Below are 126564 nucleotides of genomic sequence, written 5' to 3' on the forward strand. Positions count from 1 at the left end.
AATCATTTTTCTATGCTCACCGCACAAAGATGCTCTATACCAACTATTTCAAAAATTTCCACTTTTTCAAAAAATACCTCTTTGGAAAACTCTCAGATGGTAGACAATACATCCAGCTAGATGTCTATGGGTGCCATTTTGCCAGTCAGGCTCTGAATTTTTGCTTCAAAAATAATCATTTTTCTCTGCTCACCGCACAAAGATGCTCTATACCAACTATTTTAAAAATTTCCACTTTTTCAAAAAATACCTCTCTGGAAAACTCTCAGATGGTAGACAATACATCCAGCTAGATGTCTATGGGTGCCATTTTGCCAGTCAGGCTCTGAATTTTTGGAAATAGTGCTTCAAAAATAATCATTTTTCTATGCTCACCGCACAAAGATGATCTACACCAACTATTTCAAAAATTTCCACTTTTTCAAAAAATACCTCTCTGGAAAACTCTCAGATGGTAGACAATACATCCAGCTAGATGTCTATGGGTGCCATTTTGCCAGTCAGGCTCTGAATTTTTGGAAATAGTGCTTCAAAAATAATCATTTTTCTGTGCTCACCGCACAAAGATGATCTATACCAACTATTTCAAAAATTTCCACTTTTCCAAAAAATACCTCTTTGGAAAACTCTCAGATGGTAGACAATACATCCAGCTAGATGTCTATGAGTGCCGTTTTGCCAGTCAGGCTCTGAATTTTTGGAAATAGTGCTTCAAAAATAATCATTTTTCTATGCTCACCGCACAAAGATGATCTACACCAACTATTTCAAAAATTTCCACTTTTTCAAAAAATACCTCTCTGGAAAACTCTCAGATGGTAGACAATACATCCAGCTAGATGTCTATGGGTGCCATTTTGCCAGTCAGGCTCTGAATTTTTGGAAATAGTGCTTCAAAAATAATCATTTTTCTCTGCTCACCGCACAAAGATGCTCTATACCAACTATTTCAAAAATTTCCACTTTTTCAAAAAATACCTCTCTGGAAAACTCTCAAATGGTAGACAATACATCCAGCTAGATGTCTATGGGTGCCATTTTGCCAGTCAGGCTCTGAATTTTTGGAAATAGTGCTTCAAAAATAATCATTTTTCTGTGCTCACCGCACAAAGATGATCTATACCAACTATTTCAAAAATTTCCACTTTTCCAAAAAATACCTCTTTGGAAAACTCTCAGATGGTAGACAATACATCCAGCTAGATGTCTATGAGTGCCGTTTTGCCAGTCAGGCTCTGAATTTTTGGAAATAGTGCTTCAAAAATAATCATTTTTCTATGCATACCGCACAAAGATGATCTATACCAACTATTTCAAAAATTTCCACTTTTTCAAAAAATACCTCTCTGGAAAACTCTCAGATGGTAGACAATACATCCAGCTAGATGTCTATGGGTGCCATTTTGCCAGTGAGGCTCTGAATTTTTGGAGATATTGCTTCAAAAATAATCATTTTTCTCTGCTCACCGCACAAAGATGCTCTATACCAACTATTTCAAAAATTTCCACTTTTTCAAAAAATAGCTTTCTGGAAAACTCTCAGATGGTAGACACTACATCCAGTTGGCTGCCTACGGGTAGCATTTTACCAGTCAGGCTCTGAATTTTTTCGAAATAGTACTTCCAAAATAATCATTTTTCTATGCTCAACGCACAAAGATGCTCTATACCAACTATTTCAAAAATTTCCACTTTTTCAAAAAATACCTCTCTGGAAAACTCTCAGATGGTAGACAATACATCCAGCTAGATGTCTATGGGTGCCATTTTGCCAGTGAGGCTCTGAATTTTTGGAGATATTGCTTCAAAAATAATCATTTTTCTCTGCTCACCGCACAAAGATGCTCTATACCAACTATTTCAAAAATTTCCACTTTTTCAAAAAATAGCTTTCTGGAAAACTCTCAGATGGTAGACACTACATCCAGTTGGCTGCCTACGGGTAGCATTTTACCAGTCAGGCTCTGAATTTTTTCGAAATAGTACTTCCAAAATAATCATTTTTCTATGCTCAACGCACAAAGATGCTCTATACCAACTATTTCAAAAATTTCCACTTTTTCAAAAAATACCTCTCTGGAAAACTCTCAGATGGTAGACAATACATCCAGCTAGATGTCTATGGGTGCCATTTTGCCAGTGAGGCTCTGAATTTTTGGAGATATTGCTTCAAAAATAATCATTTTTCTCTGCTCACCGCACAAAGATGCTCTATACCAACTATTTCAAAAATTTCCACTTTTTCAAAAAATAGCTTTCTGGAAAACTCTCAGATGGTAGACAATACATCCAGCTAGATGTATATGGGTGGCATTTTGCCAGTCAGGCTCTGAATTTTTGGAAATAGTGCTTCAAAAATAATCATTTTTCTCTGCTCACCGCACAAAGATGCTCTATACCAACTATTTTAAAAATTTCCACTTTTTCAAAACATACCTCTCTGGAAAACTCTCAGATGGTAGACAATACATCCAGCTAGATGTCTATGGGTGCCATTTTGCCAGTCAGGCTCTGAATTTTTGGAAATAGTGCTTCAAAAATAATCATTTTTCTATGCTCACCGCACAAAGATGCTCTATACCAACTATTTCAAAAATTTCCACTTTTTCAAAAAATAGCTTTCTGGAAAACTCTCAGATGGTAGACAATACATCCAGCTAGATGTCTATGGGTGGCATTTTGCCAGTCAGGCTCTGAATTTTTGGAAATAGTGCTTCAAAAATAATCATTTTTCTCTGCTCGCCGCACAAAGATGCTCTATACCAACTATTTCAAAAATTTCCACTTTTTCAAAAAATACCTCTTTGGAAAACTCTCAGATGGTAGACAATACATCCAGCTAGATGTCTATGGGTGCCATTTTGCCAGTCAGGCTCTGAATTTTTCGAAATAGTGCTTCAAAAATAATCATTTTTCTATGCTCACCGCACAAAGATGCTCTATACCAACTATTTCAAAAATTTCCACTTTTTCAAAAAATACCTCTTTGGAAAACTCTCAGATGGTAGACAATACATCCAGCTAGATGTCTATGGGTGCCATTTTGCCAGTCAGGCTCTGAATTTTTGGAAATAGTGCTTCAAAAATAATCATTTTTCTCTGCTCACCGCACAAAGATGCTCTATACCAACTATTTCAAAAATTTCCACTTTTTCAAAAAATACCTCTCTGGAAAACTCTCAAATGGTAGACAATACATCCAGCTAGATGTCTATGGGTGCCATTTTGCCAGTCAGGCTCTGAATTTTTGGAAATAGTGCTTCAAAAATAATCATTTTTCTATGCTCACCGCACAAAGATGCTCTATACCAACTATTTCAAAAATTTCCACTTTTTCAAAAAATACCTCTTTGGAAAACTCTCAGATGGTAGACAATACATCCAGCTAGATGTCTATGGGTGCCATTTTGCCAGTCAGGCTCTGAATTTTTGGAAATAGTGCTTCAAAAATAATCATTTTTCTATGCTCACCGCACAAAGATGCTCTATACCAACTATTTCAAAAATTTCCACTTTTTCAAAAAATACCTCTTTGGAAAACTCTCAGATGGTAGACAATACATCCAGCTAGATGTCTATGGGTGCCATTTTGCCAGTCAGGCTCTGAATTTTTGGAAATAGTGCTTCAAAAATAATCATTTTTCTCTGCTCACCGCACAAAGATGCTCTATACCAACTATTTCAAAAATTTCCACTTTTTCAAAAAATACCTCTCTGGAAAACTCTCAAATGGTAGACAATACATCCAGCTAGATGTCTATGGGTGCCATTTTGCCAGTCAGGCTCTGAATTTTTGGAAATAGTGCTTCAAAAATAATCATTTTTCTATGCTCACCGCACAAAGATGCTCTATACCAACTATTTCAAAAATTTCCACTTTTTCAAAAAATACCTCTTTGGAAAACTCTCAGATGGTAGACAATACATCCAGCTAGATGTCTATGGGTGCCATTTTGCCAGTCAGGCTCTGAATTTTTGCTTCAAAAATAATCATTTTTCTCTGCTCACCGCACAAAGATGCTCTATACCAACTATTTTAAAAATTTCCACTTTTTCAAAAAATACCTCTCTGGAAAACTCTCAGATGGTAGACAATACATCCAGCTAGATGTCTATGGGTGCCATTTTGCCAGTCAGGCTCTGAATTTTTGGAAATAGTGCTTCAAAAATAATCATTTTTCTATGCTCACCGCACAAAGATGATCTACACCAACTATTTCAAAAATTTCCACTTTTTCAAAAAATACCTCTCTGGAAAACTCTCAGATGGTAGACAATACATCCAGCTAGATGTCTATGGGTGCCATTTTGCCAGTCAGGCTCTGAATTTTTGGAAATAGTGCTTCAAAAATAATCATTTTTCTGTGCTCACCGCACAAAGATGATCTATACCAACTATTTCAAAAATTTCCACTTTTCCAAAAAATACCTCTTTGGAAAACTCTCAGATGGTAGACAATACATCCAGCTAGATGTCTATGAGTGCCGTTTTGCCAGTCAGGCTCTGAATTTTTGGAAATAGTGCTTCAAAAATAATCATTTTTCTATGCTCACCGCACAAAGATGATCTACACCAACTATTTCAAAAATTTCCACTTTTTCAAAAAATACCTCTCTGGAAAACTCTCAGATGGTAGACAATACATCCAGCTAGATGTCTATGGGTGCCATTTTGCCAGTCAGGCTCTGAATTTTTGGAAATAGTGCTTCAAAAATAATCATTTTTCTCTGCTCACCGCACAAAGATGCTCTATACCAACTATTTCAAAAATTTCCACTTTTTCAAAAAATACCTCTCTGGAAAACTCTCAAATGGTAGACAATACATCCAGCTAGATGTCTATGGGTGCCATTTTGCCAGTCAGGCTCTGAATTTTTGGAAATAGTGCTTCAAAAATAATCATTTTTCTGTGCTCACCGCACAAAGATGATCTATACCAACTATTTCAAAAATTTCCACTTTTCCAAAAAATACCTCTTTGGAAAACTCTCAGATGGTAGACAATACATCCAGCTAGATGTCTATGAGTGCCGTTTTGCCAGTCAGGCTCTGAATTTTTGGAAATAGTGCTTCAAAAATAATCATTTTTCTATGCTCACCGCACAAAGATGATCTATACCAACTATTTCAAAAATTTCCACTTTTTCAAAAAATACCTCTCTGGAAAACTCTCAGATGGTAGACAATACATCCAGCTAGATGTCTATGGGTGCCATTTTGCCAGTCAGGCTCTGAATTTTTGGAAATAGTGCTTCAAAAATAATCATTTTTCTCTGCTCACCGCACAAAGATGCTCTATACCAACTATTTCAAAAATTTCCACTTTTTCAAAAAATACCTCTCTGGAAAACTCTCAAATGGTAGACAATACATCCAGCTAGATGTCTATGGGTGCCATTTTGCCAGTCAGGCTCTGAATTTTTGGAAATAGTGCTTCAAAAATAATCATTTTTCTATGCTCACCGCACAAAGATTCTCTATACCAACTATTTCAAAAATTTCCACTTTTTCAAAAAATAGCTTTCTGGAAAACTCTCAGATGGTAGACACTACATCCAGTTGGCTGCCTACGGGTAGCATTTTACCAGTCAGGCTCTGAATTTTTTCGAAATAGTACTTCCAAAATAATCATTTTTCTATGCTCAACGCACAAAGATGCTCTATACCAACTATTTCAAAAATTTCCACTTTTTCAAAAAATACCTCTCTGGAAAACTCTCAGATGGTAGACAATACATCCAGCTAGATGTCTATGGGTGCCATTTTGCCAGTGAGGCTCTGAATTTTTGGAGATATTGCTTCAAAAATAATCATTTTTCTCTGCTCACCGCACAAAGATGCTCTATACCAACTATTTCAAAAATTTCCACTTTTTCAAAAAATAGCTTTCTGGAAAACTCTCAGATGGTAGACAATACATCCAGCTAGATGTATATGGGTGGCATTTTGCCAGTCAGGCTCTGAATTTTTGGAAATAGTGCTTCAAAAATAATCATTTTTCTCTGCTCACCGCACAAAGATGCTCTATACCAACTATTTTAAAAATTTCCACTTTTTCAAAACATACCTCTCTGGAAAACTCTCAGATGGTAGACAATACATCCAGCTAGATGTCTATGGGTGCCATTTTGCCAGTCAGGCTCTGAATTTTTGGAAATAGTGCTTCAAAAATAATCATTTTTCTATGCTCACCGCACAAAGATGCTCTATACCAACTATTTCAAAAATTTCCACTTTTTCAAAAAATAGCTTTCTGGAAAACTCTCAGATGGTAGACAATACATCCAGCTAGATGTCTATGGGTGGCATTTTGCCAGTCAGGCTCTGAATTTTTGGAAATAGTGCTTCAAAAATAATCATTTTTCTCTGCTCGCCGCACAAAGATGCTCTATACCAACTATTTCAAAAATTTCCACTTTTTCAAAAAATACCTCTTTGGAAAACTCTCAGATGGTAGACAATACATCCAGCTAGATGTCTATGGGTGCCATTTTGCCAGTCAGGCTCTGAATTTTTCGAAATAGTGCTTCAAAAATAATCATTTTTCTATGCTCACCGCACAAAGATGCTCTATACCAACTATTTCAAAAATTTCCACTTTTTCAAAAAATACCTCTTTGGAAAACTCTCAGATGGTAGACAATACATCCAGCTAGATGTCTATGGGTGCCATTTTGCCAGTCAGGCTCTGAATTTTTGGAAATAGTGCTTCAAAAATAATCATTTTTCTCTGCTCACCGCACAAAGATGCTCTATACCAACTATTTCAAAAATTTCCACTTTTTCAAAAAATACCTCTCTGGAAAACTCTCAAATGGTAGACAATACATCCAGCTAGATGTCTATGGGTGCCATTTTGCCAGTCAGGCTCTGAATTTTTGGAAATAGTGCTTCAAAAATAATCATTTTTCTATGCTCACCGCACAAAGATGCTCTATACCAACTATTTCAAAAATTTCCACTTTTTCAAAAAATACCTCTTTGGAAAACTCTCAGATGGTAGACAATACATCCAGCTAGATGTCTATGGGTGCCATTTTGCCAGTCAGGCTCTGAATTTTTGGAAATAGTGCTTCAAAAATAATCATTTTTCTATGCTCACCGCACAAAGATGCTCTATACCAACTATTTCAAAAATTTCCACTTTTTCAAAAAATACCTCTTTGGAAAACTCTCAGATGGTAGACAATACATCCAGCTAGATGTCTATGGGTGCCATTTTGCCAGTCAGGCTCTGAATTTTTGGAAATAGTGCTTCAAAAATAATCATTTTTCTCTGCTCACCGCACAAAGATGCTCTATACCAACTATTTCAAAAATTTCCACTTTTTCAAAAAATACCTCTCTGGAAAACTCTCAAATGGTAGACAATACATCCAGCTAGATGTCTATGGGTGCCATTTTGCCAGTCAGGCTCTGAATTTTTGGAAATAGTGCTTCAAAAATAATCATTTTTCTATGCTCACCGCACAAAGATGCTCTATACCAACTATTTCAAAAATTTCCACTTTTTCAAAAAATACCTCTTTGGAAAACTCTCAGATGGTAGACAATACATCCAGCTAGATGTCTATGGGTGCCATTTTGCCAGTCAGGCTCTGAATTTTTGCTTCAAAAATAATCATTTTTCTCTGCTCACCGCACAAAGATGCTCTATACCAACTATTTTAAAAATTTCCACTTTTTCAAAAAATACCTCTCTGGAAAACTCTCAGATGGTAGACAATACATCCAGCTAGATGTCTATGGGTGCCATTTTGCCAGTCAGGCTCTGAATTTTTGGAAATAGTGCTTCAAAAATAATCATTTTTCTATGCTCACCGCACAAAGATGATCTACACCAACTATTTCAAAAATTTCCACTTTTTCAAAAAATACCTCTCTGGAAAACTCTCAGATGGTAGACAATACATCCAGCTAGATGTCTATGGGTGCCATTTTGCCAGTCAGGCTCTGAATTTTTGGAAATAGTGCTTCAAAAATAATCATTTTTCTGTGCTCACCGCACAAAGATGATCTATACCAACTATTTCAAAAATTTCCACTTTTCCAAAAAATACCTCTTTGGAAAACTCTCAGATGGTAGACAATACATCCAGCTAGATGTCTATGAGTGCCGTTTTGCCAGTCAGGCTCTGAATTTTTGGAAATAGTGCTTCAAAAATAATCATTTTTCTATGCTCACCGCACAAAGATGATCTACACCAACTATTTCAAAAATTTCCACTTTTTCAAAAAATACCTCTCTGGAAAACTCTCAGATGGTAGACAATACATCCAGCTAGATGTCTATGGGTGCCATTTTGCCAGTCAGGCTCTGAATTTTTGGAAATAGTGCTTCAAAAATAATCATTTTTCTCTGCTCACCGCACAAAGATGCTCTATACCAACTATTTCAAAAATTTCCACTTTTTCAAAAAATACCTCTCTGGAAAACTCTCAAATGGTAGACAATACATCCAGCTAGATGTCTATGGGTGCCATTTTGCCAGTCAGGCTCTGAATTTTTGGAAATAGTGCTTCAAAAATAATCATTTTTCTGTGCTCACCGCACAAAGATGATCTATACCAACTATTTCAAAAATTTCCACTTTTCCAAAAAATACCTCTTTGGAAAACTCTCAGATGGTAGACAATACATCCAGCTAGATGTCTATGAGTGCCGTTTTGCCAGTCAGGCTCTGAATTTTTGGAAATAGTGCTTCAAAAATAATCATTTTTCTATGCTCACCGCACAAAGATGATCTATACCAACTATTTCAAAAATTTCCACTTTTTCAAAAAATACCTCTCTGGAAAACTCTCAGATGGTAGACAATACATCCAGCTAGATGTCTATGGGTGCCATTTTGCCAGTCAGGCTCTGAATTTTTGGAAATAGTGCTTCAAAAATAATCATTTTTCTCTGCTCACCGCACAAAGATGCTCTATACCAACTATTTCAAAAATTTCCACTTTTTCAAAAAATACCTCTCTGGAAAACTCTCAAATGGTAGACAATACATCCAGCTAGATGTCTATGGGTGCCATTTTGCCAGTCAGGCTCTGAATTTTTGGAAATAGTGCTTCAAAAATAATCATTTTTCTATGCTCACCGCACAAAGATTCTCTATACCAACTATTTCAAAAATTTCCACTTTTTCAAAAAATACCTCTTTGGAAAACTCTCAGATGGTAGACAATACATCCAGCTAGATGTCTATGGGTGCCATTTTGCCAGTCAGGCTCTGAATTTTTGGAAATAGTGCTTCAAAAATAATCATTTTTCTGTGCTCACCGCAGAAAGATGATCTATACCAACTATTTCAAAAATTTCCACTTTTCCAAAAAATACCTCTTTGGAAAACTCTCAGATGGTAGACAATACATCCAGCTAGATGTCTATGGGTGCCATTTTGCCAGTCAGGCTCTGAATTTTTGGAAATAGTGCTTCAAAAATAATCATTTTTCTGTGCTCACCGCACAAAGATGATCTATACCAACTATTTCAAAAATTTCCACTTTTCCAAAAAATACCTCTTTGGAAAACTCTCAGATGGTAGACAATACATCCAGCTAGATGTCTATGAGTGCCGTTTTGCCAGTCAGGCTCTGAATTTTTGGAAATAGTGCTTCAAAAATAATCATTTTTCTATGCTCACCGCACAAAGATGATCTACACCAACTATTTCAAAAATTTCCACTTTTTCAAAAAATACCTCTCTGGAAAACTCTCAGATGGTAGACAATACATCCAGCTAGATGTCTATGGGTGCCATTTTGCCAGTCAGGCTCTGAATTTTTGGAAATAGTGCTTCAAAAATAATCATTTTTCTCTGCTCACCGCACAAAGATGCTCTATACCAACTATTTCAAAAATTTCCACTTTTTCAAAAAATACCTCTCTGGAAAACTCTCAAATGGTAGACAATACATCCAGCTAGATGTCTATGGGTGCCATTTTGCCAGTCAGGCTCTGAATTTTTGGAAATAGTGCTTCAAAAATAATCATTTTTCTGTGCTCACCGCACAAAGATGATCTATACCAACTATTTCAAAAATTTCCACTTTTCCAAAAAATACCTCTTTGGAAAACTCTCAGATGGTAGACAATACATCCAGCTAGATGTCTATGAGTGCCGTTTTGCCAGTCAGGCTCTGAATTTTTGGAAATAGTGCTTCAAAAATAATCATTTTTCTATGCTCACCGCACAAAGATGATCTATACCAACTATTTCAAAAATTTCCACTTTTTCAAAAAATACCTCTCTGGAAAACTCTCAGATGGTAGACAATACATCCAGCTAGATGTCTATGGGTGCCATTTTGCCAGTCAGGCTCTGAATTTTTGGAAATAGTGCTTCAAAAATAATCATTTTTCTCTGCTCACCGCACAAAGATGCTCTATACCAACTATTTCAAAAATTTCCACTTTTTCAAAAAATACCTCTCTGGAAAACTCTCAAATGGTAGACAATACATCCAGCTAGATGTCTATGGGTGCCATTTTGCCAGTCAGGCTCTGAATTTTTGGAAATAGTGCTTCAAAAATAATCATTTTTCTATGCTCACCGCACAAAGATTCTCTATACCAACTATTTCAAAAATTTCCACTTTTTCAAAAAATACCTCTTTGGAAAACTCTCAGATGGTAGACAATACATCCAGCTAGATGTCTATGGGTGCCATTTTGCCAGTCAGGCTCTGAATTTTTGGAAATAGTGCTTCAAAAATAATCATTTTTCTATGCTCACCGCACAAAGATTCTCTATACCAACTATTTCAAAAATTTCCACTTTTTCAAAAAATACCTCTTTGGAAAACTCTCAGATGGTAGACAATACATCCAGCTAGATGTCTATGGGTGCCATTTTGCCAGTCAGGCTCTGAATTTTTGGAAATAGTGCTTCAAAAATAATCATTTTTCTATGCTCACCGCACAAAGATGATCTATACCAACTATTTCAAAAATTTCCACTTTTTCAAAAAATACCTCTCTGGAAAACTCTCAGATGGTAGACAATACATCCTGCTAGATGTCTTTGGGTGCCATTTTGCCAGTCAGGCTCTGAATTTTTGGAAATAGTGCTTCAAAAATAATCATTTTTCTATGCTCACCGCACAAAGATGCTCTATACCAACTATTTCAAAAATTTCCACTTTTTCAAAAAATACCTCTTTGGAAAACTCTCAGATGGTAGACAATACATCCAGCTAGATGTCTATGGGTGCCATTTTGCCAGTCAGGCTCTGAATTTTTGGAAATAGTGCTTCACAAATAATCATTTTTCTATGCTCACCGCACAAAGATGATCTATACCAACTACATATTTCAAAAATTTCCACTTTTTCAAAAAATACCTCTCTGGAAAACTCACAGATGGTAGACAATACATCCAGCTAGCTGCCTACGGGTAGCATTTTACCAATCAGGCTCTGATTTTTTTGAAATAGTGTGCCGAAAATACTTATTTTTCTGTTCTCTTCGCACGTAGATGCAAGCCTCGTTGGATAAATGTACGACTCGTGCTGAAAAAATCATCATTTTGCAACTTGTTGCATAAATAACTATTCTCTAATGTTTTTGCTGCTGTGTTCCTATTGATATGGTATTTTCCCTATCCTTCATAATCGCATTTGATTTCAATGGGATACCGCTACATTAGGAACCAAATTTAAATGTTATCCCCGTAATAAGAACAGTGTGCCTTATGTTTGTACAAGCGATTTAATAAATATCGAAAACAAATTTGGATGGAAAACTACCGACTAACGTTTCGAAACACTTCATTCGGTGGTACGATCGAATTTTTTAAATAAATTTACACTATTACCACAATGATGGGCACACTTACTCTATATGAAGCCAAAGCAGTGCTAAATTTATTGACCATTTCAGTAAAAAAATAGCACTGGATTTAAATTCTCTTACAAATCCATACAACTCATAGATACATTATGCATCACATCCAAATAAACTCATCAGAGGCGGATCTGTAAAATTGTTACTGTTAGTTTTAAAATGCTCCCCTGCTATACGCCAGCAGAAGATGCTACCACGTTACCAGTCACGCAAACGATATTCACATGTTTGACTTTAAACCTGGCCGTGTTGTCGCTAGATGGCCAAGGATTTTTTTCCTGTAATCACTGCACCGCTCCTCCAAAAAAGACAACTCGTGCAAAATCTCGGGCGGAGGTCTATGCGGATATGGTGTTTTGGTGCTGCAGAAGATGCAGAAGCAAATTATTCTGACTATAGTTTGGCCAAGAAAAGCGCATCTATCTGCTACACAATAAAACTCAAAACATATCAATTATAACATCGGATGGTGTTCGTAATTTGAAACATAGATTCCATCGGATGAACGAGTTATTTTCGTGCATACGTGTCATGTATACAGATGTATACCAGGGATATCGTGCCGCAGTACCAAGAAAGCTTGCTTGCGCAATTCAGCGGTACGAAAATGTTGGTGTGGTGTGGGTAGAAATATTTTATTTTGCTAGCGCGATACAGCGGTACCGATGCACAGCATGGTGCCCTATCTGCAGTGGTGTACACTTGCGCAAGCAATTTGCTAGCGCTAGCAAAACTGCTAGCGCATTTAACCGCGATCATAAGATTAACACTGTTTCCTGCTGTTCCGTCTGTGACAATTACCTGCGTGGCGCTGATCATTGCTAGCTGGGGTCTTCAAATCCAAGGCGGTTTTGCGTCCATCCATATCCCCGCTCGCCGAAGCTGCTCCACAGCAGGAAAATTCGAAAATCAGGGATTGCATTAACCATCAATTTGTGTTCGTTTCACGATTTCCTTTTGCCTTCCGTGAATCGAAAGACGTATATGTTTATAAACAACGTATATGTTTACAAACAAAACAAAAAGCACTGTCAAGGAGATGTCATGTATGACAGTAAATCTAGTATCACACTTGCTCTGATCTGATACTGCAGATTTTTAGTATCACCCCTCACCTACACTGTGAATAGTCGTTAAGAAGTGAGCCATGGAAAAATCGCCAGTGTCCCTAAGGCAGCGTTTGCGCCCAAGTTTTTGAAAATCCGTGTTGGTTTACTGAAAAAAATTCATGAAATACGGATTTTGCAATTTTGTTCGTAGATTGATCTGATTTTCAAGCACAAGCCCCCACAAAAGTTTGGAGGCTAAGGTTTTGGCAACCCGAAAGGTCACAACCTGCACATTGGGAGTTAGCTGGGACCCTATGGAAACGATTGCTCCCAAGTATTTGAAAATCCGTGTTGGTTTACTGAAAAAAAATCATAAAATACGGATTTTGCAATTTTGTTCGTAGATTGATCTGATTTTCAAGCACAAGCCCCCACAAAAGTTTGGAGGCTAAGGTTTTGGCTAACTGAAAGGTCACAACCCGCATATTGGGAGTTAGCTGGGACCAGGCATTGCATTTATCATCTGAGCAAGAGATCATCTTGGCTTGTAGGAAAGATAATATCCCTAATCAGAGATGGCACTGAAATGATCTATCTCGTCATCTTAAGATGATCTGAGCTATCTTGACAGATCGAACAACACAAAAGTTGAATTTGAAAATTAAATTAGTTCTAGGAATATATTCATGAACGAACGTAGATTTGCGATCATTATAATTTGGATGTGGTGTGCATTCCATCGGGCTGTGGGATCTGTATACTGAAACTATGTACCGGTAGATGAATTCGTCTTTAAATAGCTTTTTAATTAGTGGATTGGGAACAAGTCGAATCTACTTTTTCAACGATATGGTTTTGCGGAAAGTGTCCAAAACAGGGTGGGTAGAACCAGATGGCGGGTTGGGTGTGGGAGTAACCTTACATACATTACTTTTATTCTAAGGAAAAGCATCTTTTCGATTATACCAGAATGTACATATGTAATCAAGATAAAATGATGTGAAATGTAACAAAATGTAAAATCCAGTCCAGATAGTTAATTGTACGTAGGTAGTGTCCGAGAACAAGTTTAAGTCTCCGAGTTTAAATATAGAAAAGTCAACGAGGGGGGAGGAGGGAGTCTCGATATTGCGAAAATTAAGTCAATTGCTTTTCGTGGCTCCTAGTAATAATTTGAATAGTTTTTTTAATGTCTTATTCTGTATTTAAAAATCAATCACAGGGTAGTAAATATGGTAGTATAATAAATCGGAATCTGCTGCTAGCGTTCTTCTGTGCGCTTCTTTATTTGACGCGCCTCGGTCTGGCCACACCGATAAGACAAGCTAGATTTTTGTATGCCCAGCCGCTTATGTAAACGCGGAGAAATTCTAAAAATTAAAATAAAGCAATTTAAATCACGTAATAGTTCATTAATTACGCTATATTTACTTACCGATTTATAAACATAAAATAATGAAAATCATAAATCTCTCTTAACAGCTAGAAACGTCGCATGTTCTGTAGAAACTGTCAGAGTTTCCGTGACCAACAGCCTTCCCGGTTTGCTAAGATAAAATTTCTAATCAGATGATCAGATGAGCATAAGATTGTTTTGAAAAATTTAATCCAAGAGCACTGGGATGATCTCGTATCAATCGATCATTATCCCGCTCAGAAGATGGAAAGATGAGATTAATTGTAATGCCTGGCTGGGACCCTAAGGCAGCGTTTGCGCCCAAGTATTTGAAAATCCGTGTTGGTTTACTGAAAAAAAATCATGAAATACGGATTTTGCAATTTTGTTCGTAGATTGATCTGATTTTCAAGCACAAGCCCCCACAAAAGTTTGGAGGCTAAGGTTTTGGCAAACCGAAAGGTCAAAACCCGCATATTGGGAGTTGGCTGGGACCCTTAGGAAGCGATTGCTCCTAAGTATTTGAAAATCCGTGTTGGTTTACTGAAAAAATTTCATGAAATACGGATTTTGCAATTTTGTTCGTAGATTGATCTGATTTTCAAGCACAAGCCCCCACAAAAGTTTGGAGGCTAAGGTTTTGGCTAACTGAAAGGTCACAACCCGCATATTGGGAGTTAGCTGGGACCCTAAGGCAGCGTTTGCGCCCAAGTTTTTGAAAATCCGTGTTGGTTTACTGAAAAAAATTCATGAAATACGGATTTTGCAATTTTGTTCGTAGATTGATCTGATTTTCAAGCACAAACCCCCACAAAAGTTTGGAGGCTAAGGTTTTGGCAAACCGAAAGGCTACAACCCGCATATTGGGAGTTAGCTGGGACCCTAAGGAAACGATTGCTCCCAAGTATTTGAAAATCCGTGTTGGTTTACTGAAAAAATTTCATGAAATACGGATTTTGCAATTCTGTTCTTAGATTTATCTGATTTTCAAGCACAAGCCCCCACAAAAGTTTGGAGGCTAAGGTTTTGGCAAACCGAAAGGTCACAACCCGCATATTGGGAGTTAGCTGGGACCCTAAGGAAACGATTGCTCCCAAGTATTTGAAAATCCGTGTTGGTTTACTGAAAAAATTTCATGAAATACGGATTTTGCAATTTTGTTCGTAGATTGATCTGATTTTCAAGCACAAGCCCCCACAAAAGTTTGGAGGCTAAGGTTTTGGCAAACCGAAAGGTCACAACCCGCATATTGGGAGTTAGCTGGGACCCTAAGGAAACGATTGCTCCCAAGTATTTGAAAATCCGTGTTGGTTTACTGAAAAAATTTCATGAAATACGGATTTTGCAATTTTGTTCGTAGATTGATCTGATTTTCAAGCACAAGCCCCCACAAAAGTTTGGAGGCTAAGGTTTTGGCTAACCGAAAGGTCACAACCCGTATATTGGGAGTTGGCTGGGACTCTAAGGAAGCGATTGCTCCTAAGTATTTGAAAATCCGTGTTGGTTTACTGAAAAAATTTCATGAAATACGGATTTTGCAATTTTGTTCGTAGATTGATCTGATTTTCAAGCACAAACCCCCACAAAAGTTTGCAGGCTAAGGTTTTGGCAAACCGAAAGGTCACAACCCGCATATTGGGAGTTAGCTGGGATCCTAAGGAAACGATTGCTCCCAAGTATTTGAAAATCCGTGTTGGTTTACTGAAAAAATTTCATGAAATACGGATTTTGCAATTTTGTTCGTAGATTGATCTGATTTTCAAGCACAAACCCCCACAAAAGTTTGGAGGCTAAGGTTTTTGCAAACCGAAAGGCTACAACCCGCATATTGGGAGTTAGCTGGGACCCTAAGGAAGCGTTTGCGCCCAAGTATTTTAAAATCCGTGTTGGTTTACTAAAAAGATTTCATGAAATACGGATTTTGCAATTTTGTTCGTAGATTGATCTGATTTTCAAGCACAAGCCCTCACAAAAGTTTGGAGGCTAAGGTTTTGGCAAACCAAAAGGTCACAACCTGCATATTGGGAGTTAGCTGGGACCCTAAGGAAACGATTGCTCCCAAGTATTTGAAAATCCGTGTTGGTTTTCTGAAAAAATTTCATGAAATACGGATTTTGCAATTTTGTTCGTAGATTTATCTGATTTTCAAGCACAAGCCCCCACAAAAGTTTGGAGGCTAAGGTTTTGGCAAACCGAAAGGTCACAACCCGCATATTGGGAGTTAGCTGGGACCCTAAGGAAGCGTTTGCGCCCAAGTATTTTAAAATCCGTGTTGGTTTACTAAAAAAATTTCATGAAATACGGATTTTGCAATTTTGTTCGTAGATTGATCTGATTTTCAAGCACAAGCCCCCACAAAAGTTTGGAGGCTAAGGTTTTGGCAAACCGAAAGGTCACAACCCGCATATTGGAAGTTAGCTCGGACCCTAAGGAAGCGTTTGCGCCCAAGTATTTTAAAATCCGTGTTGGTTTACTGATAAAATTTCATGAAATACGGATTTTGCAATTTTGTTCAAGCCCCCACAAAAGTTTGGAGGCTAAGGTTTTGGCTAACTGAAAGGTCACAACCCGCATATTGGGAGTTAGCTGGCACCCTAAGGAAGCGTTTGCGCCCAAGTATTTGAAAATCCGTGTAGGTTTACTAAAAAAAAATCATGAAATACGGATTTTGCAATTCTGTTCGTAGATTGATCTGATTTTCAAGCACAAGCCACCACAAAAGTTTGGAGGCTAAGGTTTTGGCTAACTGAAAGGTCACAACCCGCATATTGGGAGTTAGCTGGGACCCTAAGGAAGCGTTTGCGCCCAAGTATTTGAAAATCCGTGTTGGTTTACTGAAAAAAATTCATGAAATACGGATTTTGCAATTTTGTTCAAGCCCCCACAAAAGTTTGGAGGCTAAGGTTTTGGCTAACTGAAAGGTCACAACCCGCATATTGGGAGTTAGCTGGCACCCTAAGGAAGCGTTTGCGCCCAAGTATTTGAAAATCCGTGTTGGTTTACTGAAAAAATTTCATGAAATACGGATTTTGCAATTTTGTTCGTAGATTGATCTGATTTTCAAGCACAAACCCCCACAAAAGTTTGGAGGCTAAGGTTTTGGCAAACCGAAAGGTCACAACCCGCATATTGGGAGTTAGCTGGGACCCTAAGGAAACGATTGCTCCCAAGTATTTGAAAATCCGTGTTGGTTTACTGAAAAAATTTCATGAAATACGGATTTTGCAATTTTGTTCGTAGATTGATCTGATTTTCAAGCACAAACCCCCACAAAAGTTTGGAGGCTAAGGTTTTGGCAAACCGAAAGGTCGCAACCCGCATATTGGGAGTTAGCTGGGACCCTAAGGAAACGATTGCTCCCAAGTATTTGGAAATCCGTGTAGGTTTACTAAAAAAAAATCATGAAATACGGATTTTGCAATTTTGTTCGTAGATTAATCTGATTTTCAAGCACAAGCCCCCACAAAAGTTTGGAGGCTAAGGTTTTGGCAAACCGAAAGGTCACAACCAGCATATTGGGAGTTAGCTAGGACCCTTAGGAAGCGATTGCTCCTAAGTATTTGAAAATCCGTGGTGGTTTACTGAAAAAAAATCATGAAATACGGATTTAGCAATTTTGTTCTTAGATTTATCTGATTTTCAAGCACAAGCCCCCACAAAAGTTTGGAGGCTAAGGTTTTGGCTAACTGAAAGGTCACAACCCGCATATTGGGAGTTAGCTGGGACCCTAAGGCAGCGTTTGCGCCCAAGTTTTTGAAAATCCGTGTTGGTTTACTGAAAAAAATTCATGAAATACGGATTTTGCAATTTTGTTCGTAGATTGATCTGATTTTCAAGCACAAGCCACCACAAAAGTTTGGAGGCTAAGGTTTTGGCCAACCGAAAGGTCACAACCCGCATATTGGGAGTTAGCTGGGACCCTAAGGAAGCGATTGCTCCCAAGTATTTGAAAATCCGTGTTGGTTTACTGAAAAAAAATCATAAAATACGGATTTTGCAATTTTGTTCGTAGATTGATCTGATTTTCAAGCACAAGCCCCCACAAAAGTTTGGAGGCTAAGGTTTTGGCAACCCGAAAGGTCACAACCTGCACATTGTGAGTTAGCTGGGACCCTATGGAAACGATTGCTCCCAAGTATTTGAAAATCCGTGTTGGTTTACTGAAAAAAAATCATAAAATACGGATTTTGCAATTTTGTTCGTAGATTGATCTGATTTTCAAGCACAAGCCCCCACAAAAGTTTGGAGGCTAAGGTTTTGGCTAACTGAAAGGTCACAACCCGCATATTGGGAGTTAGCTGGGACCCTAAGGAAGCGATTGCTCCTAAGTATTTGAAAATCCGTGTTGGTTTACTGAAAAAAAATCATAAAATACGGATTTTGCAATTTTGTTCGTAGATTGATCTGATTTTCAAGCACAAGCCCCCACAAAAGTTTGGAGGCTAAGGTTTTGGCAAACCGAAAGGTCACAACCCGCATATTGGGAGTAAGCTGGGACCCTTAGGAAGCGTTTGCGCCTAAGTATTTGAAAATCCGTGTTGGTTTACTGAAAAAAAATCATAAAATACGGATTTTGCAATTTTGTTCGTAGATTGATCTGATTTTCAAGCACAAGCCCCCACAAAAGTTTGGAGGCTAAGGTTTTGGCTAACTGAAAGGTCACAACCCGCATATTGGGAGTTAGCTGGGACCCTAAGGCAGCGTTTGCGCCCAAGTTTTTGAAAATCCGTGTTGGTTTACTGAAAAAAATTCATGAAATACGGATTTTGCAATTTTGTTCGTAGATTGATCTGATTTTCAAGCACAAACCCCCACAAAAGTTTGGAGGCTAAGGTTTTGGCAAACCGAAAGGTCACAACCCGCATATTGGGAGTTAGCTGGGACCCTAAGGAAACGATTGCTCCCAAGTATTTGAAAATCCGTGTTGGTTTACTGAAAAAAATTTCATGAAATACGGATTTTGCAATTTTGTTCGTAGATTGATCTGATTTTCAAGCACAAGCCCCCACAAAAGTTTGGAGGCTAAGGTTTTGGCTAACTGAAAGGTCACAACCCGCATATTGGGAGTTAGCTGGGACCCTAAGGAAGCGATTGCTCCCAAGTATTTGAAAATCCGTGTTGGTTTACTGAAAAAAAATCATAAAATACGGATTTTGCAATTTTGTTCGTAGATTGATCTGATTTTCAAGCACAAGCTCCCACAAAAGTTTGGAGGCTAAGGTTTTGGCAAACCGAAAGGTCACAACCAGCATATTGGGAGTTAGCTAGGACCCTTAGGAAGCGATTGCTCCTAAGTATTTGAAAATCCGTGGTGGTTTACTGAAAAAAAATCATGAAATACGGATTTAGCAATTTTGTTCTTAGATTTATCTGATTTTCAAGCACAAGCCCCCACAAAAGTTTGGAGGCTAAGGTTTTGGCTAACTGAAAGGTCACAACCCGCATATTGGGAGTTAGCTGGGACCCTAAGGCAGCGTTTGCGCCCAAGTTTTTGAAAATCCGTGTTGGTTTACTGAAAAAAATTCATGAAATACGGATTTTGCAATTTTGTTCGTAGATTGATCTGATTTTCAAGCACAAGCCACCACAAAAGTTTGGAGGCTAAGGTTTTGGCCAACCGAAAGGTCACAACCCGCATATTGGGAGTTAGCTGGGACCCTAAGGAAGCGATTGCTCCCAAGTATTTGAAAATCCGTGTTGGTTTACTGAAAAAAAATCATAAAATACGGATTTTGCAATTTTGTTCGTAGATTGATCTGATTTTCAAGCACAAGCCCCCACAAAAGTTTGGAGGCTAAGGTTTTGGCAACCCGAAAGGTCACAACCTGCACATTGTGAGTTAGCTGGGACCCTATGGAAACGATTGCTCCCAAGTATTTGAAAATCCGTGTTGGTTTACTGAAAAAAAATCATAAAATACGGATTTTGCAATTTTGTTCGTAGATTGATCTGATTTTCAAGCACAAACCCCCACAAAAGTTTGGAGGCTAAGGTTTTGGCTAACTGAAAGGTCACAACCCGCATATTGGGAGTTAGCTGGGACCCTAAGGAAGCGATTGCTCCTAAGTATTTGAAAATCCGTGTTGGTTTACTGAAAAAAATTTCATGAAATACGGATTTTGCAATTTTGTTCGTAGATTGATCTGATTTTCAAGCACAAACCCCCACAAAAGTTTGGAGGCTAAGGTTTTGGCAAACCGAAAGGTCACAACCCGCATATTGGGAGTTAGCTGGGACCCTAAGGAAACGATTGCTCCCAAGTATTTGAAAATCCGTGTTGGTTTACTGAAAAAAAATCATAAAATACGGATTTTGCAATTTTGTTCGTAGATTGATCTGATTTTCAAGCACAAGCCCCCACAAAAGTTTGGAGGCTAAGGTTTTGGCTAACTGAAAGGTCACAACCCGCATATTGGGAGTTAGCTGGGACCCTAAGGCAGCGTTTGCGCCCAAGTTTTTGAAAATCCGTGTTGGTTTACTGAAAAAAATTCATGAAATACGGATTTTGCAATTTTGTTCGTAGATTGATCTGATTTTCAAGCACAAACCCCCACAAAAGTTTGGAGGCTAAGGTTTTGGCAAACCGAAAGGTCACAACCCGCATATTGGGAGTTAGCTGGGACCCTAAGGAAACGATTGCTCCCAAGTATTTGAAAATCCGTGTTGGTTTACTGAAAAAAATTTCATGAAATACGGATTTTGCAATTTTGTTCGTAGATTGATCTGATTTTCAAGCACAAGCCCCCACAAAAGTTTGGAGGCTAAGGTTTTGGCTAACTGAAAGGTCACAACCCGCATATTGGGAGTTAGCTGGGACCCTAAGGAAGCGATTGCTCCTAAGTATTTGAAAATCCGTGTTGGTTTACTGAAAAAAAATTCATGAAATACGGATTTTGCAATTTTGTTCGTAGATTGATCTGATTTTCAAGCACAAACCCCCACAAAAGTTTGGAGGCTAAGGTTTTGGCAAACCGAAAGGTCACAACCCGCATATTGGGAGTTAGCTGGGACCCTAAGGAAACGATTGCTCCCAAGTATTTGAAAATCCGTGTTGGTTTACTGAAAAATAATCATAAAATACGGATTTTGCAATTTTGTTCGTAGATTGATCTGATTTTCAAGCACAAGCCCCCACAAAAGTTTGGAGGCTAAGGTTTTGGCTAACTGAAAGGTCACAACCCGCATATTGGGAGTTAGCTGGGACCCTAAGGCAGCGTTTGCGCCCAAGTTTTTGAAAATCCGTGTTGGTTTACTGAAAAAAATTCATGAAATACGGATTTTGCAATTTTGTTCGTAGATTGATCTGATTTTCAAGCACAAACCCCCACAAAAGTTTGGAGGCTAAGGTTTTGGCAAACCGAAAGGTCACAACCCGCATATTGGGAGTTAGCTGGGACCCTAAGGAAACGATTGCTCCCAAGTATTTGAAAATCCGTGTTGGTTTACTGAAAAAAATTTCATGAAATACGGATTTTGCAATTTTGTTCGTAGATTGATCTGATTTTCAAGCACAAGCCCCCACAAAAGTTTGGAGGCTAAGGTTTTGGCTAACTGAAAGGTCACAACCCGCATATTGGGAGTTAGCTGGGACCCTAAGGAAGCGATTGCTCCTAAGTATTTGAAAATCCGTGTTGGTTTACTGAAAAAAATTTCATGAAATACGGATTTTGCAATTTTGTTCGTAGATTGATCTGATTTTCAAGCACAAACCCCCACAAAAGTTTGGAGGCTAAGGTTTTGGCAAACCGAAAGGTCACAACCCGCATATTGGGAGTTAGCTGGGACCCTAAGGAAACGATTGCTCCCAAGTATTTGAAAATCCGTGTTGGTTTACTGAAAAAAATTTCATGAAATACGGATTTTGCAATTTTGTTCGTAGATTGATCTGATTTTCAAGCACAAGCCCCCACAAAAGTTTGGAGGCTAAGGTTTTGGCTAACTGAAAGGTCACAACCCGCATATTGGGAGTTAGCTGGGACCCTAAGGAAGCGATTGCTCCTAAGTATTTGAAAATCCGTGTTGGTTTACTGAAAAAAAATTCATGAAATACGGATTTTGCAATTTTGTTCGTAGATTGATCTGATTTTCAAGCACAAACCCCCACAAAAGTTTGGAGGCTAAGGTTTTGGCAAACCGAAAGGTCACAACCCGCATATTGGGAGTTAGCTGGGACCCTAAGGAAACGATTGCTCCTAAGTATTTGAAAATCAGTGTTGGTTTACTGAAAAAATTTCATGAAATACGGATTTTGCAATTTTGTTCGTAGATTGATCTGATGTTCAAGCACAAACCCCCACAAAAGATTGGAGGCTAAGGTTTTGGCAAACCGAAAGGCTACAACCCGCATATTGGGAGTTAGCTGGGACCCTAAGGAAACGATTGCTCCCAAGTATTTGAAAATCCGTGTTTCAATTCGATGGTTTCAATCGCTTCCTTAGGGTCCCAGCTATCTCCCAATATGCGGGTTGTGACCTTTCAGTTAGCCAAAACCTTAACCTCCAAACTTTTGTGGGGGTTTGTGCTTGAAAATCTGATAAATCTATGAACAAAATTGTAAAATCCGTATTTCATGATTTTTTTCAGTAAACCAACACGGATTTTTAAATACTTGGGCGCAAACGCTTCCTTAGGGTCCCAGCTAACTCCCAATATGCGGATTGTGACCTTTCGATTTGCCAAAACCTTAGCCTCCAAACTTTTGTGGAGGATTGTGCTTGAAAATCAGATAAATCTAAGAAAACATAATTGCAAAATCCGTATTTCATGAAATTTTTTTAGTAAACCAACACGGATTTTCAAATACTTGGGAGCAATCCCTTCCATAGGGTCCCAGCTAACTCCCAATATGCGGGTTGCGACCTTTCGGTTTGCCAAAACCTTAGCCTCCAAACTTTTGTGGGGGCTTGTGCTTGAAAATCAGATAAATCTACGAACAAAATTGCAAAATCCGTATTTCATGAAATTTTTTTAGTAAACCAACACGGATTTTCAAATACTTGGGAGCAATCGTTTCCTTAGGGTCCCAGCTAACTCCCAATATGCAGGTTGTGACCTTTTGGTTTGCCAAAACCTTAGCCTCCAAACTTTTGTGGGGGCTTGTGCTTGAAAATCAGATCAATCTACGAACAAAATTGCAAAATCCGTATTTGATTGAAAATTTTTAGTAAACCAACACGGATTTTCAATTTGTCAGTCTCAATCGCTTCCTTAGGGTCCCAGCTAACTCCCAATATGCGGGTTGTGACGTTTCAGTTAGCCAAAACCTTAGCCTCCAAACTTTTGTGGAGGCTTGTGCTTGAAAATCAGATCAATCTACGAACAAAATTGCAAAATCCGTATTTCATGAAATTTTTTTAGTAAACCTACACGGATTTTCAAATTCTTGGGAGCAATCGTTTCCTTAGGGTCCCAGCTAACTCCCAATATGCGGGTTGCGACCTTTCGGTTTGCCAAAACCTTAGCCTCCAAACTTTTGTGGGGGCTTGTGCTTGAAAATCAGATAAATCTAAGAACAAAATTACAAAATCCGTATTTCATGAAATTTTTTCAGTAAACCAACACGGATTTTCAAATACTTAAGAGCAATCGCTTCCTTAGGGTCCCAGCCAACTCCCAATATGCGGGTTGTGACCTTTCGGTTTGCCAAAACCTTAGCCTCCAAACTTTTGTGGGGGCTTGTGCTTGAAAATCAGATAAATCTAAGAACAGAATTGCAAAATCCGTATTTCTTGAAATTTTTTTAGTAAACCTACACGGATTTTCAAATACTTGGGAGCAATCGTTTCCTTAGGGTCCCAGCTAACTTCCAATATGCGGGTTGCGACCTTTCGGTTTGCCAAAACCTTAGCCTCCAAACTTTTGTGGGGGCTTGTGCTTGAAAATCAGATAAATCTACGAACAAAATTGCAAAATCCGTATTTCATGAAATTTTTTTAGTAAACCAACACGGATTTTCAAATACTTGGGAGAAATCGTTTCCTTAGGGTCCCAGCTAACTCCCAATATGCGGGTTGCGACCTTTCGGTTTGCCAAAACCTTAGCCTCCAAACTTTTGTGGGGGCTTGTGCTTGAAAATCAGATAAATCTAAGAACAGAATTGCAAAATCCGTATTACATGAATTTTTTTTAGTAAACCTACACGGATTTTCAAATACTTGGGCGCAAACGCTTCCTTAGGGTCCCAGCTAACTCCCAATATGCGGGTTGTGACCTTTCAGTTAGCCAAAACCTTAGCCTCCAAACTTTTGTGGAGGCTTGTGCTTGAAAATCAGATCAATCTACGAACAAAATTGCAAAATCCGTATTTAATGAAATTTTTTCAGTAAGCCAACACGGATTTTCAAATACGTAGGAGCAATCGCTTCCTTAGGAACCCAGCCAACTCCCAATATGCGGGTTGTGACCTTTCGGTTTGCCAAAACCTTAGCCTCCAAACTTTTGTGGGGGCTTGTACTTGAAAATCAGATAAATCTAAGAAAACAGAATTACAAAATCCGTATCTCATGATTTTTTTTTCAGTAAACCAACACGGATTTTCAAATACTTGGGAGCAATCGCTTCCTTAGGGTCCCAGCTAACTCACAATATGCGGGTTGTGACCTTTCAGTTAGCCAAAACCTTAGCCTCCAAACTTTTGTGGGGGCTTGTGCTTGAAAATCAGATCAATCTACGAACAAAATTGCAAAATCCGTATTTCATGAAATTTTTTCAGTAAACCAACACGGATTTTCAAATACTTAGGAGCAATCGCTTCCTTAGGGTCCCAGCTAACTCCCAATATGCGGGTTGTGACGTTTCAGTTAGCCAAAACCTTAGCCTCCAAACTTTTGTGGAGGCTTGTGCTTGAAAATCAGATCAATCTACGAACAAAATTGCAAAATCCGTATTTCATGAATTTTTTTTAGTAAACCTACACGGATTTTCAAATTCTTGGGAGCAATCGTTTTCTTAGGGTCCCAGCTAACTCCCAATATGCGGGTTGCGACCTTTCGGTTTGCCAAAACCTTAGCCTCCAAACTTTTGTGGGGGCTTGTGCTTGAAAATCAGATAAATCTAAGAACAAAATTGCAAAATCCGTATTTCATGAAATTTTTTTAGTAAACCAACACGGATTTTCAAATACTTAGGAGCAATCGCTTCCTTAGGGTCCCAGCCAACTCCCAATATGCGGGTTGTGACCTTTCGGTTTGCCAAAACCTTAGCCTCCAAACTTTTGTGGGGGCTTGTGCTTGAAAATCAGATAAATCTAAGAACAAAATTGCAAAATCCGTATTTCATGATTTTTTTTTAGTAAACCTACACGGATTTTCAAATTCTTGAGAGCAATCGTTTCCTTAGGGTCCCAGCTAACTCCCAATATGCGGGTTGCGACCTTTCGGTTTGCCAAAACCTTAGCCTCCAAACTTTTGTGGGGGCTTGTGCTTGAAAATCAGATCAATCTACGAACAAAATTGCAAAATCCGTATTTCATGAAATTTTTTCAGTAAACCAACACGGATTTTCAAATACTTAGGAGCAATCGCTTCCTTAGGGTCCCAGCTAACTCCCAATATGCGGGTTGTGACGTTTCAGTTAGCCAAAACCTTAGCCTCCAAACTTTTGTGGAGGCTTGTGCTTGAAAATCAGATAAATCTAAGAACAGAATTGCAAAATCCGTATTACATGATTTTTTTTTAGTAAACCAACACGGATTTTCAAATACTTGGGAGCAATCCCTTCCATAGGGTCCCAGCTAACTCCCAATATGCGGGTTGCGACCTTTCGGTTTGCCAAAACCTTAGCCTCCAAACTTTTGTGGGGGCTTGTGCTTGAAAATCAGATCAATCTACGAACAAAATTGCAAAATCCGTATTTCATGTAATTTTTTTAGTAAACCAACACGGATTTTCAAATACTTGGGAGCAATCGTTTCCTTAGGGTCCCAGCTAACTCCCAATATGCGGGTTGCGACCTTTCGGTTTGCCAAAACCTTAGCCTCCAAACTTTTGTGGGGGCTTGTGCTTGAAAATCAGATAAATCTACGAACAAAATTGCAAAATCCGTATTTCATGTAATTTTTTTAGTAAACCTACACGGATTTTCAAATTCTTGGGAGCAATCGTTTTCTTAGGGTCCCAGTAAACTCCCAATATGCGGGTTGCGACCTTTCGGTTTGCCAAAACCTTAGCCTCCAAACTTTCGTGGGGGCTTGTGCTTGAAAATCAGATAAATCTAAGAACAAAATTGCAAAATCCGTATTTCATGATTTTTTTTTAGTAAACCAACACGGATTTTCAAATACTTAGGAGCAATCGCTTCCTTAGGGTCCCAGCCAACTCCCAATATGCGGGTTGTGACCTTTCGGTTTGCCAAAACCTTAGCCTCCAAACTTTTGTGGGGGCTTGTGCTTGAAAATCAGATAAATCTAAGAACAAAATTGCAAAATCCGTATTTCATGATTTTTTTTTAGTAAACCTACACGGATTTTCAAATTCTTGAGAGCAATCGTTTCCTTAGGGTCCCAGCTAACTCCCAATATGCGGGTTGCGACCTTTCGGTTTGCCAAAACCTTAGCCTCCAAACTTTTGTGGGGGCTTGTGCTTGAAAATCAGATCAATCTACGAACAAAATTGCAAAATCCGTATTTCATGAAATTTTTTTAGTAAACCAACACGGATTTTCAAATACTTGGGAGCAATCCCTTCCATAGGGTCCCAGCTAACTCCCAATATGCGGGTTGCGACCTTTCGGTTTGCCAAAACCTTAGCCTCCAAACTTTTGTGGGGGCTTGTGCTTGAAAATCAGATCAATCTACGAACAAAATTGCAAAATCCGTATTTCATGTAATTTTTTTAGTAAACCAACACGGATTTTCAAATACTTGGGAGCAATCGTTTCCTTAGGGTCCCAGCTAACTCCCAATATGCGGGTTGCGACCTTTCGGTTTGCCAAAACCTTAGCCTCCAAACTTTTGTGGGGGCTTGTGCTTGAAAATCAGATAAATCTAAGAACAGAATTGCAAAATCCGTATTACATGATTTTTTTTTAGTAAACCTACACGGATTTTCAAATACTTGGGCGCAAACGCTTCCTTAGGGTCCCAGCTAACTCCCAATATGCGGGTTGTGACCTTTCAGTTAGCCAAAACCTTAGCCTCCAAACTTTTGTGGAGGCTTGTGCTTGAAAATCAGATCAATCTACAAACAAAATTGCAAAATCCGTATTTCATGAAATTTTTCAGTAAGCCAACACGGATTTTCAAATACGTAGAAGCAATCGCTTCCTTAGGGTCCCAGCCAACTCCCAATATGCGGGTTGTGACCTTTCGGTTTGCCAAAACCTTAGCCTCCAAACTTTTGTGGGGGCTTGTGCTTGAAAATCAGATCAATCTACGAACAAAATTGCAAAATCCGTATTTCATGAAATTTTTTCAGTAAACCAACACGGATTTTCAAATACTTAGGAACAATCGCTTCCTTAGGGTCCCAGCTAACTCCCAATATGCGGGTTGCGACCTTTCGGTTTGCCAAAACCTTAGCCTCTAAACTTTTGTGGGGGCTTGTGCTTGAAAATCAGATCAATCTACGAACAAAATTGCAAAATCCGTATTTCATGAAACTTTTTTAGTAAACCTACACGGATTTTCAAATTCTTGGGAGCAATCGTTTTCTTAGGGTCCCAGCTAACTCCCAATATGCGGGTTGCGACCTTTCGGTTTGCCAAAACCTTAGCCTCCAAACTTTCGTGGGGGCTTGTGCTTGAAAATCAGATAAATCTAAGAAAACAGAATTGCAAAATCCGTATTTCATGATTTTTTTTTCAGTAAACCAACACGGATTTTCAAATACTTGGGAGCAATCGCTTCCTTAGGGTCCCAGCTAACTCCCAATATGCGGGTTGTGACCTTTCGGTTTGCCAAAACCTTAGCCTCCAAACTTTTGTGGGGGCTTGTGCTTGAAAATCAGATAAATCTAAGAACAGAATTGCAAAATCCGTATTTCTTGAAATTTTTTTAGTAAACCTACACGGATTTTCAAATACTTGGGCGCAAACGCTTCCTTAGGGTCCCAGCTAACTTCCAATATGCGGGTTGTGACCTTTCAGTTAGCCAAAACCTTAGCCTCCAAACTTTTGTGGGGGCTTGTGCTTGAAAATCAGATCAATCTACGAACAAAATTGCAAAATCCGTATTTCATGAAATTTTTTTAGTAAACCAACACGGATTTTCAAATACTTGGGAGAAATCGTTTCCTTAGGGTCCCAGCTAACTCCCAATATGCGGGTTGCGACCTTTCGGTTTGCCAAAACCTTAGCCTCCAAACTTTTGTGGGGGCTTGTGCTTGAAAATCAGATAAATCTAAGAACAGAATTGCAAAATCCGTATTACATGATTTTTTTTTAGTAAACCTACACGGATTTTCAAATACTTGGGCGCAAACGCTTCCTTAGGGTCCCAGCTAACTCCCAATATGCGGGTTGTGACCTTTCAGTTAGCCAAAACCTTAGCCTCCAAACTTTTGTGGAGGCTTGTGCTTGAAAATCAGATCAATCTACGAACAAAATTGCAAAATCCGTATTTAATGAAATTTTTTCAGTAAGCCAACACGGATTTTCAAATACGTAGGAGCAATCGCTTCCTTAGGGTCCCAGCCAACTCCCAATATGCGGGTTGTGACCTTTCGGTTTGCCAAAACCTTAGCCTCCAAACTTTTGTGGGGGCTTGTGCTTGAAAATCAGATAAATCTAAGAACAGAATTGCAAAATCCGTATTACATGATTTTTTTTTAGTAAACCTACACGGATTTTCAAATACTTGGGCGCAAACGCTTCCTTAGGGTCCCAGCTAACTCCCAATATGCGGGTTGTGACCTTTCAGTTAGCCAAAACCTTAGCCTCCAAACTTTTGTGGAGGCTTGTGCTTGAAAATCAGATCAATCTACGAACAAAATTGCAAAATCCGTATTTAATGAAATTTTTTCAGTAAGCCAACACGGATTTTCAAATACGTAGGAGCAATCGCTTCCTTAGGGTCCCAGCCAACTCCCAATATGCGGGTTGTGACCTTTCGGTTTGCCAAAACCTTAGCCTCCAAACTTTTGTGGGGGCTTGTGCTTGAAAATCAGATCAATCTACGAACAAAATTGCAAAATCCGTATTTCATGAAATTTTTTTAGTAAACCTACACGGATTTTCAAATTCTTGGGAGCAATCGTTTCCTTAGGGTCCCAGCTAACTCCCAATATGCGGGTTGCGACCTTTCGGTTTGCCAAAACCTTAGCCTCCAAACTTTTGTGGGGGCTTGTGCTTGAAAATCAGATCAATCTACGAACAAAATTGCAAAATCCGTATTTCATGAATTTTTTTTAGTAAACCAACACGGATTTTCAAATACTTAGGAGCAATCGCTTCCTTAGGGTCCCAGCCAACTCCCAATATGCGGGTTGTGACCTTTCGGTTTGCCAAAACCTTAGCCTCCAAACTTTTGTGGGGGCTTGTGCTTGAAAATCAGATAAATCTAAGAACAAAATTGCAAAATCCGTATTTCATGATTTTTTTTTAGTAAACCTACACGGATTTTCAAATTCTTGAGAGCAATCGTTTCCTTAGGGTCCCAGCTAACTCCCAATATGCGGGTTGCGACCTTTCGGTTTGCCAAAACCTTAGCCTCCAAACTTTTGTGGGGGCTTGTGCTTGAAAATCAGATCAATCTACGAACAAAATTGCAAAATCCGTATTTCATGAAATTTTTTTAGTAAACCAACACGGATTTTCAAATACTTGGGAGCAATCCCTTCCATAGGGTCCCAGCTAACTCCCAATATGCGGGTTGCGACCTTTCGGTTTGCCAAAACCTTAGCCTCCAAACTTTTGTGGGGGCTTGTGCTTGAAAATCAGATCAATCTACGAACAAAATTGCAAAATCCGTATTTCATGTAATTTTTTTAGTAAACCAACACGGATTTTCAAATACTTGGGAGCAATCGTTTCCTTAGGGTCCCAGCTAACTCCCAATATGCGGGTTGCGACCTTTCGGTTTGCCAAAACCTTAGCCTCCAAACTTTTGTGGGGGCTTGTGCTTGAAAATCAGATAAATCTAAGAACAGAATTGCAAAATCCGTATTACATGATTTTTTTTTAGTAAACCTACACGGATTTTCAAATACTTGGGCGCAAACGCTTCCTTAGGGTCCCAGCTAACTCCCAATATGCGGGTTGTGACCTTTCAGTTAGCCAAAACCTTAGCCTCCAAACTTTTGTGGAGGCTTGTGCTTGAAAATCAGATCAATCTACGAACAAAATTGCAAAATCCGTATTTCATGAAATTTTTCAGTAAGCCAACACGGATTTTCAAATACGTAGAAGCAATCGCTTCCTTAGGGTCCCAGCCAACTCCCAATATGCGGGTTGTGACCTTTCGGTTTGCCAAAACCTTAGCCTCCAAACTTTTGTGGGGGCTTGTGCTTGAAAATCAGATCAATCTACGAACAAAATTGCAAAATCCGTATTTCATGAAATTTTTTCAGTAAACCAACACGGATTTTCAAATACTTAGGAACAATCGCTTCCTTAGGGTCCCAGCTAACTCCCAATATGCGGGTTGCGACCTTTCGGTTTGCCAAAACCTTAGCCTCTAAACTTTTGTGGGGGCTTGTGCTTGAAAATCAGATCAATCTACGAACAAAATTGCAAAATCCGTATTTCATGAAACTTTTTTAGTAAACCTACACGGATTTTCAAATTCTTGGGAGCAATCGTTTTCTTAGGGTCCCAGCTAACTCCCAATATGCGGGTTGCGACCTTTCGGTTTGCCAAAACCTTAGCCTCCAAACTTTCGTGGGGGCTTGTACTTGAAAATCAGATAAATCTAAGAAAACAGAATTGCAAAATCCGTATTTCATGATTTTTTTTTCAGTAAACCAACACGGATTTTCAAATACTTGGGAGCAATCGCTTCCTTAGGGTCCCAGCTAACTCCCAATATGCGGGTTGTGACCTTTCGGTTTGCCAAAACCTTAGCCTCCAAACTTTTGTGGGGGCTTGTGCTTGAAAATCAGATAAATCTAAGAACAGAATTGCAAAATCCGTATTTCTTGAAATTTTTTTAGTAAACCTACACGGATTTTCAAATACTTGGGCGCAAACGCTTCCTTAGGGTCCCAGCTAACTTCCAATATGCGGGTTGTGACCTTTCAGTTAGCCAAAACCTTAGCCTCCAAACTTTTGTGAAGGCTTGTGCTTGAAAATCAGATCAATCTACGAACAAAATTGCAAAATCCGTATTTCATGAAATTTTTTTAGTAAACCAACACGGATTTTCAAATACTTGGGAGAAATCGTTTCCTTAGGGTCCCAGCTAACTCCCAATATGCGGGTTGCGACCTTTCGGTTTGCCAAAACCTTAGCCTCCAAACTTTTGTGGGGGCTTGTGCTTGAAAATCAGATCAATCTACGAACAAAATTGCAAAATCCGTATTTCATGAAATTTTTTTAGTAAACCAACACGGATTTTCAAATACTTGGGAGAAATCGTTTCCTTAGGGTCCCAGCTAACTCCCAATATGCGGGTTGCGACCTTTCGGTTTGCCAAAACCTTAGCCTCCAAACTTTTGTGGGGGCTTGTGCTTGAAAATCAGATAAATCTAAGAACAGAATTGCAAAATCCGTATTACATGATTTTTTTTTAGTAAACCTACACGGATTTTCAAATACTTGGGCGCAAACGCTTCCTTAGGGTCCCAGCTAACTCCCAATATGCGGGTTGTGACCTTTCAGTTAGCCAAAACCTTAGCCTCCAAACTTTTGTGGAGGCTTGTGCTTGAAAATCAGATCAATCTACGAACAAAATTGCAAAATCCGTATTTAATGAAATTTTTTCAGTAAGCCAACACGGATTTTCAAATACGTAGGAGCAATCGCTTCCTTAGGGTCCCAGCCAACTCCCAATATGCGGGTTGTGACCTTTCGGTTTGCCAAAACCTTAGCCTCCAAACTTTTGTGGGGGCTTGTACTTGAAAATCAGATAAATCTAAGAAAACAGAATTACAAAATCCGTATCTCATGATTTTTTTTTCAGTAAACCAACACGGATTTTCAAATACTTGGGAGCAATCGCTTCCTTAGGGTCCCAGCTAACTCACAATATGCGGGTTGTGACCTTTCAGTTAGCCAAAACCTTAGCCTCCAAACTTTTGTGGAGGCTTGTGCTTGAAAATCAGATCAATCTACGAACAAAATTGCAAAATCCGTATTTCATGAAATATTTTCAGTAAACCAACACGGATTTTCAAATACTTAGGAGCAATCGCTTCCTTAGGGTCCCAGCTAACTCCCAATATGCGGGTTGTGACGTTTCAGTTAGCCAAAACCTTAGCCTCCAAACTTTTGTGGAGGCTTGTGCTTGAAAATCAGATCAATCTACGAACAAAATTGCAAAATCCGTATTTCATGAATTTTTTTTAGTAAACCTACACGGATTTTCAAATTCTTGGGAGCAATCGTTTTCTTAGGGTCCCAGCTAACTCCCAATATGCCGGTTGCGACCTTTCGGTTTGCCAAAACCTTAGCCTCCAAACTTTTGTGGGGGCTTGTGCTTGAAAATCAGATAAATCTAAGAACAAAATTGCAAAATCCGTATTTCATGAAATTTTTTTAGTAAACCAACACGGATTTTGAAATACTTAGGAGCAATCGCTTCCTTAGGGTCCCAGCCAACTCCCAATATGCGGGTTGTGACCTTTCGGTTTGCCAAAACCTTAGCCTCCAAACTTTTGTGGGGGCTTGTGCTTGAAAATCAGATAAATCTAAGAACAAAATTGCAAAATCCGTATTTCATGATTTTTTTTTAGTAAACCTACACGGATTTTCAAATTCTTGAGAGCAATCGTTTCCTTAGGGTCCCAGCTAACTCCCAATATGCGGGTTGCGACCTTTCGGTTTGCCAAAACCTTAGCCTCCAAACTTTTGTGGGGGCTTGTGCTTGAAAATCAGATCAATCTACGAACAAAATTGCAAAATCCGTATTTCATGAAATTTTTTTAGTAAACCAACACGGATTTTCAAATACTTGGGAGCAATCCCTTCCATAGGGTCCCAGCTAACTCCCAATATGCGGGTTGCGACCTTTCGGTTTGCCAAAACCTTAGCCTCCAAACTTTTGTGGGGGCTTATGCTTGAAAATCAGATCAATCTACGAACAAAATTGCAAAATCCGTATTTCATGAATTTTTTTTAGTAAACCTACACGGATTTTCAAATACTTGGGAGCAATCGTTTCCTTAGGGTCTCAGCTAACTCCCAATATGCGGGTTGCGACCTTTCGGTTTGCCAAAACCTTAGCCTCTAAACTTTTGTGGGGGCTTGTGCTTGAAAATCAGATCAATCTACGAACAAAATTGCAAAATCCGTATTTCATGAAATTTTTTCAGTAAACCAACACGGATTTTCAAATACTTAGAAGCAATCGCTTCCTTAGGGTCCCAGCTAACTCCCAATATGCGGGTTGTGACGTTTCAGTTAGCCAAAACCTTAGCCTCCAAACTTTTGTGGAGGCTTGTGCTTGAAAATCAGATCAATCTACGAACAAAATTGCAAAATCCGTATTTCATGAATTTTTTTCAGTAAACCAACACGGATTTTCAAAAACTTGGGAGCAATCGTTTCCTTAGGGTCCCAGCTAACTCCCAATATGCGGGTTGCGACCTTTCGGTTTGCCAAAACCTTAGCCTCCAAACTTTTGTGGGGGCTTGTGCTTGAAAATCAGATCAATCTACGAACAAAATTGCAAAATCCGTATTTCATGAAATTTGTTTAGTAAACCAACACGGATTTTCAAATACTTGGGAGCAATCCCTTCCATAGGGTCCCAGCTAACTCCCAATATGCGGGTTGCGACCTTTCGGTTTGCCAAAACCTTAGCCTCCAAACTTTTGTGAAGGCTTGTGCTTGAAAATCAGATCAATCTACGAACAAAATTGCAAAATCCGTATTTCATGAAATTTTTCAGTAAGCCAACACGGATTTTCAAATACTTGGGAGCAATCCCTTCCATAGGGTCCCAGCTAACTCCCAATATGCGGGTTGTGACGTTTCAGTTAGCCAAAACCTTAGCCTCCAAACTTTTGTGAAGGCTTGTGCTTGAAAATCAGATCAATCTACGAACAAAATTGCAAAATCCGTATTTCATGAAATTTTTTTAGTAAACCTACACGGATTTTCAAATTCTTGGGAGCAATCGTTTCCTTAGGGTCCCAGCTAACTCCCAATATGCGGGTTGCGACCTTTCGGTTTGCCAAAACCTTAGCCTCCAAACTTTTGTGGGGGCTTGTGCTTGAAAATCAGATCAATCTACGAACAAAATTGCAAAATCCGTATTTCATGAAATTTGTTTAGTAAACCAACACGGATTTTCAAATACTTGGGAGCAATCCCTTCCATAGGGTCCCAGCTAACTCCCAATATGCGGGTTGCGACCTTTCGGTTTGCCAAAACCTTAGCCTCCAAACTTTTGTGAAGGCTTGTGCTTGAAAATCAGATCAATCTACGAACAAAATTGCAAAATCCGTATTTCATGAAATTTGTTTAGTAAACCAACACGGATTTTCAAATACTTGGGAGCAATCCCTTCCATAGGGTCCCAGCTAACTCCCAATATGCGGGTTGTGACGTTTCAGTTAGCCAAAACCTTAGCCTCCAAACTTTTGTGAAGGCTTGTGCTTGAAAATCAGATCAATCTACGAACAAAATTGCAAAATCCGTATTTCATGAAATTTTTTTAGTAAACCTACACGGATTTTCAAATTCTTGGGAGCAATCGTTTCCTTAGGGTCCCAGCTAACTCCCAATATGCGGGTTGCGACCTTTCGGTTTGCCAAAACCTTAGCCTCCAAACTTTTGTGGGGGCTTATGCTTGAAAATCAGATCAATCTACGAACAAAATTGCAAAATCCGTATTTCATGAAATTTGTTTAGTAAACCAACACGGATTTTCAAATACTTGGGAGCAATCCCTTCCATAGGGTCCCAGCTAACTCCCAATATGCGGGTTGCGACCTTTCGGTTTGCCAAAACCTTAGCCTCCAAACTTTTGTGGGGGCTTGTGCTTGAAAATCAGATCAATCTACGAACAAAATTGCAAAATCCGTATTTCATGAAATTTTTTTAGTAAACCAACACGGATTTTCAAATACTTGGGAGCAATCGTTTCCTTAGGGTCCCAGCTAACTCCCAATATGCGGGTTGCGACCTTTCGGTTTGCCAAAACCTTAGCCTCCAAACTTTTGTAAGGGCTTGTGCTTGAAAATCAGATAAATCTAAGAACAGAATTGCAAAATCCGTATTACATGAATTTTTTTTAGTAAACCTACACGGATTTTCAAATACTTGGGCGCAAACGCTTCCTTAGGGTCCCAGCTAACTCCCAATATGCGGGTTGTGACCTTTCAGTTAGCCAAAACCTTAGCCTCCAAACTTTTGTGGAGGCTTGTGCTTGAAAATCAGATCAATCTACGAACAAAATTGCAAAATCCGTATTTCATGAAATTTTTCAGTAAGCCAACACGGATTTTCAAATACGTAGGAGCAATCGCTTCCTTAGGGTCCCAGCCAACTCCCAATATGCGGGTTGTGACCTTTCGGTTTGCCAAAACCTTAGCCTCCAAACTTTTGTGGGGGCTTGTGCTTGAAAATCAGATCAATCTACGAACAAAATTGCAAAATCCGTATTTCATGAAATTTTTTCAGTAAACCAACACGGATTTTCAAATACTTAGGAGCAATCGCTTCCTTAGGGTCCCAGCTAACTCCCAATATGCGGGTTGTGACGTTTCAGTTAGCCAAAACCTTAGCCTCCAAACTTTTGTGGAGGCTTGTGCTTGAAAATCAGATCAATCTACGAACAAAATTGCAAAATCCGTATTTCATGAAATTTTTTTAGTAAACCTACACGGATTTTCAAATTCTTGGGAGCAATCGTTTCCTTAGGGTCCCAGCTAACTCCCAATATGCGGGTTGCGACCTTTCGGTTCGCCAAAACCTTAGCCTCCAAACTTTTGTGGGGGCTTGTGCTTGAAAATCAGATCAATCTACGAACAAAATTGCAAAATCCGTATTTCATGAAATTTTTTTAGTAAACCAACACGGATTTTCAAATACTTAGGAGCAATCGCTTCCTTAGGGTCCCAGCCAACTCCCAATATGCGGGTTGTGACCTTTCGGTTTGCCAAAACCTTAGCCTCCAAACTTTTGTGGGGGCTTGTGCTTGAAAATCAGATAAATCTAAGAACAAAATTGCAAAATCCGTATTTCATGATTTTTTTTTAGTAAACCTACACGGATTTTCAAATTCTTGAGAGCAATCGTTTCCTTAGGGTCCCAGCTAACTCCCAATATGCGGGTTGCGACCTTTCGGTTTGCCAAAACCTTAGCCTCCAAACTTTTGTGGGGGCTTGTGCTTGAAAATCAGATCAATCTACGAACAAAATTGCAAAATCCGTATTTCATGAAATTTTTTCAGTAAACCAACACGGATTTTCAAATACTTGGGAGCAATCCCTTCCATAGGGTCCCAGCTAACTCCCAATATGCGGGTTGCGACCTTTCGGTTTGCCAAAACCTTAGCCTCCAAACTTTTGTGGGGGCTTGTGCTTGAAAATCAGATCAATCTACGAACAAAATTGCAAAATCCGTATTTCATGTAATTTTTTTAGTAAACCAACACGGATTTTCAAATACTTGGGAGCAATCGTTTCCTTAGGGTCCCAGCTAACTCCCAATATGCGGGTTGCGACCTTTCGGTTTGCCAAAACCTTAGCCTCCAAACTTTTGTGGGGGCTTGTGCTTGAAAATCAGATAAATCTAAGAACAGAATTGCAAAATCCGTATTACATGATTTTTTTTTAGTAAACCTACACGGATTTTCAAATACTTGGGCGCAAACGCTTCCTTAGGGTCCCAGCTAACTCCCAATATGCGGGTTGTGACCTTTCAGTTAGCCAAAACCTTAGCCTCCAAACTTTTGTGGAGGCTTGTGCTTGAAAATCAGATCAATCTACGAACAAAATTGCAAAATCCGTATTTCATGAAATTTTTCAGTAAGCCAACACGGATTTTCAAATACGTAGAAGCAATCGCTTCCTTAGGGTCCCAGCCAACTCCCAATATGCGGGTTGTGACCTTTCGGTTTGCCAAAACCTTAGCCTCCAAACTTTTGTGGGGGCTTGTGCTTGAAAATCAGATCAATCTACGAACAAAATTGCAAAATCCGTATTTCATGAAATTTGTTTAGTAAACTAACACGGATTTTCAAATACTTGGGAGCAATCCCTTCCATAGGGTCCCAGCTAACTCCCAATATGCGGGTTGTGACGTTTCAGTTAGCCAAAACCTTAGCCTCCAAACTTTTGTGAAGGCTTGTGCTTGAAAATCAGATCAATCTACGAACAAAATTGCAAAATCCGTATTTCATGAAATTTTTTTAGTAAACCTACACGGATTTTCAAATTCTTGGGAGCAATCGTTTCCTTAGGGTCCCAGCTAACTCCCAATATGCGGGTTGCGACCTTTCGGTTTGCCAAAACCTTAGCCTCCAAACTTTTGTGGGGGCTTGTGCTTGAAAATCAGATCAATCTACGAACAAAATTGCAAAATCCGTATTTCATGAAATTTGTTTAGTAAACCAACACGGATTTTCAAATACTTGGGAGCAATCCCTTCCATAGGGTCCCAGCTAACTCCCAATATGCGGGTTGCGACCTTTCGGTTTGCCAAAACCTTAGCCTCCAAACTTTTGTGGGGGCTTGTGCTTGAAAATCAGATCAATCTACGAACAAAATTGCAAAATCCGTATTTCATGAAATTTTTTTAGTAAACCAACACGGATTTTCAAATACTTGGGAGCAATCGTTTCCTTAGGGTCCCAGCTAACTCCCAATATGCGGGTTGCGACCTTTCGGTTTGCCAAAACCTTAGCCTCCAAACTTTTGTGGGGGCTTGTGCTTGAAAATCAGATAAATCTAAGAACAGAATTGCAAAATCCGTATTACATGAATTTTTTTAGTAAACCTACACGGATTTTCAAATACTTGGGCGCAAACGCTTCCTTAGGGTCCCAGCTAACTCCCAATATGCGGGTTGTGACCTTTCAGTTAGCCAAAACCTTAGCCTCCAAACTTTTGTGGAGGCTTGTGCTTGAAAATCAGATCAATCTACGAACAAAATTGCAAAATCCGTATTTCATGAAATTTTTCAGTAAGCCAACACGGATTTTCAAATACGTAGGAGCAATCGCTTCCTTAGGGTCCCAGCCAACTCCCAATATGCGGGTTGTGACCTTTCGGTTTGCCAAAACCTTAGCCTCCAAACTTTTGTGGGGGCTTGTGCTTGAAAATCAGATCAATCTACGAACAAAATTGCAAAATCCGTATTTCATGAAATTTTTTCAGTAAACCAACACGGATTTTCAAATACTTAGGAGCAATCGCTTCCTTAGGGTCCCAGCTAACTCCCAATATGCGGGTTGTGACGTTTCAGTTAGCCAAAACCTTAGCCTCCAAACTTTTGTGGAGGCTTGTGCTTGAAAATCAGATCAATCTACGAACAAAATTGCAAAATCCGTATTTCATGAAATTTTTTTAGTAAACCTACACGGATTTTCAAATTCTTGGGAGCAATCGTTTCCTTAGGGTCCCAGCTAACTCCCAATATGCGGGTTGCGACCTTTCGGTTTACCAAAACCTTAGCCTCCAAACTTTTGTGGGGGCTTGTGCTTGAAAATCAGATCAATCTACGAACAAAATTGCAAAATCCGTATTTCATGAAATTTTTTCAGTAAACCAACACGGATTTTCAAATACTTGGGAGCAATCGCTTCCTTAGGGTCCCAGCTAACTCCCAATATGCGGGTTGTGACCTTTCAGTTAGCCAAAACCTTAGCCTCCAAACTTTTGTGGGGGCTTGTGCTTGAAAATCAGATCAATCTACGAACAAAATTGCAAAATCCGTATTTCATGAAATTTTTTTAGTAAACCTACACGGATTTTCAAATTCTTGGGAGCAATCGTTTCCTTAGGGTCCCAGCTAACTCCCAATATGCGGGTTGCGACCTTTCGGTTTGCCAAAACCTTAGCCTCCAAACTTTTGTGGGGGCTTGTGCTTGAAAATCAGATCAATCTACGAACAAAATTGCAAAATCCGTATTTCATGAAATTTGTTTAGTAAACCAACACGGATTTTCAAATACTTGGGAGCAATCCCTTCCATAGGGTCCCAGCTAACTCCCAATATGCGGGTTGCGACCTTTCGGTTTGCCAAAACCTTAGCCTCCAAACTTTTGTGGGGGCTTGTGCTTGAAAATCAGATCAATCTACGAACAAAATTGCAAAATATGAAATTTTTTTAGTAAACCAACACGGATTTTCAAATACTTGGGAGCAATCGTTTCCTTAGGGTCCCAGCTAACTCCCAATATGCGGGTTGCGACCTTTCGGTTTGCCAAAACCTTAGCCTCCAAACTTTTGTGGGGGCTTGTGCTTGAAAATCAGATAAATCTAAGAACAGAATTGCAAAATCCGTATTACATGAATTTTTTTTAGTAAACCTACACGGATTTTCAAATACTTGGGCGCAAACGCTTCCTTAGGGTCCCAGCTAACTCCCAATATGCGGGTTGTGACCTTTCAGTTAGCCAAAACCTTAGCCTCCAAACTTTTGTGGAGGCTTGTGCTTGAAAATCAGATCAATCTACGAACAAAATTGCAAAATCCGTATTTCATGAAATTTTTCAGTAAGCCAACACGGATTTTCAAATACGTAGGAGCAATCGCTTCCTTAGGGTCCCAGCCAACTCCCAATATGCGGGTTGCGACCTTTCGGTTTGCCAAAACCTTAGCCTCCAAACTTTCGTGGGGGCTTGTGCTTGAAAATCAGATAAATCTAAGAAAACAGAATTGCAAAATCCGTATTTCATGATTTTTTTTTCAGCAAACCAACACGGATTTTCAAATACTTGGGAGCAATCGCTTCCTTAGGGTCCCAGCTAACTCCCAATATGCGGGTTGCGACCTTTCGGTTTGCCAAAACCTTAGCCTCTAAACTTTTGTGGGGGCTTGTGCTTGAAAATCAGATCAATCTACGAACAAAATTGCAAAATCCGTATTTCATGAAATTTTTTTAGTAAACCTACACGGATTTTCAAATTCTTGGGAGCAATCGTTTTCTTAGGGTCCCAGCTAACTCTCAATATGCGGGTTGCGACCTTTCGGTTTGCCAAAACCTTAGCCTCCAAACTTTTGTGGAGGCTTGTGCTTGAAAATCAGATCAATCTACGAACAAAATTGCAAAATCCGTATTTCATGAAATTTTTTCAGTAAACCAACACGGATTTTCAAAAACTTGGGTGCAAACGCTGCCTTAGGGTCCCAGCTAACTCCCAATATGCGGGTTGTGACCTTTCAGTTAGCCAAAACCTTAGCCTCCAAACTTTTGTGGGGGCTTGTGCTTGAAAATCAGATCAATCTACGAACAAAATTGCAAAATCCGTATTTCATGAAATTTTATCAGGCAGCATCCATTTATTACGTAACGCTAAAATCTACAATTTTTGACCCCCCCTCCCCCCTCCGTAACGCTTTTTTGTATGAAAACCCTAATATTTTTGTATGGGCCGTAACACTCGGCTGTACTCCCCCCCTCCCCCTAGAGCGTTACGTAATTTGTGGACGGCGCCTCAGTAAACCAACACGGATTTTCAAATACTTGGGAGCAATCGCTTCCTTAGGGTCCCAGCTAACTCCCAATATGCGGGTTGTGACCTTTCAGTTAGCCAAAACCTTAGCCTCCAAACTTTTGTGGGGGCTTGTGCTTGAAAATCAGATAAATCTGTTGGAGTAGAGTAGTGACAGCCCCCTGGTAAGGATGAATGTTATATGACAGATGTAGTGTGTATGTATGTGTTTGATTGACGAAGCGTAATCGCTGACATGTTATGAACTTGTGTGATGTATATTTCAGTCCGTACTAATCCATCAATGTAAATAGACGATGTTGAAACTGTAGTCCGTGTAGTTTACTTCCGACGAATCACATATCGCGGGATGGTAATCAATTAAGCGGTCGATCGCTTCGGTTGTTCTTGTCCGCTGCGCTGAGATACCCAACAGGTTATGGGCCCAGGTATCGCGAAGAAAGTTTTCTACAAAAGTGTATGTTCGAAGATACATTTTTTGAGCAAGTTCGTATAGTTACGGTTCGAACTGAATGAATCGGTCATACGGTGGATGAGATTGTTGCTGAAGAGTGCACTTCATCGAGGAGGAGCGGCCATCGCGTACTTGCGCCAAGTGTTGTGACAAACTGTTTTGCGGCGCACAGCTAAGTGAGATTGTATGGACGACGAGTGACTGGAAAGCGCGTTTGTGTGAAGAGCGATTTGAGAGTTTGGAAGAACGCTGCACAGTGGTCCAAAAGTGTGGTTTTGAGTGACGAAAAAAAAAATAAAAAATTAAGATGAGAAGGCACGAGCGTTGATCGGTTTGGCGCTTGAGGATAGTCAGTTGGTGCACATTATGGAAGCTACAACGGCGAAGGATATGTGGGAAAAGCTCAAGGCCTACCATGAGAGAGGATCGTTATCAAACAAGATTCATGTTTTACGGCGGCTATGTTCGATGCGGTTGAAGGAAGAAGAAAGCATGTCGGATCACCTGACGGAGGCCTCGGAGCTGGTCCATCGTCTGGCCAGAATGGGTGAGTCGCTCAAGGAACATTTGGTTGTAGCGATTCTACTATCCAGTCTGCCAGAATCGTACAACCCGCTTGTGACCGCCTTGGAAGGACGCCCGGAAGAAGATCTCAAGTTGGATTATGTTAAAGGGAAACTTTTGGATGACTGGCGAAGAAGAAGCGAAAATCGAAACGAGAAGAGCGACCCGGAAAAGGCTATGAAATCTACAGTGGAAGGTGAAAAGCGGAGGAGTTTTGTTCGGAGGTGCTACTACTGCGGACGTGAAGGGCATTTCCAACGAAACTGTCCTGTTTTGTTGGAGGAAGTGAAGGCTAGTGTAGAAAAGCAGAACGAAGCGAAGACGACAAGTGTAAGGCATCCGCATACGGAAAATGAAGGTGATGGTCGTGGAGTATGCTTCACGATGACGACTAGGAGTTGTGAGTCTGTAGGAGAATGGATCGTTGACACAGGATGTACGAAGCACATGACAAATTCGACGGATGATCTCGGTTGGTGGAATCCATGTGCTAAAGAAGTATTGTTAGCAGATGGGAAAACTGTGAAAGCGAAAGGTAGCGGTACAGGAAGGATCACAACAAGCGGGATGAATGGCGAGGAAGTCGATATAACGCTGAAAGAAGTCTTGTACGTGCCCGGATTATCCAGGAAGGTGCTATCGGTCAGTCGGATCACGGAGGAAGGTTATACGGTTGTCTTTGGCCAGAAGGACTTCCGTATTATGGATGGAGCGACGGTGCTCGCCGTAGGCAAAAAGAGTGGTGGGCTCTACTATTTGTGTTAACATTTTGATGATTTGAAATCAGTTTTGAGTCAGGAGGAGTTGACGTTATGTCAGTAATATGATATGGGGGCTGCACTAAGGAGGAGTGTTGGAGTAGAGTAGTGACAGCCCCCTGGTAAGGATGAATGTTATATGACAGATGTAGTGTGTATGTATGTGTTTGATTGACGAAGCGTAATCGCTGACATGTTATGAACTTGTGTGATGTATATTTCAGTCCGTACTAATCCATCAATGTAAATAGACGATGTTGAAACTGTAGTCCGTGTAGTTTACTTCCGACGAATCACATATCGCGGGATGGTAATCAATTAAGCGGTCGATCGCTTCGGTTGTTCTTGTCCGCTGCGCTGAGATACCCAACAAAATCTACGAACAAAATTGCAAAATCCGTATTTCATGAATTTTTTTCAGAAAACCAACACGGATTTTCAAATACTTGGGAGCAATCGTTTCCTTAGGGTCCCAGCTAACTCCCAATATGCAGGTTGTGACCTTTTGGTTTGCCAAAACCTTAGCCTCCAAACTTTTGTGGGGGCTTGTGCTTGAAAATCAGATCAATCTACGAACAAAATTGCAAAATCCGTATTTGATTGAAAATTTTTAGTAAACCAACACGGATTTTCAATTAGTCAGTCTCAATCGCTTCGTTAGGGTCCCAGCTAACTCCTTGTGGGTCGATTATGATCTTTTAGTTAGCCAAAACCTGAACCTCCAAAGATTTTCCTAATTTCTGTAGTTAGCCTCCAATTTTGCATGTCAGTGCCTAACGAAATTTTGGTTTTTTCTTCTATATTTGGTAAAATTTAAGATAAATTAAAAGTTGCTATATGTTTTCTGATTGGAAGTTATCCAATCTTCCGATTGGCGTACTCGGTTTTGCCCCAAAAGGCCCCAAACAGTTAGCCTCCAACGATTTGTAGTTAGCCTCCAAACTTGCATGCAAGTTACTATGGAAAAAATGTTTTTCGTTTAAAACTCGTTATTTTTAAGGAAAATTCAAAGTTTTTATATGTTTTCCGATTAGAAATGAGCTGATTTTTCGATTGGCGTCCTTGGTTTTGCCCTACAATGCCCCAAAAAGTTAGCCTCCAACGATTTGTAGTTAGCCTCCAAAAACCCTACAACAGCAAATTATTTTTGGAGGCTAAATGGAGGCTAACTACAAACCGCTTCGAAACTAGTGTGACTAAACCAGTAATTGAGAAGCACCTGGTCGTGCTGTTGGATATTCCTCCATGTTTTGGATGAAGATCACTTTGCTTTACAGAAGTATTAATTGGTGAATCTAATAGTTTGAACATTCACCTGGTTATCTAGGAAGACATGGTGAGCATGAGCATAGATGAACGTACAATTCGTAGTTGCTACTCCGTGATTGACCGGAACAATCGAAATTGCACAGAGAACCAATGAACGGGGCTTGGGACTAGCTAACCTTTTCTCAATGTACACAGTTCGAGAACTCTCAACTAGTAAGGTCAACGTCCTTATGGTCATCGAGAATGTGAGAGTTAAAAGATGATGTACTATGTGCATCACCAAACGACTTCAGAGGACTTGGTGAACCTTTTTAACAAGTTCTAAGCACAAGGAAAAGAAAATATAAAGAGAAATGATCTATTTTTAAAAGCAGATGTATTATGCGTCACGGCCTGTTTTTAAATTGAACGTATTTTGTGTCACCAAACACTTTGAGAGGACTTGGTAAACCTTGTTAAAGACAAATTATGATTTAGTTCAAAGAATATCTAATGAACCAATAAAATTTTCTTTAGGAAAAGTCGCATATTTTTAATTTGAACGTATTTCGTGTCACCAAACACTTTGAGAGGACTTGATAAACCTTGTTAAAGACAAATTATGATTTAGTTTAAAGTATATCTAAAGGACCAGTAAAATTTTCTTCAGGAAAAGTGGCATATTTTTAACTTGAACGTATTTCGTGTCACCAAACACTTTGAGAGGACTTGGTAAACCTTGTTAAAGACAAATTATGATTTAGTTCAAAGAATATCTAATGAACCAATAAAATTTTCTTTAGGAAAAGTGGCATATTTTTAATTTGAACGTATTTCGTGTCACCAAACACTTTGAGAGGACTTGGTAAACCTTGTTAAAGACAAATTATGATTTAGTTCAAAAAATATCTAATGAACCAGTAAAAGTTTTTGAAGGAAAAGTGGCATATTTTTAACTTGAACGTATTTCGTGTCACCAAACACTTTGAGAGGACTTGGTAAACCTTGTTAAAGACAAATTATGAATTAGTTCAAAAAATATCTAATGAACCAGTAAAAGTTTTTGAAGGAAAAGTGGCATATTTTTAACTTGAACGTATTTCGTTTGGTGACACACTTTGAGAGGACTTGGTAAACCTTGTTAAAGACAAATTATGATTTAGTTCAAAGAATATCTAATGAACCAATAAAATTTTCTTTAGGAAAAGTGGCATATTTTTAATTTGAACGTATTTCGTGTCACCAAACACTTTGAGAGGACTTGGTAAACCTTGTTAAAGACAAATTATGATTTAGTTCAAAAAATATCTAATGAACCAGTAAAAGTTTTTGAAGGAAAAGTGGCATATTTTTAACTTGAACGTATTTCGTGTCACCAAACACTTTGAGAGGACTTGGTAAACCTTGTTAAAGACAAATTATGAATTAGTTCAAAAAATATCTAATGAACCAGTAAAAGTTTTTGAAGGAAAAGTGGCATATTTTTAACTTGAACGTATTTCGTTTGGTGACACACTTTGAGAGGACTTGGTAAACCTTGTTAAAGACAAATTATGATTTAGTTCAAAGAATATCTAATGAACCAATAAAATTTTCTTTAGGAAAAGTGGCATATTTTTAATTTGAACGTATTTCGTGTCACCAAACACTTTGAGAGGACTTGATAAACCTTGTTGAAGACAAATTATGATTTAGTTTAAAGTATATCTAAAGGACCAGTAAAATTTTCTTTAGGAAAAGTGGCATATTTTTAACTTGAACGTATTTCGTGTCACCAAACACTTTGAGAGGACTTGGTAAACCTTGTTAAAGACAAATTATGATTTAGTTCAAAAAATATCTAATGGACCAGTAAAAGTTTTTGAAGGAAAAGTGGCATATTTTTAACTTGAACGTATTTCGTGTCACCAAACACTTTGAGAGGACTTGGTAAACCTTGTTAAAGACAAATTATGAATTAGTTCAAAAAATATCTAATGAACCAGTAAAAGTTTTTGAAGGAAAAGTGGCATATTTTTAACTTGAACGTATTTCGTTTGGTGACACACTTTGAGAGGACTTGGTTAACCTTGTTAAAGACAAATTATGATTTAGTTCAAAGAATATCTAATGAACCAATAAAATTTTCTTTAGGAAAAGTGGCATATTTTTAACTTGAACGTATTTCGTGTCACCAAACACTTTGAGAGGACTTGGTAAACCTTGTTAAAGACAAATTATGATTTAGTTTGAAGAATATCTAATGAACCAGTAAAAGTTTTTGAAGGAAAAGTGGCATATTTTTAACTTGAACGTATTTCGTTTGGTGACACACTTTGAGAGGACTTGGTAAACCTTGTTAAAGACAAATTATGATTTAGTTCAAAGAATATCTAATGAACCAATAAAATTTTCTTTAGGAAAAGTGGCATATTTTTAATTTGAACGTATTTCGTGTCACCAAACACTTTGAGAGGACTTGATAAACCTTGTTAAAGACAAATTATGATTTAGTTTAAAGTATATCTAAAGGACCAGTAAAATTTTCTTTAGGAAAAGTGGCATATTTTTAACTTGAACGTATTTCGTGTCACCAAACACTTTGAGAGGACTTGGTAAACCTTGTTAAAGACAAATTATGATTTAGTTCAAAAAATATCTAATGAACCAGTAAAAGTTTTTGAAGGAAAAGTGGCATATTTTTAACTTGAACGTATTTCGTGTCACCAAACACTTTGAGAGGACTTGGTAAACCTTGTTAAAGACAAATTATGAATTAGTTCAAAAAATATCTAATGAACCAGTAAAAGTTTTTGAAGGAAAAGTGGCATATTTTTAACTTGAACGTATTTCGTTTGGTGACACACTTTGAGAGGACTTGGTTAACCTTGTTAAAGACAAATTATGATTTAGTTCAAAGAATATCTAATGAACCAATAAAATTTTCTTTAGGAAAAGTGGCATATTTTTAACTTGAACGTATTTCGTGTCACCAAACACTTTGAGAGGACTTGGTAAACCTTGTTAAAGACAAATTATAATTTAGTTCAAAAAATATCTAATGAACCAGTAAAAGTTTTTGAAGGAAAAGTGGCATATTTTTAATTTTAATGTATTTCGTGCCACCAAACACTTTGAGAGGACTTGGTAAACCTTGTTAAAGACAAATTATGATTTAGTTTGAAGAATATCTAATGAACCAGTAAAATTTTCTTTAGGAAAAGTGGCATATTTTCAACTTGAACGTATTTCGTTTGGTGACACACTTTGAGAGGACTTGGTTAACCTTGTTAAAGACAAATTATGATTTAGTTTAAAGAATATCTAATAAACCAATAAAATTTTCTTTAGGAAAAGTGGCATATTTTTAACTTGAACGTATTTCGTGTCACCAAACACTTTGAGAGGACTTGGTAAACCTTGTTAAAGACAAATTATTATTTAGTTCAAAGAATATCTAATGAACCAATAAAATTTTCTTTAGGAAAAGTGGCATATTTTTAACTTGTATTTCGTGTCACCAAACACTTTGAGAGGACTTGATAAACCTTGTTAAAGACAAATTATGATTTAGTTTAAAGTATATCTAAAGGACCAGTAAAATTTTCTTTAGGAAAAGTGGCATATTTTTAACTTGAACGTATTTCGTGTCACCAAACACTTTGAGGACTTGATAAACCTTGTTAAAGACAAATTATGATTTAGTTTAAAGTATATCTAAAGGACCAGTAAAATTTTCTTTAGGAAAAGTGGCATATTTTTAACTTGAACGTATTTCGTGTCACCAAACACTTTGAGAGGACTTGGTAAACCTTGTGAAAGACAAATTATGATTTAGTTTGAAGAATATCTAATGAACCAATAAAATTTTCTTTAGGAAAAGTGGCATATTTTCAACTTGAACGTATTTCGTGTCACCAAACACTTTGAGAGGACTTGGTAAACCTTGTTAAAGACAAATTATGATTTAGTTCAAAAAATATCTTATAAACCAGTAAAATTTTTTGAAGGAAAAGTGGCCTATTTTTAATTTTAATGTATTTCGTGTCATCAAACACTTTGAGAGGGCTTGGTAAACCTTGTTAAAGACAAATTATGATTTAGTTCAAAAAATATCTAATGAACCAATAAAATTTTCTTTAGGAAAAGTGGCATATTTTTAACTTGAACGTATTTCGTGTCACCAAACACTTTGAGAGGACTTGGTAAACCTTGTTAAAGACAAATTATGATTTAGTTCAAAGAATATCTAATGAACCAATAAAATTTTCTTTAGGAAAAGTGGCATATTTTTAATTTGAACGTATTTCGTGTCACCAAACACTTTGAGAGGACTTGATAAACCTTGTTAAAGACAAATTATGATTTAGTTTAAAGTAGGGTAGGACGGGGCAAGATGGCCACCCGGGGCAAGATGAGCACCCCTCCGTTTTACTACTTTTATGATGAATTTTGTCCAAACAACTTCATAATCCGTTAGAATAATGTTCATCCTGTTTGTAAACCTGATAAAAGGTACTTCATAATGAACGAATTAAACAATATTGTCAAATAAGTCGATAGCATGGAATTTTAGCATTTTCTTATAAGAAATCATCAGAATAAAATAAGGTTTTTATGTCAGAATCAAATTTTTACCATAATTCTAGTTATCAGCGAACATTACTAGCTTACTGCAAAGCATTTTAATTTACATTAGAAAATATTTTCTAAAAACAAACATTAAAATTAATTCAATTTTAGTTATTTACCTATAGTGGGGCAAGATGAGCACCCCTGATGGTAATATAGAAAATATTTTGTAATTATTGTAATCCACTCAATAGTGCCGTACATAGGTTTCCGTAACCTCTGCAGCTATTTGGTTGAGTAAATTTTTAAAAATAAGCAACCTAATAATCGTTTATTGTTTTTCGGGTCATTTTGTATAAAGTATTATAAAACCGCATTTTTTTCAATAATCGAAAAAAAAATGATAATTTTAGAACGTGATACCATAGCTATACACAAGGTTCACTATATCAATCAGTGTATGACCAATTTATTGTTAAAATATTGGGATTTTAATGAAGTGCTCTTCTTGCCCCGTAGGGGTGCTCGTCTTGCCCCGTAGCATGTTCGAACTGACCATAAAACATCTTTTTTGTTTAGTCAAATAAATCATCCTTATTGTGAATTTTTAACCCTCCCATGTTTATGGGTGATAGAAAACAAGATATAGAAGAGAACTGCTGAGAGCTACTTTGAAAAATTGTGTTAACTTTCAATAAACTCAACGTGATCCTTAGGGTGCTCATCTTGCCCCGCCCTACCCTATATCTAAAGGACCAGTAAAATTTTCTTTAGGAAAAGTGGCATATTTTTAACTTGAACGTATTTCGTGTCACCAAACACTTTGAGAGGACTTGGTAAACCTTGTTAAAGACAAATTATGATTTAGTTCAAATAATATCTTATGAACCAGTAAAATTTTATTTAGGAAAAGTGGCATATTCTTTACTTGAACGTATTTCATGTCACCAAACATTTTGAGAGGACTTGGTAAACCTTGTTAACCCTCGAGCAGTCGCGTCTTTGACTACCTGCAACGACGCCACGCTCACGCTTTGTACCAAAAGCGTGCATTTTTTATGGTGCGTGTACTCAGTACACGACACGACCGCTCCCGGGTTAAAGACAAATTATGATTTAAAGTAAAGAAGTACACATGGACCTCTGAATACAGAAGTCTTAGTTAGTTTGACCATACTTTGCGTTAGCTCGCTACCTGGAAGGACATGGTGAACCTAAGAAACTTCTCTTTGAGTGAAGAAGCACACAAGGACATCTGAAGTAATTACAGAAGTCCTATTAGTTTGATTATACTTTGCGTCACCTCGCCACCTGAGAGGACATGGTGAACCTAAGAAACTTCTCTTTGAGTGAAGAAGCAAAAAAATGGACCACTGAATACAGAAGTCTTAGTTAGTTTGACCATACTTTGCGACACCTCTCTACCTGGGAGGACATGGTGAACCTTAGAAACTTCTCTTTCAATGAAGAAGCACACGTGGACCTCGGAAGTAATTAAAGAAGTCTTAAGAAAGCCGGCTCCAGAGGCACGTTATCCTCCATTTGGGACATTTGTGCCATATTTTTTTTTGCGCCACCTCTCGACTTGAAACGACGTGGAAAGCCATCACTTATTGAATTCTAATTATGTTGTAGTTATAGAAGGCCTTTTTTGGGTTACTTGAGAGGAATTGGTGAACCTTCGCGTGTCGAGTTCAAGGAAGAGGATTTTGCGTCACCTCGCGATTTTAGAGGACATGTTTGGCCCATTTAACTACAAGTTCTGATTACTAAGATTATCTGCGAAAAATTCATAGCGACTATTAGTATTTTCAAAAGTCCTAGCTAACAATACTAACGTTTTGGTAAAGAACCCCGGTGTAATTTCGGATATTTTGCAGTCCCAAACTAGACACCTAGACACGCCCCCCCCCCCTACCAAATATTTATTTATAGATATGAACATAAACAATACAATAGTAAAACTATATCCACTCTGGTATAATGGTAACGATGTTCATGCCACTTATCAGCTGGGATGGACGGCTCCTCCAGTAGTTCCTGAAATAAATTTAAAGTTCAATATACAGAGGGTTCTACAATATATTTCCGAGAATTATTGGCTTGCGTTTAAAGTATAAGAATAAAGTAAGGGGCGCACACTCCAAACACTGTTTTTGATGGCATGCTTCTGAGCTGTGATGATGGCTAGTGAGTAAACTTCGTTGCAAGTGAGTGTTCCCATCCCTGCTTTGGAAGGTTCTGATTAACCCTTTATAAGGCAGAGAAAATTAGAGGTGTCAAAGCATACTATTATGATGATTTAATGATTAAATACATTTTGTTTACAAAACCATTTTTGTGTGAAAGAAATTTTCGAAAATGTAGGTGGCAATATAGTTGCCACAGCCGGCTTGACTTGATTATTCATCGTCATCGAAGGGGCTAGTCTAGCTATGACCTGCGTGGCCATGGAGCAATAGTTTCAACATTATTTATTCATACCTATGAAAGTAGTATTTCATGTAGTATTTACTACAAATTTGTAGTAAACTGCGGATTACTACTTTTTATGAGATTCTTCTTTGAAAAAAAAAAAACTCAAATTATAAAATCGCAAACCTGCCAGTCCCCCTTGATGAAACATTTGAAATTTTCTGATTGCATCATGTAAAATAATTTTATGCAATTCAGTATCATAATTTACATTTTATCTAACTCATTTTGGTATCATAATGGCTTTTTTCCAAACTGGTTCATTATGCAACTGATGCATAATGAAAAATAGTTGTATAATGTTCATAATGCAACTCATTTGAGTTGCATTATGAATATTATGCAACTCAAATGAGTTGCATTATGAAAAAATCATAGAATTTTGTATGGAACTCGTTGCAAAACTCGATTTTTTCAGCACTCTTGCTGAAAAAATCAACTTTTTGCAACTCGTTACATAAATAATCATTATTTGTAATTTGTAGTTTTATTATTAACGATAGCTTTGCTACTTTACATTAGGTCAAGAATACTGGTATAGGTATAGGAAACATAGTTGAGAACCAAAATGAAACTAACAAATTTCGAGAGAATCTTGTTATTTGTACTGAAACATTGACAATAATACCATACATACAGTATTTTTTTTCTATGGGTTTTCAGTTGAAGCTGCGTGACAGCTTGTTTGTCAAGGCTGAACCCGTTATTCAAATTTCATCTCTACAAAGACCAATGATTAGACGGAATATGCTATGTTGCCCAATTTAACACTAGTTTTTACATTGTGCCCAAGTAGTTTTAATCGAAATTTTGCATTTTCCCTCCCGTAGATGTATTAGTCATGTCCGTCCTCAGTCATGTGAAGTATATGAAGCTATCAGAATAAATCTTTACCCGCGGAACCTAAATCACCAGGAATGTTTATACCCTTGCTATTACTTCTTGGAAATAACAACACAAAATGCTGTCTATGTTGACAACTGTGCCTGCTATCTTCAAGAAATATTATGTAAAATGTATAATCGAATTAATTACGGTCAAATACCAATTGAAGACAACAACCTTTACTGCGATAACACCTATGTTGGTAGCCACCTACAGCACTGGCGCTATCCCCAATGATAGACACTAGTTTTGAACATGTCATGGGCTTCCAATGATACGAGATACGAAAACAACCTAACTATTAAAACAGAGCCAATCCGTTCATTTGTCCTATCGGTCCTACCTAGATAAACCATGTCATTTTCTCTCCTAGTCATACAAAAGTTACGTCATTTCAGCTTAGAAACAACCTGTTTTTGTTCAAAATGTCATGTCGAACGCATTGACGTCAATAAAGTGTTTAAGTATGGTCCACTGCACGTACTTGGGCTGGCCCGCCCACTCCCAAAGAAATTTGACGTTTGAGTGGTGTCGTCACCGCTCAAAAGTCAAACCATGCGTGAGAGCAAGCAGGCCAGTATAAATTCGTGCAGTATTTCATTGTTCGCACGTTAGCTTCGAATCTATCAGCACTATTAAGTACTGCAACTTTCCTTCCTACTATTCGGTTGATTTTACTAGATTTATATAAAGAGAATATTACTGGATATCATTGAAATATTTAAAAAAGCAAATTTGTTTTGATAAAATTACTAATTTGAATTTATTTAATTATTGTATATTACTGAAATTATAGTAAATTTAGTAGTTAATCAAAATCAACCAAAAAATGTAGGGAAGAAAGCCCAAACAGCATTTTCAAGTCTAATGGCAATGAAAAGGTTTCAAAACCTGTCACAAAACCTATAATATTTCTACTAGAATTTGTGACGATCTTCAAAACCTTCTCAAATCTAACAGACGTGGAACTATTGCTTGGGTATAGAATCTATTCAGCCCCGGCGGTCCCTCCGTGTTTATCAAGCATGTGATGAATATGCCAAAACATATGATCATCAGCCATACTTCATCTGCAGCAGCCGGTTCGTGATGAACCGTTGGAGGCGTATTAGACTGTTAAAAAGGTGATATGATTCACTAAAGAATACTATATTACAATAACCTTCACTTTAATACCGTCAAACCCTGCGAACTTGGCCAGGGAATACCATACATACAGTAATTTCAACTGATAATATTTTAGATGCTACTATTTTTGGCATTGTATTTTTGGCTAGCTTATCCAGTTATCTATTTAAAACTCGCAACAAACAACTTGACATGGTCAAAATTACAATACCAAAATAAATAATAGCATCTAGAATGCTTTCAGTTAAAAAGCAGGCAAGGTAATATTTACAACTGTTTCAGTACATTAAGCAGAATTCAGCATTCGGTTGAAAATTGTTGGTGCACTTCTCACTGCTACCATGGGTTCGGTAGAAACTACAACACAATTTTTTGGGTGCTATTCATATGAAACTGCTTAGATCAATTATGGATATTGCATTAACAACAACCTTATCTGACTTATCTGAGAAGGAGAGTAACAACAGATTACAATAAGAAAAAGAAAAAGAGCAAAGGCTACAGCTGACGTAAAAATCATATAAAAGTGTTTACTGTTGAAAAAACTTGAATTCCGAACAATATTTTGATATAGGGTGGGGTTGGGCGGTTGGGCAAGAAGGGTCGTCAGTGATGTTTCCTCATATAAAAAGCTTCATGTAGATCGACGCATCTTCGTGATAAGTTCTCACTTACTCTTGCTTGTACTGTATCACATGACAACTGAGTCCGCTCCGAGATCTGCTCAGAACCGTTCCGGCAGCGGCGAAAAGTCCCAAATCGCCATACAGATGGCCCTGAAAGAGGTTTTAAATCATCATAAACTTACCACGTAGGAACCTCCGCTGTACGGTGGCTTTCTCGTGCAGAAATATTTGCTGTTTTTGGTAGTTATTCACCGTCGCTTCCAAACGATTCCGCTTGCTGTTTTTGCACAGGAAATCGTACGCCACCTTGGCGCTCAAGTCTCCATCCGTCTTCGGATTGACTCTCGATGGCCCTGGAATAAGTTAGTAAAATTGTACGATCAAGAAACAACCCGAGGTTCACACTCAACTAACCTGGAACTGCCGCTGGTGCGGGGCATCAGCTCTCTAGCTCCACCTATTCGAAACAGCTTGGGTGCTGGAAGCAACCTCTTCCGGTAGGAATGTCCCGAACGTTATGTACCCGACTTACGCGTGACTGTGCTGCAGCTGTGAGTGCTAGAACATTCCCTCCTCCTTCACGACTTGGGAAGCGATTCCGACTTGGTGATCGCCACCGTGGTCGCCGTTTTCATCGTCCGTTGCTGCTTCTGCGGCTGTACTTGTTTGTTGGAAATAGTATCAGGACTCCGTTTGCCATCGGCACATAAACTCATCTTTGATCGGTCACCGAGAAGAAGTCGCACAAGTTTTCCGATTCTGTCTGTTTCATCCTTCCATGTCATCAATGGTGTCCACTGCCGCTGAAAATATTACTTTTTTGGCCGGAACAGGTCTGCTCCGGCCGCACTTGATTCACTTCCGCTGGTACCCGATCCGATCCACCAGAATATCCGCAATTTCACGGTACTTTTCCTAATATTCACTGTTCTTTTTTTTTTTTTTTTGGATTTGTCTTTTAGACAGGCTAAGACCACGGTTGGTCCATCTCGCCCCTGGGTGTACTGTTGTCTTTTCGTTACATGTTTAGTTGTGTGTTTGTTACATGTTTAGTTGTCTTTTTATATGTGGATGTTGTTCTCTTCCAAAAACTTCACTATTTGCTTCATTTCTTCTTCACAGCCTTCTTGTAGAATCACTTCTAATGGTTTCATATACTCCAATGCCGGAAACTGACTTCGACTTAGGTTGTATTGTGGGCACTCGTAGATTATGTGTTTCAGATTTTCGGTTTCTTCACACCATTCACACAATTCGTCTTCTTCCCAACCCCATTTCGCCCTCCTTTCTTTCGTCATACAATGTCCACTTCTAATTCTGTTTAGAATTTTCACTTCTTTTGGGTTTAGTATGAGCTCCTTACTCCATATCCGTTTCCCTGGTTTCTCCATCAATTGGTAGTGCCATTTTCCTTTGTCTTTCGACACTTCCTTGTACTTCCGGTTCCAATCTTCCCACGTATTTTTCGCGCTCAGGACGAGCGCGTCTCCAGCAGTTACTCCTTGGTAGTCCGATTGTTTGTGCTGTGTTTTGGCCACTGCCAGCTGATCGGCGATTTCGTTCCCATGGATTCCCATATGGCTCGGTATCCATTGTACCTTGATCGCACTTTCCGCATTGTTCAGGAACTCCTTGTATATCTCTCCTATGAGATAGTTGTTGTCCACTGCTCTTCCATTTCGTATCATCTCACACGCACTCATTGAGTCCGTGAAAATGACCGCTTTCCTGTATCCTTTTGCTTTGATGAGTTCCAGTGCTTTTAAAATGCCGAGTAGTTCAGCGTTCGTGATTGAAAAGTTCGAGTTGATGCTCTCCGTGATGTTGTCCGAGTCTGCTTCATCGTATACCGCTATGGCCGTTCCAGTAGACGTTTTTGAAGCATCCGTGAAGATCTTTGTGTGGTGTTTGTACTTGGTTTGGTACGCTTCCTTGAACCGTGCCTGCCACACTTCAGGTGCCGTCCGCTCCCTACGTGTATTGTGTAGACGGGGCAAGATGGGTCACCCTAATTTTTCGGTATGTTTGCATAGTTTTTGAAAATGTTTTATTTTTCATGGAAAGGCTATTCTGTGACCTACATTATCGAAGCGATGAGAGCACTGAAAATTTGAGAACATATTTTTTAAAATTTCCTTCAAAAAATATAGGTTTTCAAAGTCCGTTTATGGCTACCCGAACAAAAATCTTCTAGTTCTGAGAATAATCTACCGATATGTTTCAACACTTTCTTCATGTAATCTGTACGTCTATGAAGCTTAGATGTATAGAGAAAAACTAGAAGATATAGTATTTTTTGTTGGAGGAAAATCGAGTTTTCTTATAGCTGATCCATCTTGCCCCCGTTAAAATGAGGTGGGGCAAGATGGGTCATGTTTTGAAAATTATTTGTCAAGAAGCAGGTTTCAAACTTTATTACCTTTTTATACTCTTATATCATAGCTGACTAGTGTATCTGAGAGTCGTGGAAGAATACAGAGAAATGCGATTTATATTCAGAAAGTTATAGGGATCCATTTCTTAGGTGACCCATCCTGCCCCCACTTACCATACCATCGTCACAGAAGAGTTACGGCAGCGCAGATTTATTACGCAGCCGTTACTCTTTTGTGACATGTGTGTTGCTTGGGATATGTTATGGCTTCAGTTTATGCAAAATCGAAATAAATTTCAACAAGGTAGAATTGATTTTACGAATCACCCTAAATATACCACGATCTATGCAAGTTGCATTAGATACCGCTTAGGTAAGTTGGACCGTAAACAGGTTTATTTATCTCACGATGCCCGCACTGTTCCAATGCATAGCTTTGTCTTCAGATCGGAGCACACTTGCATTTTCTTATCAACGTATGCTGCTTCATCAAATCATTTTGGCGCCTCCTTCTACTTCACGCCCAATTAGTCATATAAAATGCACTTATTTCTTAAAGGTTGAAGTATCCGTAACTCGAATCATTATAAAACCATAAAGCAATGTTATTACTGTAAATCAAAACAATGATTATGAAAACTAAGACAAAATAAGTTTTGGTTAAAAAGACTAGGGAAAAAATATAATTTGAACATGTGTAATATAATTTGTGCATGTATGTAATTTGGACATGCACGATGATGTATGTGTTGTTCCGAAGAGGTTATAAGAGTAGATACTTCTGAATATCGATTATTGGATCAATCAGATCCTATACTGTAGTTTTATGTGGAAAACATGCTTAACAATTAAGTATTTACTTCAAAATCATCGCAAATGTGTCACTAAAACTTTCCAAATGCGAAGGTATGCAAAAGGACATACACTTAACAGTCACATACAATATGCACCTCAAATTGTTGAATTTATTATTGGAAGAAATTTGATAGCCTCATTGCAACGAGAAATATTCAATAAAGAAGCATTAAGCAGCCAAATTTTTAACATTCATATAGAACGCTTGAAATAGGTGGTGTCCAATAGTTATTTATGTAACGAGTTGCAAAAAGTTGATTTTTGCAGCACGAGTCGTATATTTATCCAACGAGGCTTGCCGAGTTGGATAAATACGAAGAGTGGTGAAAAAATCGAGTTTTGCAACGAGTTCCATACAAAATTTTATGCAATGATTTTTTCATAATGCAACCTATTTGAGTTGCATAATGTTCATAATGCAACTCAAATGAGTTGCATTATGAACATTATACAACTATTTTTCATTATGTAGCTCATTTCAGTTGCATAATGAACCAGTTCGGAAAAATTGGCCATTATGATACCAAAATGAGTTATATAAAATGTAAATTATGATACTGAATTGCATAAAATGTATTAAAGGTTTTCTACTGTCCATTATTGGTCATTTGTTGAACTACATGGGGATGCTGCGATATTTTCTCGATTGTAACAAAAAGTTGTCAGATAGGTATTTAATAATTTGCAAGAAAAAAATTCTTAATTTATACTACTTTTATGATTTAACGACATGTGCCGAGATAATCACGGGAATATTCTCACGAGCGAGCGTGAGGTGGTCGAGAGGTGGCGGCAGCATTACGATGAGCACCTCAATGGCGACGTTGCAAGTACCGAAGGTGGCGTGATAACAGATCTAGGAGTATGTGCACAGGACGAAAGACTTCCGGCCCCTGACCTTCAAGAGATTGAGGAGGAGGTTGGCCGGTTGAAAAAAAACAAAGCCGCCGGAGCAGATCAACTACCAAGCGAGCTACTAAAATACGGTGGAGAAGCACTGGTGAGAGCACTACACTGGGTCATTACCAAGATTTGGGAGGAGGAAGTATTACCGGAGGAATGGATGGAAGGTATCGTGTGTCCCATCTACAAAAAGGGCGACAAGTTGGATTGCGGGAACTACCGCGCGATCACACTACTGAGCGCTGCCTACAAGATACTCTCTCAAATATTATGCCGCCGTCTATCACCGATTGCAAGAGAGTTCGTGGGGCAATATCAGGCTGGATTTATGGGTGAACGCGCTACAACGGACCAGATGTTTGCCATCCGCCAGGTGTTGCAGAAATGCCGCGAATACAACGTGCCCACACATCACTTGTTCATCGATTTCAAATCGGCGTATGATACAATCGATCGAGAACAGCTATGGCAGATTATGCACGAATACGGATTCCCGGATAAACTGATACGGTTGATCAAGGCGACGATGGATCGAGTGATGTGCGTAGTTCGAGTATCAGGGACACTCTCGAGTCCCTTCGAATCTCGCAGAGGGTTACGGCAAGGTGATGGTCTTTCGTGCTTGCTGTTCAACATTGCTTTGGAGGGTGTAATAAGAAGAGCGGGGATAAACACGAGTGGGACGATTTTCACGAAGTCCGTTCAGCTGCTTGGTTTCGCCGATGATATTGATATTATTGCTCGTAAATTTGAGACGATGGCGGAAACGTACATCCGACTAAAGAATGAAGCCAGGCGAGTTGGATTAGTCATTAATGTGTCGAAGACAAAGTACATGATGGCAAAGGGCTCCAGGGAGGAATCACCGCGCCCGCCACCCCGAATTCATATCGACGGTGATGAAATCGAGGCGGTTGAAGAATTCGTGTACTTGAGCTCACTGGTGACCGACGACAACGACACCAGCAGAGAAATTCAGAGGCGCATTGTGGCAGGAAATCGTGCCTACTTTGGACTCCGCAGAACTCTACGATCGAATAAAGTTCGCCGTAACACGAAGTTAACCATCTACAAAACGTTGATTAGACCGGTCGTCCTCTATGGGCACGAAACATGGACCCTACGTGCAGAGGACCAACGCGCCCTTGGGGTTTTCGAACGGAAGGTGTTGCGTACCGTCTACGGCGGAGTGCAGATGGAATACGGGACTTAGAGAAGGCGAATGAACCACGAGCTGCATCAGCTGCTGGGAGAACCAACCATCGTCCATACCGCGAAAATCGGGAGGCTACGGTGGGCGGGTCACGTCATCAGGATGTCGGATAGCAACCCGACTAAAATGGTTCACGAGAGTCATCCGACCGGTACAAGAAGACGTGGAGCGCAGCGAGCTAGGTGGGTCGACCAAGTGGAGGACGATCTGCGGACCCTACGCAGAGTGCGGAACTGGAGACAAACAGCCATGGACCGAGTGGAATGGAGGCGGCTACTATGTACAGCAGAGCCCACCCCGGCCATAGCCTGACCGGTAAGGTAAGTTTTATGATTTAACAGTATTTATGGCTGAACTTTAAAGTACAATGAAATTGATTTCAGTGTATAAAAGTTATAGCGGCCATAAGGCGGCTTGGTGTCTGCATTCCACTTCCAGCCGCAGTTTTCAAATCAGTAGTGGCTTTTACGATTCCCCCTAGGAGGACCACTAATCGTATTCTACGATGCCCGGCTAGATACTCACTAAAGCCTGTCGTGGACAGGCTATATATTTCGGATACCTAAAAACTGCAGAATCTCTGGTACCCGGAAGAATAGGAAGCAAAAGCAGCCACAAATATATACACGGTAAGATTTCGAGAACGGCTTGGGGTGCCGCACGGGTTCCTGGGCCTACTACGCGCCCGTTATGTTGATGGATCGCCCCTCAGCGGGTTCCTGTGTCGGAATTTGCTCAGACAAGGATATTTGGACGACGTAGGGACTAGATCGAGAACTTTTTTGTATAACGACGGGGTTCTGTGATCGTTTTTACATACTTCGTTTTCATTTCTTCCACTTTTCAAACCTTCTCCAATAATTCTTCATAGAACTTTCCAAACTTTTCCTTTGAATTATTTCGTTTTACTTTTAGCCTTCAATTTGTCTTGGTCAATGAGCTCTGGGAAAGTGAAAGAATACCAAGTCGTTAACTGCCTTGAGGTTCATGACCTCGTTCATCGGTCATTGCCCTCTCCAGCCGTCCTATTTTTCAATGGCCCTGAATGGCCGCACATGGGGTGGTCCCCAGTCCCGAACTACGGTGTAGAATTCTCGGTACCACTCACGACATAAAATCACCAACACTTACAACCTACATAACTGTAAATACTGATGGTCACTGCGCTTACTTACTTACCGATCAGGCTAAGGCCGGGGTGGCCTCTGCTGTACATAGTAGCCGCCTCCATTCCACTCGGTTCATGGCTGTTTGTCTCCAGTTCCGCACTCTGCGTAGGGTCCGCAGATCGTCCTCCACTTGGTCGACCCACCTAGCTCGCTGCGCACCACGTCTTCTTGTACCGGTCAGATGACTCTCGAGAACCATTTTAGTCGGGTTGTTATCCGACATCCTGATGACGTGACCCGCCCACCGTAGCATCCCGATTTTCGCGGTGTGGACGATGGTTGGTTCTCTCAGCAGCTGATGCAGCTCGTAGTTCATTCGCCTTCTCCAAGTCCCGTCTTCTATCTGCACTCCGCCGTAGATGGTACGCAGCACCTTCCGTTCGAAAACTCCAAGGGCGCGTTGATCCTCTGCACGAAGGTGTTTCGTGCCCATGGAGGACGACCGGTCTAATCAGCGAGATTTTGAGAGATGCGAACCATAGACCATGACGTTTAACTCAGTTCAACGACCCTAAAAGTTGCATTTGCGAAGAATTCAGGATCCGAATCAAATTGAAAATGGGCGGAAACGGTTATTCTCGTCATTTTCTACAAATTATATGCCAATTTAATGCGAAAAATCAAGAATTTGCATTCGTTGAACAGGGAGAGTTGAGGTTTGGGGATCGCCACTGAGTTCTTCCAAGATTTCTCCAAATTTTCTTTCAGTTTCTACTGAAATTACTCCAGCAGTTTCCTCTGATGTTCCTCCAGGAAATAAGTCTAAGAATCCTGAAAAAGCTTCTTCTTGGATTAGTCAAAAAGTTCTTTTTCGGGTTTCCTTTTTTTGAGAATTTCTCTAGCAGTTCCCTCTGGGAATTCTTCAAAAGTTTCTTCTGTGATTTTTCAAGGAGTTCTTTCTGAGATTCTTGAAAACGTTTAACTTGCAAAAACAATCATTGCCTTCGCCATTTTGTACAACTAGCTAGTGCGAATATCATCAGTGTTGACAAAAATTAGAGCCGTAACGTACATAAATAATGTACACATGCAAGATGCCAAGATAAAATTATCAGATATTCACTCCGAGAACCCGCGCTTCTAGGGCGTGACGTACTTTATGGATGCCCCTTATAGAGATTTTCACTACTGCTCCCGCATGAATGACCGGGAAATAAAAATGCAAAAGAACGTTTCTGTTGAACAATTTATTAGACTAAAACCAGATAATGTTTATTAAATTTAACATAAGCACATATAATAATAATTAACTGTTCGAACCTAGGAAACGGCAGAAATGTTATGTTTTACGGGTACATCTACAGAATCATATTATCGTAGACATTTTCGAAGCATATTCTTATTGAATGTAGTATAATGACGGTAATTGAAGCATGCCTTCAACTTATATTTTTTTTTAAATAAACGAGGGAATATCTATCTTAGATCATTACTTTCAAGACAATACTATGAATTGTGAGAATAAAAGATGTGTTTTCAATACGTAACAACTTTTAGTGTGAAATATGAATAACAAGGAATCAAGCACTATCGACTCGTTTGTGGTACATCTTCGGCATTTAGCACATCAAATAAAAATCAAAAAAACAGATCAACGATATTTAAATCTAAAAATATATCAACGATGTGATCGTTTGTCTCTTATATCTTCTTTTGTTTGTTACTAGGATTTTGTTTGCGTTGTACGCAAACGGCGCTAATGCTTGTAGCAAATATTTGAAAATAATTTCTGTATTCACTTAAAACAGTAGGTATCTATCATTACACTGGCTGTTCGATCATTACCGGTCACAAATCGCCGCCAATTGGACCATTCATTTTTGTTTTTTTTTGTGTTTGACTTAGATGGTTTTCTCGCCGATATGGTTTTCATTAGCGGCCACTTCCGCCAACGTGGCGAGCGCGAATAGAGCGTCCGTCTCAGGCACCAGGTTCTCCGTCAGACTGACATCCCGGCGGGTGATGCTTTCCTTGCGGGCCTTCCGCTTGCGACTGCCGACAATCTTTTCCTTCTGCTCGACGGCAGTAACGCGAGGCTTGATCGTTGATTTGAATTTTCCTGCAACGGGAAAGTGTTGTCTAAAGTAGTAAGTAGTAGTAGTACCTAAGTCTTAAAAGACCAGGAGGGTAGGGCGGGGCAAGATGAGCTCCCTAAGGATCACGTTGAGTTTATTGAAAGTTAACACAATTTTTCAAAGTACCTCTCAGTAGTTCTTTTCTATATCTTGTTTTCTATCACCCATAAACATGGGAGGGTTAAAAATTCACAATAAGGATGATTTATTTGACTAAACAAAAAAGATGTTTTATGGTCAGTTCGAACATACTACGGGGCAAGACGAGCACCCCTACGGGGCAAGAAGAGCACTTCATTAAAATCCCAATATTTTAACAATAAATTGGTCATACACTGATTGATATAGTGAACCTTGTGTATAGCTATGGAATCACGTTCTAAAATTATTATTTTTTTTCGATTATTGAAAAAAATGCGGTTTCATAATACTTTATACAAAATGACCCGAAAAACAATAAACGATTATTAGGTTGCTTATTTTTAGAAATTTACTCAACCAAATAGTTGCAGAGGTTACGGAAACCTATGTTCGGCACTATTGAGTGGATTACAATAATTTCAAAATATTTTCTATATTACCATCAGGGGTGCTCATCTTGCCCCACTATAGGTAAATAACTAAAATTGAATAAATTTTAATGTTTGTTTTTAGAAAATATTTTCTAATGTAAATTAAAATGCTTTGCAGTAAGCTAGTAATGTTGGCTGATAACTAGAATTATGGTAAAAATTTGATTCTGACATAAAAACCTTATTTTATTCTGATGATTTCTTATAAGAAAATGCTAAAATTCCATGCTATCGACTTATTTGGCAATATTGTTTAATTCGTTCATTATGAAGTACCTTTTATCAGGTTTACAAACAGGATGAACATTATTCTAACGGATTATGAAGTTGTTTGGGCAAAATTCATCATAAAAGTAGTAAAACGGAGGGGTGCTCATCTTGCCTCGGGTGGCCATCTTGCCCCGTCCTACCCGACAGTGTTTCTACTTCCCATGGTTGCTCTAGAGCACCATCGATTTTTGACGAACTCGGGAATCGGGACAAATGGAATTAGATGAAAATGATCCAATAATTTTAAGAATATGGTTGTAACCTCATAAGGTTGATTCAACTACTAACTACTTGTTTCAAAAGTGGAACTATTGATAAACAATCAAAAACCTATTGATTTTCAATCATTTTTTTTTCATTGATTTCGAAAAATTTAGCCAATTTGCAATAACTTTTGTTTAAGCCCTTTTTTACGGAAACGCTTTTTAGCATAGATATAGTCGTTCAAAGTCGTGGGAAGGAAAGGGTTAAGAAATGACGAGGCTTCGAATATTGAAAACTTTTGATATTCCTGGCGAGTTAATAGGATGTTACTAGGTTAGGACCTATTTCAGGTAAAGATGCAGAAATCGGTTTTGATTATTGTGCAATTCACACAATACATTATGCAATGGGATGTGTGCTAGATGTAGATCTCGCCAATATATATATCAACTACCAAGCGAGCTACTAAAATACGGTGGAGAAGCACTGGTGAGAGCACTACACTGGGTCATTACCAAGATTTGGGAGGAGGAAGTATTACCGGAGGAATGGATGGAAGGTATCGTGTGTCCCATCTACAAAAAGGGCGACAAGTTGGATTGCGGGAACTACCGCGCGATCACACTACTGAGCGCTGCCTACAAGATACTCTCTCAAATATTATGCCGCCGTCTATCACCGATTGCAAGAGAGTTCGTGGGGCAATATCAGGCTGGATTTATGGGTGAACGCGCTACAACGGACCAGATGTTTGCCATCCGCCAGGTGTTGCAGAAATGCCGCGAATACAACGTGCCCACACATCACTTGTTCATCGATTTCAAATCGGCGTATGATACAATCGATCGAGAACAGCTATGGCAGATTATGCACGAATACGGATTCCCGGATAAACTGATACGGTTGATCAAGGCGACGATGGATCGAGTGATGTGCGTAGTTCGAGTATCAGGGACACTCTCGAGTCCCTTCGAATCTCGCAGAGGGTTACGGCAAGGTGATGGTCTTTCGTGCTTGCTGTTCAACATTGCTTTGGAGGGTGTAATAAGAAGAGCGGGGATAAACACGAGTGGGACGATTTTCACGAAGTCCGTTCAGCTGCTTGGTTTCGCCGATGATATTGATATTATTGCTCGTAAATTTGAGACGATGGCGGAAACGTACATCCGACTAAAGAATGAAGCCAGGCGAGTTGGATTAGTCATTAATGTGTCGAAGACAAAGTACATGATGGCAAAGGGCTCCAGGGAGGAATCACCGCGCCCGCCACCCCGAATTCATATCGACGGTGATGAAATCGAGGCGGTTGAAGAATTCGTGTACTTGAGCTCACTGGTGACCGACGACAACGACACCAGCAGAGAAATTCAGAGGCGCATTGTGGCAGGAAATCGTGCCTACTTTGGACTCCGCAGAACTCTACGATCGAATAAAGTTCGCCGTAACACGAAGTTAACCATCTACAAAACGTTGATTAGACCGGTCGTCCTCTATGGGCACGAAACATGGACCCTACGTGCAGAGGACCAACGCGCCCTTGGGGTTTTCGAACGGAAGGTGTTGCGTACCGTCTACGGCGGAGTGCAGATGGAATACGGGACTTAGAGAAGGCGAATGAACCACGAGCTGCATCAGCTGCTGGGAGAACCAACCATCGTCCATACCGCGAAAATCGGGAGGCTACGGTGGGCGGGTCACGTCATCAGGATGTCGGATAGCAACCCGACTAAAATGGTTCTCGAGAGTCATCCGACCGGTACAAGAAGACGTGGAGCGCAGCGAGCTAGGTGGATCGACCAAGTGGAGGACGATCTGCGGACCCTACGCAGAGTGCGGAACTGGAGACAAACAGCCATGGACCGAGTGGAATGGAGGCGGCTACTATGTACAGCAGAGCCCACCCCGGCCATAGCCTGACCGGTAAGGTAAGTTTTATGATTTAACAGTATTTATGGCTGAACTTTAAAGTACAATGAAATTGATTTCAGTGTATAAAAGTTATAGCGGCCATAAGGCGGCTTGGTGTCTGCATTCCACTTCCAGCCGCAGTTTTCAAATCAGTAGTGGCTTTTACGATTCCCCCTAGGAGGACCACTAATCGTATTCTACGATGCCCGGCTAGATACTCACTAAAGCCTGTCGTGGACAGGCTATATATTTCGGATACCTAAAAACTGCAGAATCTCTGGTACCCGGAAGAATAGGAAGCAAAAGCAGCCACAAATATATACACGGTAAGATTTCGAGAACGGCTTGGGGTGCCGCACGGGTTCCTGGGCCTACTACGCGCCCGTTATGTTGATGGATCGCCCCTCAGCGGGTTCCTGTGTCGGAATTTGCTCAGACAAGGATATTTGGACGACGTAGGGACTAGATCGAGAACTTTTTTGTATAACGACGGGGTTCTGTGATCGTTTTTACATACTTCGTTTTCATTTCTTCCACTTTTCAAACCTTCTCCAATAATTCTTCATAGAACTTTCCAAACTTTTCCTTTGAATTATTTCGTTTTACTTTTAGCCTTCAATTTGTCTTGGTCAATGAGCTCTGGGAAAGTGAAAGAATACCAAGTCGTTAACTGCCTTGAGGTTCATGACCTCGTTCATCGGTCATTGCCCTCTCCAGCCGTCCTATTTTTCAATGGCCCTGAATGGCCGCACATGGGGTGGTCCCCAGTCCCGAACTACGGTGTAGAATTCTCGGTACCACTCACGACATAAAATCACCAACACTTACAACCTACATAACTGTAAATACTGATGGTCACTGCGCTTACTTACTTACCGATCAGGCTAAGGCCGGGGTGGCCTCTGCTGTACATAGTAGCCGCCTCCATTCCACTCGGTTCATGGCTGTTTGTCTCCAGTTCCGCACTCTGCGTAGGGTCCGCAGATCGTCCTCCACTTGGTCGACCCACCTAGCTCGCTGCGCACCACGTCTTCTTGTACCGGTCAGATGACTCTCGAGAACCATTTTAGTCGGGTTGTTATCCGACATCCTGATGACGTGACCCGCCCACCGTAGCATCCCGATTTTCGCGGTGTGGACGATGGTTGGTTCTCTCAGCAGCTGATGCAGCTCGTAGTTCATTCGCCTTCTCCAAGTCCCGTCTTCTATCTGCACTCCGCCGTAGATGGTACGCAGCACCTTCCGTTCGAAAACTCCAAGGGCGCGTTGATCCTCTGCACGAAGGTGTTTCGTGCCCATGGAGGACGACCGGTCTAATCAGCGAGATTTTGAGAGATGCGAACCATAGACCATGACGTTTAACTCAGTTCAACGACCCTAAAAGTTGCATTTGCGAAGAATTCAGGATCCGAATCAAATTGAAAATGGGCGGAAACGGTTATTCTCGTCATTTTCTACAAATTATATGCCAATTTAATGCGAAAAATCAAGAATTTGCATTCGTTGAACAGGGAGAGTTGAGGTTTGGGGATCGCCACTGAGTTCTTCTAAGATTTCTCCAAATTTTCTTTCAGTTTCTACTGAAATTACTCCAGCAGTTTCCTCTGATGTTCCTCCAGGAAATAAGTCTAAGAATCCTGAAAAAGCTTCTTCTTGGATTAGTCAAAAAGTTCTTTTTCGGGTTTCCTTTTTTTGAGAATTTCTCTAGCAGTTCCCTCTGGGAATTCTTCAAAAGTTTCTTCTGTGATTTTTCAAGGAGTTCTTTCTGAGATTCTTGAAAACGTTTAACTTGCAAAAACAATCATTGCCTTCGCCATTTTGTACAACTAGCTAGTGCGAATATCATCAGTGTTGACAAAAATTAGAGCCGTAACGTACATAAATAATGTACACATGCAAGATGCCAAGATAAAATTATCAGATATTCACTCCGAGAACCCGCGCTTCTAGGGCGTGACGTACTTTATGGATGCCCCTTATAGAGATTTTCACTACTGCTCCCGCATGAATGACCGGGAAATAAAAATGCAAAAGAACGTTTCTGTTGAACAATTTATTAGACTAAAACCAGATAATGTTTATTAAATTTAACATAAGCACATATAATAATAATTAACTGTTCGAACCTAGGAAACGGCAGAAATGTTATGTTTTACGGGTACATCTACAGAATCATATTATCGTAGACATTTTCGAAGCATATTCTTATTGAATGTAGTATAATGACGGTAATTGAAGCATGCCTTCAACTTATATTTTTTTTTAAATAAACGAGGGAATATCTATCTTAGATCATTACTTTCAAGACAATACTATGAATTGTGAGAATAAAAGATGTGTTTTCAATACGTAACAACTTTTAGTGTGAAATATGAATAACAAGGAATCAAGCACTATCGACTCGTTTGTGGTACATCTTCGGCATTTAGCACATCAAATAAAAATCAAAAAAACAGATCAACGATATTTAAATCTAAAAATATATCAACGATGTGATCGTTTGTCTCTTATATCTTCTTTTGTTTGTTACTAGGATTTTGTTTGCGTTGTACGCAAACGGCGCTAATGCTTGTAGCAAATATTTGAAAATAATTTCTGTATTCACTTAAAACAGTAGGTATCTATCATTACACTGGCTGTTCGATCATTACCGGTCACAAATCGCCGCCAATTGGACCATTCATTTTTGTTTTTTTTTGTGTTTGACTTAGATGGTTTTCTCGCCGATATGGTTTTCATTAGCGGCCACTTCCGCCAACGTGGCGAGCGCGAATAGAGCGTCCGTCTCAGGCACCAGGTTCTCCGTCAGACTGACATCCCGGCGGGTGATGCTTTCCTTGCGGGCCTTCCGCTTGCGACTGCCGACAATCTTTTCCTTCTGCTCGACGGCAGTAACGCGAGGCTTGATCGTTGATTTGAATTTTCCTGCAACGGGAAAGTGTTGTCTAAAGTAGTAAGTAGTAGTAGTACCTAAGTCTTAAAAGACCAGGAGGGTAGGGCGGGGCAAGATGAGCTCCCTAAGGATCACGTTGAGTTTATTGAAAGTTAACACAATTTTTCAAAGTACCTCTCAGTAGTTCTTTTCTATATCTTGTTTTCTATCACCCATAAACATGGGAGGGTTAAAAATTCACAATAAGGATGATTTATTTGACTAAACAAAAAAGATGTTTTATGGTCAGTTCGAACATACTACGGGGCAAGACGAGCACCCCTACGGGGCAAGAAGAGCACTTCATTAAAATCCCAATATTTTAACAATAAATTGGTCATACACTGATTGATATAGTGAACCTTGTGTATAGCTATGGAATCACGTTCTAAAATTATTATTTTTTTTCGATTATTGAAAAAAATGCGGTTTCATAATACTTTATACAAAATGACCCGAAAAACAATAAACGATTATTAGGTTGCTTATTTTTAGAAATTTACTCAACCAAATAGTTGCAGAGGTTACGGAAACCTATGTTCGGCACTATTGAGTGGATTACAATAATTTCAAAATATTTTCTATATTACCATCAGGGGTGCTCATCTTGCCCCACTATAGGTAAATAACTAAAATTGAATAAATTTTAATGTTTGTTTTTAGAAAATATTTTCTAATGTAAATTAAAATGCTTTGCAGTAAGCTAGTAATGTTGGCTGATAACTAGAATTATGGTAAAAATTTGATTCTGACATAAAAACCTTATTTTATTCTGATGATTTCTTATAAGAAAATGCTAAAATTCCATGCTATCGACTTATTTGGCAATATTGTTTAATTCGTTCATTATGAAGTACCTTTTATCAGGTTTACAAACAGGATGAACATTATTCTAACGGATTATGAAGTTGTTTGGGCAAAATTCATCATAAAAGTAGTAAAACGGAGGGGTGCTCATCTTGCCTCGGGTGGCCATCTTGCCCCGTCCTACCCGACAGTGTTTCTACTTCCCATGGTTGCTCTAGAGCACCATCGATTTTTGACGAACTCGGGAATCGGGACAAATGGAATTAGATGAAAATGATCCAATAATTTTAAGAATATGGTTGTAACCTCATAAGGTTGATTCAACTACTAACTACTTGTTTCAAAAGTGGAACTATTGATAAACAATCAAAAACCTATTGATTTTCAATCATTTTTTTTTCATTGATTTCGAAAAATTTAGCCAATTTGCAATAACTTTTGTTTAAGCCCTTTTTTACGGAAACGCTTTTTAGCATAGATATAGTCGTTCAAAGTCGTGGGAAGGAAAGGGTTAAGAAATGACGAGGCTTCGAATATTGAAAACTTTTGATATTCCTGGCGAGTTAATAGGATGTTACTAGGTTAGGACCTATTTCAGGTAAAGATGCAGAAATCGGTTTTGATTATTGTGCAATTCACACAATACATTATGCAATGGGATGTGTGCTAGATGTAGATCTCGCCAATATACGTATGCTAGTCTGTAGTTCTAGTACAAAATATTTACCTTTGATTTTCTTTTTCTTCTTGGTGTCTTTCTTTTTCGTAAGATACTCGTCCAGGTCCAGACACGGTAGCTCATTGATTTTCTTGTCCAGATCAAAGTCTGAAGCATCGAAGTGCCGCGGATCATTCTTTGCGCCGACATTTGAATCGTCGTACGCGATGTACCCGGAATATGCTTGGTCCACTGCACCGTTACTTCTGGGCACTGGATCATCGAAGGCGTGATCCGAAACAATAGAAGCTGGGCTGATTTCCACAGCGGCCTGCGCCAGTGGTTGTTGTTCATCTCGAACGACGGTTGCGCTTTTTGAAGCCTTCTTCGAAGTCGAGTTCAGTCTCGTCGTCATGAATTCCTTATATCGTTTACCCTTGCATGCGCGCGCAGTCTTTCTGGTATAATCTTCATCGTAGTACTCGTAGTGCATAGAATCAAAAGCTCTCTTAAACCGTTTACTATCATAGGCACTCAACTCACGATTTGCATCGTTCGGACGTTTGGAATAAAAATGATTCTTCATGTTGATACATGGTTCTACCGGTGTTCCGGGATCAGGTGAACTGGGATCCAGTGTTGTTTGTTCCGGTTTGCCGTCACAATAGCCAGCCAGCGAAGAATCTGTAGCAATTTTGAGAGATAATAGAGATACAATGTTTTTGCTTACCTACTCACTTAATTTTATCTATACATAAATATATTAAACACTTAACAACGAATTGTAGAGTTACCAAAAAAAAAAAAACTAAAGCACATAAGGCTGGGAAAATACATAGCGTTGAACCTCGAAAGGCTGAGAATATCAAAAAGGTGAAAAGACATTAGACTGAAATAAAGATCCGGAAATCCAAAAGCAATCGGCTCTAGATCACTGCAATAGTACTATGCCCATGATATGGTTTTCTGATTGGTTACATATTGTTGACCCCAAAAAAACAGTTTCTGTAAAAAGGCAATCGCGAATGTAAGCAGCTGTAATGCCAACAATCGCTATAACAACACATTTAAAAGAAGGAAAACTCGTCGAATAACATATTACTTACTTCGCTAACATTCATTTCTTGACTAAACACAGTTATTTAACTATAATTTCATGCATTAGGTATTGCATTTTTGTAACTTCAGCCTTATGTACGGCATTTCTTGTTCAGTCTTATGTTAGTATATTGAATTTGTAGGTTAAAAACACATTTTTGCTAAAATAAGTTACATAGTTGTCCAGTAGCAAACAATCTTACCGTTTTGATTGATCTTTCCTTCGTACGTATCCATCATAAGGCTGTTCAAACCACCCATTTGTGCTTCATCTGCCAGTTTGAAGACCGCCATCTCTAAGTTCTTCTTTTTCGGATTTGATTCGGTTTGTGGTTCTGCATAAATGAATTTGCTCTCGCCGGTAATAAACTCGCCGGTGGTGATGTTTGTGCGTTGATCTGTATCGAATGGCTCTTCGTCCTTTACTTCAACTGTGTCGTAGGGTGCCCCATCGTCATATTCGTACTCGGAGCCCAATCCTAACAGATCTGTTTTCACCGGCCTTGGAATACCTTGGGGCCGAAGCGGTGGGGCTGGTAGCTTGTACCATTTGAAGTCCGGGTGGGCAGTAAAGAATGCGTCCTTGTACTAGATAAATTGATGAAACATTTAGATCGAAGCCATCTTTGAATTAGGTGTAGGAAATAATCAATTATACCTGCTTTGCGAGATTCGTGTAGCTTGCTTTTTGATCTTTGTCCAAATTTGCCCACCAATCGCCGAGAATTTTGGTAATTGATCTTTAGAGAAATAAAAAAGATATATTTATTTTGTGTAACAGTAGTAGGGTATTTTATCCAATAGTGGACCCTTAACCTATAGTGGACCCCTAGCAATTATTCTCAAATTTCCTACTAAAATCTGCTTCTACCGGTAAACTTCCACCGGGGGACCATGGCTCATGTTCCTAGACAGCAGTTCCATGTGTGGACCCCGCGGGGGATAATTTGATCGAGATTCCAAATAATTATTTAATGAGAAATATGAGGTGTTTTCGTTTTGTTTTTGTGTGCAATGTGTAGGAAAGATATAGAACTTCATGTGCAACCATTGGTAAGGACAATTCAATTAGGATATCATAATGCTTTTACGATCACAACTAATTTCAGCTACTAAGGGGTCCACTATTGGTTAACATATCCTATGTATGGATGAGGGTCAGAAATAAAACCAGAGAAAGGCCTCTGCCATGGAGGTGACTGTACAGAAACTTGATTTCATCATGGACGTTGCATCCTCGAAGGTAAATATCAGCAAGGATCTCGAACATCGATAATGGCGGCCAAGCAGAACCATGATAAAACCGTTCAAACTGCGACAGCAGCAGAGCCCATAAAGCTGAAAGTGCCTAACTCTACCCAAACTGATGCCATAGCTAGCCCAAAGAATACGCCAGACGCGATCGCTAGGAAGAGAAGGCCTGATGACGATCTTACATAGGTCCTCAGCCATCACAGATTAGCGCGGGTCAGGGGGAGGACGCCTTCTAAACTGTAGTGGATCGATGGGAGAAGAAGAAGAAGAACAGGAGCTTGGGGATGCTAAGCCAAAGAGAAGTAGGAGGCTAGGCTAGGAAGACTAGAGCGACACCCTCGTCCTCAATACAAGCGAGTCTAAGTAAGTAAAAAGAAAATCGTGTTAAGGTGAAACATCAAGAAATCCCATTGCAATTTTGCATACAAACTTTAGAGGCACAAATCTGACGAACAAAGCATCGAATCATGCCGCACTTGATTATCCTGGCTTTGCTCACTTGTAGAAGGAGGCAGCTTTTCCAAATCGAGCGCATTTGTTTACGAATTTTTAAGATTTGTGCTCTTGAAAACGTGAGTAGGGGTCCAAGTCGGCCATTGTGGCAGCCATATTGGTATTCTTTGAAGTTTCTCCTTAAGTACTGTTCCTTTTAATTCCACTAAGAATTTGCATCCTTCGACAGGTACGTATTTCGACCTCAACTGTAGGGTCGTCTTCAGTGTCATGTACTTGACTCGACGACATCCAAGTCAAGTACATGACACTGAGGACGACCTTACAGTAGAGGTCGAAATACGTATCTGTCAAAGGATGCAAATTCTTAGTGGAATTAAAAGGAAAAGTAGGGTAAATCGGGGTAATTTGGCCACCCTAAGGAAAAGTCTACAAAAGATCCAGAAAGCAAGGTTTAAACTTCCGCACATTGTATGACCATAATGATTTTGATAATACTTAACTATATTGATGTGAAAATTTTAGTGAAATTGTGTTTACATATGAAAGAAAGATTTTTGGAAAAAGCTGTGTTTTTGGGTCGATTTTGAACCGACGGAGTAATATGAGCACCCGATTTTTGATAAAAAATTCATCCTACATAATGAAATACAATCATGATATGCGTCATTGTGCATCAAATCCTATAGTATCAACTTGAAATATATAGAAAATAAATAAGTTTAAAAGCTATCTAAGGTATTTAAACAAGATGAGTCTTACATGGTGTTTTTGGTCTGCGCTCGTCGGGGTAATTTGGCCAATGTTTTTGAAAATTATTTTTCTAGTTTAATGTGATCTTCCAGTACATCGTTTTAACGTCTCAATCGCTTCAATATCAAGCCGGTGTTAGATCTGCAAGATGAATTTGCAGAAATTACTAGATTTTATGTGTTTTTCATGAGGTGCTCATATTGCCCCATTGGCCAAATTACCCCGACTACCCCTACTTAACACGATTTTCTTTTTTCTTACAGATATTCCACTAACAAGCCCAGATTCATCAGCATCAAAGAGTACCCAGAGGTCTTGAAGGCGATGAGTAGGGACAATGGAAATTCGCGGCAAAATGAATTTCGCGGTCCCATATGTTTGACTGTTTTGTTAAAAAAAACCCCTAATTTGCATGCCATGTGAGTATGCATTTGCGAGGCGTAATAATAAATTCATCACAAAAAGAAACAAACTTGAAAAAAGTATATATTTTAAATACAATAAACTCGTAAATAACGTTACACTGTCAACAGTTTTCAAACAATTTATGCTAAAATATTTGTAATTGATAAAAATTGGTAGGATATTTTAACAATTTTACCAAATTTCGCGGACTTTCTCAAATTTCACGGCCATTCCAAAATTTCGCGGATTTTGCGGCTTCTCTAGTGATGAGGAACTATGCCAAGCTCACGGGTCTTGGAGTCGACGTACGCAGTATTTGGCATACTCATACTGGCGGAATGATCCTCGAGCTCAAGCACGACAAAACCTGTAAAGGCGACGCCTACAAGTGTTTGGTACAAGACGTCCTTGGAGAGGTTGCCGAGGTAAGGGCTCTCGCCGCAAAACCGACTTTAAAGGTCAAAAACCTGTACGAGATCACGGATGCGGAAGAGCTCGTCACAGCACTGCGGCAGGTAACCACCGCAGTCATTCGGCTACGGAAAGGTCCAACAGGGCCACAGGTGCCCTTGATTCAGTTACCGGTGGCGGATGTCAATAACCCTACGTCTCCACAAGACAGAAATGTCTTGCCATTTTGCTGCCAGAAAGAGAAAACGTAACAGAAATGATCAACACCGCTGCTTTCCATGCAAACAGCGAGAGAACATTTCTGTCATGACACATCTGTCCAGCAAAATGGCAAGACATTTCTGTCTAGTGGAGACGTCGGGTAAATCCGTCTGACAGCAGCATGCTATATACAATCAGCCAAATAACCTTAAGATTTCCATAAGGCCCAACTTATGAAACGGCCTTTAAATAATTCATAATGATTCGAATGAATTTCATAAGGTCACTATATGACGTAAAATCGTCTCACAGCTTGGCTTTTATTCATGTTTAGCAACATGACATTTTCAAGCGTCGGTAGCCGTGTGGATAAAACGCGGGCTCGGTGATCCCGACGTTCATGGATCGAATCCAGTCTGCATCATTTTGAGATTTTTTTGTTCTTTTCATAAGTCTATCTTATGAGATTAGTCATAGCAAGCACGATCAATTTCCATAAGGTATTCTTATGATATCCATAAGAATTAATTATAGCAAATTTTCATAAGGTATTTCGATGAATTTCGCTAGCTTTTTTCGCTGAGTGTAGACGATGTGGAGATGAAGACACAAGGCTGCACGATCCCTTGCAAGTGTTTGATTGGTTCCAGGAAATCCGCGAACGACAAACACTCGACGGGAAGCCCAAAGTGCCCGGCCTACTTAGAAAGAGTGTCAGCTGACAAGTTATAGTGTAGGCAACGCAGCTAAACCTGAACCACTATGACGCAGCCTAACAACTGTTATATCAGGTAGTTACTGAGTTAAGGCCGGATATCGCCATCATAGCCGATTCATACCGAGTAATTTTGTAGTCCTAGCCTAATAAGTAGTTTGAACTGGACGTTCATAGCGAGCACCTGACGGTACAATATCGACTGCAATAACAGCAGGCAGCAAACGGGACGAGTCGACTAGGCCAAGACCATGCCCCCGCAGATGGAAGATATCACACTTCAATGATGAAGTATTTGGGAACGAGGAGGCTTTCTGCCCTGAGCGAAAGTTACTCGGTCTAAGCGATGACTTGTTGGTAGCGGTACTCTCGCGTGCATGCGACGCCACCATTCCTAGGCAAGTCCACCCTAAGAATGGAACCGCACTGGTGGACTGAAGCTACTGCGAACCTTCGCCGCGCCTGTCTTTAGAGCGGATCAGGGATTGGCGGCATGCACCGTGCGGTGCAAAAAAAGCATGTGCTTCGCACAATCTCAAGTGCTTGTCTCCCGTTTTGCCGAGAGACAAGAGACGTATGAGTGAGAGCTTTCGTAATTGTACGAGAGACAATCGCAGCACTAGCTCTACGGCGCAGGGAGTAATGCGCGGTGCTTGGGACTGTGCTTGTCTCCAAACAGAAAAAAATCAAATAATAAATTAATTGAAGAGTTTGTGTTTTCGGCAAAGTTTTAAGCTTGTCAAGGGCTGACAAGTAATGGGTCGTTTGATTCGAAATTTTTCCAATCATGCGTAGTATCAAGCCAAGTGCTAAGCACGGAGACAAGCACCGAGAGAGTGCATACGACAGAGCGTGAGAGACAGGAGAGCTCCAGCGCGCGGCAAAGTAAGCGAGCAACACACAACCGATTGCGCATACTCGTCTCCTTCTAGTTTGTTGTGCTGTCTCGTAGCAGAGTGTGCGGCACGCAAAGAGTTTTGAGTCGCACCCTATCCCTGGAGCGGATGTAGCGATCACGTACTGATGAGGAGCGGGATGAACGACAGATTACGTTCGCGGATGCAAAAGTCGCGCTTAAAACCGAGAGGACAAGCAAAAAGGCCAGCTAGTATGAGGGAGTCTACCAGAGTGCCGTTGGGAACCCGTGGGGTGATGCCCACAAGGTTGTGATGGCCACTGAGATGTCTCCAGTCATGCTGGATAGGATTATCGAGGGGCTCTCCCCGCGTTATGATTCAAGTCCTTGTCCTCATTTCATAGGACTGCTGAGGTTTAGAGCTGTCGATCAGGAGAAAGTCATTGATGAGGAACTTTCGGAGATTACAAAATCTTTTAGCGTAGGTAGGGACCCAGATCCGGACGGAATCTGGGAATGTGTCGGAATCAAAATGTGTGTGAGTGCTTTGTGATATTGCTAACCCGTTTTCGTAGACGTCGCAAATATCGTCGAAATATTGTGTGCAAAAGCCTCGTGTAACTCGTTCCAAGCATAGTTTGCTGCATCTTATACGTTTTTTGTGTGATAACTTACGAATTTGTCACATTGCCATAGAACATGGGACAACTATGCTGCACACGGCAGCCCTGTACAGATTCACTATACAAATATTCATGTTTATTTGGTAAACTGATGAAATATTTTGAATTTTTAAAACAAATCAAATTACACGGAAAACACAGATTATCAAAAACATACGTCAAAGGAACGCAAAAATGAGTAAATGGCTAGAACTTTTTAGCCAGCAGTGGGTTGTTTTCCCGCTCTCCCCCTCGAAATGTTGTCAAAAACAAAGCGAGAAGCAGCTAGCTAGCCCTTGACCTAGCGATGATGTCCGTGCAAGAAGCCAAATTTGTTTTTTTTTGCCGTTTACCCAAAAGTGAGTTTCATTCAACCCACTCACTAGGGTACTTTGGAAGTCAACGCTAGATAGAAATAACTATGCGATGGGTTGCAAATTCATTATGGGACTTTTATGCGACTACTTTCATTATAGGACGCACATTATTCGGTATTGTTTTCACAATTTGACATAAAAAAAACACCAATTTCAATATGATTTTTTGGAAGTACATTGAAAATGATGACAACCCTTAACATTACCCCAAAAGTGACGAAAAGTCAAATGGAACTGTTATTCGAGTGAGGGCTGTTAAGTTATCTACCAATCTGGACGTTTATATCAGTGCTGGAAGAACTCCTGTTTGCCCATGGTCAATAGCCCTACTTTTCAGACACTGATGCAACGAACTTTTTCAAGCATGTTGTACAAACTACAACAACGTCAAGTAGAGCGCTCAAGTAAAATTCCTCCTTTTTCCGCAAGTAGTTTTGATAACTGATCTATATGGGGAGAAATGTCACTTTTCTTTACGGAATAATAGCACGGACTATTTTTCCGCGCGGAAAAGTGACAGCTCCATTTGACTTGCACGGGAGGCGTTACGAACGTTACACTTTTATCCTTATTTGCCATCTGCGAACCGCTCAAGTAATTTTGAAGCGGAATGATTACTTGAGCATTACTTGTCCTATCTTTTTGCACAGTACGTACGAGGTGGAAACTAGCCATTACAGTGGAATGGTTAAGTATAATGCTTTACAATGACGAAATACCCTTTAATATTATTCAAACTTACCTGTTCTCCAAATTTGGATGCCGATCTCTCACTATAGTCCTATGACGCTTACAGAATATCAGGAAAGCGTTCATAGGTCTTCGGGCGTGATGATCTGGTGTCGTAGGGGTAACATTATGCTGACTTCTGGCAAAGTGGTCTACAGACGGTGGTTGCTGTTTGACCGGAGAAACGAAATCATTCGTGGAATCTGTTGTAGCAGGATCGTCACTGTCGGCAGGATCATCACAGGAAGTAGCTCCTAAATTGATATCCGGTTGACTATCGTAGGATTTGGAATAGTTGTGGTGTTTGTTTTGAAGGTCATTCGTGTTACTATGGTCATTTGTACTGAGAGTAGTTGAAACTATGGTAGACTGTTGCTCTGATCCAGCTATGGTGTCTTTTTGGTCGACCAGGTTGCCCGTATCGGTACTGCATGATGCACTTTCATCTTTGGTTGCGTCACGTTTATCATTGTTAGCATAAAAGTTGTACAGGCTTATGCTGTTCTGCAGTGTCAAACAGTACGATGCAGCATTTTTGGTTTGATGACTATTCACATTGTAGTTACTATTGTCAGGTGTAGCTATGTTGTGATTAACAAAGCTCTTAAGATTATTATTGCCATTGACTCCACTGTCCGATGTCGGCTGCTGCTGCTGTTGCTCCGGTGTTCCTAGCATGTTTCTGATTCTATCACCGAAATGACTACTCACACTATTGGCCATGCTGCCTGTCTTATCGTCGTGTGAATTATTCGACGCAAACCCAAAACAAAAATTAGAAAGCCGACACGTAGAACAGTTGAAGAATAACTAATAACTTATATCAATGGTTCTGTGTATTCGAATGACTAAGGAGGCATTATTATTTGCACTTTCTGTTGGTTTTATTCAGGGCAACACGCATACACCACACATCGAACAGAAGAAAAACTGTTTAGGTAGCTGAAATAAGAGAAGAAAGGGATGCATTACTAAACGACACAAACGCCTCTGATTCTTATCTGGCAGTTTTATGCTGGCTAAACATAATGTTGATCCATGAGTCGTCGATGGGAACTTTTGTTTATTTAATTTAAACAGATTATTTATCGTATGCAGGCAGTAACCGAGAAAAAGGGTATAGTGATCATTATAAGAGATTTTTAATCTTGTTTATTTATTTTGATTCTTGGTTCAATGCAATCGTTCAGTTTTCTAAAACAAAAAATGATAAATGATTTTTTAAATGCTATTCCCACAGACAAACAGACGAAAAACTCGATAATTTTTCGACATACACTGGGTTATTAGATGTCCCAAAAAGCATGACTTTAAAAATTTATAGAATATTAAAATGTTGGGGAAATTTTCGGCAGTTTTGTTCTCTTTGTCATGTTGCTGTTGAACCCATAGTTGGTCTCAAATCCTTCCCAACAAGCTGAACTATACGTCCAAGTTTCAGGAAATTTTGCCGACAAAAACCCCTCATAACGAAGAGAACAAACCTGCCGATAATACACATCGTCACCCTTTTTTGTGTTTTTTTAATTTCATATAAAAATAAGGTATACTACTCTTTTTCGCATGTCAGTCCTCTTTTTTTAAGACAATTCACATCGTCTTCAGCCAGAGGCTTGGCCAGAGGCTGCACAGACTGAATACATTACTTGCAATAGACAACGGACAACACCCAGTGGCCCAATGATAAATTTTTCCTTTGACGAAAAGTTTCTACCGACTGGAGCGCGAATCGAATCCACACTCCGAGGCTTACGATACGCCTAGACGACTGCCGCCGCCGCACGGCTACGAAACTCACGAAAGCGCATACCTTCTGTACTCTAGCTCCAAACATTTTCAAAAGTCTAAAATCAAATCATGCATACAATATTCGGGGCATATTAAGTTGTGCAATGAGACGGAAAACATTCCTACCAAATTTATTAGAAACATTCCCGTGATTGATAACAATAAATGAAACTCATCATACCGCAATAGAATATTCTTTATTCTTCATGAACACAACAGACCCGAAAATTGTGAGCTTGAAGAGGTTCGTGATTACCAATCAGCTAATTATGAAAATATAAGTAGAAAAATGAGTCAAGTAGACTGGCAAAATATTTTAAGGAATGAAGAAAATGTCGAAGCAGCCGTTGACAGTTTTTACAAAATGCTATTTGAAATGATGCTCGATGAAATACCTTTAATAAAAAGAAGACGACATAGCAGCTCGAAAAATCCTATTGGGTTCAACAAAAAGCCCATAAAGCGTACAAAAACATAAAAGTGACGTTTATTTGACTAACTATTGGAATATTTTTGTGATCAATTAAATCTTGCCATACCTACTTATCGGATTACAATGCAAATCGGAACGAGAGATTAAGTCATTCTCTAAAAACTTCTTTAATTACGAAAAAAATGCATCTTGATGAAAAATCCGGCAACAACTCCGAAAAAAATTGCTATCTCTTTGCTACTTTTTTCAAGATGTTTACACCACTTCTTTGGAGGAGGACTGGGATCGTGAATATTTTTCATTTTTTCGGGAACTTTCAAACGACATACAAATGAGCCAAATTAAAGTACATAACATTATGGATGCACTTAAAAGTTTAGAAGTTTCCAAAAGTGCCGGACCTAACGGTATTCCTGCTGTCTTTTTAAAATCTCTATCAGCATAACTCACCATCCCATTATTTTGGCTATTCAATATGTCGTTGCAATCAGGTGTATTTCCGAAGACATGGAAAAGCTCTTTCTTAGTGTCAATTTTTAAAAGCGGCAGGAAATCTGAAATACGTAATTATCGTGGAATAGCTATTATCTTTTGTATTCCCAAGGTTTTTGAAGCAATAGTTAATTAAACTTTATTTCATAGCATGTTCTTTACCAGAATAACTCATAATCAACATGGGTTTTTCAAAGGACGGTCAACATGTACAATCCTGCTCGAATTTGTCAACTATTCTTCAACTGCAATGAATAACGGTAATCACGTAGAAGCCGTCTATGCAGATTTCAGTAAAGTTGGTTGACGGCAAATAACTAACAGGCAACAAATTGTTAAATTTAAAAGGGTCAAATCCAAACCAATACAAGTAACATCATTTACTGTTCATTTCGTACGTTAATGACATTTGCTTTATCCTTAAACATGTAAAAGTCCTCATACAGGGTGCGTGCGGCAATTTTGCACTAACCTTTAAACAGGAATATTTCATCAAAGGGTTGCAATAAAAATATAAATCCCACATCATCAAATGCACCATATTTCTAGTGAACTGTGAAAAATATAAAACCATTAATAATCAAAAACGTGGAGGTATGAGAAAATATTTTCAGATCCTAGAGCGCCTAATAACATTTCGGGTTCTACTATTTGTTGTGTAAATAAGACGAAATCAGTAAAATGTAATGTGTAAAAGCCCGATAATGATACACGAGACGTAATGATACAGATATGCTTCAAAAATTATAGTTTAAATAATTTTGACGTGGTGATTTTAACACATTATCGAATAGCATCAACAAAAACTGGTTGTTTTTTCGATACACTAAGTCTAGGGTACAACGTTTTTTTAGCAAGCATCGGATCACTTAGCGGTCTTCAACAAAGATGTTCCGCATAGAATTCCCTATAAGGCCGGAACAAATCTCATTTTCTTCTTTTGTCACTTTACTCGTTGATTCGTCAAGGGGGGGGGGGATGATAAATAATGAATGTTTTTGATGAAAAATTACCCAAACAATTAGGCAAAATCATCAAACTCATCGGATTTGTTAAGAAATTTTCTGGACAACTCTAAATTCACTTTAAATTGTTTGAATGATTTATTTTTGTCCCCCTTCAAAAAGTGGAATTCTGACCAAAATTTTCCGAGGGGGGGGGGGATGACATGAGAGAAAATCGAAATTTGTGTCAGCCTAATAATACTAAAAATAAGGGTTATTGAACGCTTCCAGTGCCATCTAGTGGCAGAAAACTAAAACTATGCCATTCCTGCACATATTTGTACCAGTTTTACCATATAAACTTCAGACTAGTCGAGCGATACCTAAGACCTTATCAATTCAGCTCAAATTTGTGCTGTAGCTTATGGGAGTCTAAAACAGCAAATTGAGGTGGCCTTCCTTAAGATATTTTAGTTTTAAATTTTCTCATAAATGTTTAAGCAGTCCTAGTAGAATACCATTGCTTAAATTAGAATTTCCGATTTCTTCCAGTTTTTTCTCCGCTATCTTCCATTCCAGCGATGTAGTTTTTTGTAGGTAACAAGCCTATGGAATCCCCCAACTACACTGAAAAAATCAGCTTCATAGCGTTCTTGACAGCTGAGAAAATGCAGATAGTATGCAGCTGCTCCATATATTTATACTCAAGTTGTTCGCATTTTCGTCTTCTAGAAACCTCTTTTTCAAATTTATGGGATATTTTTTGAACGGCACACATAACGATGATACCATTGGAGCTCGTCGTACAAAAAAATATTCTAGTTTTACCTAAAATAACAAAACTGTTGACCAAAATAATAGAGTTAATAAACTATAGAGGAAGAATGTCGCTGGCGTCGCCGCAGCAACATCTTTTGCTGGCGGAGATAGGCAGGGCTATAAGTGTCAAAGCGAAAAAGTATGGAGTTTGACAGATAGATACCCGGTATGTTTTCGAGCGAGAACAAAGGGAACACCAGCGACATTCGTCCTCTATAGTTTATTAACTCTATTACCAAAATATATAGAACAACACTAAAACGGACTTGCAGCGGTTCTCAGGATCGTTCAAAAAAGGTTATCGATATTAGGACCACTTTTTTCTTCCTCAATCATTGAAATAATCACAAATGTTCGCGAAAAAATAACATTTAGTATAGATCTATTATCGAATTATTTTTAAAACGTGTTTTATGATTACGATATGATTTAGTGCAAAAATATCGCACGCATCCTGTATATGATGACATGAAACTCTTCCTAGAAATAACAAACGATGAATACATGAACATTTCCCAAAATGAGATTAATATATTTTATGATTGGTGCATCAAGAGTAGGGTTTATATGGAAAAACTTGGCCAAATTATAAGTTTTCGAGTTTTGCCGCTAGGTGGCCTGTAAGCGTTGAATCAATAAACCCTTTTGTATTATTGTAGGTGACTATATGCCAAAGAACTTTGTCCAAGACCGCGAAGTGATCCGACAGCTGTGAAAAAAGTTATACCCTAGGCAAAGTGACGCAGAGTATTGAGATTTCATTGTTGATGTTATTCCTTTTTCACAGGCGTTGGATAATACCAAAGGGTTTGATTATTGAACACTTACAGCGCCACCTAGCGGCAAAATTTGAAAACTTTAAATTTCTGCATACATTTGTCCAAGTTTTCCCATACAAACTTCAAGCGTTTTGAGCGCCCCCGTTAGGCTTAATTGATTTTGCTCAAATTTTGAACGTAGCTTCTGGCAGTCCAAAACAACTGATCTAGGAGGTAAGACTTGGCATTTTTCGAAATTTTTGTTTTTCATATAAGTGTGGGCCACCTTAATCAAGAGTCTACTACAACTAAATGTAAAAAAATGTAATATTATAGAGTTAAGCAGAAAACGGAGTATATCTAACAGGACAATCTTTTTAGGAAATCAGTGTGGAAAGATGTACAAGCATGAGAGATTTAGGAGTGATTTTAGATTCGAAACTAACAATCATAAACCACTACAACACAATTATCAACAGAGCAAACAACATATTGGGTTTTGTTAACCCTCTACTTCCCGTGGTTGCTCTAGAGCACCATTGATTTTCGACGAATTCAGTACAAATGGAATTACAGAGAATAGACAAAATGATCGGGACAGGCAAAATTTTCACTTTTCAAAAACTATACAACTAGTTGTAACTTTTCGAAAAGTGCACTAAATATTCTCAAATTTTTGCTGTAAGTTCATCAACTAACTGTGTATTAGTGGTTCAGATTTAGAAAAGATCGGGCCATTCTCCACGAAGAGATTCTTGAAAAAGGTAAAATTATCCGATAGCCAACTTTGAGTTGTTATATCTCTGGATTCAATGAACCGAATGCAATGAAATTTTGACCATTTATGACTTATATAATGAGCTATGAAAAACCACACGGAAAAAAAAATATAACGATTAGATTTTTTTTCTAATAAAACACCAAATTATCCAAAATATCAACATGGTTTCAAAATTCAAGATGTAAATTATAGTTCATTTAAATTCCCTCTAATTGACTAATATAGAAATGTGTTTTGAAGGAAAGTAACAACATAGCCACCAGTAAATTGAAGGAGTAATAGAATGCATATTATAAATACACCAATTTACTAAAAAATCGTGAAAAACATAAAATCGCTATAATTTTGTCTCTTGTTAAAAATTTCAAAACAAGTCAAATGTTTTCCAGAGTTCATTATAAGTCATTAATGGTCAAAATTTCATTTCAATCGGTTCATTGAATCCGGAGATATAACAGCTCAAAGTTGGCTATCGGATAATTTTACCTTTTTCAAGAATCTTTATAACTTCGTGGAGAATGGCCCGATCTTTTCCAAATTTAGACCACTGATACACAACTAGTTGATGAACATACAGTAAAAATTTCAGAATATTTAATGCACTTTTTGAAAAGTAACAGCTAGTTGAACATTTTTTGAAAAGTGAACATTTTGCCTGTCCCGATCATTTTGCTTATCCCCTGTAGATGAATATGATGTAATAATTTTTAGAATATGGTAGTAACCTCATAAGGTTAACCCAACTACTTTCAATAGTGCAACTATTGATAAACAATCAAAAACCTATTGATTTACGGCCAATTTTTTTTTCAGTGATTTTGAGCCAATTTGCAATCACTTTTGTTCAAGCACTTTTTTCGGAAACGTTTTTTTTTGGCATTGGTTAAAACTTAGTTCCTCGTGCAACGCAAAGCAAGTAATATCAGCAAAGTATTATAACAGACAAACGAATTAGTTTTATTTCGATTTTGTGATCGCTTTAAATAATTCTTAATTGGCCAAGAAACCATCCGTAACATTCAAATCGTTTTTAACTGAGTTTAACGTTCGCTCATTATCGTAACTTAGTTCTTGGTTAACCAAGCATACTGCTTTTAGCACGACTACGATTTGAATTGATATATGTTTCAAGCGCTACGTCTGTTTGCCTGTGGTTTTATATTGACCATTTTTAATCTGCATTGGCAATTGAACTCACCATAACTTATTTTTCTATTTGGTGAAAGCTTAATAAAACAATTCTTTTATCCTATTAGAATAGAAACACATATTATTTGATTCTGTCGTCTATTTCTTTACAAGTTCACACGTGGACAGACTTTTTGATAAAAAATTTGCTCAGGCTAAAGGAACCACTTTCACTTTTTAGTTGTTTCGGTTCCTTTAGACATTCACCTTGATTCAAGGCACTGCTCTTGCATTGACACACTTTATAGTGGCTACCAATCAAAAGCGAAGCAACATAAGTAGTTCCTGCATTCAATGATAGACATGTACAGACAGCTATAGCAAATCACTCTTCGGATATGACCAAACACCGAACTCACTAACCAGACCGAGACTAGACACCCGCGTAACGCTGTCGCAGTCGGCAAAACACGTAATACTGACCAATTCCATACACAGTGTATTATGCACCAGAGAAGCGAAGCATTAGCAGGTATGATGCGATCACACTAGCACAGGTGTCAGGTAACTCACGTTTTTCTTAATGGTTAAACTGGACGATCATATCGAATAGCGAACTTTTTTTAAACTAAATATCTGAATGATAAAACATTATTTGTAACACTACAATAAACATGAACATTAGGATACACAAAAAGCTTTATGAACATTGACAAATTGACACAAAGTATATTTTCAACAGAGTCACTTTCATCTGCGCATTCTATCAACTTGATCGCCTCTCAATGAATGTTCAATCAAAAATTTTACTATTGAGCTTTATTTCTGCTAACTCACACAAACATTTCTTGGAGGAGCTGAAGTTTATAGTTCCTCTATAAACACTTCCAAACGAGTATACACCCATCTAAGATGCAGGCAACAACAGACTGGACGGGCATTAGCGAGAGAAGCAAATCCACAAATGAATGGATACATGAAAACCGCGATTCATCATCAACATGGTATAGGTCATAGAGCTGCGGCGACCAAATGGTGTTCATTGTTGTAAGATATAGAGGACGAGCCAATAATCATACGACGGTCGATGTTCCAAACGAGAGTAAAATTTTACCGTATAATGTGGCGTTATTGGGAATATGGAGATACACAATTTCGAGAAATACCCTGAAACGTTTCGTATCGTAGTTTATGGCTGATTCTGAATAACTATTGAAGTAAAGGAAAATTCAACTATTTGAGCTTTCCTAATGCATTACAAAAAAGTCGCCTCTGTTGGCTCATATAAAATTAGGCCATTTTTGTCCAATGCACGAGCAGGTTTTTATTTGTTTTAATAAATTATCTTGAAATAGGAACAATTACGGATGTAGCAGTTTACCTAGGAGGGTGAACAGATACGACAAGGTTTAAATTCGGAATAAGAATGCGCACTGCACAGTGGAACAAATCTATCCCCACACAAAAATGCTGCTAATATGAAGGGAGGTCTCACGGGAACTGGTATATGTATGTTGGGATCCCAGGTGAACAACCCCAGTAATTCATCTCTTTCGATTATAGCACACGAAAACACACCAATTCCATTCCGAATATACTTCGGTGACCAGATCACGACTGCTGATCTGCTGCACCGCTCAACGCAAACTGTCTTTATTTCATAAGTACAATAGATACAATAATTCAATTTAATAGAGGTTTCCGGTAAAGTTCAATAATCAAATTTAAAATACAACATGTATATGACCACTTTTAGGTTCCGAACCTGCTTCCATAAGATCCGCACCAGGACATAATTAATTACGATAAATCAAAAATTCACATCTATCTATTCATATTCATTGAGGATGTATGTGATGACATTCTCAGAGCTCTATAGGTCTATAGGGTATCATTTTCTCAATAACGGATCCCTGGCAAGTTCCACGGGATCCGAATATTCCGAATATTGGGCGACATTTATCAACATCATTGGCGTAGCTAGCTTTTTCTTTTATCTCGCTCACTCTCCTAAACAAACACGAGAAAGAGAAGGATGAAAGAGGGGGCACATAAAGTGTGACATATCAATTCACTTGTATTTTGAGCGAGAAAGTGAATAATAACTGTATTGTAAAAATTATACACACTCGATTCAAGGGGAAAATGATCACATGATCAAAAATGTTTTTCCCTTGAATTAGTAATGCTGTCAGTGTTGACTTGAGAATCAAAACAAACCTAATGGAGATATCAACTGAAAATCACTTCGGTTCGCACTAATGTACATACGCTGATGACTGCTTATAATGACTGCTTTGGGCATGAAAGTAAATATAGATGACAAGTGGTAGAAAGTTTTTCGTTTCGATTCTCTACAACAGATGTAGTGTAGTGGTAAAACAGATGATCACGACTTTCAAGGTCTTGGTATCGGATCTGAGTGCGCAACGCTGTGTTTTTTTTTTTAATTTTTGTTTTGAAATCAAAACATTGTCAACAACGAATTGAAGTGAAGTTGCAATAAAATTGAAGAGGCGTTGGATGTTCTTTTCCAAGTGATATTTATTCGATATGGAATTGGTTGAATAGTAGTGCCAATTCAAGTGCTAATCAGTTCAAATCAGCGTGTTGATTTTTACCGTGTACCACAGATCTTAATTCCTTCATTTGATTACATATTTACGAATATCTGTTCAACTGGAATCTCATTCCGGACGTTATTATTGAATTTACTTACCTCTAGTGCGACATATTCACATCTATTTTTAGGGGGGATATGAATGGTGACTTCTTCATATTTTTCAGAGATCAATTTATATGAAAATCTACCGTTTACCGTTTTCAGACTTTTTATTTTGTGGTATAGTCAATTTGATTCAATTATTTTACTGCAATGAGCTGTTTATAGCATGACTACTGGTATATTTACTTTAGTTGTTCTTTGTTTTATTTAACTAAATTGTAAAATTAAAAGTTTTCATATTTGCCTAAGACAGCGTCCAACGTAACGCTAAAATCGTCATTTTATGACCTCCCCTCCCCCTCCGTAACGCTTTTCCCTAAGTTTCAGTAGCGTTTTCATTAAATTTTGTTTCGTTTTAAGAACGTCTGCCTATTTTCCGTGAGTTGTTCAACATTCCCTGAGATAAAAAGTCTATTAAAGTTGGGCACACGCACAGAAATTTGGTTGAGTCGATTCAACAAAATGAATTGTTGAATTCAAACCCTTCGGTTTGTTGAACCGTTTATCAGGTTTTGTCGTACCAACAATCAGTTTTTGTTGCAATGACAAATATATTGGACGATTCAATAATCATGTTGTTGGTTAAGGTTTTTTTTTAATTTAACAGTGTATTGTTTTGCCGGAGTAAAAAGAAACAATGTCCGAATGTAATCGTGACTAACTGCGAAATTTAAGAAAATAAACGAAATATGTGCGAATATCCCACTGAAGTAAACCTTGGTTTCAAAGAAATTTAATCTATGATACGATTTATATTTCGTAGAAAATGGTTGCGCACTGCTTTACGGACTTACGGCGAAAATAAAATTGAACCCGGTTCCACTTTCAGAGGATGAAAATCAGCAGAATTCCACATGGTAATTACCGTAGCTACGTTATTTCAATATAATATCTGTATTATCTATTTCCCGCTTACAGTTTCGAATCCTGTCAGGAATTCATATTCCATCCAGTCTTCCCAACATAACCTAGTGTGGATGCCGCCTTCAACGCAGCTGTTGACGGTAATTCAACGGGGAAGAAACTGGCGAATGTTTATGCGTATTCTTAATCAATGTTAAACGTGTCTCAGGAGATTATGTTATGCATATGATGAAAAGCTCGGTAAATAAATGCAAAAAATATAGATTTATTCGTTTTTATAAACAAAAAAAGCAAAGAAAAACCTAAGCTGCAAATGTCAAAATAACAAACATGTTTGTCAGAAGATGGTTATATTAACAAACAGATTTGTCGATCGAACAATTTGTTTGTAAAAATAACAATCATGTCCAAAAATGACAGCTACAAACATAATTGTAGATGCAACAAACATTTTGGGTTGAATTCAGCAAAAATGTTTGTTAGCCCTCAGATGACAATCAGGTTTGTCAAGTTTGACCCAACATTTTGCTGAACGAACAATCAATTTTTCTGCGTGCATACTACAACACGTGCGGTGCGGTGGTCTCTCTTCGAAACCATCGTGCTCTGATAAATTTCCAAGAGAAGTTTGCGAGCGGTTACAATTTGTTTGTAAAAAAAATAAAGATTTAAGTTAGATTCTTTCGTTTCGTTACTACCATAGCAAATCAATTACAGTTCACGGTTGAATATTTGGTGCATCAAAGAAGGATGGATTGTATTGCGAATTATCCCGAGCAAACATACACAAAATCCAACACAAGTTTAGGTTTGTTTTGACCTACACAGAAAAAACCCACACTTTTGCACTAAACGATAAATACCAAAACTTTCATGGCTGCATGAACTTGTTGATACGGTGGCTGTGTTGTTTTGATATGCAGTTTCTCAGGCAATTAAAATCATTTTTTATTGATAATTCTGATTGAATAGAACAATTACAATTATACAATGTAATAAATTGATAAAATTGTGTATAATGCATTTACGGAATACTGCATAAATGACTGCAGGCAGTGATACGAATCATATGGAACGAACGGCAGGTTTAACAGTATTATAAACCACCACCAATGGAACCGGTTGAACGCAAAATACAAGTGCATGCGCTCAAGACAACTTATACCACGACAATACAACGTTGCGTTGGTATTACACGTAATGTAGCGGGTACATGAATGAAGTTTTATTTCTAGACGTACATTTGATAAAGCACTCTTTGAATTGAAAGCATTATGAATAGTGTCAAGCATTATTGTAGATAAACTTTTGTCTATGCCAATTTGATTGAAGAAATCATTTTTTAATTCTCAATGAGTTTATTGTAGACTGAATATTTTGATTGATAGATCATCCATGGCATGTAACAATCTTTATGATATTTACCAACTCTGTCTACAAAATTGTACTGAGAATAAGTATATTGTACTTTTTGTAAAATATTATCGGAAATCTGTGAAATCAACTCATGTTAAGTTAATTTTCTTACTGATTCAAATTATACCAAGATTTATAACATGTTTTCAATTATTGCACCTGAATTCTACACACATACACATAGCAAACGCTAAGGTTTATCGTATATATCTATAAATTGCAATTTTCACCATACCATGTGTGGGTAATCGGAAAAAGACCACAGAAGTCAAATTAAAGTTACGTTTGATTCTTATGGATCAGCTGTTATCGACGAACAAAAATCGTATGACTCACAAAGAATAACATCGAAAGTAATATCATTCCCAAACAGAGAACCTATCAAAAATGTAAACTTACATATAGAATCACTAAAAATTCCTTTGATGAACGTGAAATAACTTTCAAGGTCGTTTGAAAACAAAGATGGCTTCAATGGCGCAGACAGTAATCGAAGAAATATGTAGTGGCACTTTGAATAACTTCTCACAATTCAATGATGTTAACTGAAACCATTAGGTCTGACACTTGGTACTGAACTACTGATCTTCATTGAACGCATTTTCTTACACCGCAAATTAGAAGAAACAATAAAACTTGTGAAATAAAGTGCCTGGTCCTGTGATGCACTCCGTCTGTGCTGAAAATTGAAAAAAGATTTCCCATTCGGATTCCTGAGCGATATTGTTTTGGTCGATGTTTACCAAACTCGACTCGATGCGCATTGGTGTGGATGTGTTGTCGTCCATACATCGAACATGTGTAAACTTCGACTCGAAAGAAATGAACACGCGTCATTTTTGCCCATGGCTATTCGTACGTGGACGATACAAGAATATCGCTACATGTGTGCCTTTGGCTGCTCTACTTACCACAATCAAGCGATGCATTTTGTGATACAAATCGTGACATTTTTTATACGAAGAAACTACGATAGTCAAGCAGACTAGACGTTCCTTCAGATTTTAAAATACCATACTACATAGGTTGTTGTTGATAAATGCAGTAAAATAAATAAAATACGAAATTTAACTTTTGTTTCCGAATTGAATCGAATTCAATTATCTAATTTCGAATGATTTTGGAAATAGTGATTGTAAAATTTGCAATATGTAATACAGTGAATGACACATTCTATCGTGATGTTACAACGTTTTTTTTTTATTTATTTGAACAAACTTAGCCAATTAAACTAAAATTTAGTTAGATTGAGTTTAAATAAGGGCGAAACTAACATGAAAGAGTTCTCTTCATCGACTCTCTCTTCTTCAAATTAAAGTGACAAGATGCAAGTATGGTTGCACTTTTAGGTCATAAATCGCTAGGTTGCGATGCAATCTAGCGTCTAAGTGTAAAAAAGTTTGATTGAATTTGCATCTTGTCACTTTAATTTGCAAAAGAGAGAGTCGATGAAGAGAACTCTCTCATGTTACTTTCGCCCTTATTTAAACTCAATCTAGAAATGTTAAACAGATCATAAATATAGATTTTACAAAAAAAAAAACCAGATATGAAAAAGTATTTATAGTTAGTCGTATATCATTTATAGTGGCAAACCATCAAAGCGTCAAAACGTTAGATCGTCACGATAAATTACAATTTCATGGCAAAACTTTTGTATTGAGCGAAAAACTGATTTCAAATTTTTGATGATGACAATAAAATCATTGACGAATTGTTGTTAATCATCAATGTCGCTAGATATTCAACAGCGTTGGTATCCACTAGGTGTTGAAGATAAATCAAGACTTTTTTAAGTTTCTAAGGACATTTCAATAGTAAAAAATGATCAACATTTTAACAAAACAGGGAAGTTTGAATTTATTCCAGAATAGATTGGCAATTGGCATCAATTGACTTGATTTTTTGTACATGGTATCTAGCCATGCACAAAAACTCAAGTCGATCCGTGTGAAATCCCGCGAGGTCCCCCTGCCCATTCGCATCCTACTTTAAAAAGATGAATGACAACATTGTTGATGATGATATTGATGCTCGCGTGTTAGGATGCCACCTCCTGTCAGATTCTAGTTCATAAAATCGGCTCGTAAAATGGACTATAGGGATAAAGTTCCAATAGTAATCATTGGCTGAAAATCTCGATAATAAAGATAATACACAATAATAATAATAATTAGCATAGTAAGGGGGGGGGGGGCAAGATGGGCCATCTAAGAAATTAATCCCTATAACTCTCTAAATATAAATCGCATTTCTCTGTTTTCTACCACGACTTTCAGATACACTAATCAGCTATGATATAAGATGATAGGAAGGTTATAAGGTTTGAGACGTGCTTTTTGGCAAGCAATTTTCAAAACATGACCCATCCCCCAGCTATTTTTTACGGGGGCAAGATGAGTCAGGTAAAAATAAAATAGATTTTTCTCCATCAAGGAATATTATATCTAATATTTGTTCTTTATACATCTAAGCTTCACATACGTACAGATTACATGAAGGCAGTAATGAAACACATTGATAGTTGGTTCTAAGAATTAGAAGATTTTTGTTCAGACAGCCACAAACGGAATTCAAAAACCTACGCTTTTTGCAAAAAAAAAAAATGTTAAATCTAAGTACACAAATTTTCAGCTCTCTAATGGGGCACGTTCGGTGTAGTACTAGTTTTGTAGTAATGAGCTGAATTTTAGTATGGTGAGAAGGTCAGTTCTCTGTCTCTGCAATGAAATGGTACATAAAGCGTGGGTATTATGATTCCTTGCCAAATTTGATGCTGTTTGAGCAAAACTCTGGATAACTATATTGTTTATGTTGCAAGAAATGGAGAAAACAACAACACTGTTGCCCAAAGTTTTGCTCAAACAGCATCAAATTAGGCAAGGAATCATAATACCCACGTTTTTTTGTACCATTTCACTGCAAAAACGAAGAATTGACCTTCTCACCATACTAAAATTCAGCTCATTACTACAAATCTAGTACTACACCGATCTGTCCTATTGCTTCGATAATCTAGGTCACGGAATAAAGTTTCAATGAAATATAAAACATATTCAAAAACTATGCAAACATGCCGAAAACTAAGGGTGACCCATCTTGCCCTGCCTACACATTACACGTATAGCATAAGGAGTATGTATAACGAAAAAAATATTTTTTTGTGCAAGGAACGTAAAAAAATTCAAATAAATATATCACTTTTCTGTGGATCCACTTCGTTGATCTGGGAAAATTACTGAAAGCTTCCAAAAATATATTGTAGGCTTGAAAACGGCACTGACCCATATTGCCTCCTGACCCATCTTTCCCCCACATACCATAATCATACTCTACATCATGCTTTCCCAACTCCAGAGGTGTTACCAGCCTTCAACCGGGGGGTCCTGAAGGACTGTCCAACCTTGCCGTTATTGACATAAGCAATGATTGTGGTTTTACTAAGTTACGTTTGTTAGAAGATAGAAAAGATGTTTACGCTTCATACATACTGGTTTTCTTGTGAGCAATTTATCACAGGAATCATTTTAGACTTAACCTTCCGTAACTCGCGCGGTTGACTACCTGCGTCAGCACCACGCTAATGCTGAGTACAAAAAGCGAGATTTTTTCATCGTGTTGTACAAAATACAACAGCGCGATCTGTCGAGGGTTAAAAAAAGTACACATAGTGATTTTTGAGAATATCGTAAAGTTGCCAAGTTATGTTCGGTTTCAATATAAAAGCGAACGTAATCCTTCAGAAGCAGTTCACCAGCCGTGCACGGAACATGTCGTCCAGTAAGGCAGCATCCATTTATTACGTAACGCTAAAATCAACATTTTTAGACCCCCCCTCCCCTCTCCGTAACGCTTTTTTGTATGGAAATCTCAAAATTTTTGTATGGACCGTAACGCTCGGTCATACTCCCCCCCTCCCCCTAGAGCGTTACGTAATTTGTGGATGGCGCCTAAGACACTGTTGCGTACTGACTCAGAAGGTTACGGTAGAAGGTGTGAAAGTTTTGGTTTTGTCATAAGGTCGATTTTGTTTGAATTTGTTCTTTTGTCATGTCACGGTTCAAGGAATGTTATTGTTCAAATTCATGTTGTGCCCTGTAATCCACTAATCTTTGGTGTGTCTATGGTCCGTTACATGGTCGATGTGTTCGTTATAGAAATTTTTTGATCCTCATTTTAGTACTGTTTTTTTTTAATCTTTGAAAGTTGTCTTTCGTCCATATCCCTAGCACTATCAGAATCTGTCCAAACAGGTCCTAACTAAAGAAAGCATTTTTGCTAGGTTTCTAGCTGCACTCTGAATAGAGTTGAAACCTCTACACTAGACCCGAAGATAGAAAAGAGTACGTAATCTTTCAGAAGCAGTTTGCCAGCCGTACGCGGAAAATGATATCCATTAAGACACTGTTGCAACTGACTCAGAAAGATACGGTAGAAGATTGGAAAGTTTTCAATTGGTCAGTCAGTCAGGATTTGCCTATGTAGTGTTATGGTCACACGGTTTGTGTTTGTCTCCTTGTTTGATTTTGTGGTATGGTTAAATATGTTTTTCTCCTCGATAAGTCAGTTGCCGTATGTTGTTTTTTTTTTCATCGAATCAATCGAACCCTGTATGTTAAAATATAGTCGATCCTGTGTCAAATTATTTTCTTGATTTCGCTAATCGTTTTCTACTTGTGTTCATCTCTTGTGTCCTTAAATTGTCATCGGTCCAAAATCCACAGAAACATGTAACTGAACTTCTGAACATCTAAGAGATAATCAAAAATACGCCAAGTTGGTCAGTTGATTGCAATAAAATTTTAAAATAATAAAGATCTCATGTCAACTTTCATCCCGCTACAAATACTATTAAAAATATTCAAATTCGTTCAATTGTCCTATCGGTCCTACCTAGATGAACCATGTCATTTTCTCAAGCGTAGCCTAGAAATGTCAACCTAGTCATACACAAGTAACGTTGTTCAGTTATTATAAAGCAGTCAGTTTTTGTCCAAAATGTTACGTCGAACGCATTGACGTCAACAATGCGTTTAAGTGTTCGCACGTTAGCTTTGAATCTATCAGCACAATTAAGTGCTGCAAATCTCCTTCCCACTATTAATTCTTCGGTCGATTTTAATTGTTTTATTTAAAGAAAATATGACCAACTAACATTGTAAAATTCGAACATTAATAAATTACTAATCAAAATCAACCGAGAAACGTGGGAAATAGAGCCCGAACAACATTTTGAAGTCAGCTGGCTGTAAAAGGTTCCAAAACCTGTCACAAATCCTATAATGCTTTTATTAGGATTTGTTACGATCATCAAAACCTTCTCAAATCCAACCGACTTGGAACTATTGCTTGGGAATAGACTCTACTGAGCCCCGGCGGTTCCTCCTGTTTATCGAGCATGTCTGATGCATATGATCAGCCATACTCCATCTGCAGCAGCCGGTTCGTGATGAACCGTTGGAGGCGCATTAAAGTGTTAAAAAGGTGATACGTTTCACTAAAGAACACTACATTACAATAATCAAAATGAAACTCCTTCACTTTAATACCGTCAACCCCTGCGAACTTGGCCAGGGAACTAAAGAAAGCATTTCATACACTTAACGTCTAATTTGTCATAAATAGGTTACGTTAGTTAATGTCAAACTAGTCAGTTTTAGTCGATTTCGTCGAATATGCGTCTTAAGTCTTGATCACACGTTAGCTTCGAATCCATAAGCAAGCACTATTAAATGCTGCACTTTCCCACTATTAGTTTCTTAGTTAATTTAAATTTATATTGCAAGAAAACGTTATTGAGCATCAGGCATTCGAAATATATTAGAGTTTACTCAAAAAACTATCAGATATAAAAATAATAAAAGTTAAAATTAAATCACGTAAGCAAGTCAAATGTTGAGAACTAGGTATAAGCAAATTGAATACACTAGATACAACTAAGTATTACATTATTGATTTTTATAGTGTTTGTTAAAATTAATCGAATAGTGGGAAGCCCAGACAACAATGCAGTCTGCTGACTCCAAAAAGATTCTAAGATTCGTCACAAAACAAAAATATTTTCATTATGATCCACAACGACTCTCAAAACCATTCTAGAATCAACCGACCGGAACTGTTTTCTGAGTATAGAAACTACTGAGCCCTAGCAGGTCCCTCCTGTTTATCGAGCATTTCTGATAAATCAGCCATACTCCATCTGTAGCAGCCGGTTCGCAATGAACCGTTGGAGGCGCATTAAAATGTTAAAGGTGATATTTTCAATACAAGAATTACAATTAACATCCTTCACTTTAATACCGTCAAACCCTGTGATCTTGGCCAAGGAGTGTCTTTATATTTATTTGAATCTGAAAAGTCAATGTTGCAATAATCGGGACACAGAAATAACTCTGTATCTAAAATTGTTCAAATTTGGCATAATAACATCATTAGATGTGTTCATTTCACCTACAAAATTTCATGTGAATCGGTGCAGTACTTTTTGTTGAAGCAATGAAAGAGCAGAATGAGCGCCATCGAATTTTGTACAGCCCCTAGTTTTGCTTGTCAGCGCTGTAACTTTTGAATTTGGCAAAGGAAATGGCTGAAATTTTGAACACAATCCTCTCAATTTACATTTGTTGCATAGGCAAAATTTCAAGAAAATCGATGCACTATCAAGAATTTTATAGTCGAAACATGTATTGGGACTGAAAGTGATTTTAGCCCCTCAGACAGCAATTAGTCAGCACCATTTATTGTTCCGATTATACCATTGAATCATCAAATTTTGCAGACATAAAATAAACATAATCAGCTACCTTATGTGAAAATTTCATGAAAATTGGCAGAGAAATTCAAAATTTATAAATAGGCAAACAGCGCACATGAAAAACACGAAAATTTTTTACTAACACTCAACCCTATCAACACCAGTAGCTTCCAAACCAATCGATCAAAGTTGATGAAATTTTGCAAAAAAGTGTCTCTATAAGTATCATAACTACTAACAAAATTTCATAACTATCTTTATGCAATTCAGTATCATAATTTCTATTTTATTTAACTCATTTTGGTATCATAATGACCTACTTTTTGTACTGATCCATTATGCAACTAAATGAGTTGCATAATGAAAAATAGTTGCATAATGTTCATTATGAACATTATGCAACCCAAATGAGTTGTATAATGAAAAAAATCATTGCATAAAAATTTGTATGCAACTCGTTGCCAAACTCGATTTTTTCAGCACTCTTCGTATTTATCCAACTCGGCAAGTCTCGTTGGATAAATGTACGACTCGTGCTGAAAAAATCAACTTTTTGCAACTCGTCGCATAAATAACTATAATAGAACTTTGAACTGTAGCGTAAAATAACCATCTATTATGCGAATGAAAATTGGTCATGATTGTACAAAATGCTTAAAACCACGTCTGTTTGTTTTTCATATACAGTTTAAAGTAATGCATCGATTTTTTATGAAATTTTGCACAAACAATTACCGTACACCAAAGAGTTCTCAGTCATTTATTTGGTCAATTTTACCGATTCATTACAGAGCTACAGCCGTACTTCTGTGTCCCGAATATTGCGGATACATGCCTTACATAATTCTTTATTCAACCATAGTTTTCGCCCGAAACATTAGAATAACCAGCCACAGAAATCCAATGTCGCGACTGTTCGTGTGACTAACATCTAGTTTGCCTCGCCCTTACAGCGTCAGTAGCGGTACTATAAATGTCAAATAAATTTTGTTCACCAAAACAAAAGGACCTCTACAAGATGGCCACTTAAAAATAATCAATTATTACAACTAAGGTTATTAAAATAATTAAATAGGAAAACTGAGTACAGCGCCACTGGCGTTCTAGTGTATTTCTATTGCCAAACATAATATTCTCAACAAGGGCTACTCTACAGAATACTAGTCATGCAAATGAATAAGTGAAAAGTAGAGCATACACAAATATAGGTCTCACACGTATTAATCATTATGGTCCTTCAAAGTTCAACGCACTTCCTAGCGATTTGAAAATAATTCATAACTGCCTATTATTTAAAAGCAAACTGAAACAGTACATAGCACAGAAGGTGAATGGACATATATTTTAACGTGTCAACCATTTATCATACACGGAAAATTCAAACTACCTAATATTTCGGTCGATTTTACTCAAAAAAAAAAGACACGGACAAAGGGGGTCCTTGGCCCCAATAAGCCAATTTTGGGTAAATGTCGGTTTACTCAAAATTGAGTTGAATGAGGGGGGTCTAAGGTTGAATTTACCTACTCTTGAGTATATTGAGTATATTGAGCGTGAGTTTAATCGATTTACTCAAATTTCGGCTTATTGGGCCGAACTATGGAATTGCGTCAAAAGAACTTAATTTTGGGTAGTTTGGCGGTTCCGTGTATGTAGGTTTTTCTGGCTCCTTCTAGTTTTCCCTATTTTAGCTATTTTAGTTTAGTCATTTGAATATTAGAGCCACACTTGTTATGACGAATTAAGTAACTTTTAGTTGTTTTTTGTAGTTTTAATTTTTTACTTCTATGTGAATCCCATCAAAGGAACTAAATAAGTTCCACTGGGATTTAACTTTATTTGTATTACTTATCTCCACGAATATTAACTTCTTTTTTTTAGTAAGTGTCTATTACCAGAGGGCTCGTAGTGTGAGCTCTTTAGTGTGGGGGTCAGAGGAGGGTTGTATATACACTACCCGTCATAAGTACGGACTCACAAAAAGTATTGCAACAATATTGCATTACCCTGACTCACCTCGATATCTCTTAAACCAGAACACCTACAAAAATGCCGCCTTCAGAAAAGTTGTTGCTTTTGATCTTTTGAATAACTTTCCTGAAGACAGCATCTTTGTAAGTCCTCTGGTTTTGGAGATATCGAGGTGAGTCAGGGTGATGCAATATTGTTGCAATACTTTTTGAGAGTCCGTACTTATGACGGGTAGTGTATAAAAGTACATACTTATTTAGGGTGATTGGATATTACTTGCTAATAAAGTTTAGGCATCTTAAAATAGCATAATTAATTTTCTTAGTAGGGAACTCAACACATACACTCCTATTTTAATCCCACTTAAAACAAAAGGATGAAGCAATGATTGATTCGTTTCTTATTTCTGATTTTTTCGATAGAAGTGCTCACGCTTAAAAACAAAAAGAATGGAACCAATCGGTGCCATAATCGCTTGACCCTAGTAGCACACAAGTTCTATACAAGTTTATGTAACTTCTATATGACTGAATTTGGTCATATAAGAGTTGCATTGACCTAATTAGAACATGTGTGCTACTCGGGGAATTTTGAAATTTGGTACGGTGACCCAACAAGTGAACATATTGTTAGGGATCAAAAATAGAGCTTGTTTTTACTTGTCTATGCATGTTAAACATGTAAGTTATTGATAATTAACCAACAATAATAGCACTTAACAATTTACTATTTAGTTGGTCCATCCCCGTTCGTTTTAATGTACAGATATTTATTGAATAACCTTCATTTCATACGAAAAATAAACATTACAATTCGAAGCTAAATTCAATGTATGTTTGCAGAAACCTTGATCATTTCGTTACCCTTTCGGGTTCATTGTGAATAAAATTCAGCTTGCCACACCACACATACCGCTTGATACACTACTACGTGTTCAGTTTCGTAATCGACAAGATGAAACACGTAGTTTTAATTATTCACCTAATAAAACGTACAAATTCACTTTAAATACATTTAAAATTTGAACAATATTACGAAACAACAACGCGAATTAATTTAAACAAAATTTATGAAAGCATAAAAACCTAACATCATATGATAATTTAATCCAATATCCGATATATTTTCACGTCACTTAAATCTTGAATTTCAGAGAAAACTCACCTTGCAATATTTTAATCCTTGAAAATATGCACAATTCTGAAGAAGATTCACTTCAAATACGTCGAAAATATCCTTGTCTATAAAGAATCCAAGACAAATTTGCAGCTGCATGTGACGTCACGGAAATTGCAATTTAAACGATTCTTTTGTAAAATATCTTCATTCGCTTACTTTATTCCAATCAATTACACTATCTTGTGATCAGATCCATTCATCGGCACAGCTGGTTATGTCACATTTAGGAAGAAAAAGTAATTCAAAATCAATTTTGTTGATATTTAATTCTGCACTCAAAATGGGTGCTTAATTTACTTAAAGTCTGTAATGTTTTGTTCGGTCTTCGCACAGCTTTAAGGTGATAACAAACACAGAAAGCTACCCGCATTAATTTGAGCGTGTGGTTGTATTGCTGCTTCGAAACCAATACTAACACGATTCTTTGCGTGTATTATTGGCTGGAAATCAGCTGCAAACTCAGAAAGAGACAGGACGCTGTTTGTAGTCTTGTGTAAATGTAGTGAAAGAGAAGGAGTCCACCATATTCACATCATAACATTGTAATTGATAATATTTTTTGAATGATAACTTTATGTCTGATTCGAATGTCAAATGCCGCGAAACAATAACAATAATGTTAATTAAAAAAGATAGAAAACAATCAATTTTTAATTGTTCTTCATGTATGAGTATCATCAGTAGATCAATTACCATCGCTGAAGGTATACATATCCCTGTGATTTCAATGTTTACATATACTGCATCTCATGTCGATCGCTTGAAAATAATTTCGTTCTGTAAATTTTCAAGGCCACTACTCGAAAAGTCATACCGCTCGAATATGTAGGGTAAGTGATCCAATTATGGCTGTAGTACCTCAAGTTGGCCATAGTTGATTTTCAACCATTTGCGGTGCAAATGCACAAGTAAAATTTTGTGAATAAAAGAATGCGTTCAAATAACATGGTTGTACTGATTTAAACTAATCACTAAAACTATTAGCCTTATTATAAAACCATAGAATTTTCGTTTCCTTGCCCCCTTTTTCGCCATAGTGTTCCAGTTATGGTTAATCCCATAAGGAATTTGCATGTGCGAAAAGGAACCGAAGTTAAAAAATGTGTCCATAACTGGTACAGGGCTCCTATCATTGGCACATGTCGTAATAAATACTAAAAGTTCCAAAAGCTAGACTACTGGTGTGAGTATGAAATGGACAAATTGAGGTGAGATTTGCGAAAGAGTTACTCGTCCGCTCGGTGAGACTCGAACTCACGACTCGAGTAACTTTTTCGCAAATCTCACCTCAATTTGTCCATTTCATACTCACGCCAGTATTTGTAAAGTCTAAATTTTGGAATTGAGTAAATCTTCCATTCGGCTGGTTAAGTCGCAAAAATTGATAATTAATTAATTTAATTATACTAAAAGTTGTATTGGCTTTGTTTCTATATTTTTCCTGTAAAGTATGCAAACTAAGCATTCTATTCATTTAACATATTGATGACATTCGAAGGTCTTCTCATTATGTTTGTACAAATAGTTTTCCTTAGGTAGTGCCATAACTGATATAGGCACCCTATTAGGGTAAACCAGCTGCTTCAGTCTCTGGAAGCATATCATAATTTTATTATAGTGAAGTGTGGATTTATTTTTTTCCGTTTCAGCTGAGATTTAGCTAAACGAAAAAAAAACTATAGTAAATATTTGAAGAATAGTTATTTATGTAATGGGTTGCAAAAAGTTGATTTTTCAGCACGAGTCGTACATTTATCCAACGAGGCTTGCCGAGTTGGATAAATACGAAGAATGCTGAAAAAATCGAGTTTTGCAACGAGTTCCATACAAAATTTTATGCAATGATTTTTTCATTATGCAACTCATTTGAGTTGCATAATATTCATAATGCAACCCAAATGAGTTGCATTATGAACATTATGCAACTATTTTTCATTATGCAACTCATTTCAGTTGCATAATGAACCAGTTCGGAAAAATTGGCCATTATGATACCAAAATGAGTTATATAGAATAGAAATTATGATACTGAATTGCATAAATTATTATTATGATTTTGTTTTCCTCGTGAACATTAATTGAACGTGTAATATAATGCATAACGCGTAATGAGCAGGCTTGGCATTGGTCACCGTTAATACTCACTTTCAAATCGGCCTGAGCATGTATTCGTTTTCACTGCCACACAATCGCAATAGGCTCATGAAATCGCCGTACAGCGTAGTCAAGATGAAAAAACAAATTGTTTGTTGATTGCGTTGTTACCTCGGGGACTTCAACAATCACGATTATGTTTTGAGTGACGTTCGGAGTTCTCGGCCTATTGAATCGATGGTCATGACGGTCGCGACAGTGCTGCAGTAGTATGTGGTGCTTTTTGGATTTGGTACCTAGAATTTGGAAATGCATTCTAAACTCGATAAAGAAATATATAAGTAAAAAGAAGGCTTTCCCAAAGCTACACATTTTTGTAGTGATGAGTCCGGCTAATTTGCGTGAATGGCTTATGACGCAGTATCATAACTATCGAGGCCATAACGTTCCAGGTCTTATGGCGATTTTTTTCGTGACATAACGTCCAAACAAGCAGATGCGTCACAAAGTCCTAGGAAAAAAGGAACATAGGATTCTATGACGCATCCCAACTTTTGGACATTTTTTCGCATATAAAGGCGTCATGAAGATCGGGAGATTTTAGCCCCGGATGATCCGCCGGGGGCCTAAGTTGCATTACGCTTCGAGGGGGGGGGGGGGGGGTGTATAGAGGATTTATTCCCGATTGTTTAATATATTGGCTATATAAACATTTTCGACAGACGTTAAGATTCCCAATTTAGCATCCCGTACTAAAAAATGGCCCAACTATTTAAAGTTCCCCATTAGAAACCCTACATTGATTGAATATGTTGCTTGTCTCTACATTTTTATTGAATTTATAAGATCTCACAAGTTCCGACAGTACACGTTTATTTTAGGTTTGATTTACTGAAAGACACACACGAAGTTGAAATAAATCAATCACACCGTACGCCGAGTGCCCGGCCTTTGTGAAAACACGCTGGTTGTGCACAGTACAAACGGTGTTACATCCTAAAAGACGTGGCACTTGTTGGCGCAGTTTCTCTAAGCTCCACCACTAGATCAAAAGCTTGAGTTAACATCTACAATTCACGGCAACTCTGGTTTATATTCCTTCCTTGGCGTTCCCGAACCTGTGATTCGATTCTAGTAGTTTCCAAAGCAAGTATCAATCTGCAATATTTAAACGTTTATGTAAAAATAATACTAATTATAAATCATACCAACTCTACAGACGGCATCAAATGAAACCTAGAATTTCAAGAAGGACAGCATCCTTCATTGACGGTCAAACGAGCGATGGTCAAGACGGGTGATGGTTGAATAACGAAAAAAGTCGTTATGGTTACCTATGGTACCTGGGTCGTGTCGATGTGCTTTGGGTAGGTGAAGCATGGTTGCTACCATCGCATTCGTTGGCGACGCACCACATGGGCAAAACCCTAGCATGCTTGTGAACCTCATGACTAATGCCAAGCCTGGTAATGAGGACCACTAAATCCGCAGTGCTCCTCATAGTCTTGTGTCATCAGAATCTCTGCGAATGCATTTTTTTGCAGACTTGCTATCCGACATTCTTATACCATGCCTTCATATCCCTCCGGCTTTGGCAGGCTGGATGCGGATAGAAAAAGAATATGGCGACCCACCAAAAAGGAGTGGGTAGTGTCTGAGACATAATCGCAATATTGACGTAGGAGTTATTGTTAACATACATATGTAATACAACATTTTCTTTATGTGCAATATCTAGTTTTTCTAATAAATATATCTATGCATTTGTCATGGAAAAGTAAGAGGATAGAAATGTTGAAATTTCGGAAAAAAATAGATATTTATTCAGATAACTCATAGGGAAACTTTTGGGGCCCTAGAAAGGGCCGTCTAAATGCAATTGTTACAATATTAAATTTCTGAAAGAATCGAGGCACCGATGAACGAAAAGCTTCGCCACTTGCAAATTCGTTCGTTGTGATTTTTTTTCTTTATTCGTTAATTTTAACTTACCTGCTAGTTCTTCACATCTGTCGCCAATCAATCCGTAAGAATCAAAGCTTTAAAGGACCGAGGGCGGTCCTACATACCTTCTTACTCATTTGGTGCAGCGGATCTTTTTCTTTTTAATTTTGCTGTTCAGCAGCCCGCTTGTGTGTGTCGGATTGAAAATAGTGCTTAGCCTTAGCACCACTTTTATAGGTTCCCGAGTAGGTGAAAAAGTCTGACGAATAACTTAATCAGTTAATACTAATGTTATTACTTGAAAACAAAAGCTAATATTGGTTTGGTTGAGATAAGAGGTAAAAGATCAGAAATAATATCAACATCACAGCTAACACACCAAATTTTAGATTTCTCATCCAGCAAAATAATTTGCTGGATGGACATCAGCAAACTATATTTTGCTGAGAGATCAGTGATGACAAGTAATATTGTCGTCGCGGTTGAAACCCGAAGTTTGCGCACACCCGACAATCGAATTATCTCAATATCCATACGTGAAACCTAACGTCGGACGTAGTACGCTGGACAGCGGACCTGGCCCTCTATCCAGCGCACTATGCCCGACTCACAGTTTAGGAGAAAAATCGATATTCGCGTGTCAAAATTTCCGATTTTCAACTTCACGAACAATAAATCAGCAAACATTTGAATCACTGGATGATCAAAACACAACTGTCAAACATTTACACACTATTTTCATTTCGCTGGAAACCAGCAAAATTTTGCTGGCTTTGCCATGCTGCAAATACAGCAATCCATCCAACAAAATGTTTTTTACTGGCTATTCAGCAATGCGTTTTGACAGCATATTTTGCTGGTAGACCAGTAATTTTGTCCGCGCTCGATGCTGGCTGGATTTTTTTCGTTTTACGAGAGGAATAAACTTTAAATAAATCAATCAAATTCAGCTTTCCTGTACTATAAATGTTCATTATGGGTGTGGCACATTACTTTAGATGCTTCCGACGTCCTTTCCGTTGGAAATCTTATGCATTCCTTTTAATTTACCTTGAAGTGAGGGTGCGTAATTTACAGACTTACCACTCAACTATGGCTCACTGTTGTAAATGATAGGGGATTATGGACATACGTCTTGAAATCCCGCTTCACGAGTGTATCAGAACATCAGACGCACAAGAAGCGAGCATCATACAACATCTTCTTCTTCTGTATGGCTCTACGTTCCCACTGGAACCTTTCCAACTTAGTATTCTTTGAGCACTTCCACAGTTATTAATTGGAGGGCTTTCTTTGCCAGCCATTGCATGAATTAGTATATTGTGAGGCAAGCACAATGATACACTATGCCCAGGGAGTCGAGAAAATTTTCCCGATCGGAACGGGAATCGAACCCACCGTCTCCGGATTGGCGATCCATAGCCTTAACCACTAGGCTAACTGGAGACCCCAACATACAACAATGAATTTTATTATTCTGTTCTTGCTCACTTGTAATAAATTTAAAATAAGAAGATCAGATGCGCTGTTTTCGTTTACGATGAGATGTGTGCGCTCAAAACCGTGAGTAGGTGCCAAAGTCGGCCATTGTGGCGGCCATTTTGGGATTCTAACAAGTTTGTCCTTAAAAGCATCATGTTCTTCGTTTCCACAGCTCTGAAAGGGCACATGGCATTGCACTAGCACTGAGCCAACTCTATGGGTATGTGTTTCTTTTCGTTCAGAAGAACTAAATTTGTGTTATGTTTCGATAAGAACAAAACTGATATCATATCACTCATAGTTATTCGTGTGATATTCATTAACCATTATGTGGCCGGCAGGGTACCCGGATACCGTTTTCGAATTCAAATCTAGATATCTAAATGGTTAATGAGGCTCGGAAGTTAAAACTTCACTAGATCTAAGAACTCGTGAATATATTGTATTCAGGGGCCGTCCATATATCACGTATACAACTTCGAAGGGGTAGGGAGTTCAAGAACCGATCTGATGAGCGTGGTTTTTGGAAATTCGGGGGAGCATGTCTTTACACCATCTTGAAACACAACAGTATGTGTTTCAAGATGGTGTAAAGATATGCTCCCCCGAATTTTCCAAAAACCACGCTCATCAGATCGGTCCAACCGAATATTTTCTCGATCGATAATGAATTTCTGAAAAATTAGGATACCTTAAAGTGTTTAAGGCAATCATGGCTTCACGGAAAGTCGAGCCATAAAGAAGAAGAAGGAGAAGAACAACTATTTTTCTACAGCATTAGTTTTCACTGTTTTGGATAACCTAATGCATTTTGGACCCTCCTAACTATATATTTTGGACACCCGGTGTTTAAACCCGCTTAAAACTATTTTTGAAGAAACTGCCATTTGAATATGATGGATCACATTCTAAACACTAGATTGGCAATACATAGATAATTAGAAGAATTAGGCGAATTTAATGCGCTAGAATAATAAAAGTTGTTTACATCTGCAAGTTCCATCAGCACCACATTCTTTCGTTAACATGTTGCGATAGTCACACGGATGGCGAGATTGACAAAAAATAATTTCAAGGGGTCCAAAATATATGGGATTCCAAATTATATTGGTTACGCTGAATATTAGATTTTTTTTTATGCTGGTCCTACACAGTTTTACTTTTCCGGTTAGTGAGCTATCTTTTCTTCCAGGTTGATCTATATACACTAGTCGATTTTTTGGAAGAAAGCTTTTTCGATTTCTTTTAGCGTCTAAAACAACTGTGCAAAATTTGGAAGCGATTCCGCATTGCAATTGAAATTTGTATGGGATTTTGTATGGGCGATTTAACTAATGACACTGAAGTACAGTTCAGGAAAACTTTGCCGAAGACCGCAAAGTGAACCGACGCTTGTGAAAAAAGTTACACGCTTGGTAATGCAGGTCATAAATTAAGATTTTATTATTGGTGTTATTCCTGTACATATGTTAAATGATAAGCACCATCAGACAATCTGAACGCTATAACTTTTGTTATATTAGTCGAATCGCTTTGCGGTTTTCGACAAAGTTTTTCGGTACATCTAAGGCTATATTTCATCGTCAACAGTTACATAGTTTAGAAAAAAAATCAAACCCCTTATGAAAAAAGTGCGAAAAAGTTTTCCCTTACTAAATTCCATATAATTTTCAATCGCAAGGCGGAACAAGAGGACGCAACCACCGCCCCCAAATTTTGCACAGTTTTGGATGCTAATATTGATCGAAAAAGCTTTGTTCCGGGTTGATGCGATCAAATTTTAGTTTTCTCCATATAACGCTGATCCACTCTTATATGCACTGTAGCTCATAATTGATCGGACAATCGTCGATTTCCGGGGCCCGTGGCGCAGTGGCTACACGTTCGCTTTATAAGCGGATGGTCTTGGGTTCGATCCCAGCACCAGCACTTGCAATTTTTCGTCAGTTGCTCTTCCCACCAAGATTTTCAGTAGCAGTTGAGTTGCTAATATAGGATAGTTTGGTGGTTGAACTGCTATGATATTGCTTTTTTCATTGAAAATTTTCTTTGCCTCGCTGAGTTGTGTGACGTTTTCTTCCAGCGAAAGCTTACGCGATACAACAAATCGCTATATTTCACACTAACACAGCAAAAAATCTGTCAACAATAACAAAATACACATGCATTTTCAGCGAAATGCTCTATTTGCATGACAACAATCCACTCTCACAGCTAACGGATGACCGCCGTCAAATATCAGGATTGCCAACTGTCCGGCGACTGCTGTCAAATATCTTTGTCGCCGAATCTGGCGCTGGGTCTTCGGCGCGGAAACCCAAAGGTGGGAATAAAATTTTGGGGTTTGCGCGCAATAGTGCAGTGGAATTTAATGATGAAATAGGGCATGTTTAAACCTTGGTTTAAATCTTTGAACGCTTATTGATTACCTGGGCCGTTTTCTTTGTTGAATTGTGTTAAAATTTTGACACGGAAGTTCTTATACAGTCATTGCACAATTATGGGTCACTCTGTCACAATTATTAGTCAGTCAGATCACCATGCAATTCAAATGGAATTGACCCATAATTGTGGGTGACCCATGATTGTGCTATGACTGTACCTTGAATGTTGCACAACATGTTTTCGTTCACAGGTCTGGGAAAGAAAAATGTGAAAGGTGAGAGCTCATTTCATTCATTTATTTAGTTAACATCAAATTCATGATAATACTGAATCAACCATTTGCCGCCATAATACTCGATTTGCAGCTGCAGCTCTCCAACGTCGGTCACGCCCAACACGCCTTCTTGTACCAACCGGATGGTTAGCAAACACCAACTTTGCAGGGTTGTTGTCCGGCATTCTTGCAACATGCCCTGCCCATCGTATCCTTCCGGCTTTGGCCACTTTCTGGATGCTGGGTTCGCCGTAAAGTGCAGCGAGCTCGTGGTTCATCCTTCTCCGCCACACACCGTTCTCCTGCACGCCGCCGAAGATCGTCCTTAGCACCCGTCGCTCGAAAACTTAGAGTGCTTGCAGGTCCTCCTCGAGCATCGTCCATGTCTCGTGTTCGTAGCAGGGTTGTTAACGTTAATCAACGATTAACGCCGTTTCGTTAATTCGTTAACGTTAATTGTAACGATCAACGATTCTTCCGTTGATTTTTTGGAAGCGTTGATCAACGTTAACGTTAACGCGGATCGTTGATTTAACGTTAACGACTCCGTTAATTTTACGTTAATTGTAATACATATTTAATTGATACTAGACTGTACATTTTAGTGAATCTACTTGGGTCTTACCAAATATTTCGGTGAATTTGTCAGAAAGGTGTGCAAAATCGAATAATTCAGATTCTTCTCAATTCAATTCACTAAGTAATCAGGATCCTGAGATATATGGGATGGAAATTTTGTCAGTGTTTCATCTGCTTGTCTAAGATATCACATAAATCACAGATCAATAGATGTGACACTAACGAAATTTCAATCTCGTATATCTCATGATCCTGATTACTTAAAGAGTTGGTGTCTTCGACAAAGTTGTATGGCTGGTCAAGGACTAACCGATAATAAGACTTATGTTTCCAAATTCCACCGCTAGGCGATGCTAGTGAGCTAACAAATTTTGTTTTTTATATATATCAGGAAAATTTGCAAAAAATTGCATCTAGTGCCGCCTAGCTGCAGAAACTTGAACCAAACGGTAATTATTCTGAAAGCCCTTGATCTACCAAACAATATTGCCGAAGACACCATCTTTCTACAAAATCAGGATGCTGAGATATGCGAATTTTAAAATTTGTTTGCTCTCTAGCGCCGCCTAGCGGTGGAATTTTGAATCTTAAGTCTAATTATTGGTTAGTCCTTGACCAGCCAAACAACTTTGCCGAAGACACCAACTCTCTAAGTAATCAGGATCATGAGATAGATGAGATTGAAATTTCGTTAGTGTCACATCTATTTGTCTGTGATTTATGTGATATCATAGACAAGCAGATGCAACACTGACAAAATTTCCATCCCATATATCTCAGGATCCTGATTACTTAGAGAGTTGGTTTCTTCGGCAAAGTTGTTCAGCTGGTCAAGGGCTTTCAGAATATGGGCCGTATGATTCGTGATTTCACTGCTAGGCGGCGCTAGAGAGCAAACAAATTTTACATTTTACATATCTCAGCACTCTGATTTTTTAGAAAGATAGTGTCTTCGGCAAAATTGTTTGGTAGATCAAGGGCTTTCAGAATAATTATCGTTTGGTTCGAGTTGCTGCAGCTAGGCAGCGCTAGTTATATTTTTTTGCAAATTTTCCTGATATATATGAAAAACAAAATTTGTTAGCTCACTAGCACAGCCTAGCGGTGGAATTTGGAAACATAAGTCTTATTATCGGTTAGTCCTTGACCAGCCATACAACTTTGCCGAAGACACCAACTCTCTAAGTAATCAGGATCATGAGATATACGAGATTGAAATTTCGTTAGTGTCACATCTATTGGGCTGTGATTTATATGATATCTTAGACAAGCAGATGAAACACTGACAATTTTATTTTGCTGGGAAAATGTTTGACATTTGCATGAATGGCTACTGTGATCAACTTAATAGCTACATAAGATGAGTCACGTTTTATAATTGTCCACAAACAACATGTGGATAGCCTAAAAACACCGGGGGATAGTCATGGACGAAATTAGAGCGCGTTGGGCACTTCCCAGGGAGGGTGCAGGCACGTCAAACTCGAACAAACTACGCCTACCTAACATGCATCGAGCGGGCCTTCCCAAACAACACAATGCGATTTCGCGGGCCATCCCCATCGGCAAAATAAACCGATTTCCAAGCAGGATTCGACCAGGCTTCTGGTCGCGTTACCAGTCACACTAACACACTCGCAAAAGATGAGCAGTAGGCCTACCTTGCCGCTTGCGGGTCCCCTGGCGCTGGGTGTATTGCACGGTAAAAAATCTGCACTGTGATATAAACTGATTGGCACTTGAATTCGCACTACTGTTCAATCAGTTTGATATCAATTACATATCATTTGACAAAGAACATCCAATGCCTCTTCAATTTTAATGTAACTTCACATCAATTCGTTGTTGACAATGTTTTGATTTCAAAACTAAAATTTAAAAAAAAATGTGTACAGCCGCACCCAGATTCGATACCTGGACCTTTAGAGTCACGATAAACTATTTTACCACTACACTGCTTCACATCTGTTAGAGAGGTGCGAATCGAAGCAAAGCACTTTCTACCGCCTGTCATCTATATTTACTTTCATGCCCAAAACAGTCATTACCAAATCAACAACTTTTCACTTTGGATCGTATTGCTTTTTACAGTAGTGCAAATCGAAGGGATTTTCTGTTGATTTCTCTGGTGGGTTTGTTTTGGTCCTCAAATCAACACTGACAGCATTGCGATCTCAAAGGAAAAGCACTTCTGATCATGTTGATTACGACATTGAATAGTTAAGGGATTTTTCCCTTACATCTAGCGTGCAGAATTTTTACCGTGTGCATAACAAGCGCGCTCAGTTCACAGTTGAAGGTGCGTAATGCACCAACACCATTACTTCCTTCCGAAGCATAAACTCACGCTTCCTGAGTAAGTCGGCAAAGCATTTTGCAGCTTCTTGACGTGGACGATATTGATTCAATTATGACACTATTGGTCAAATGCCGGCGCACAAGTTCCTAAAAAAAAATTCTTGCAAGTGAGTAATGAAAAAAAAATTGTCAAACACAAATATTAATCTACCCAAAAATTGAAAAAAAAAACACAAGTGTCACATAGATCACAAAGCAAATCACATCAATTAACGCCAAAATTAACGACATTCGTTGACGTTAATTTAACGCATTCCGTTGACGTTAACGTTAACTGGCTAGAAAATTAACGCAACGCCGTTGACGTTGATTCGGACGAAAATTAACGTTAACGGCGTTAATCGTTGATTAACGTTAACAACCCTGGAGAGAACCACCGGTCTTATCAACGTCTTGTACATGGTACATTTGGTGCGGGGGTGAATCTTTTTTGACCGCAGTTTCTTCTGGAGCCCATAGTAGGCACGACTTCCACTGATGATGCGCCTTCGTATTTCACGGCTCACGTTATTGTCAGCCGTTAGCAAGGAACCGATGTAGACGAATTCTTCTACCACCTCGAAAGTATCCCCGTCTATCGTAACATTGCTGCCAAGGCCAAGCCAAAGGTGAGAGCTCTCCTGATTAAAAAGATTAGAGAGGATTAGAGGATTGCAGTCCATGGCTGTTAACGTTAATCAAAGATTAATGCCGTTACGTTAATTCGTTAACGTTAATTGTAACGATCAATGATTTTTACGTTGATTTTCTGGAATCGTCGATTAACGATAACGTTAACGCAAAGCGTTGATTTAACGTTAACGTTTCCGTTAATCTTACGTTGATTGTAGTATAACATGCTTTTTTTCATCGCATCACCACTCAAATATTGGATTATATTGGAGTTAATGCAGCTTTTTAAGCAATGTCTAGTGAAAACTTTGATTCTTGATTGGCTCTGTAATTGGATCGAGAAGTTAAAATATTTACAGCATTATTCAGTCGCAGTTGAATCAACGATATGAAAAATCAAAATGTTCAGAATATATATCTATCGACATTTATTAAGGATATTCTTTTTTTAAGGTGTTAAAATCTTGAATTTTTCATCATTACGGTGGTCATTTGGAGTTATTTAAATTCTAATCTATCAAGGTCGATCCCTGACGGTGGCAATTCTTGTCAGTAAAAGCCGATGACATAATATTTAGCAAACGTTCAAGAATAATCCAAATAACTTAAGAGAAATAATCCTGAAATTTTAAGAGCTATTAATTTCAGTTTGAATAGAGGATAAACACGAGGAGTTCCCCTAACAAGCCCAGGTTAATCATCATCACGAGGAAGACATAAAGGTGGTATATTCGTAGGAAAATATGGCTGGCATTCCTACACAAATTTGTTGTAAATCATCTTAGAGGATTTCTGTTTAGCGAAATATTTGCCAATTGGAACTAATTTTGTACATGATTTTTAATATTTTATGTATTCTAATTGTCTCAACACTGAACGAAAACCCCCGCCGTACGAAGAATAATTCTTCATTCAATGCGATACAGATCCGCAGAATCGGATTTTTGAATGATTTCACAGCAGAATGTTTTACTGCCTACAACTAAATTGTAATCATGCTGATTTAAAACCCGAAAATCATTCCATCACCAAACGAAAATCCCCGCAGCCAAACGAATGAACCATCATTCAGCCATGTGATCAATCGCTGATCCCTGAAACTGAATGACAATCTTGATCGAATGATTTTCAAAGCAATAATGATAGAATTTTGTTTATCTTTGGTACGATATGAGATTAGAAACAAGCTGAATATATTTCATGTCATCCCCATTCCGATTATCATTCTATTTTTGATTTACCTTTCATTTAGCTGTTGGTGCGCTATTTACATTCGCAAAAAATGGTGCCGATTGGAGTAGGTATTTCTTTTACTTTGCAGGGAAAAAAGAATCGCTCAGGAAATATTAAGTGTTTAACCAGCCAAATAATATGAAGAGTACATATTATGTACTCTTAGGCCACAAGAATAAATCGCCTGATGTTTATTCTACGATGTTTCGGTAAGTTCCCCTGGATTGTTTTTTTATTGTAATAATGATAATTGTTTTATTCTTTTCAGAGAATCTCAGTGCGAAGCCGTTTTAAGGACAAACGCCTTGAAATCCCGGTTCAACACTGCATCAAAACTTCAGAAGCACAAATCTCATGAAGCAAGCTTCAAACAACAATGCATTTTATTATTCTGTTCTTGCTCACTTGTAATAAGCTTAAAATAAGAAGCTCAGGTGCGCTGGTTTTGTTTACGAAGAGATTTGTGCCCTCAAAATCGTGAGTAGGTGCCAAAGTCGGCCATTGTGGCAGCCATATTGGGATTCTAACAAGTCTGTCCTTAAGCAGCATCGGTTTGTGCAGGAAGGAGGATTATGGCGTAAAAATGACAGCGGTGATGCGGCAATTTGATTTGTATTTATCGTAGTGAAATTATAGCATTTTATTATTGAACTTTAACCATTGCCGAGTTAAAAAATCGGGAGTTATTTGTAAAGAGGTGTCAAATACAAAGTTGATTTCTGAAACATATTTGCTGTATACATTTTTTTCATAAATTCTGGCAAAATCTAATATCACAGCCGTTCCAACTAATTTGAGTAAATATCACTTCATTTGATGTATCACTCAAATTAGTTGGAATGGATGTGATATTAGTTTTTGCCAGAATTTTTAAAAATGATTGAATCCAGAAGTGAAAAACTCCCATATAAATAATATTTGATTTCGTAATTATTTTCATTCATTTCGCGTCCGCTGTATTGAACGAGTTTTGAATGACCATCATCCATACCTAGATTTGTTTTGATTTTGAATTGTATGAGTATAATTCTAACTTTGAATGATTTTCATAGCATCTGTTTTGATTCTGTCAAATCGGCAGTTGAATGAGAGCCTTCTTCAAATCATCTGATATTAGATATGGGGCTCGGATGAGGCAATTTTCATTTAATTTTCGGCGGAGATTTTTGTTCAGTGAAGGCTTGACGACGAACTTATGCATTTATTTTGACCAATTATGAGCTCCCGTGTATCACTTTCGCTAACCCTACATTATACTATGTGGCAACTCTTTAAGCGACTCTTGGAACTGTGCCTAGTGCTCGAAGAGTTATTAGTCCACTAATGCGGGCGCTATTTCGTGGGTAACGAGTCGTATGACACAATTACAGCGACATTTGGACGTTTTAGAAACATAGGTATTGGACGTCCTATGAGACAACTTGAATAAATGCAAACTTTAGGGAATACTGATTTTGAAAGTATTACACTATTTTCATAATTCATCGCAAATGAAAGAATGAGAAATTGAGGTTTGCAAAGATCAGGAATAGGCCGCGGATGCATGATTTAGATGCCAAATTCCGATAATACCTTTCTTGAATCCAGAAGTTCGTACGTGATTTTTTTGCTCTTGATCTTCAAAAACTTGATCTTGAAAGTTCAACAGATTTGCATGATGATATTTTCAAACTTTCCCTGAATCTGGAGCTTTTAATACGATCTTATAGAAATCGTTCTATCAGTGCAATACCATGTAAGGGGAATGACCAACTTACTTAAAATGTGGAAAAAAGTTGACATATGCAACATGCCTACTGTGATTAAGGTGAATATATAACGAAGCCACACTTCAAATTTCCAAAAGCACAAATCTGAAGAATCGAGGGTTGGTTTGCGATGAAAAGTTGATCGATTGGTCACCACCAGCGGGTCACCAAGCGATCAACTTTTCAGCGCAATCCGTCTTTTGGTTCCTCAGATTTGTGCTCTTGAAAATTCGAGGTGTGGCTTCGTTATATATTCACCTTAAATCAAAATGTAGTAAACTCAGACGAGCCATATGTATTGACTCAATACTTTTCAATTGTTCGTTCATCACAGTAATTAACGATTGAAGAAACGTCATCGTTGACGTTAATTTAACGCAACCCGATGACGTTAACGTTAATTTTCATTAAAATCAACGCAACGCCGTTGACGTTGATTTCCGCGAAAGTTAATGTTAACGGCGTTAATCGTTGATTAACGTTTAACAACCCTGGATTGCACCAAAAATCTGTTTCAGTCAATGTGTCGTCAATTTAATTATAAAATTTTTCAGCAAACCATAAAAGTGTGACTTAAGCAAAGCGCGTGCTACATCCAATATTATCACTAATACATGCAAATGAGCACGATGATCAAGTTGGTTGTAAATAAACGCTGCTCGATCACTCACTGATTAAAACGAACGGTATGAAGACGGAAACATCTGGTTTCTTATGTTCAAATGCTTCACAGTTCTGACCGGTCCAGCAAGGAAGTAACTTTCGATTTCGATGCGTGCGGCTGGCAAATTTTAGCATCATTTAGTTGTTTAAAATGTGGATTAAGTGTAGTATTACGGTCGCAGTTTTACTTAAAATAGTATGTTCGACAGAAGAAGAGGATGAACTTGGTAGCAGTGATCCAGCCAATTCATTCACCGATCTCTATGAACGAGGAGTTCAAAGCTACTTGTCGAACGAGTTTGATGATTGCGTATATTTTCTGGAATTCGCTCTTGACAAGTACAGGCATTACTATGAAACTACGGCTAATTGTAGAATTGAATGCGATTATGAGAGCAGAAATATTAAAAACAAAGGTGATTTTCTACATCAAAACGATGTGGAGAACTTAAGCTTTTATGAATTGATACTTAAACGAACTCTGTGCCTTACGAAATGTCGAAAAAGAAACGCAAACTACCTGCCATTTGAAGGTGATTTCGATAACTATTATATGGATATATTTAAAAATAGGGAAGCATACTCTTATCTCCACGTATGCTACACAAAAGTGAGTATATATATATCATCGTCACTTTATGCTTCAATCTCAACAACTTGGAATGATCTTTTCAGACGAACCAAATGACATTAGCGGCATCCGCTGCACTGACCTACATGGTTAAGCATCCCGGTGACGAGATGATGAAGAAGAATTTCGAGCTTGCTATCGAGAAACCGGGTGTCGATAAGGAGGCAATTGTGGATTTAGAAGAGAAGGTATTATTGTGAACTGATTTGTATTGCTGTTGATTTTTATTCAAAACAATCTATGAATAAATAAAAACATTAAGCATTTTAAGCTGCCGTGTCTTCGGCAAAGTTGTCATTACAAGAAATTTTATGTGCAAGTTGAAAACATGAAAATATTTAAATGTTAATTTAAACAATAGCCCAAAAATTGATCCAAAAAGTTTATTGAAAAAATATCTTTAGCAAAATAAAACATATAAATTAAATTAACATCAAAAACTTCATGAGTTTCAAATAGTAGAGTAGGTAATTGACGATGCCGTTTTTTATCGTTTTAGAAATTCGTTAAGCTGTTCGTCGCTGGTATATTGGCAATCAACGACAAAGAATGGGAAAATGTCATATCGTTTTTGGAGAGCTCGGTAATCCAATTCATCTACGATGAAAATCAGTGCCGGGCGTACTGCGAAGGAGAATTCGATCACGGATTCATACCAGACTTTGTGTCTGCCATCGGAAGTAAGTAATTTTAAACAGTGAAATGAAATCCAACAGGATAACAACGCGGTCACTACAATATTTTTTTATTCATAAAACATTGATTCTCTTTTCTCAATGTCGTCTCAACACATCAAATCTGCTCTGCTTAGTATTCATTTTACTTTCACAATTACCAACCGAGGCCAGCAGTTGCGAGGGTACTATGTGCCCAACGAAATCAAGCAAATTTCCATTACGAAAAATTCCTGCACTGACGGGAATCGAGAGCCAGAGATGCGAATATTATATTACAAAAAGTTACATTTACTAGATACTATCTCAGTTCGGAGGCAAATTATAAAAATTGGAGTATAAAGGGCATTTACCTTGAAGTTTCATCTAAAAGTTTGCCGATTAGCGGATTTTAATGGTTTTACCACTAACGTTACCACGTCTTTGACACGCGTATATAAAAAAAATTGAGTGACAGTAGAGACATTAGGGGCCCATTTTCATTTGATCAACACATTTTGGGGCCATTATAACAAACAAAAGAGATGTAGACAACAATGCCTGTCACTGGGCTGAACGTTACACACAAGCAGTGAAGGCCTCTCTCCATGTGATGAATGGAAATTACATTCACGACCTGGAGAGTTTCGTTTGCGGTCTTCCGTTGACATAATTATTATCGCTACACCACGGTAAAGTTTGACAAAACTATTATGAAAAAGTCTTCCACACATTGTATGTTGATGTATAAAAGATGGTACGGTCAACATTTGGTCACAACATTTTTTTCATAACTTTAGACTGCGTACACCAAAACAGTTTATTTTTGGACCAGTGATGGTACTTTATATGTAGCTTATACCGTAAAATTTTCATCAAAATCCATTAAGTATTGGTTGATATATTAGATAAAACTAACGACCTGCCTTTTTTAAATTTTGTACAAAGCGCTCCATAGTAAATTTTTGGCATTTTAAGGACAGTAAAGTACAATTTTGATTACAGAACTACCAATACTGCTCCGATTCTTTTAATTTTTTTACAGTATAATACTATTATAAAATACTATTATAAAAATCTGTTCATAGTAAAATTTTGAGCCATTTTGTAAGAATACTTTCAAAGTTGTAGCAGTTTGAATCAGGGACATGCAATTTCGAAAGGAAAACATGACGCACGAAAGCTGCTGCAAATCGTTTCCCATGCGACGGGACTGCTGTGAAGCTTCATAACTCACACTGCAACACGCTCGTTCATTATTGCTACTGAAACAAGTGTGCTTGAAAATTGAAGTGAAACACTTTGGATTTTCGTTTCAATTGTGCTGCCGTGAATCGCATATCTTTCCCATTTGCATAGGAACTCCAGCAAAGATGGGATTGATATGCGATTCACGGCAGTGTGGGTCATTGAAAAATTTCAATGTGCTAAAAGCACTATTTTAAACAATTTTTCAAATAGTGGTGCTCGCCAATAGAATGCTCATTATGTTTTATGAAAAAGGAACACAAGTTTGACCGCTTAAATCCAATTAACCGGCGCCCGTAACCATTGAGAAACTAACGCGCAAGAGTGAGGCACTACTGTTCTGCCGAGTGAAGCACAAGCAACGCCACCCCGAAGAGAGACTACCGAGTGCTACGATGAATGAGAACGTTTTCTGAATTGAAAAGAAAGACAGATAAAGTGACTCATTCAAATGTTGCATGAAAGTGTATCATTGACGAAATTAACCCTAAAAGGGATACCTGGGGTCCATTGGACCCCAGGCGCCTTTCAGAGCTCGTCTTTGATAAAACACACTCAGCGAGGTGACGAAACTGAGGCCATGAAGGTATCCCTTTTAGGGTTAAACGCCCCTGGTTTGGATATGAAAAAAAAACTGACCAGGTGTCACTTAAGAAAATATAATTGAACGAAATTTTTACACAACATTTTGACATGCATACTTTACAAACAGAAAAATTTTCTTCGAAATCGGTCAACTTTTTCAGGTTATATAAATAAAACAGTAAAAATGTGTTCTTATTTTTGAATCCTTTTTGTACAAAACTTTAAAATTGCAGATCTCAGGATTCAACAATATCTCCGAAAATACTAAACCGATTTTGATGAAAATTTTATGGTATAAGCTACAAACAATGTACCATTACTGGTCCAAAATCAGCTATTTTAATGTACGCAGTCTCAAGTTATAAAAAAATGTATGACCAAAATTTGACCGTACCACCCTTTAGTTACTCGTTTCAGGTTAATAAATGTAAATTCTGGCAAGTAAAAAAGGTCATCCCAGCAGCATCGTATTAAGTAATTTTATCGAAAAACTATATACATAGTTAACTTGTAAATATATTTGAATAATAAAATTACAAGAATCGCACAACTTTTCTGAAAATTGAACAACTGCGAAGACCGTGTAAGTCTGAAACTGGATTTAAATTAATCTCAAGGAATGTCATCATCTTCATAAAAAATACTCACCCTCTGGCAATCTGCTTTTAATTGCATGCAACAAAATATAAAAAAAAAAAACATATGAGCACAGCTCTAGTCTAACGCAACTATTAGTTTCGAAGGAACAATCTCACTACGTTTCTTGAAGACAACGTGATTCGATCCGTCGGAAGACAAAAGTAACGGAGATTTCTGTGCATTGGTTACCACATTCCTATATATAACCCAAGCACAAGGAAGGATTCTTTTACCTCACGGCACTGTTTTACTGATTATTTCAGATTACTAAGAAGACACGGCTTTTACCCATCACTAAAAAAAACTTGTGAGTTGCATAAGTCGAAATTTTCCAAATTTAGTAAAAGGTAGCGCAACAGAAAAAAAAACAAATCACGACATGAGCAAATTTTAATTAAAAACATGAGCACGGCTATGAATAAAAAAAAACTGAAAAAAACATAGATAAATCTAAGAGTATCATCTCTTGCATTTTCTACGAAGTTGTAAAGCATAGAGTGCGGGCACCGGTTTTGGCCAGTCTAAGAGAAATCATTTTTATAAAAATAACCAATAATCCAATGGAAACAACCAATGCGTCAAATGAAAGGTTTATGCCTATACCTTATAAGAAAAATGCAAAAATCAAGTTAATACTTGATTTTTGTATTAAACGTGGCACTGGCCAAAATAGAAGCATTGCCGCAGTTTTGGCCATATTCTCAACTTTGGTTTCTATTTTGGCCAATCACGTGTATTTCTTATGGGAGTGGCCAAATTAGAAGCACCCTGGCCAAAATAGACATATGGGAGCTGATTTTTAAAGGAAAATTATTTTTTTTCTTCTAGTTTTTAATCAAAATGTATGGTTTTCACAACTTTCATCATCATATTACATTAGAATCTACTAATAGAAATTAAATTTATGCCGATATATATCGAAACAGGCTAAATGCCGCACTATGGCCAAAACTCCGGGCTGGCCAAAACTGAAGCTTCTACCCTACAAGAATACGCAATTTTTCTGAATTTACTATCTTTGAAATTATTGAAAAGTTTTAAGAAATTGAACAATTTCTATACAGCTCCCAGTCCCATCTGTAAAAAGTAGGAATTGACAATACGGCATTTGAAGTATAAAAACTAGTTTCCTATGTGAAACATAAGAAAATCGCCAACACTTTCAAAGTTCGCTTTAAATCCCATTACCTAATTATGAAAAAAATCCTACATATGTTTCGCATCCTACATCCTACATGTTTATTTTATAGTCCTATCGCATCATTGCGTTGGGAACAGCATGCTGATGTAGTGCACAATTTAGGTCAAAATGATCGTATATAATGCAAAAGAAGGGTTCAGGTATATACTGCCCCTCTTCACATGTCAGTACCATGTTGTTTTTTAAAGCCCCTACCTTTTGAACTATAACTCCAACTATTTTCAAAAAAAAATGTATTCACTTCATGCGTATCCTTTCCATGGCATATTGAGCTGTAAAATGAGTTGGAAAAAATATCAAATTTGTTTTTAAATGACCTTGTCAGTGACAAAAATATGATTAACATTAGAAACGACATATGTGATGTGAGCGGAAGCAGCAGACCCGTCTCTTCCGGGAGAAAAAGCGCCGCCTGGAAGAAGCGGAGTGCGAGCAAATGGAACTGCTGTGCCGTTCACAGGAAACACGCAAGTTCTACCAGAAGCTCAACGCATCCCGCAAAGGCTACGTGCCGCAAGCCGAAATATGCAGGGATAAGGAAGGGAGCCTCCTGACGGACAAACGTGAGGTGATCGAAAGGTGGAAGCAGCACTTCGACGAGCACCTGAATGGCGAAGAGAATGTAGGCACGGAGGACCAAGGCAGCGGAGGAAATGACTATGTTGGTGCAGCAGAGGACGGGAACGAACCAACCTCCACGCTGAGGGAAGTTAAGGATGCCATCCACCAGCTCAAAAACAACAAAGCGGCTGGTAAGGACGGTATCGCAGCAGAACTCATCAAGATGGGCCCGGAAAAGTTGGCCACCTGTCTGCACCAGTTAGTAGTCAAGATCTGGGAAACCGAACAGCTACCGGAGGAGTGGAAGGAAGAGATAATCTGTCCCATCCACAAGAAAGGCGACAAGTTAACTGCCGTGAATCGCATATCAGTCCCATCTTTGCTGGGTTTCCTATGCAAATGGGACAAATGTGCGATTCACGGCAGTTAATGTGTGAGAACTTTCGAGCGATCACCGTTTTGAATGCCGCCTACAAAGTGCTATCCCAGATCATCTTCCGTCGTCTTTCACCTAAAGTAAATGAGTTCGTGGGAAGTTACCAAGCCGGTTTCATCGACGGCCGGTCGACAACGGACCAGATCTTCACCGTACGGCAAATCCTCCAGAAATGCCGTGAATACCAGGTCCCAACGCATCACCTGTTCATCGACTTCAAAGCGGCATACGACAGTATCGACCGCACAGAGCTATGGAAAATTATGGACGAGAACAGCTTTCCCGGGAAGCTGACTAGAATGATAAGAGCAACGATGGACGGTGTGCAGAACAGTGTAAGGATTTCGGGTGAGCTATCCAGTTCATTTGAATCTCGACGGGGACTACGACAAGGTGATGGACTTTCCTGCCTCCTATTCAACATCGCCCTGGAAGGTGTTATGCGACGAGCCGGGCTCAACAGCCGGGGTACGATCTTCACGAAATCCAGCCAATTTGTCTGTTTTGCGGATGACATGGATATTATTGCTAGAACATTTGGAACGGTGGCAGAACAGTACACCCGCCTGAAACGTGAAGCAGCAAAGGTCGGACTGGTGGTGAATGCGGCTAAGACAAAGTACATGCTGGTAGGTGGGACTGAGCGAGACAGGACAAGCCTTGGCAGCAATGTTACGATAGACGGGGATACTTTCGAGGTGGTAGAAGAATTCGTCTACCTCGGTTCCTTGCTAACGGCTGACAATAACGTGAGCCGTGAAATACGAAGGCGCATCATCAGTGGAAGTCGTGCCTACTATGGGCTCCAGAAGAAACTGCGGTCAAAAAAGATTCACCCCCGCACCAAATGTATCATGTACAAGACGTTAATAAGACCGGTGGTTCTCTACGGACACGAGACATGGACGATGCTCGAGGAGGACCTGCAAGCACTCGGAGTTTTCGAGCGACGGGTGCTAAGGACGATCTTCGGCGGTGTGCAGGAGAACGGTGTGTGGCGGAGAAGGATGAACCACGAGCTCGCTGCACTTTACGGCGAACACAGTATCCAGAAAGTAGCCAAAGCTGGAAGGATACGGTGGGCAGGGCATGTTGCAAGAATGCCGGACAACAACCCTGCAAAGTTGGTGTTTGCTAACCATCCGGTTGGTACAAGAAGGCGTGGAGCGCAGAGAGCACGATGGGCGGACCAGGTGGAGCGTGATCTGGCGAGTGTTGGGCGTGACCGAGGATGGAGAGCTGCAGCTGCAAATCGAGTATTATGGCGGCAAATTGTTGATTCAGTATTATCATGAATTTGATGTGAACTAAATAAATGAATGTGATGTGACTCATCACATGCATTGCCCCTCAGGCACTAACATTTTGAAGAAGGGCAATGAAAAGGGGGACATGGGACTGACTTGCCAAGAAGGGCAGTATAGCACCTATAAAAAGTGGATGTTTTTCGATATAGAATATCTAAGGTGTACTTTTTTCTTACAAGCATCTGATCCCTTTGCTGTGTCAAGGAAACTGAACCATCTCTGCAAATATCACTAGTTTACAGCATTTTTGAACTCGGTAAGCTGATGATCGTTTTTGGTGTAGAATCATGCCCTGAGTTCGAAAACGCAAAGGAAAAAAAATACAGTAGAGCGGAAATTTTTTCGACTTTCCATACAAGGTTGATGATTTGAAATCGATTTTTGTTCTATTTTTAAGCAAAGTCGCTCACTTCACACATCTCATTCTCCGTAGTCAATGCTCCGATTGAGCTGATTTTTTTACTGTAACTTTATGACATATAACATGTCAAATAAACGTTGAGAAATAAATTTTAAATTGTTTTTGTCATTTATTTAAAAAAAAATACATTTCTTCATATATTTTTGGAGAATATGCTAAAATTTAAGAAGATCGTCCCCAAAACTCGCCAAACTCTTGTATTTCAGCAATCTGACGCAAAACCTGCATTCAGATGACCGAATGGTATTATATTCAGCTCTTAATTTATGGAAGCAGTTGGTTGAACAAAACGCAAGATATATGAATTTTATTAAATTCCATATTTCAAAAAGTTATAAAACTCGATATTGAGCTAAAACTCAAAAACTGCTCTATTTTAATTTTTTTGATGCACGGTTTCAAAATCAGCGCTAAATAATGCTTCAAAAATTTTGGTCGTTGACAGAAGTTCACGACTTTCGTTTTATTTTGTAAACTGGTGTATTTTTACCAGTTTTTTTTTCATATTAACATCAAACTCTACAAGCGTATCCTTAAACTTTATTAACCCTTCAGGACGCGCGCTGTTGTAAAAAATACAACACCACCAAAAAACCTCGCTCGTCGTATACAACGCGAGCGAGGTGCAGTTTCAGCTGCTTGATGGCGCGCGTCCTGAAAGGTTAATTATGCTTAAATGGTCCCTATAGCTCAGTGGTTTTCAACCAGGGGGGAATTCCCCCCTAGGGGGGAATTTCGTCATCCTAGGGGGGGGGGGAATTTTCCACTCTAGAATATTCTACCGTTAGCCTATTTTTCTGACTTTTTCCAAAAATTGGTCAAGCTCATTTTGAAATTTCATCATCAAGTAGCAAAGTATCAACACTTCATTTGTGGATTCTTTCAAAGCATTCGAAGTGAACTGCAAAATTTGACGAGAAAATTTATATCTAACAATTTTACAATGCTTGAAAGCTGTTATCACTCATTGACAAAATTACATTCTCGAGAAGCATAAGGCATGTAATTCGTCAACACTTTTAAGAATATTTGCAAACTAGGACTTTCAAAGATTCTTCAGATAAAGACGAATGAAGTGTGCTTTGTGAACGTCAGCTCCGAGGATAAAATTACTAGCTGGGATTGTTCAGGTGCAAGATTCGCATTGATTTTCAAAACAGCAAACTCACCGATAAGCAGGTGGCCAAAATAACTTTATTTTCAAATAAAATTTCATCATCCTAGTGCATACATCAATGTATTGGAATTGTTCGATGAAGGGGGGAATGAGATTTGGGGAAACCCTAAAGGGGTGCATGGACTGAAAAAGGTTGAAAACCACTGCTATAGCTTATGTCAAAAGATGCGTTTTATATTGGGTATTGGTTCCCTTATTAAGCATGTGGCTCCCATTTTTATCCTACGACAAATGATTGAAGCGCTGTTTGTTTTGTTTCTTATTTTTGTATTTTTTCGTTACAAGCGAGCACGCACGAAAACAAAAAGAATGGCATCAATCGGCGCCGTTATCGCTTGTTTTCGAATAAAATGAAATTTGGAAACGTGAGATTACTTATGGCACTCACACCCTACAAAATTCATCGATGAAATCGTTAAATTATTAAAAATCGCACGCAATCGGCAAAACTTTGTATAGCTAACACATTTTCAATATGTTGATTTTTTAATATTCTCACCCATTATTATTCGATTCATATAGATATGTTACAAAGGTTATTTTCCATATTTATAGATCACTTTACAAATGTATTATACTGTAAAAGAAACTGTACTCGAGAGATGGGTATGGTGCGAGGAAAGTATTACTATAATCTTTTTGCCGGGCATTACCAATATCTTCAGATGGCTTATTATGAAGGTTAGTGTATAAAATAATAACGACTTCGATAGAGTGAAAACAATGAGTATGTTTTATTGTAGCTGGCAAATTTGAGGAATCGTATCGATCTGGGATAAGTTTTCTGCTGTTCAACAAAGACGATGTGGATATGTTGAATAACTTGAAAATGATCGAGAAGGAATCCAAAGGAAGAATGAATGAAAATTTCTTCAAAGTTCGTCGGGTACGGATATGATGATTTATTTGAGAGTAATTATATACGAAAGCATGAACTTTCTAGGAGGCAAACGAATACTACAACAGGAATGTATACGAAGACAAATTGGCTTCATTTATCAAAACCGAATTCGGAAAGCTTTCTGTATCGGAAGAAGGTGTCACAGACGAATTACCCGTTGATGAACAACTCGATGAAATTTTGACGGAAACTGATGCTGATGGTGCTGATGATGAGAAAAGTGAGGTAAGTACTATAAGTAAGCTAGTTCACTATGAGAGATTTCTATATAATGTTGTCATAGTGAAGTAGGTATACTCTTGGAGTTTAATGAATGACAACTAATACTTATATTTTTAGATAAATCAGAGAACAATCGAAGAAGACATGATTTACCAAACTCCAAGTGCTGGGTATCAACGTGAAGAGCTTTAAGTGCCGTTTTAAATGCCAAAGTTAAATATAATTGTATGTAGGATAATGTCAATGAATGTTCTCACCTGATGGTTTATACTCGTTCGAATTGTGTTCGGCACTGATAAATAAAACATAGCAAGTAAATGAGACATTCCGTTTTAGATTTATTTCTCTTTATAATATCTCACAAACGAACAAAGGCCAAAAGATTCTAGCCCACTCAGATTTATGTTCGTATTATACAATATGCGTATGTAATTTGTTCAATATAACAAAGGTAAAAACTGCTACTTTGTAGTTATTCTGCAAACAATCGTTCTAACGAATTTGGGTTTGAATTTCAATCGTTTCTCGTAAGTAGGAGTCTCTCCCTTCACCTTCTTCGCTAATGTTTCTTCTAAATGTTCTGTCTACTTTAATTCATTGAATATATTTACAAATTCCTGTCATTTGTAATTATTTTATTGATTCTTCAATTTGTTTTCATTGGTTGACACAACCAAAAATCACAGCTAATCTCTAGTTATATATACTTTTTTATCGATTTGTAGATACCTACCGTCTCTATCGACTGATCACCAATGTTTACTAAACAACATTGAACAGAGCCCAAAGGCAGTTTGGTCAAGAAAACCTAGTCCAACTAATGAAGAATTCACGCTCGACGTTTTCGTTTTCCTAGTTGTATTTTACAAGTCTATAGAATGAGTATATCGTATTCACATTGTTTTCATTTTGATAGTTCTTTTCTGTTCTAATTTAAAAAAAATCAAGATAACACATTTGATCGCAGTAAATTTTGATTTTCATCCCTTCTAGAAACAAATTTATCGGTAAAAATTACTTATATAATTTTGTTTATTTGGGGCCATACCTAGATGGTTGAAATCTTAAAATGTCACGTGTTGTTTACTGTTCTGCAGTAAATGAGTAGTATTTTCAATTCAACGGACCAATTCACACTCAATAAGCAGTGATGTTTTATTTGAATACTGTAGATAACATACGCATAAAATTAAATCACGTATTAGAATTGTTGTTAATGTTCTGATCTATAACGCAACAGAACTTTTCAACAACTGAGAGCAAATTGTCCTCTTGTTGGTATTGAGGGATTTGCACAAAAGTGCACGCGGCCTATAACTTCCGAAAGGTACAGCCGCGGTTTTCACTCCCTGTTTACTTCATCCTTATGGGAAATAACATTGCGGCGTTTCCTACGGTGCGGCTGTTCCTTTCTAAAACGATAGACCGCGCGAACTTTTGTGCAAAGTCCCTTTTTGAAACATGTCAACGACCGCGCGGTGTTTACGTTTCAAGAAATCTGACAATACACTGTCCCTGTGCGGGATGAGTAACACGGCAGGATAAACCCAGGGGCGTTAGGCGACTGGAACAAATTAGTAATTACCATTAGAAGGAGATAACTGTAAATCA

General features: G+C 38.4%; 3 protein-coding genes and 3 long non-coding RNA genes across 11 annotated transcripts; 3 read left to right on the forward strand and 3 right to left on the reverse strand.

The window, feature by feature from the left end:
* Window positions 1-49343: 49343 nt before the first annotated feature.
* LOC134291177 (uncharacterized) lies at window positions 49344-54625 on the reverse strand. The gene is made up of 3 exons (XR_009998951.1): window positions 54108-54625; window positions 53876-54046; window positions 49344-50619 (listed from the first exon to the last, which is right to left on the reverse strand). It is a non-coding gene; the product is annotated as an uncharacterized LOC134291177 (long non-coding RNA).
* Window positions 54626-54635: 10 nt separating this feature from the next.
* On the reverse strand, window positions 54636-55605 carry LOC134291176 (uncharacterized). Its single transcript, XM_062858615.1, has one exon. It carries the CDS (start codon window positions 55394-55396, stop codon window positions 54755-54757), a length of 642 nt encoding a protein of 213 aa, XP_062714599.1. The 5' UTR covers window positions 55397-55605; the 3' UTR covers window positions 54636-54754.
* Window positions 55606-67274: 11669 nt separating this feature from the next.
* Window positions 67275-99928, reverse strand: LOC109404968 (uncharacterized). Of its 6 annotated transcripts, none has more exons than XM_062858621.1 (7): window positions 99756-99928; window positions 99585-99661; window positions 77561-78489; window positions 71390-71471; window positions 70935-71319; window positions 69703-70317; window positions 67275-68161 (listed from the first exon to the last, which is right to left on the reverse strand). In XM_062858621.1, the coding sequence occupies exons 3-7, from the start codon at window positions 78268-78270 to the stop codon at window positions 67944-67946; spliced, it is 2010 nt and encodes a 669-aa protein (XP_062714605.1). In that variant the 5' UTR covers window positions 78271-78489; window positions 99585-99661; window positions 99756-99928; the 3' UTR covers window positions 67275-67943. The 6 variants fall into 6 exon arrangements, with proteins under 6 accessions (XP_062714605.1, XP_062714604.1, XP_062714603.1 ...); XM_062858620.1 differs by having other exon boundaries at window positions 99585-99689; XM_062858619.1 differs by having other exon boundaries at window positions 99585-99928.
* LOC134291179 (uncharacterized) lies at window positions 71478-76564 on the forward strand. The gene is made up of 2 exons (XR_009998953.1): window positions 71478-72374; window positions 72624-76564. It is a non-coding gene; the product is annotated as an uncharacterized LOC134291179 (long non-coding RNA).
* Window positions 85845-88543, forward strand: LOC134291178 (uncharacterized). The gene is made up of 2 exons (XR_009998952.1): window positions 85845-88272; window positions 88334-88543. It is a non-coding gene; the product is annotated as an uncharacterized LOC134291178 (long non-coding RNA).
* Window positions 99929-114896: 14968 nt separating the features above from the next.
* On the forward strand, window positions 114897-125276 carry LOC109416168 (cartilage-associated protein). The gene is made up of 7 exons (XM_019690142.3): window positions 114897-115581; window positions 115647-115790; window positions 116102-116282; window positions 124386-124511; window positions 124574-124716; window positions 124774-124956; window positions 125071-125276. The coding sequence occupies exons 1-7, from the start codon at window positions 115123-115125 to the stop codon at window positions 125143-125145; spliced, it is 1311 nt and encodes a 436-aa protein (XP_019545687.3). The 5' UTR covers window positions 114897-115122; the 3' UTR covers window positions 125146-125276.
* The last annotated feature ends 1288 nt before the right edge of the window (window positions 125277-126564 follow it).

The sequence above is a fragment of the Aedes albopictus genome, chromosome 3 (genome assembly GCF_035046485.1).
Source record: "Aedes albopictus strain Foshan chromosome 3, AalbF5, whole genome shotgun sequence".
NCBI lineage: Eukaryota > Metazoa > Arthropoda > Insecta > Diptera > Culicidae > Aedes > Aedes albopictus.

Excerpts from the sequence above, each read along its gene's own strand:
- LOC134291176 (XM_062858615.1), bottom strand. The coding sequence starts at position 55,396 with ATGAGTGCGTGTGAGATGATACGAAATGGAAGAGCAGTGGACAACAAC.
- LOC109404968 (XM_062858621.1), bottom strand. The coding sequence starts at position 78,270 with ATGGCCAATAGTGTGAGTAGTCATTTCGGTGATAGAATCAGAAACATG. Across the intron at positions 71,472-77,560 it reads CATCCAAATTTGGAGAACAG|ATCAATTACCAAAATTCTCG; the intron begins GTAAGTTTGAAT and ends ATTTCTCTAAAG. Across the intron at positions 68,162-69,702 it reads GAAGAAAAAGAAAATCAAAG|GAAAATTCAAATCAACGATC; the intron begins GTAAATATTTTG and ends TTCCCGTTGCAG.
- LOC109416168 (XM_019690142.3), top strand. The coding sequence starts at position 115,123 with ATGTGGATTAAGTGTAGTATTACGGTCGCAGTTTTACTTAAAATAGTA. Across the intron at positions 115,791-116,101 it reads TTGTGGATTTAGAAGAGAAG|AAATTCGTTAAGCTGTTCGT; the intron begins GTATTATTGTGA and ends TTATCGTTTTAG. Across the intron at positions 124,957-125,070 it reads CTGATGATGAGAAAAGTGAG|ATAAATCAGAGAACAATCGA; the intron begins GTAAGTACTATA and ends TTATATTTTTAG.